General features: G+C 39.7%; 1 long non-coding RNA gene across 1 annotated transcript; it reads left to right on the top strand.

Annotated features, from left to right (window-relative positions):
* Positions 1 to 40887: 40887 nt before the first annotated feature.
* Positions 40888 to 103870, top strand: LOC122154332. Its single transcript, XR_006166220.1, has 3 exons — positions 40888 to 41406; positions 42121 to 42282; positions 103644 to 103870. It is a non-coding gene; the product is annotated as an uncharacterized LOC122154332 (long non-coding RNA).
* Positions 103871 to 143348: the final 39478 nt, after the last annotated feature.

Below are 143348 nucleotides of genomic sequence, written 5' to 3'. Positions count from 1 at the left end.
ATCTGGTACTGCAGGATGCTTAAAAAAAATGAAGCTACAAAATAGAGATAAAGCCGCTTTGGTGTAGGGACGTTATGTGAAGTTTAATGGACGTTTGCCAGGGAATATTTTGCTGGCTGTTAGCTAGTTGCCAAGGGGATTCACAGAAAGCACATTCTAGAATAAAATGCTCTATGAATAAACTAGGGTCAGTTAAGGTAATTTTCATGGTGCTTTTGAGTAGAGCACCATGGTCTGGGCTTGCTGTGCAGTCAGAGATAAGTGCACTGGTGTGTGTGCTCTTTTTCCTCGCCTTGCATGTAGGTCCTTATGCAAGACACTTCTAGTTTCAGGTCTGCACTAGACATCTACCTCGGAAAGCCCAAATCCACTCATCTCTTATCCCATGAAGCACAGAATTTGGCTTTCCTTCTGCAAAAGAGAAACAGAGGCATTGTGTCATAGTGGTCCAAGCTGTATCACCAAATAAAGGAAAGGGAGCTTTTCACAGTGAAAACCCCTTCCTCCTATCTTCCTAAGTGAGGATAGATAAAAGTAGAAGGATTCTGCTGACTCCCATGTTTTTGTGCTTATGCTGAAGAGGAGATATGGTCAACCTTTCTCTAGGGAGGATGTAGCAGGGACTGGAATAGTCTTTGAGAGAGGTTCTTTTTATAGTGGGAATCTCCCAACTAAGCTGCTCCTCTTTGACCCAAGGGTAGAAGGGAGTTCTGTCCTTGGCCTTGCAGATGTTTGTATTCAAGAGGGCATCTTTTTGCTAGTCCCATGTGGTTCCTTTGGAATTGAGCTGTAATTTGAAAATAGTATCATAGGAGTAAATAAAGGAAAGATTAAAATGTAACAAAAAGCTATTATCAATATTTAATCTGATTTTTACTAACAGCATTATTTTCTGTATATTAGGCTGAAGAAATGTGAGAAATAACTCAGGGTCATTGTGTCTGGATACAGCATACATAAAAGCCAAAAATCTCTTTGTTTGACTTACGGGACACATTTCAGGTTCCTAGCCATTGGTGTCTAGTGTCATTGAAGATGCTGTAGGGAATATGTGCCTGGTAGGTCTGATACGGGGACATACAGTGGATCTACTCGGTCTAGAGCTGCAACAATTTACTCTGGATTGTCTTTGACATCTTAGTCCTTATACAGAGAAACTATCTGAGTGTCAGGACACTCAGCCCTTTTTGAAATCAGATTCCTCAATATCTGAATACTAGCAGAGTTACTTAAGAAAATCTCTACCATAGCACATTAGTGCAAATGTATGCCACATGCAAACTCCACTGAACAGAGTAACATGAGGGCTTAATTTGGCCAGCTAATTAGACTTGAGAAGGAGATTGTGGCCAGACAGCAGCTGTGGGAGGAAAGAATGAACAAACTCAGACTTTTTATTCATCCGGTCATGCTTTTCATCCTTGTTTAACTATCTGGCAATTATTGTGCATATGCTTGTATTGTTCTTTAAAATTTATCCTGCAAGTGAACGCTCATAGTGAGGAACTACTGTTTCTTTCCTCCCCCATGGTTTCACACCAGTGTGAAGGCCACGCTTAAGGTGATAGGGTACCTGGCCTTGCATTAGTGACAGCTGTTTTCCTTGGGCTTTCTTTGGAGGAGTAATCACATTGATTTATTCATGGAATGTCACGGTGCTCAGTTCTGAGGAGGAGCGTGTACTTGCCTTTTGTACCCTGCTTCTGTTTTGTATATTTTTGTGGAGTCCATGTGTCTACTGTCTGATAGTTAATCCCACTGATAGTGTGATTTAGTAAGAGGAAAGAATGATATGGCTGCATCCTGCCCATTATGCCCTTAGGAAGGAGATTTTTATTTGCTGTCAGATGTCACTGATGGAGCATTTTGCTTCCTTTCATCAAGTGACAATTGCAGTTTTAAGAGTACAGTACAGAGTGCCACTTTAAAGCCAAACATCTCAATTCACAAGTGAGGGAAGGATAAAGTTGTGCAGCTGGAGGATGCTATTTCTTCTCAGCAGCTGTCATTGAAAAGGCATGTGAATGCTCTAGATGTCAGGTGTCATAAATGCTCCATCCAGAGTTTGTCACGTGCCTAGTAATATCATGTGAAGTGTTGGAAAGAAGTTTCTGTACACATTAAAATTCTTCTCTAGACAAGCTTGCCCTGAAATTTGCTATACTGAAGTTTTAGGAAATGAGAAATTAATATAAGTGAGATCTTCAGCAAACTCTCCATGTTTTATTGGAGTCACAGAGCCCTTTTATGTCACTCAGATCAAAATGGGTGACTTTGGTAGGAAGAATGTCCATGACAAGTCCCCAGCCCTTGCCCCAACTCCCTAGATCCTTAGATGTACCTATAAGGTGACATCTGCACCTTCTAAGGACAGATGCATGTATACAGTGGTGGCCATGAATTCAAATGGGGACAAAACCAGTATTCCAATATAACACAAGGCTTTACACTAGGAAAATGTTTTATTGTGTGTCCTCTGTATACTCTACTAGCATTTCTTAAAGTTTTCCTTGTATGCTTCATTCCCTTTTCACCCCCTTCACTGGGAGCAGACTTCATCTCTGGGATAGAAGAAAAGAACAGCTGAAGCCATGAACAGCATCCAGGTCTTTTCACCTAACTTGCACTCTTGTCTTCTTCTACCAGGTCCGTGCTTGGAAGAGTGCAATGGTTGAGAGAGCTGACACGTGGAGGTGGCTGGAAGATCAGGCTGTATGAAGGATTACAAGTCTCAGGTGTGTGACTGGTTCATTAAGTACCCCAGATTGCCTGTGTAGTGATTCCCAAGTTCACCTATAGCTTGGTCTCCAGAAAGAAGATGCATGCTGAGTTGCACTCATTTTGCCCCTCTCTTTCTAGAATGTATTCAAGTGTGATCTGTGCTTGACAGCCACTGAACTATCCTTGTATAGGAGCACTTACTATGAATTGGTGAAGAAAATAATATTTTTAGGAATTGTTTATGTCTGATAACTGGTGACAGCTGGGGCCAGTGAAGGGTGAGGTTTGAATCTTATCTAGTGATCTGGCCTTGGACTCTGGTGTTAACATACAGGTTTTCTGTAATGTTCTGTTTTTCGGTTGTCACTGGTTGGCTTTCTCTGCATAACAGTTCTGTCAACTAATGAAATCAGAACGTCTTTTCCTATTCCAGCCGACAGTTCCAAAGCTATGTGAAACAGAACAGGATATACAGGAGAACACTTTCATTTGGTGTTATGTCAAGTGAAGATGTAGCACTAGAACCATAAGACTGGTTATTGATGAAGGAGGCACCAGGCACTGAGTGCTGAAATTTTTCTCAAAGAAAGCAAGCCAAATGGGAATAGAATTCCTCACCTGTCAAGTGTCACATCATTAAAGGTGAGTCTAAAGAATAAGAAGTAACATCTTCTTCCAGTCCATTAGTGCCTCTGCACAAGGAATCCCGTGATAAAGTGTAGTTCATTCAGTTGATTTTCAGATGAAGATTATTAAGAATTTATGCACAATGTGCTCATTGCATTGAGTTCACATCAGATTTTATGAGGTAAGGAGCACTGGGCTCCATTACATCTGACTCCTTTCTGTGCTTGTGATCATAGGAGATTTAAAAAGTTTAGATTAAGGCCAACAGGGAGAGCGAGCAATGGAAGTACCAGTCCCATCTTACTCATTTTGCACTGCAGATGGCAGGTCTGTGAATATTGTGGATGACTGGAGTAATCATCTGCATGGAAGTCTCCTAAGGAGAACTTGTGATTTCACTTTGGTTCTTGGCAGGATACAACTGGTTCATGGTTGCACGTAATCTTATTTTGAATATTTCTAAAGGCTGTTCTTTACCTTATAAATCTTAATATAGTTGTAATGATTGATAAATACTTCATTTAGATTTAAGCATGAGATTTGTTTCCCTGTTTGTATGAACAGTAAAGAAATACTCTGACCATTTGACTACATATCTGGTCTTACAATTTTCTGCGATACATTTGTATTTTCTGTATGTTCAGCAAAATGTGACTTTTAAGATAAAAGCATGGTTTGATTTTCATATAAGAGTACCAATGACAGGAAGAAAGGGATAGAGAAATGTCAATCTTTAGAATATAATGAGAATAGGCTACATTTGTATTATTTCCTGTGCTTAAGCTTCATTACAGTAATTTTCCCAATGAATACATTGCATAGTATGCTATTTCCTCTTCTCATTATCATCTTTGTCATGGAGAGGAGGTTATAGAATCTTAATGATTCGGTTATTTAAACCTTTTTGATAGTCTCTGTATTTCGAATGACCTCTCTGTTTCACATCTTCCCTAAGGTTACTGTACTTGAGAATAGGAGTTGCTTTCAAATCAAATTACTCAACAAGGAAAAGGGCAAGGTAGTTCAGATTGCTATTATCACAATTACAGAGATTATAGCAAGGATGAGGAAAAAAAAAAAGAAAGTAAAAGCATAGTCTGAATCTTCACTGGCTTTTCACTATGAAGCAAAGCAAACAATAGGAATTACTGTATGTGAGTCTGATTCAAAGCTCACTGGAAATCACAGATCCCCACATACCAGTGCTAAGAGATTGTTCAGGCTTCAAACACTATCAAATCAGGGGTAGTTCTGGATTTAGTGTAAAAAAATCACAGTCCAAATCACTGATAATCACTGACACCATGATCTTTAAAAGTTTTGCCATCTTGAAAGATGTACAAATGTTATTGGTCGTGTTCATTTGAAATATTTCAGGAATGATAATTTATGATACTTCTTTGTATTCAAATGAGAGAACAGAGCCTTCTACAGTAGGATTCAAGGTGCTGGCCAGTGATATGGTTTGAAATGGGCTGCAGAATGCTTGGGATCCATAGTCCCTGGGGGAAAATGGGTATGTGCAAAGTACTTAGTAAAAACCAAACATTTGTGTCAAGATGCAAAGTATGTTGCCACACAGTGTGACTGAATGGACTCTGCCAGCCAAATACCTCTCACCATTTAAAGGCATGACTGAGCAGTCTGTGAGGCTTCACAAACATCTGAGATACTCAACCAAGAACATTAAATGATAAAAGCCAAGATTAGGGATTCAGTACTTTCCAGTATCATTAAGACCCTGAATGTGTTCACTGACCACTCCACATGGTAAATACACTTCATAGGTATATGCCCTGTACTTTCTATAAAGCTTGTTTTCCTACAGTGGGCAGAGAGATTGCATGAGAGACTCATGAAAAGTGCGCAAAGAACAAATATAGGCAAAGGATTTACCTGCAAAGAATTTTTAGAGTGCAGGGATGCTGTATTTACTCACATTTTCAAATCTTCATCTGAATAAATAAAGTGGTGTCATGGGACATGCTGCAATACTGATAATGAGTTTTATACTCATTCACCCTGAGAAGTTTCAACAGATATAGTTTGCCTGTCAAATGGATTTAAAATTGTATTGTCACTGCCTTGCTTTCTGCAATGATTGCTTTTGTATTGCAGCTCCATGCCTCAATGGACACTTTGATTGTCTATATCTGCCACTTTGTTCACATGAGTCTCCCTATAATTTGTAATATGAAACCCTTCATTTTAATACTAAAACTCAACATGTGCTCCTACAAAGATCATTAACTTAGGGATATGGCAGCCAAAATGATATTTTGCTTTCAATTCTCTGTTTTTTACTGTGTGTATTGCATGGTAGTCAACAATCCACTTAGTTCAAGAGCTCAGCTTAGTGAAGGAAGCACTTCAGAAGGGGTATTGTGGGTACAGTTGCAGACATTTCCACAGGTTTGATTACCATGCTGCACACAGCTATAATAATAAACCTTGGCTACCCTTGGCTTAGCTATTATTTTAAATTCATAAGATCTGAATTCTAACTTTCAGCACAAAGTATGACTGCAATTTAACAGGACTTTTAAGCATGTAGTCCATCTTCAGCATATTACCTTAAGAATGAATGTTGAATGTTTTGCAGGACTGAGGTTCTAAGACTTGACCTAATATATTATAGTCTGATTTTTATCAGAAGGGAATCAACCTTCCTACAATTCTGAATGTTTATTCTTTTTCTTATATTATTTGAAGTTATTTCAAAAAGGTTCAGCTCAGTTTTCTAAAGAAAGGAGGCTAATGAAATCACTGCTGGATTAGTGTGTGTATGGATACGTGTGTGCTTCACTGTTCCCTTCTCTCATCTCCTTATAACCACTGAATTTCTTGGCCTATTCTAACAAGTCTGAGAGGAAAACAGTAATCTCAAAGATAAATTTCCAAACACTTTATGAAATATGTAGCTTGCTGGAGACAGAAAGAAATGTCTTCCTATTGGCCCAAGGAAGGGCTGCAGTGTGAACATAGTCCTGGTACCCAAAAAGATACTAGAGAACCCCGTTGTAGGACCCAAATCCATAGGAAATCATCTATACTGTTGTTTTTTTCTGTTGTTTAATTGGGTTCTAGGGATGACTACAGTTTCTTTTTGAAGGTGTTGGGGTGGTGATGGCAGGTGTTTTCCACTTAGAGACTCCCAATAAAAACAAGAGTATTTGAATTTATTTCAGTCCAGTATGAAGAAATATATCAGTGGACTGTGCCTATGATACTCTAATTTCTGTAAATACTTTTCCAGGGATGAGAAGTGATAAGGACAAGGAATAAAAAGAGGCAAAGGTAAAAGTGGTCTAGGAGAGTTAATTCACAGAATGAAGTTTGAGCTTTGTTTCTTGCTGTGTGGGTTTGTAACTTAGTTCTTTTCATTTAAGATTTTCATAATACTTTACAAAGGTTAATTATACCTCATATCTTATGCCCCAGTTCTGACTTCCAACCTGTCTTCCACTCTGTCAACAAGAAAACTAAAGTGTAGGGAGATTAAGTAGATGACTGAAGGTTCTGCTGCAGGTCTCTGCTTATATTGCCAGAGCACAGTGCTCTGAACATGCCTACTTGGGTACCAGAAGTGCCACAGTCAGTCTATTAAAATGGTCTTTCTAAGATTAAATTACCCTCAGCAAGTGACTTGAAACTGTAGTATATATTATAAATATATCCTCAGTCAGGATGAGGATAATAATCTCTGATGCCAGTATTTATACCTTAGGTTACACCTTGGAATTTTGCCATTTCTTTAAAAGAAGACCAAATTTCACTTTTAATCTATCAGAACACACTGGTTTATTGTGCTATCCCTTGGATATAGGCTTTTAAATACATAAAGTATAAGAAACCTAACTGAAGAAAGGTGATATGTAAAGAAAGATTCCCATACACTGAAATGGAAACATAAAAAGAAACCATATATTTCACATTTTAATTCTTTTCGGGGTGTGCTCGCACCACAATAACCTAGTACAAATTTTAAAACTAATTAGAGCATATTGTTTATTTGTAGGCAGAAGAAGAACCATTCACATTTCTCTTTGAGGTCACTAGGACTTCTGATTTCAATATGCTTCTGAGCATCTACTGAAACACCAGAGAATTAAATTTTAATATCAGGCAAACATATTCATGTCCAGTAAAGCAAAATTGTATACACTAGTTGTCTTTATGGGTTTCTTTAAAGGGGGAGATTTTAAAATTCCTAACAAGAATACTGGCAAACAAGAAGGATATTGAAAAATCACTTAGAATAAAGGTTTTATTTTCCAAATTTGTGTAAGGAAGTGGCATTTATAATTATAATCCTTTATTTCCCCTCCCCCTAACTAAATTCAGCCATCTATTTAGCTCACACTTCAGGATTTGCATTTGAGCTTGATGGCAATAATAATCAAGTGAGATAAATTAAATTAATATTCTTGCAGATACAATTAGTTTAATAACTTTGCCATTTCCATTACCTTTTTATCTGCATTATCGCAATTTGATAACATACTACAGTAAACCAATGCCTCAATGAACTTCTTTCTGTGCACAACGTGGAGAGATTAGGATTTCTAATTTTATTGCTCAGATTGTCATATCTTGCCTTATACTGCACCTTTTATTGCAAAAGAAGGCCAGATGCTTTGATATAAAGAGGAGCGACATTTCCCAGAGTTGATATGTATGTACTTCTGTGGTGGAACAGAGACCTTTTTCACAGCCACCAACAATATTATGCAACCAATAAAACAGAATGCCCAGAGAAACTGGATTGGGATGTGATAGTTTTGCTGGGATCTTGGTGTTTCCAGGACACACAGGACATGTACTCAAATGCAGATGCATAAATACTCATGTATATTCAGGGACTTTGATCCTTGATACTTATACACCCTCACTGAGAGCTGCTCTGCTTTTATAGCCTGAGTATTTGGGCTTTAGGAGGATGGAATATGGTTGGTCTGCATAGGACAAATCTGCTTTTCAACCTAGGGCCACTGAGCAGAACCATGAAGCTCCTATTGCAACCATTGTCAACAAACTGCAGCCTCCATGCATTCTCTGTGCTGGAGTTACTGGATTCGAGTGAGGACAAGTCCCACACTCTTCAAGATGATCTTCTGTATTAGGTGTCATGAAGACCTTTTCTGTGATTTTTTTTTTTAATTTTCAGTGTGAACCAAACACCAATTATATACATGTGTATATTCAGAAACACTCCCTTATTTTGGGTTTGTGTGTGGTTTTTTTTTTTTTTTTCTTCCCCTGCATAACTGATTTTGTCTTATGTGAGGACCCAACTAGGACGTCCTTCTCAGCAGAAAGGACAGATACCTGTGGGAGTTTTGCAGTAGTAATTGTGTTGGGTCAGCAATCTATTAACACTGGCAGTTTAAGCCACCGAGTCCATCATTGTCCTTTATGTTTACAGAAAAGATTAATATATACACATACAAACCTTTCAAGCCCATGTGTGGGCTGGTTAATAGTTTACCAAGTGTTATCAGCTAGCTTAGTCCTCCCACTTATCCTTGCTCCTGCTGCCGAATGTGCCTGGAGCAATTTTTAGTGGAAGGGTTATTCATTATATGAATAGCTAGTGCTTTGGTCCTCAGGGCCATTCCAGGTGCACTAGAAGGGAACGAGCCTTTTGAGGGAAAGAATTTCAATCCCTCACTCCATCCCAGACTTCTACATGACCTTGGTCAAATCTTTTATACCTAGCTTTTCACATCTAGTCAGGCTCAGATATGAAATCAGACTGGCTCTGGGAGTGGAGTTGACAGATTTGAGTGAGGTGCCTAATGTATGGGGAAATTTAAGCCCCTCAGCCAGGGATTCCTTTTGTTTATGCCTTCATGTAGAACAGATAATTAATTCCTTTTCTTCTTTGAAGGTACAGAGAAAAGATAGGGAGAGCAACAGCACCCATCTTTTATATAGTGGTTGAGAGGTGAAAGCCTTCCGTAAGGAAGTAGAAGATCTGGGTGAACAGATTTTGTAGGTGTTTATAGTTTTTGTCTTGATAAAGCATAGCAAATACCTAAAATAAGTGGGAAATTAAAATTCATATAGAAGGCTGAGCACATCGTGGTTTTCTTGTCATTAATTTCAATAGCTTTTCCTGTGAGTACAGTGTCACAATTTATTGCTTTTGGTGTAAATAGACTTTTTTTATTCATCAGTAAGAGGGAAGTAGCATACAAAACTTACATACAAAAGCATTACTTTTTATATTAATATGATTCCAGAAACATTTGCATGTTGCTGTGCTCACGTTTACTCTGTGAAATAGTTTTGGTTTCATCAAGGCCCAGAAGAAGAGCTCTCCTGAGGTAGCTCTGACAGGCTATTTAGCTCTGCAGAGCTCTGTGACAGCTGAAGCTAAACACATTCAGCCTGTGCAGAAGAGCTTAAGCATACCAATAATGAAAGAAATGGAAAACAAAGAAGATTTGTGGATCTAAAAAAAAATTCACCCTTTAGGATTTTTTTTAAAGATCAGTAATATGATGGGTAAGTTTTCTCAGGACTTCTGGGTCTTTCTGTGCCAGACCCTATTTCCTGTTTCAGGGTGTTTTGGGTTTTTGTTTTTGGTTTTCTTTTTTTTTTTTTTTTTGCTATCCTCCTGTCCTTCCCCTGTATTGTTTCCCTTCTTTAATATGATGCTTGAAATTTTGAAGAGTTAATGGCTTAGGCAGTGACTTCCACTATTTTACTGGGGAGAAGCCACACAAGACCCTGAGGACTCATTTCTGTCTCTCAGACAGGGTCTCTTTTTGCATAAATTTATTCCATGTTGAAAATAACAGTCATAAACAGAGTTCATAAATTAATGAGACTTCATAAGTCTAATGAAAAATATTCTCCAGGTCATCACACAAGACCAAAAATTACAATATGAAGAGCTTTCAAAACTATGTAGATTGGTGATTGATCATGGAATAAACCCCAGAAATCTGTATGACTGGCTCCCTTCAAGATCAACTACCACACTTATTTGCTACAGTAAGTGATATGAATACATCTTGACTTTGCACGTGTTTCAAAACTTTAAGAAATAAAAATATTTGAGCTTGAGAGAAAAAATAATATCATAGAATTCCATTGGACACTGAATTTCTTTTGTCCTAACACTGTGTGGCTTAGACAAGGTACACTGTCCTCAGAAGGTAATAATTTAATATATATCCATTGCTTCACAATGTGCGATCATTCAAGGTAATACAAGTTCACAAAATGGGGAATGGCTTTACTGGTAGCTGAAATTTTTCCTGAAGAGGTTTTAAACCATATGCTCCTCTCATTTGACCCCATGTGAACCTACTGATCTACATATAGCTTTCTTTGAGCCTCAGTGGCCTGAGAACATCAAGTGAGTCAGTATTAAGTTTATTTTGATTTGAATGACACTCTTTGGGGACTTAGCTAAATGAATTTCCTATGTTTTTGACATGTCCTAAGAGGAAGGATCTTTGGACACTTACTGTGGATCATCTAGTGCAAGGTAATTACTTACATGTTGTAACTTGATCGTAGGCCTGAGCCTTTTGATTTGGAAAAAATCACAGACCTCACTGAAATTACAGGGTGTGACAATCACTGTCTCTTAAGGTAAAAGAGAACAGTTAAGTGATAGTAGGTATTAAGCAGCAACTGACACAATGGGATTGCTACTGTGAACACTGACAGCAGATCCCAGCAGTGCTAGACTTCTGGAAAGCGGTCTCAGAGCCTAAGGAGCTAATGGATAGAGCGGGGAACCAGCGGCCATGAGAAAAACGAGCAGAAAGGATTAGAAAAACAGGAGACAGAGAAATATGTGTGGCATGACTGAAAAAAAGGCAAAGGGGAAAAAAGCAGCTTTTGGGGCAGAATGATTGTTAAAAAGATACATTTAGTATGCTGAAAAAAACAAAACAAAACAAAACCCAAAAGGCATTCTACTGCTTGTTCTGGCTGTATCAGGGATTTGTGCTTGTTTCTGGTAAAGAAAATGCATTGTATCAGACCAATCACAGACTCTTTCATCAATTTATTCTCCTAACGAAACAATTGAGAAAACCCCAAATATCTGGTTAACTACTTGAATAAGAAAAATAAGGATATAAAAAAGAAAACAATATTTCCAGCTGTGGAATTTGCTAGATATGCAATGAAGTGTGTTGTTCAGCTGAGTTTTGCATAAGAAATACATTTATGTTGCATTTCTAATGCAAATTGCCCATATTTTACATGGACAGAATGAATCCTTGCTGGCATGATCTTCAGCTTTTCAAATCAATAGAAAGGCTGTAATGTATTTTCAATAGACTTTGGAGCAGGCCCTTCCTCCCATGCACTCAAAATGACTTACAATCAATTTATGGCAAGAATCCACTTCAGAAAGCCTGAAAACTACGAATATGCAGTTTCATGGGGAAGCTAGCATCAGTTGCCTAAAAATAGACTCAATTTCAATATACTGATCCAGATGCCCGCCTGTGAAGAATTTACTCCCTGTGCATATGCTATCTGGCTTTTAGTGGTTTGAACAAAAGAGGCAGAAGACTATGTTTAAAGAAGAGATGACAAGTGCCTCTTTTTATCAAATGTTCTCTGCACCAAAATGGAAATACTCGAGGAGTTCATTTTGATGACATGTTATATCTTCCCCCCTAGTAACTTGTCAGGCGACTGATACCAGAATTGTTACAGGGAAATGGATCAGCCACTTACATTCATACAGATGGGTCTGTAAGGAACCTTTCTATATGGTCTGTTCTAATAGGTGTGTGTGGGGGTGTGGGTGTGTGTGTGTGTGGGTGTGTGTGTGTGGCGGGGGGTGTGTTGCCCCCCCCCCCCCCCCCCCTTTTTTTTTTTTTTTTTTCCCTGGTTATATCTGTACCTTAGGATTTGGGAGATTTTGCTGCTCCTGGATGTGGAGGCACTGACCAGCAGTGTCCCAGCACCTTGTGAGCTAAAACTTAGGAGAAATAGCTCCCTCCCTTTGTGTCTCAGTGTCCATGCAAAAAAAATATTCACATGCACTGGCTAGAAATGGGGGACACAGTTTACAGCAAGAGGTCATAGAATCATAAGAACATAGAATGGCTTGGGATGGAAGGGACCTTTAAAGATCATCTAGTTCCAACCCCCCTGCCACAGGCAGGGACACCTTCCACTAGACCGGGTTGTTCAAAGCCCCGTCCAACCTGGCCTTGAACCCTTCCAGGGAGGGGGCAGCCACAGCTTCTCTGGGCAACCTCTTCTAGTGTCTCACCACCTTCACAGTAAAGAATTTCTTCCTTCTATCTAATCTAAATCTACCCTCTGTCAGTTTAAAACCAGTACCCCTCATCCTACCACTACACTCCCTGATAAAGAGTCCCTCCTCATCTTTTCTCTAGCCCTCCTTTAAGTACTAGAAGGCCGCTATAAGGTCTACTCAGAGCCTTCTCTTCTCCAGGCTGAACAACCCCAACTCACTCACTCTGTCTTCATGGTAGAGGTGCTCCGACACCCTGATCACCTTTGTGGTCCTCCTCTGGACCTGCTCAAGCAGGTCCATGTACTTCTGATGTTGGAGGTCCCAGAGGTAGACACAGCACTGCAGGTGGGGTCTCATGAGAGCAGAGTAGAGGGGGAGAATCCCCTCCCTCGCCCTGCTGGACACACTTCTCTTGATGCAGCCCAGGACACAGCTGGATTTCTGAGCTGCGAGTGCACATTGCTGGCTCACAGTCAGTTTTCCATGCACTAATACCCCCAAGTCTTTCTCTGCAGGGCTGCTTTCAATCCAGTCTTTGCCCAGCCTGTATTTGTGCTTGGGATTGCCCTGACCCATGTGCAGGAGGACCTTGCACTTGGCCTTGTTGAACTCCATGAGGTTCACACGGGCCCACCTCTCCAGCCTGTCCAGGTCCCTCTGGATGGCATCCCTGCCCTCCAGCGTGTCGACTGCAACACACAGCTCGGTGTCATCATCAGACTCGCTGAGGGTGCACTCGGTCTCACTGTCCATGCTGCCAACAAAGATGTTAAACAGCGCTGGTCCCAATACCGACCCCTGAGGATCGCCGCTCATCACTGCTCTCCTCTTGGACATTGAGCCATTGACCGCAATTCTTTGAGTGCGATCATTGAGCCAATTCCTTATCCACCAAGTGCTCCACCCATCAAATCCATGTCTTTCCAATTTAGAGACAAGGATGTCATGTGAGACAGTGTCAAAAGCTTTGCACAAGTCCAGGCAGATGATGTTAGTCATCTGAATAATCTAATCTAAACAATGAGGAGATGAGGAAAGAAGGTGTTTTGCAGAGTTCACATCCCTAGTAATACAGATATAGACTCCTAACACTAAGTTGGGGAATAAAGCATATATGCTAAACCCCTCAGTTTTCCTGGTATTTATAAAGATGTGAGGACCTAAAAGTGCCAGTGAGCAGGGTGGACTAATAGAAAAAGATGGACTAGCAAATCCAAAAATGCACAGAATATTTTTGAGTTCAAAAGTTGGATAAGAAAAGATGATTAGGAAAGGAAATGATGTATTGCTCTGAGAATGCAGATGGGGGAGTAGAAAAAGAACAGTGGGCAGTTCAGAGTAGAAAACTACCTGGAGTGGTTTGTGAATAAAAGGGGAGAAAATGAGTGAGTGTGAAGGATTAGTATTCTGTTTTAGGAGCTGATAACTTACTATTGTGCATCTGACTCCTTGCAGTGTGAAATAAGGGAGTTTGGGGAGTCCTGATTGGGGTTGAGAGAGGTCATGGGAGTCTTATGTTCCAACAATGCTTTTCTTTGCTATATTAGTTAAAGCATATTACATCAAATCCATACTATGAACAGCCTGATGGGACAGCAGGAAAATTGGCAGAGATATTGATTAAAAGGTCCATGGCAGATTTAACTATTCCATATTTATCATTGTAAGAAAATTGCAATCAACCTCATAATGCTTTGCAAATATACCAGTACCGGAATGAACAGGCAAAAGGACAAAAGTCTTGGTGCACAAGTAGCAAGCTGTGTTAGTCAGACACTTAATCCTAAAAGAGTCATAAAACAGAGCAGTGCTGGGAATCCTTACCCTGCCAAAGCAAACAGCAAAACTTTGGACAGTGAGCCGCCCCCACCATGGCTGTCAGAGAGAACAAAGAATTTAATGGTGAAATGCCTGCCACAAGGACTTGGCACCACAGGTACTTGACCAGATGCCCTAGTATCAGTCCTCTAGGAAGCAACTCTGCCCAGCAAGGAAGATGTCCAGAATGACGATGAGAGAGCTGCGAAGGTACCATACACTCACTCAGGTACCTGACAGTACAGCCGGTGAGAAAGCTGTACTCAGGAAGCTGGTGCAGACTGTTTTATCCCTTGCAAACAACAGGAAGACACTTCTTCCCACCTTTTGTCTTGTTGATATACACCCAAGTATCAACCCTACAAAAATAAAGCTGAAATATACCCAGGCATTTGCATACCACTGCAAAAACTGCTACCGTCCTGCTGCTATAGACAGGGATTTTATTGAGTCAGTGGAGAACAGAGCCAGCACCTGGTGTGAATGCACCTGCTAGCAAGGGCTGCCTGGGATGAGTTCCTTCTTTTTCTATCCCTCTGTCTCTGTTTTTAAAACACTCCTCACCATCTCTACCAACTGTTGATGAAGAATTTTCACTATTTACATCCTAATTCCTCCAGACTGTGGGAGAGGTGCAGGAGGAGATTGCTCCCAGCCCACAGACTGGGTGCTCCATGACATTTGCAAACTCCTGCTGTAGGATTGTAACCTGCAATTTCACCAAGCTGGGGTTTTAGTGGGATTACATCAAAGTGGCAGCTTGGTCTGTGAAAGGAATAGAGACAAATAGATAAAAAATAAAATATTGATGAAATAACTGTGCATTTATACAAAGTGAAGATTATTCTGAGTATTCTTTCTTTCATCAGAATAGAAGAATTTTAACAGTGCTGTTTTTAAATCAGCAAGAACATAACTCCTAGAAAAGAAATACACTGGAAAAGGAGTTTTCTTCATAATATTTTTACTCTTATTTTTACATCCCTATTCTAAATCCCTGTTATTTACATCCCTAAATCTGTTGCTTCTAAGCAGTGAATCCTGGCATATGCTGCCCCACAAATGCATGCTTTGATGCTGATATTTCAGCTCTGGACTCCTCTTTTCTTCCAGACCAGACTACTTCTCCCTGGTAAGGGTTAACATGACACTACCTCATTATACACCTCTCTGGAAATTATGCCAGTGCTACTTCAGCATCAGCCAAGAGCCATGCAGAATCAATGGGACAGCTGGCTCCCTCCCTGGGGATGGACTGCTTTACCTTTTGGATTCAGGCAGTCACTGTGATCTGAGATCCAGGATGCCGTGAATGATTTTTTGTAGACAGGTGAGAACAAAAAAGCTTTGAATATCTACTTCAATAGAATCTGGAGACATGGGTCTCTACCGATTAAAAAAAAAAACCCAAATATACACAGTCCGGTTGCATTTTCATCTTAATTGATTTTTTTATGAGATGGAGGAGTGAATTCTGTTGAACAAAAGAGGTTTTAGAAATCCTTTCTTTACATACCATTAAGTAAGTAGATTTTTGCATATACAACAGCTGTTTTGTGTTTGCAAAAATCAAATGATTCCCTTAAAAAGCTCACAAACTGTAAATTGATCTCTTTGATCTTGTCCACAACATATGCTAATCCTCAAATATCTAGGGAAGAAGGGGATGAGATAATGCAAACAAAATAAACATCTGGTTAATATAAAACATTTGTAAATTAGCATTTGAGGCCAGCCCACAGTTAGTATATTTACTTTTGGGAAAGAAATTTTTAAAAAAATAAGACTTTAAAAGGAGCGTTTAAACAGGAAGAATTCGGGTTTCTTCTATGAAGTCTCATTAAACTGCAAGTTGGAAAATTCTCCTGAAAATAAATGAGAATAGACTGCACTTAATTTTCTCCTTGCAGTGTGTATACCTACTTTCACAGGAGGTACCTGACAAAACCCATCAAGAATAAAGCAGTCAGCTTCTACATTCTACAAACACTCTGTGACTAAAATAGACTTGCGGATTCTCAAGGTAATCCCTAACCTTACTTATGAGACTGCCTGGCTCATTTACAGCATCTAGTTCAGACCATACTAAGGAGCATTCTATGCGTTGTACTGCTTTCCTTTACCACTGACACTGTATTTAATTTAGGACTATAGGGTTAGGGGCTGGTCTTTGTTACTACTTAAAAGTCTCTCAGTCATGTTGGGTGCTGCCAGAAACAAGGATTACTAATGGCCATTATCCTTCCAAGGTAAATGAACCTCCAGTGTAATAACTAGAGATGTTTCTGATGTCTCCCTCTGCCAGGACTGGATGAAATAACATCTAACCATGCTCTGCTTTTGCTAAATTTGTTAAAATCAGTGTTAATACCCAATTTTAAGCACACTCCCTTGTTAATTTCTCTTGGATGGCAAGTGTCCATATCTGCAAGACTCAATGAAATAGGAATGAAAGTGCAAGGTACCAATGCAAACTAGGCATCTGCCATCGTTTTCATCACGAATTGCACTGGCTGTGTGACTGCTGACAGAGATCTCTCTGTGTTTCTTTCTTTTTTTTTTCCTTTGGTATTCAAAGCAAGCACTAGTTTTTCTGAATAGAAAGAAATACAGCTGAGTCACATGTCTTCAAAGTGGCTGCAGGAAAAGACTTGAAAATGCATTAATATGACAGCCATCCCTCACAATAGGTTTTATACATCCTGTAGAGATCATGCCTGGCAGAGAGCGCTATTTCCTTTAGAGAGAAGCACCGTGGTTGGTTTTTCTCTCCTGTCTGGATTATCTTTCAATTGCTTCTATTTTGCTTAATCAAAACCAACTTTCTCCTCTCAAAAAATGATGAAGGAAACTGAAAGCTCAAAAAATGATGATCTTAATTAATTACATTAAAAATTTGTCAATTCCTTGTAAATACGCAGGTCAAATATGCTTGTAAATACCCATGGTGCTTTTTATCACAATCCTCTTAAAAAAAAAAAAAAAAGAAAAGGCTTAAACTTCACAACTTTCCTGTGAGGCAGGTAATTCTTTTCATAAAAGGATTATTTCACCCTTTACTGAGATACAGGCACCTTCAGGGTGAAACACTGTGGTTGTTTAACTGCATGTAGCCACACAACACAAGTGAGGGGACAGGAAATGAAAACCATCCTATCCAATTTAATTTTAAGGAGAAAATAGATAGGCAGAATGTAAGGTTCACAGCTGGGATTTCACCAGAGTAGAGGAAATAATATACCTTAGAGAAAAGTGGCACAGTATCTTTAGTGACTGCAAGTATCAGACTCTTGGTTTTACACCTTATCTGGAAGACAAAACCCTCTGCAGGTTATTGCTCCTCACATCGTCCTGCAATATCAACCTGAGAATTAGAGTTAGAGGGGAAAATGCAAGCTACCAAATTACCATTTTGAGGAAGCTAGATATTCCTTAGAGGTTTGCTATGCAAATACCACCCAGGCATCACTGATGAGTTATGATGGTATCACAGTGCAAGGTGGCAGGATACAGCAGATGTTTGAAAGTGCCATTGCAGAAAGATGCCAGAGGAAAGGTTATCAACCAAAAATGTTTATTCCTTTTCCCTAGAGACTCACAACGCATATCTGCCTGTTTATCCGTAGTTCTGTAGTGACTGGAAATGTTTAGATGTCTTAGGATCATTTGGATAATTATCCCCATCTGAGAATGGGCTTTTGCACTCAAAGAACCAGCTGAGGATGGAGAAATGAGAAATTACACTTTACAACCCCAAAGAGGCCTGAAGGTGTAAACAAAAGTAAATGTAGCAGCAACAGGGACAAAAAATGTATAGTTTGTTCATGTTTGATTGAAATGGAAGAAATGTGACAGAAAGAAGGTGAGGACAAAGAGTAAACGCTTCCTGCGTTCTGTGCTTGTGTTTTTTGAGAGTTGCTGTGAAGGTGCAGCTGCAGAGCAGAGCCTGTCTGACAGTGAGGGCCAGACTGGTGGCAATGGGGTGGGATGGGGCAGGGGAGCAGAAACAACCAAAGAAACCCTGCCCCTGTTACAGTCACAGGTGTTTGATTTCAAGAAAATCGGGATTTCACTCCAGATGTATTTTTGTGAAGGGGAAATGAGAAGACAGGGTATTTTATTCTTATTTGTATGCTTGTATACTTTTCTTCCTCTGGATGTGCATGTGGCTTCTTTAGCTTTGAATGTTATAGCACTTCATTAAGTGGTTAAAGCAGTGTTTTGCAAGCATAAAGAGAAGGATGAAACTCACTTATAGAAACTCTTTTTTATACCTTTTCTTTACGAGTAAGTTTGAAAGGTAACCAAGTGTCTTTTCTGTAAACGATTCATCAGGAGCCACAACAGCTACGTTCAGAGCTCAAATGACCTCTTTTTCTGCACACCCGTTCCATAAATCGTACACTTATTTCTGACTTCCCTGGGTAAACCCAAGCAATCTACTGTACTGTTTATGAGTGGCCTTTATGCCTCCCATGTCAAGTTACAGCTATTTCCAAGCCTCCCCAGGATGTTCTTCTTAGGTTAAGGAGTCTGCGGGGCAGTGGGAGACCACGGCGAGAAGGTGTGTGTTGTATCACACATGCAGTTTCTTTGCATCCCCAGTGAGAGGAAATTATTTTAAACGTCATAGTCTGCCTTGCTTTGTGTTGCTAGGGCATAAAGCTGTGAAATGTTCTGCAGTTTAAAGAGGACAACCTCCCTGATAACTGTGGCGATTTCAAATAGATATTGATTTCTGAGTTATATAGAGAAGAGCCAGTGTTATTTATTTCCTGGTTAAAAGAAGTGGGAACTGAAGTACCGATTGGGTGATGAAAATAGAAACCCCCGAGGATCCAGGCACAAAGATGTTGACCAAGTCAGTGTCTGTGCTGTGAAGGAACATTCAGCTGGAGGCCATGGCAGCAGAGCCTGGCACAGCACTGTCAGCTGCCCTGACCCAGGGTCAGACCTGCAACAGAAAGTGGGGAGGGCTAGATCTGACCCCACTTCAGTAAAGCAAGCAGAACTGGGAGAAGAAATGGCCAGCTTGCCTCACAGTGGTCAGAAGGGAATGCCTTCACCTTGCCTACGAAGTCAGAAGCAGATGGAGATGTGCCAGGAGAAGGGGAAGAAAGGGAATGGTTCTGCTAATCTCTGCACAGGAAGGAACAGAAATGTGGCCTTGAAGCAGAGATGATACCATGTTTGAAATGGTGGAGAGTTCAAGATGTACAGTTTTCACAGGACTGCCAAGAGATGAAAGCTAAAGATGTATAAAATTATGTGTGTTATCTGTAACTCAATTTCAGTATTATAAACTGGAAATTAGTGATGATACAATAGCCATGGAAGGGTCTCCAGCAACTGGCAGTGTAAGAAATTTAACTTAGCTGTCTTTCCTTTTATTTCATAAATGCCAAAGTCTATCATACCATTCTCTAATAGATAGAAGAGTTGTTCTGAGTCTGTGATCTAATGCTCGGAGGGGATACTCGAAATCCAGCAGCCGAAACAGTGAGAAATCAGTCAGTTTGCATGAGAAACTTAAAATGATTTCAGTGGAGTTTTGCAGAATAGACCAAGCTACTGTCTCGTACAGATTAGTCAAGTGATGCCTGGACCCAGCGTGAATCAAATCTTTTCACAATTTCTTTGATGTATAGTCCCATCTCCTTCTCTGCTTTCCTACTATGTGAACTTCTTTATCTTCTACCCTGTCTGGTACTTTGTTTTCTTTCTCTTTAGAGAGAGAAAGAGGAAAATGGTCTGAGGACTCATTACTTTTTTCCCCAAGGCAACACTGGAATGAAGACAAGGGACATCATTGTTGAAAGACAGTAAAATGATGGGATGTAATGAGAAATACACTCAGGGAATGCCAGCTAATGCTCACAGTCTCTCAAGATAGTTGTAGCACTGAGCATCTTGCATTTGTCACAACCAATCATCCTGAAATCATTATGGTACTTAACAGATGAAGAGTTTATAGCCATGCATATTTTATTATATGCTCAGTGAAGAATGCAGAAAGAAGTACTGCAAAGGCAAAAGGAATTTCAGACTAAGATCAATAAAAAAATTAAAAAGTTAAAATAGAACTGTCGATAACCTGAGATGTAATTTCATACGAGTATCACTTACTTGAGATAACTAGGGCTCCCTTCTAAAACAAGTCTTTTGAAGCATATTGACCAAATACTAGCTTATTTAGGAGTTTTATAGGTCACTTGTTGCTACTTAGTTGTTCCCAGGTAATCACACACCTGTTCAGGGAAGCCAAACAGGTGTCATCATCAGAAAGTGTAATATGGAAGGATGCTGTGATGTGGTAGTCTGGACCCAAAGGGAAAAGACTCAGCAGAGGCACACTCAGTGCATTCAGGACAGAACATATGACATACGTACAAAGATAACTAAGGGGTATTTCAGATCATTTCTGAACTGGAAACACCATAGGAAGTTAAGGGATGAAAAAAAAGCACAGAGGTTTCAGTCTTGTGAAGGACTGAGGGAATCTCACCATCCTTTCAGTACAGCACAGAAGTAGCTAGCTGATACAATTAACACATTTTTCTATAAGGTGCAAATACTAGTGACATTTCTGTGTTTTCTTCCTATTATTATTCAGAGCCACACTACCCAGCAGCTGCCACTTCCAGAGAGTCCAGCTGAGGCTCAGCACGATGAACTAATCTCACTGTACCTTCAGGCATCGCTTTAGCTAGCATCTCTCATTCTTTTAGCTTAGCTAAGACAAAGGACTGTCTTCGGAGTCTGGCTCCCCTGTTTTATGTGGTCAGGAACATGCAGGAAAACTTAGACTCACAAAATGCTACATGACTAAGTGACAGGATCTGCACACATTGAAGCACCTGCTGTTCTGGAAACCCCTCCTGTGGGATGAAAAAGGAGAGAGGGTTGTTTTGGTTGGACTTTGAAGCTCTATGATATGAGTAGAGGAAGGCAAGAGGGCAATCTTCAGGCTCTCCTAGATGGTCTGTGTATCTTCGTCCCCAGTCAACATTTCTCTTGCTGGCAGTTCCTCTCCCATGTCCCTTCCCCACTCATCTGCTCACGCAGCTGCTTCATTGAGCTTACCTACCAATGCCTCACATTTTTTACCACCGTGCTATCTAGGAGGCAATACTGCCATTTGCACAACTTTGCTTATTCCTAAGACATTTACAGTGTTTTTCTCTTACTGCTTACTACTCCTTTTTACTCTTGTTCTTTCTTACTCTTACTCTCTTACTGCTTACTACTCTTGCACTTCTCTTTGATTAGAACTGAAGTGAAATTCGGGCAGACACCTCAGTAACAATATTTTGGACTACATCTGAACCTATGCAGTCACCTGCCAGCTCCCTAAGACTTCCTTCAGTAGCCTGATGCACCTTCTTTCCATGGTTTTGCAGAATGACCGACTCCAAGCCAGCATCTCTCATCACTACCAGCACCATTGGAGACATACTGCACACACCCAGCCACATCTTTTGCTAAGCCATGAACATCCTCTCACAGGCTGGCCTACCAGTAGTGGTGGATTGAGTAACTTGTTTTCTTGGAAACATTGAACAAACTCTTGCCCCTTGATTTCTTGCAGCTCTTTCTCAATAGCTGCTTTTGCAGTGTGCTCTGATGAACAGGTATCATTTTTATGAAGGCATACAGTGGCAGATGCTTTCCTACCACTCACTAGTTCGCTAAGCAGGTTGGCAGTAATTCCATACATGCTTTAGTCTTTTCATTCACTCTTTTCCCCCATTTCTCCTTGAGTAATATCACTTTGATACAGTCTTTCACTAGCAGCTTGTCTAGTATCAGCTGACACACAGTACAGTATTTCTATTTTCAAGATCCTGTTGCTGTACGTAATAGGAATCCTTTCATCACGCAGCATTCTCTTTCATCTTTGTCAGTCACTGATTCCAGTCCAGCGACCTTTTCACTTCCCTTCACAATGAGCCTGTTTACAATCCTAAACTATTTCTTGCTTTCATCTCACTTGCCTCGTCCATTTCCAATCTCTTCGCCTGCAAGGACAGTGTCACATCACATCACATCGCTGTGCTGTTATCTTTTTATTTGGAACTGGTCTTGTATCTCTTTTTTCTTTTCCTCTCAACCCTACACAGTGGTACCTACAGTTGGATCACTGGGAAATTCAGAATTTTCACACTTCTCCTGCCGGTAGAAGAAGGCACAGAGTTAGGACAAGTGAAGCTCAGCCAACATCATGCTACTGTTGCAGATTATTGTTACAGTATTTGATCCAGTGAGATTCTTTCAAATACTTTTGCAATGGTCTCTCAAACATGCAAGTTCCATTTTATGTAACTACTAAATACAGCTGTGACTTCTTACTTTTCCTTTCAGTCATAAGCTGTATGCCACACATTCTGGTGTGACAAAAAGATTTCTGATTGAAGAGTGGCTCAGCAGGTTGTTCCTGTAATTAACACAGGAGAAAACTCAAATCTTGGTTCAGAAATGCTTGAATGCCTTCAAACACAGGGACGTTCTGACAGCTGGGTATCCAGTGGGAATTTTGGATAAGAAATAGATACAAATGGAGTAATTTTTCTTCAGGTCTCTGCTAATGAGCACAATGGATGAGTGAACAAGTCAGCATATAACTCAGCCAAATGGTACATGGGTCTTTTATTTATAAGTGTGCTTATTGGCAGCAGTAAAACTTGGAGGAAACATTGCCAGCAGAGCTACACAGTGAATGTTAATCTATTTAGCTATTGATCTATTATTCCTTTTCTAGAAGAGGCTAACTGCTACATGAATTTGAGTTGCTGCTCCACCACACTGATTTTTGCCATATTCAGACTGTTTGTCATGACATCCATTTCTTTTGATGCCTATTAGGTCATCTCAGTCTAAGAGAGAAGGACCTAAGACAGAAATCCAGAGGTTGGGGACTTCTTGGTACTGGTTTGCTGCACAAAGGTGGCATCTAGAGTAGGTGTATGAGTACACTACTCATCCGTTTAAATATTTGTTAAATGCGGAATAGGAAATTATTTTGCCTGGAATTAGAGTGGCAGAGGGATCTCTGAAGTCTTTGTACATTATATGGTTCATTTATTTTTAACTGGGTGGCTGAGGTGGGCTTCTCAGCAGAATAGATCACCATCCCAGGGAGCTTATAAAAAAGCTTCTTGTTTACATAAAGCAGCATGTGAACATTTCCACTGCTGAAAGCACCTAGGCAGTGTTTGAAAATAACTTCTCCCTAACAGTAAATGTTCCTGATTCATTCCATATATACACGTGGTGATATTATGTAAATGCCTGAATCTGAGCAAGAGCTTTACAATATTCCTTAGCCAGTGACTGCTTAACATTAATTCTGGAGAAAAAGTAAGAGGCTTTGAAGTTTGACCTTCAAAGTAATTTCAGATTTGTATGTCAGGCCACTTTAATTTTTATAGAACAGCTTCTGATTTTGACCACTAAATAATTTGGAATTTAAGGTTAGGATTTTAGTGTCTGGATGATGTATCTGAAGGCAAAGTCATGCAAAGGGTTGCCTAGATATTATAATTAAAATCCACAGTTAATGATTCCAGTGAGTTAGAGGACACAAGAAATGTGTTTCATTCTCTCTAACTTTAGCTGTCTGAAAAATAGAATCTTATCTATGTTGGCCCTCCTTCTTCAGCCAATGGAGAAAGACAGCATCTTCAAAACGCAATATGCTCTGACTAAAGTAGGTGCCTGATTGGTGCCAAGAAGCTAAATCAAATGTCAAACTACTCTAAAGCTTTATGTTTGAGTTAGGCAAGGTGAATTACCCTCTGGGGTTTCCTGCCCTGGTCCTTTGACTGTGAAGCCGAGGCAGCTAGCTAAGTCTACAGGCCAAATTTTTGGTGGTTACTCTTAAGTGTGATGAATCCCCACCAGAAATTATGAAAATACTGCCCAAACTACATCTGCTTTGTCTGTTTGGCTCTCCATGCTGATAACGATATTTAAGTGTGAAGGATCAACTGAACAGTCCCTCTGAGAGTAAAAGCTCCTGGTTCATGCCCAAAGTGCATAGGAGGATGCGAAGAATCTGAAGTATTTTGCTTTGTATCACAAGTTTAGCAAAACCTTTGGAAATTTCATCTGTAGCAGCATCTGTTGGTGTAATGAGGCACCAGGTTAGTTGCTTTCAACAAGTACCAGCCATGGTTTAACCTTAAGGCTGTAGCTAGTCATAGCTTTATGTTGGATAAACTAGGGTTTGGTTTTCTATTAAGGTTAGAGTATATTCAAGCTCCTATATTTTCCAACTTGCAATTGCTTTGCATAACCAAACTTCTTTGCTTCAGTTATAGTTGTGAGAATGAGATGTTTAATATTTGTGAAGCTCTGTACATGCTGAATATTAAAACATATGAACACCTCAGTTGAGAGTGAAGCACTGTGCATTATATAATTCTATATTTAAGGTCTGTTAAAGTACTGTCATATCACAGACATAAATACACTTAAAACTCTGTCAGTTGTGGCTGCAGCTGCCTCCTAAAGGCTGTATTTTTCAGCAAATTACTTCTGCAGAGGATTCCATGTTTTCCATAAATAGGAAAATAAATAAAACCCATGTGATACTATAGTTAATCCAAAGTGTAGATACAATTTTTGTTCGTAGCACGTTTGCCCAGTCAGCAGGGTTCTAGAAGGATGCTCAGCCTTCCTTTGGTGAGGAGACACCAGAGACAACCTGATGTATTCCCGAAGATTCCCTTTTGGGTTTACAGAGTGGTCCATGCAGTGTCATGAAGAGGTGAAAATATTCACTACAGAAACTGCAACAGTTGGGTAGAGCAAATAGTGTGAAATCCATTTTGGTTGCGAATTTTACGTTTTACAGCACCTCAGGAAAAGATGATGTGATTTGTCCACACATAGACTGTTTTGTAGTGAAGACTTCTGCAAACACACGGTTTCAGTTATCAGTCATCTTACACAGTTGTACATGCCTATACCTGCCAGTCACAGCTGGTCACATACCTGCAGGAATATAAGCTGTGACTCTGAGAACATTTAAATGCATGCCTAATTTAAAGAGTTCTAATAGTATCATTGATACAGGGTACTGCTTAAGTGAACAGAATTAAAGCAGGTGTTTAAAGGCCCTAGAGTGAACAGGGATCTAAAAAACTTACCTCTTCACGCAGAGTTGAACTAAAGAATTACATGTTCTGAGTCAGTCTGCAGAAACATCCCAGAACAGCCCACCAGCATTGTCTGCAGGGTCACAACAGACCGCACAGAGACAGTGAGAAACTCTTATGTAGAAATGTCCAAAACCAAAGTGCTGCTATCAGCCTGTCTCCTCAGATAGATTATCACTAATTTTAAAATAAATTATATTACTTTTCCAGCTCTCTGAAAATGGACTGATATGGATTTGGTTCCAGGGAGCTGAGCTGTGTGTCAGCTGTGTACATTACTAAAAACTAATCACTACACACAAAATTATAGCACACAATTAAACTTTGAATGCAGTACTAAAATGATTAGTCTGTTTTGGTTTTGCTTTTTTTTTTTCTGTTCTGGAAAGCGGTTTTATTTTCATAGTGCTCTCCTCTGCTCACGTATTTCTTCTTTTTTTTCTTTGCAACAGTGGCTTTTGGAATGAGGCCTGAGTCCTGCTGTAGTGGATCTTCCCTTATACACTTTGCATTAGCAATTTCCTGCTTCACTGCTCCTCCACTATGAGACAAGCTTTAAGATTTAGTGATCGTATAGCAGAATTGAATAACAGCTCTTCCATTTCCTTTTACAAAAACTGGCATCTCTTTTGCCTTTGGAGGGCCTTAGTCACCCAGATGCACCTAAACAAAAATTGCAACAGAGAGAGGAAAAAGTGGCATCAGACTTTTTAACAGTGGCTCTTAGGCATCTGTATTTTTAGGAATATAAGAACAAACAAATTGATGCATTTGCTTGCAAAGGGGATTTTTTTTCAGCCACAGTAGTTCAGCAAAAATTACTGGGGTTTTTTTGGCCTCCTCTGTCCTTCTAAGGACTGGACTCGGTGATTCAAATGGTTTCTTCTAGTCATGTTTTGTGCACCTGTGCTACTGTAATATAGGGATGGATGGATAGATAAAAGTTCTGTTTAGCCTGAAAGTCTGCCTTTGACAGTAAATACTGAAGGAAAGTATATAAGAACAAAGTTTCCCAGCTTCATGTAGCCATTTAAACACTGACTGTCCTAGAAGGGTGCAGCTAGGCTATTGTCACTATTTAATAGTACCCGATGGCTCTATCTTCCATAAAATTGTCTCTTTTTCAGTACTTTCAGATCTGCAACCTGCATATCCTTTGGTCATGAGGGCCAGAATTCACTTACATCTTGACCTTCACTTGCCTGTAAAAATACTACCTTCTCAGTTCACTGGGTGAACATTTCTCCTTGTATTGAGAGGAGTGCAAAATCATTGCCTACTTACCTTTTCCACATTGTTTTGTTCCTCTGCCATTGGTTTTACTAGCAGAGGAGGTGGTTTGTAGAGGCTTTCCTTATGTGGAATTTGTAACACAGTAATGATCTTATCTTTCTCTGCAGCTTTCCTCCTTCTGTTAAAGCTATTTGCAGATAAAGTGTGCAGACCTGTGCACAGTCAACGATGGGAATGTAGTAACCATTTGTGAGTGATGTACTCTTGTTTTCTGACTTATTTGCTCTTTATTTAAAAAAAAAAATGCTTAAGATCTATTTGTCTACATAATTTCCACTGACTGTTAAGCTGAATTTTCCACATGCCTCTTTCCTGAGTGGAAATAGCTAGTTTAGCCCACATGTTTAAATAAGGGTCTACCTCCTAATTTACTGACATTGAACTTCACTTTACATTTTATTACCACTTTATATGCAAGCCACCTTGTAAATGAGATCCCTTTGCAACTCTACTGCCATCTTAATTTTTTCCTATCTTGAATAATTCTGTATCATCATGGTGTGCAAATCTTGGCACACCACTATGATGATCCTTCCAGACCATTTCCAAATCTGTTGAGCACTGAAAATGCCTGCACAGATCCCTATGAGCCCCATGGCTAAATCCTTCCATTATGAAAATTTTGAATTCATTGCAGGACCTCCACCTTCCTCCAGGCAAGCTTAGTGTTTTTAAAGCCCTTGTGGAGAGAATTTGTCAAGACTTTTTAAGAAATCCACATACTCCTACTGCACTGCAGTATCCTTGTTTCCATATTAATTGACTCTTCAAAGAAATGTAGTAGATTTAAGAAGCATGTCTTCCCACCACAGAAGTAATACTGGCCCTTCTTGTCCTGGGTTGAGTGAGTGGTGGAGTTTTTTGGTGGCAGGGGAGGGGGCTATCGGGGCGGACCCCTGTGAGAAGCTTCTCGAAGCTCCCCCAGCTCCAAGTCATCTCCACTTCTGTTTGGGAAATTGAGCCAATCGGCTGCGCCTCTGCTATAATGTATTTAAGAAGGGACGTGGTGACGAGCAGTGGGACTTGTGAGGAGGAGTTGCTGCAGCTGCATGAACACCAAGGTCAGTGGAGGAACGGAGGAAGAAAGGAGGGGGGAGGTGTGCCGGAGCAGAGACCCCCCTGTATCCTGTGGGGAGACGGCAGGGCGGCCCCCCTCTGCCACCCATGAAGATCTACAGTGGAGCAGACATTGATTTATGGCCTGTTGTTCCTGTTCGGATGATCAAGGTTCTGTGCCCGAAGAAGGCTGGGGTCTCATGGGAAAAGGCAGCCCCGCTGCTGTAATTCAGCGCTGGGAGGATTGCAGCATGCGGGGGTGTCCCACACCAGAGCAGCTCGGGAAGGGCTGCAGCCGTGGGAGAGAATCCAGTCGGAGGAAGTTAGTGACCCATGACAGAGCAGTGTGGGGAACGCTGCGGCCTGTGGGAGGAATTCAAGTCGGAGAAAGTTTGTGGAGGACTGTCTCCTGTGAGAGGGGGACCACGATGGAGCAGGAGGAACAAGTTCTAGAAACTCCACCCACCGAAGATGGAGAAAGAGGCAGTGCTGACTGCACCCCCCATTCCCTGCCCCTGCACCGCTGCAGGGAGGAGGTAGAGATATCGGGAGCAGAGCTGAGCCCGGGAAGAAGGGAGGGGTGGGGGGAAGGTGTTCTCAAGATGTGGCAATGCTTCTCACTGTCCTACTCTGTTATGTGTTGTTAGTGTCTGTAATAAATGTATGTTCTTTTTTTCTTCCCCTAACGAGTCTGCCTTTTGCTCATGATCATAAAAGGGGAATTTTTCCCCATCCCAGTCCTATCTTGAACCCCAAACTTGGCTCTCTGTCCCTTCTCATTGCCGGAGGGGAAGGGAGAGAGAGCTGCTGCAGTGTGGTTGGCTGCCAATAAGGCCTAAACCACAACACTTCTCCATCATATCATGTTTATTTCTGAGTCTATATATTCTGTTCTTTAATACAGTTTCTACGAATTTGCCCACTATGGAAAACAGATTTCCTAGGTTCATGTCAACAACTGTTTAAAAAAATTGGCATCACACTTAACATCTCTTGCACTGAGATCAGCGTATGTTTTAAGTTATGAAATGGAGTTGGCTATTCAGCAGTTTCATACATAAATTCCTTTAAGAGTCCCAAGTGAACATTATTTAGTCCTGGAACCTGATTTGTTGCAACTTCTTTTTAAATTTGTTTTGAAATCTTTTCTTGTGTTTCAGTTTGAGACAGATCATGATATTCTTCCCCCATAAAAAACACTGTGGTGTCTGAGCCTCCCTCAGATCCTCTGCCATGAACCATAGTAGAAAAATTCATTAAACATTTTTAGCCTTATCTTCCATGAGCATTCCTTTTACATCTTGATCATATATCTACCTGACTAACTAACTGGCAGGATTCCTACTTCTAAAGTGTTTAAAAAGAGTCTTTTATGAAACATTTTCATGCCTTCAGTGAATTGCTCCTAAAAATATTTTGGGCTTCCTTGTGGTTTTCTTTAAACTTGCCAGTTTTTATGATCCTCTTCTCTTTTTCTTACCCGGATGAAACTTCTTTTCTACTTCTAAAATTTTTCTTCATCCTGTTGTTTACTATAACTGACTGGTGATTTTGTTCCTTTTAAAGTTTTTTGATAGTTGTTACCAGCTTACTAAGAGCCTCTAACAAGATATCTTAGAACAATTTCCACATCATACAAAAATTTTTAGCCATTTGCCTGTTACATTTATATTCCTCTTCCCTAGCTTTCTCTTTTTTAGGTAGTTCCCTTTTTGAAGTCAAACACTGTTCATGTTAATTCTTTCAACTCTTTTGCCTCTATAGGCATAGTCACTGTGCATGTAATATAAGGATATATTACAGCCCTTTTGCAAGCCACTTCGAAACAGGCCTCTGCTTGGAGCTGAGTTAATAATGGCTTTTTCTTGCATGGGCTTTCCAAGCTGATATGCTATGCAATCATAAGTGGGGAATGTCTACACTGTTTTCTAAGGCAGTCTTGAGGATGGGACACAGCAGGTACCTCTGACACCCTTCTGCACAGCAGTGGTTCCCCAGGACCTTTGGGCACCTTTAAGAAGGTTCTTCAAACTCTTAACAGCTCACTGACCTGGCTTTATCACACACATTATATGATCTCATCCTGCCACCGTACTGATAGGGTCCTGCTTGATTTGTCCCCCAACATTTGCAGCAGAAGGAGGGAATGTCTGAAGTGAATGGAAATTCAGGAGCAGAAGTCTTCCTCCAAGGTATTTAGTCCAATGAGGAGAGAGTTGTCATCAAATGCCACACATTTATTCCTTACAATTCCTTGCTTAGAAGGAATCCTTGTTTTTTATTTGCCTAGCTGTGGTCGTGAGCAAAGAACAGTTCCTCCCAGTTAGTCCTCAAGAGCCCTGTGCTTTCAGGCCTTGTGTTTATCAAGAACGTCCCAAGGCTTTGGATGCTCCAGCTCCCAGCCCATCTCAGGATACTTTGAAGCCAGGGACTTACCAGTTTGCTCTCAGCTGTCAGTTCTGGAGCTGGGCCTTATGTCACAAACAGGGGTATCAGCTGCCTGTGAAAGGACTGGGAAATTACAGGTACTCTGGGTGTTTGAATCACCTTGGCATGTCATCATGAAGGTGAGGCAGCTCTGCCTCCAGGGGCTGTCATGCATATAGTCCTTTCTTAATGAGAATTTATAAGTCCTCTGAGGGACAGAGGGGAGAGGGCATCCCTTCAGATAGCATGTCAGTCAGGTACCCCATGCAGTGAGAGGCTCAAGTGCCTTGCCAGAGATATGGACTTGGTGAAGAGGAGTGTCCTCTTCTTTGAATAGAAAGAGAGGTATAACATTACAGAGGGTTGGAAAGAGTATGTGCTTTTTCACAAGTGTTGACTTTCTTTGAGTTTTATTTTAGAAGTTCTCTTTAACTGTTTAGATGAATCAATGACTTGGTTCTACTTTGGTTTTGCTTATATAGATTTCAGCTATTCCACAGAGTTTCAAAAATTAAACTTTTTGCCTTTGCTGTTTTCTTAACCATGATTTTAAGTGTATCTTTTCTCTGGATCTGAGCATGTTACTGGGGGTATCTCAGAGTACACTTAAGACCCCAGACTAAAAAGATTACATTTTCTCCCTTTGACATTGATACTGTCATGGTCCACAGATACCATATTCTCTTTGATGCTCTATAAGGAACTGTCTAGAATCCTTCAGAGGTCCAATACTGTTACATTTGGCATCTAAACCACTGGCCACTTTTCCGTGGCATCAGAAATTGAATTATCTGTGTGCCCAATGATTTAATCTTTCTGCAGTGTATCTTCTTTGCAATGTAAGCTAGATTCGTTGTCCTCTGACTGATAGCCTTGGTGCAAAAGAATATATGGGCATCCTACCCATTTACTGGAGATGTTCAGTCCTCTTCAGATGGATGCTGCCCTGCTGTAGGACTATTTAGTAGCACAGGTGCTGTTAGCTCTCAGCTGAGACTGCACTGTGATGCCTCTGTGAATATTGGTAATGCTCTTTTGTCTCCCTAAGTTCCTTCAATTTGTCACATTTACCAGGGCCAGGAGCTTGTTTGCTGTGAGCGTACCCCATCTGCTCAGAGGGCAGATAATTGTACAGATGATACCTGTGCATTAAGTGAATCAAGTAGCTTCCGCTCTCCTTCTGGTCTCATTAGATAGTTTGCTCCAAGCTTCTACAAAGAAGATAGTTAATTAAGGGTAATTAATCTACCGTTACAGTGCCCAGCACTCAAATTGAAACCAAACAGCTACCTATTTATCATTCTCTCAGACCAGCTTTATACTGAATCCAGCTAAACATTGTTAAATCTGTGGATTTAATTCAAATAAACATTGTTAAATCTGTGGATTTAATTCAAACTAGGAGTTTAAACTACCATGCTCAAGGATTTACTAAATTTTAGTCAGCAGGGTCTTAAACTGAACAAATTCTAAAACTGTAAGTCCGTTTTATCTAAGTACACTCTACCATGCTGGCTATGTTTTAAATTTAGCTGAGCTTAAAATCTAATTGAACTAACCAATCCCCGCCTTAAATTTAAATGTAATGCCCCCTTAAGACTAGCTGATCTCTACAGTCCAAATTTACTTAATGTGTTTTACTTCAGTGTTTGAAACTAGTCAGCTCCGAAAAACAGGTTTTATTCTAAACAGTCTGTTATTATTGCAGAATATATACTACATATCTGATTCTGGAAATATCCAGACTTTAAAAAAATAGTGCATCCAAGTTCTGATGCGTACATAGGTGCCTATTTAGTTAGTATGTGCTTGGCTAAGAGTACTGTCATTCATCCTGAGATTGTCCTCCAGATCTGTAAAGACTTTTTGCAAGCCTCAATCTACCTGGGGAGCTGGAGTGATCATGGCCACCTTGCTAGATTTAAACACCATTGCTGTTTAAATCAGGCCTCTGTCAGCATCTGATAGTCTCCTTAAATCTATGTGTGGATATAAAACCATGGACACATCTTATGTCCTCAAGAGGAAGATGAATCTTCTGAAAATGTGCTTCTTACAATTATGTTTTATGATCCTATTACCTTATGAGTGGTACACTACGTAAGCTCAGCACCTTTGAAAACGGCGTAATATATACTATCGACAGATGACATGAAACAACAGATTTGTCAGCACAGATCTGTAAGGAGTATAGACTGAAAAATAAAAGATGGATCTGTGAGTAGGGTAAATGGTTGATTTTCCAAAGCAGGAATCCCAATCTAAGGCCTGCTGTATAATCCTTGACTGGCACTGCATAATCATCTGAGATGTAATTATACAGGATTGATTTTGATCTTATTAGTAAATTCTGCCTTAGCAACCTGGAGATTATTTTCGTACATGTGTCATTTGTGGGTTTCATGTATTTTCAGACTCATGGAAATCAAGCCACTGGATTTCCCTCGGTTTAATTTTTGATGTCCTCCAAATGTCTTTTCTATCACTGCAGTCTTGTATAGCTGAGACTGGCAGTTTCACAGTGGGGTGCGGGCTGAGCCAGCCTGGGGAACTGGGCTGTCTCATCCATGAATCACAGTTCACAATACCAGTCTGAGCATAAGCTCATCTGCAGCTATTGCCACTGTCACTGCCATTGCCGCTGACATCCCTTTGCCTGGTACAGTTTTCCTTCTCAAAGATATGCCTTTCCTGTTCAAAAAGGTTATATCCTTGGGGATATGTGTCAAAGAAATGGATCAGTTTTCTTTCTGGGTGATATATATCTCTCAACGTCCAGCTTTAAGAAGTCCACTTATCTGTTGGTGAAAAGTTACTACCTGTATGTGGGCAAGGTGGTGCTCTTGTAGCAATGTGGAAGGGCTCTGCTCAGGAGCCATGATCCCATTGCTGTGGGTGTGATGGGATAACATAGCCTCAGACTGCAGCAAGGGAAATCCTGGTAGGCTCAGGAAAACAATCTTCACAGTGAGAGTGGTCCAGCACTGAAATAGGTGCCTGCATGTGATGATGCCTTCCTATGGTGTTGGACTCTGTTACGTTGTGAAATAAGAAGATTAAACCAAAAAGTATATCCTTGGTGCTAGATTACATGGTGTAGACATAAAGCAATGTTAATGTACTTTGACATGGCCTGTTGCAAAACTTCCCTGGGAGTCTTTCTGCGTACTGCTTTGGGGCACATCCTTTGAGTAACACCCAAATGTTAGCATCAGGTGCAATGAGTCCAACTCTGTACCATCAAAAGCTGGAATTTTGTTGTGGTGCGGGCACAAGGTTGTTCAATATATAAGATGAAAAACTCCCTTTGTGCTCTCAGTGTATTATCTTAACTTTATGGACGGCTGCATGCATAATTGGCTGTGTATGCTTCGCAAATGTGGTTTAATGTTGGATGTATTTTGCAGTATTATGTTAAGCCACAAGGTGGCACTGGAAGATTGTAATAATCCAGTGTAATTAAGCACCCCCCCTCCCCATAACCCACCTCAATTTTGACAGAGAAAGCATGAATTTTTACATTAAATGATGTAAACCTTGGGAATTGGTTATTTCTATTTCTTCTGATTTTTGGCTTCACTTCCCAGCAATTTTTTGGTAAAGTTTTCTCAAGAGTAAAATGGAAATGCATGTGTGCAGTGCAGCTATTGCAGCAGCACAACAAATTAACTTGATGAATCAACATCCCTTTGTTTTTAAACACGTAATCATTAATACTGGTGATCCTGACATCTGTCTTTCTTTCTGTAGCCAGGTATTCATACCTCAGCACCAACTGCATGCAAAAGTAGGAATTTCATTTCCTCTGTAATTTCTTTGATATTTTGCCTGAAGCTTTCTCTTCCCTTGTAAAGAAAAGATGAAAACCTATTTCAGGTTTTCATCAAAGGTGAAATTTCTTCCAAGGTTTGTCCATTTCTAGCAAAGATTTCATAATATTCTGGTTCAAAAAAACTCACTTTGATTTAATACCAAATGTAGGCTTGGGTAAGCAAAAGCAGTTAATTATTGTATTGTTATTACAGGAGAAAATGGATACACTTTTACATGGTTTTACAAAATATATATCGCCTTCCCATATTCTTATGTTTCTTTTTTATCCTTTAAATACTGAAAATACTGAAGCTGATTCATAGTCAGTTAAAGTAACAAGATGTCTTTTATTTGAGTAGGCTGATGTCTAACTGAAGATTGTCCTTTACACCTATGACTAAGAGAATCCTCTCTAGATAATAAAAAAAATAAACTCTACTGGGGCCTTTTTAGCCCTAATTACTGTAGTTGCAATGTAAAATCCTGATCCTGAAGTGCAAACAGCCTTGAATGGTGTTAAAGATATTCCTTGCTGACTTTAACACCTGGCCACATGAAACAATTTACTAGATGAGGGACTTAGAAAAAACCTGTCTTTAAAAATTCTTGTAATTGCAAAAGATGCCCAAATGAGACGTTTCAAAAAGGCTCAACTCCACCTCGTTTGGAGGAAGTCTCAAAACTTTCATTTATCTGAAGAAGAACAGTCTAGCTAACCAAATTTGTGGGTCTAAAACACAAAAGGCAGAGTTCTTTCTGCATTGTTTCCCAATAGCTCATTTTGCTTTGTAGGAAAAACAGTACTAAATTATGTCATTATGAAATGTAAAATATCCCCTTCACTCAGGTTCTGCTATTCACTGATCTCCTAGCAAAATCAGTGTGATAGGTAGCTTACAAACCCACCACGAAGCAAAAACAATCTGGAAAGATGCAGAGATCCACATATTGCACTGGAGACTCACTCAGGACCCTGTTTCATCTTAGCTACTGCCAGTGGCAACAGTATTTGCCATGAGGAGTCCAGTGTCTCAGCTCAGCTCTCAGGCTGCTCTAACTGAGATCATTTATCCCTTTATCAGCTGCTTTCTCAGAAGAGAATAGGCTTCCTTTTGGACACCAGCAATTCCAGTCCCTTACCACCTGTGCTTTCCTTCCTGATGTCAGTGGAGCTCTGAGGCTCTTCATAGCAACTCACAAAAACTGTAGCCCCAGCCTGGCTCCCCGCAAACGGGTGAACGTGTAGCAGAAGACCCAGCACCACTGCCTCTTGGCCTGGCTCTAACGTGCTTGGCACAAAACCCAAGGGGTGGAGGGGTGTGTGGAAGGAGCTGCCTGCAGAGCCCTCGATGTGCCCGCTCCGGCAGCCGGGAGAGGCCGATCTGGGGTGCAGCCCGCTGTCCCGCCCCGCCTGCCTCCTGCTGCCGCCGCTCTGTAGAGGAACAAGTAAATTCTGTCTGCAGCACTATCAGCCCAGCACTGCTGTGGAGTGTACATCACTGGTGCAGTGTGAACAAGAAAAAATGGCAGAAGGAAAGACACTAAGAAATCTCCTTTTGGCAACAGTAGCGCCGTGTCGGGGAGTTTATTCTGGCTTATAACACGAACAGTTGACTATGCTGCTTCAGAAGGTGTGGCTATGTGGTATCATTTTGGCACAATGGTGATGTAGAGCCAGGATATCCTACCCTGCCAGGCTTTCAGGGAGAAGTTTTGCCACTCTTCCTCATTCTCCCTGGAGTGGCCTTCTGCTCTGAACACTCAGGCAAGGCTTGTGCAGCTTTCTGGCTGAAGCTTTGAAAAGCGGTGTGCTCCCAGGAGCCTGGGAGCAGCTGCTTCTACAGTGTCCTGGGTTGTGAGCATCCCTCCTTCATCCACCCTACAGGCAGTCCAAAGAGCCTTCAGGGACTTCCCTGCTTGCTTTCTCGCCATCACACATAAAGACAACTTGCAGTCTCTCTCCCACATTGATTCTTACTTCAAGACAACTTAATTCTCATATTTTAGCTATCTAGTAGAAAGCCTTCCCAGCTGACATCTTATACATGGTGTTATTTTGCAATTAAAAACCATACACATACACTGTTTAATAAAACTTTTGTTATCAAGTTTTATTATTTCAACAAGTGTTGCTGTCAGCTAATAAACCCTAGAGTGGCCATTGTGGAGTATTCCAATAATTGGATTTTAATTAAGAAATTCACTTAGTCCTACACTATTTTTGAAATCTAATTATGTCTTCAGGAAACTCACCCAAGTTGTGGTATTTTCTGGACAATGTACAGACTCCTTCCATTACTTTAAGTTCTTTTTTAATTTTTTTTCTTTTCCTATGAGTATTATTAAAACTCTTCAATTTCCTATATTGCCACTGCAGAAAATTGTCAAGACCTAATGGATTAAATAAATGCAGAATGCAAATACAAATTTCTATAATACACATTATGTTAGAAAATATGGTCCTTGTGCAAAGATGGTTAGAAAGCTTTTTTACTTATTATATTCATGGTCTTGAGATTTTTTACCCCCTTTGGATTTGAAGGCAATATTAATGAGAAAATCCTGCAGATAAACTTGGCTGTAGATTTTATTCATGTAGACAATAATTTATGTCTCACCTCATCTCAAGTATTTTGGGAAAAATCCCGAGTATATATGTGCATGCTGAGTGTCACCTGGATTAAGTAGTGAAGCATGTAGGCTTGCTCGTATTTGTATCACAGAAGCACTGAGTGATCCAGACACTGCTGTCTGTACATTACTTTTTAGTCCTCTTTGATGCTGAATGTCACATCTCACTCCAGCATTGTGTGAGTCTTCATGACACAGCAACAGGAGAAATAATCAAGAACACCATGAATTCAAGGCATTTCTCTTGAAGTGGTTGGAGTATTCCTGTATTTTTCCATATGGAATACAGAGTAACACCACTTCATGGTATGTCTTTGACTGTAAGTAGGCAGAAATCAATGTAATAAAAATAAAAGTCTCTCGGAAATATTTTTATATTTAGAAATATGAATGGTACATACAGTCATATTCTGACCTTGAAAGAACTGAAATAAAATGTGACACGGGTCTCTGTTTGTAGTATTTATACTAACCATAAAAATACTCTGTTCAAACATGAAGATTTCCTTGAAACAAAAGAAATCTATTTAAAATGTGAAGAGGGGAAGGAATAAGAAGAGAAGGTCTGATGAATTAATGGTTGGCAATATGAAGAACATTTCAGTAAGATTATTTACATGAGTGATATGAGGCATCTGGCCTGTACACTGTATAGTATAAATATAGAAAAGCTGTGGAGGCCATAATCTGCCATTGTAGTGCATACGTAACTCCAGTTGAATTCAATAGTACTTCAACATGCATATAGATGAGATGATATTTGCTTATAGCACAGACTGATTTTTTATTTCAAGACAGACATTGTTAACATTTTAATATATCCTTTACAGAGATGGGGAAAAACTTCCACTGACTTTAACAAAGACAAAATTTCAAACCAAGGCATTGGCTGTAACCCTGAAACACCAAGAAAAATATCTGGTTAAGAGTAGACTGAAAAATGGTGTTTAAGCTGCATCGTTTTTTCATCTTCTTAGACTTGCTTCAGCCCTTAGTACTCTGGACTGCCTTTGCCATCTTTGCTTTATTTTATTTTTTTACGAGCAGTATTTCCAAAATAAGAAACATGGCCTATATGAATAGTATTGCATGGAATTCACTTCTGTTTAGTATTTTTGTTTCATACATAACTGTCCATGTTTAGGCGAGTTAGCTACATTGTGTTGTAAGTCTAGCACAGTCATTTGATATTTGTCATTACAGCATTGTATTTTCTTCTTGTGCCTCGAGCAATTAGACCATGTGCCCATCTTCCATTGGAACCTGTGGCAATTATTAATCACTTGCCATTGTCTCTGTTTTTTCTGCTTGTGACCCTTTCAGTTCTGCAAGCCAGGAAACTATCTTTGCAGTAACAGGGAAGAAGTCTAAAGGTTAGAATGTATTTCAAAGCTTTAAAAATAGTCCAATTGCATTTTAAAGTCTAATTGGTCTTTTTAAAAGCCCATTAGTAAATTGTGATTCTTTAAAACCCCACAAGCTGACAGTACCTTGCTGGGGACCTTATTGCTAAGATTACAAGCAGCATCCAAATGGTTGAAATTAAAATTCACTTTAAAAATCTAATATTCCACTTAAGCTGCTGTACCAACATTATAGAACCAGATAAAAGTCAAAAGACTGTGTCCAGAAATCCTAAATGTCAGATTTTCATAAGCATTGCATTCTCTTTGAAAAAGTATCACATGCTCACAGCTGGAATACTTTAGAGCCTGTTCTTTTGTGTTTGTTTGTTTGTTTGTTTTGTTTTGTTGTTGTTTGGTTTTTTTTTGTTTTGTTGGTGTTTTGTCTTTTTTTTTTTAATGAAAAAGATCAATCCAGATTCCCATATGCTCCTTGCTCCTTTCTTCTGGAGTGACAGTGGAGGGAAGGAGCACTCCAAACAGCAATTCTGAAGGAAAACTCAGTTTCACTGTAATTAAAGAGTTTGTCCCGGTGGCCTTTGTCTGAGGAGGTCAGCTGAAAAGCAAAGAAACCCTCAGTGAAGCCAGTGGGACCTTGGATCAGTCACAACCTGACAAAAAACAGGTTCGTCTGTACCTGAGAACTTTGTGTCAGGAGCCTGCTGACAACTCAAATACATACCAAGAAGATCGTGCTGTTCGTAGAATATCTTGCTGAATTCACAGGGGTAGGAAATTTTAGTGGGCTGAAGCAAAAAGGAGCCATGCTTGTGATTCCAAAAGATCCAGGAGTTCCTCTGCAATGGTCCCCTAAATGAGATACAATGATCTGAATGAGAAAGACTGCGAGGACCTTCTATCTGACCAGCTGAAGGAGTAATTCTTCTCCAAGGACTACTTCCTTGTCACGTCCAATATAAAGACATTAATGGTCAGACCTTGGAGAAGCTGAAACAACTCACACAGACTGCAGAGTTGAATTATTCCTTCCTGAAAAGGTGGTGTCTTCATCAGGCATATGACCCACTGAAATCTAGCAGACTTTGTGTTGCTTTCCCTGCTCCATATTAACCTGGCAATCTCGTATCTAAGGTAAGAGTAACCATGCTGGCTCTAACTATATAACAGCAGCTTATTGCAAAGATTAGCAGTATGCTCCATGCAGTTTATGGCAAGTTTGTTCTATGCAAAAAGAACAACATCTATCCATCCATGTATGTATGTATGTATGTATGTAACTGTCTATAGATTAATTACTAAGTGTGGACAAAGCCCCTCATGGGGAATTAACAGTGGAATAGATAGGAAGGAGAGAGGTGAAAGGGGAAAGTTAGCTGTGATTTTTTGTTACCCATTTGAAACGCAGTCCCTAGGCAGCTTTAGCCTGAGCTGTAATGCAGAGGCTGTCTGGAGGGGCAGGATGACAATATGATTCCTTGCAGGCTGCACACTTCTGTTCAAAGCTGTGACGTGAGCATCCCACATGCCTAGCAGAGTCATGGTGCTGGAGACATATGGAGGTGTCCATCTTCCAGGTGTTTGGACCAGAAATTACTGTGTGTGGGGCTCTGGTGCAGCCCTTTCAAAGAGTACTCATTACCTTCCCCCTCCTTTCCACGCTCCTCTTTTATTACAGTGTTCTAAACTCAGACCCCCAAATTAAAACAGTATTTTACAGCTTGGTTCTGAAGCCTCAGATTGCAGATATTAATTACCAGGACGTGTTCTAAGGGAAACAAGGATTTGGCAGGACAACTGAAGTCCTCTTTTTCTCTCTCATTTCCCGCTCTGTACAGCATGCTGGCTTGCTTCTTGGTTCCCCTTTGGGAGGCCATAAATCTGAGTTTTGCTATCGAGGCTGGGCACCTGGTGAGGCTGCCCTGTGCTCTTGGTATCCTCCCCTTCACCCTGTCCCGATGTCACACTGGTAATGATACGGTTTGGAGGGCAGGAAAAACCCCATCGGACTCCTAGAAGGAGGAAAACAAGGTCGACGAGACCTTTCCCTTTGCGTGACAGCTGGCGGGATTAACCACAGCACCGGGCAGGGATGAGTTTGCTCGCTTCACTCCGAGGGGCTGTCCAGCTACAGGTTCCTGCTTGCGGGGGGGAAGCAACCCTTTAATCTCAGAGTTTGGCTCCCGCAGCCGTCGCCCAGCTCCGCTCCTCGCTCCCACCACCTCAGTGCCCGGCTGGCGGGCGCCCGCTGCCCCCACAGGCTTCAGCAGCACCGTCGCTGCACGGGACACCCCTGGGGGAGGTGGAAAAACTAAAATGAAAGGAGAGAAGGGGGGAAGAGGCGCTGTCCCAGGCTCCTTCCAGGCGCTGGGCAGGCAGACGGCTCCGGCGGGCTGGCGGAGAGGGAAAGGAGCTGTGCCCCAGCCGGCAGCGCGGGCAGCGGGACGGGCAGGGCGCGCAGAGAAGGCAGCACAGACAGGGCAGGCAAGAAGGCAGGCAGGGCGGGCAGGGCGGGCAGGGCGGGCAGGGCGGGCAGGGCGGGCAGCGCAAGGCAGCGCAAGGCAGCGCAAGGCAGCGCAGACAGCGCAGGCAGCACGCGCCGCCCGGGGAGGGCTCTGATTCATCACCCCGTTCAGAGGAGAGGATGGGACGCCTCTAAACTCCCCTTTCTCCCTCCTCCCTTCCACCCTCGCCAAGCAAGCCCCCCCCTCCCCTCCCCCCCCCCCCCCCCCGCTCCCTCCCCTCCACCGCTCTTTCTCTCTCCCCAAGCAGTGAGGCTCGGACAGTGCTCGGCTCCAGCGCTTTATTTTAAGATGATCGGCCAAGGTCTTTGCAGATAGATTTTATCTGAAGTTAAATAGCAGGCGCTCGCCGCTCCCTCGCCAATAAGTCATTTTTAATAGAGACAAATCGCCCTGGACGCCCCGGAGCGCCGGTGCCGCCGCTCCTGCCCGCGCCCCCCGCCGAAGGCGAGCGGGCAGCCCGGGCAGCTCCCTCCTCCCGTAAGTGTCCTGCTCGGCGGAGCCGGAGCGCGGCCGTGTGCGGAGAAGGGGAGGCGAGGGGGGGGAGAGCCTGCCAGCCGCCCCGCCGCCCCGACAGTGCCTGCGCCGGATGCCCAGCGGCCGCGGGACACCTCGGTGCGGAGCGCGGCGAGGAGATGCGCAGGGTCGGCGGGCTGCACCGCGGCGCTCAGCCCCTCTAGGCTCGCCCATGGAGCGCCCCGCGGAGCCCCGGCCGCCGTCGGACCCCCCACGCCGTACGTATCCCCGCCGCGGCCCCCCCGCGGCGGCGGGGCTGTCCGCGGGGCGCGGGGGCGGAGGAGGGCTGGGGGCCGGGGATGGGGGTCCGCGCCCGTCGGGGCGCCCCCGGGGCGCGGTCCCGGCCCGGAGCAAGGCACGGGGAGCCTTAGGAGCGGCGGAGGGAGGTGGGCGCCTGTGGGGGTAAGGCAGAGCCTGCTCGGGCGTCCCGGAGCCTCGGCTTGAAGCGCCCAGGAGCATCCGATCGCGGCGTCTCCTCCTGACCCTTCTCTCCGCGCCAGCGCCGCTCCGCTCCCCAGCGCGCTGCCGGGGCTCCGCGGCCACCGACTGCCGGGCGGCTGCCGCCCGGTCCCCGCCGAGGTCGCGCAGGCAGGCGGGCGGGCAGGGCGGGCAGGGCAGGGCTGGCGGTGGCACCCCCGGGCCGTCCCAGCCCACACCACGGGGCTCTCACGCCCAGTAAAAGGACTGAACGCCGGGGAGCGCTGCCTACAGGCGCTCTGCAGCCAGCCCGGACCGTGCGATCACTTTGCTCTGACGCTGGATTAACTCGATTTTAATCGTTTTTTTTTTTTTTGTTTCCCCACCCCCATCCACACACCCCATCTCCTCCTTCTCTCCCCCCCCCCCCCCCCTTCCCTACACACCTCTTCCCCCCTTGTCTCAAGCCTAACCTTGTCTTGTGGTCATGGGGTCTATAATTTCATTTTGTCTAGGCTGGTGAGAGCTCTGCTGGTTCTGTAAAGTGGATGTCAGGTGGATCTATGTTCTGGAAGGAACAAAGAGGCAGCGAAGGCAGCGCGGGGGAAGTTTGAGCGGCGAGGATGCAGGCTGTGTACTGGTACGCGGTCCTTCTGCTGCAGCCCACCCTTTACCTGGTGAGTGCCCCCGACCCCTCGCACGGCTCGGGGAGGGGGGAGCTCGGCGGGGAGGAGGGCACCAGCCTGGCGGAGAATGAACAAACTCACGGCAACTACCGGCGCCCCGCAGCCAGCCCTGCCCCGTCCTCCCGGGGTCGGGCCGGGGTCGGGCCGGGGAGACGCGGGGTTCGGCCGGGAGCTCTCGGCGGGGCGCGGCGCGGGCGGGGTGGGGGTGGGGGTGCAAGGAGGACACCCGTAACTTCTCCGCGGGGAAGGGGCGCGCCACCGGGAGAGGGGAAGGTCGGGGGCTCCCGGGCCGGGTCCCCCGGTGCCACCTCCCGGGCCGGGTCCCCCGGTACCTGCGGGGCCACCGGCGCGCCGCCGCCCAGGCTGTGGGATAGAGGCAACTTCTTGCCTTCTTGCTCCCTCCTGAGGGTGGGAGCCCCTCCTGAAGGGACACCCCCCTCCACTGTGCCACTACGGGCGGCGCAGCACAGGCGTGCAGGCACTCGGTGACGAGCACAGCTGGTATTTTCCGGGTGAAGTGTCATTGACTTTCGTTGCAAATCTCCTTTAAGATTACCGGAGGAACACGAGTAAACAGCGGCGTTATCTCCTTTAACACACACACACACTTTATTCCCTCTACAACCGCAAAGAACAAAAACAAGGCAAGGCTGCTCCTTTGCAGCCCGTACCCTCGGTCGCCTGCGACGCGTTAAGCAGGCAAACGCCTGGCGGGAGCTCGACCCCGTGGCGGCGGGGGAGGGAAAAGCCTTTTTTTCCAGGAGGGCGGCCTAGAGGAGCCCGGCACGGGGGGAAACGACGGCCCGGTTGCGGCTCCGGCTCCGGCTCCGGCTCCGGCTCCGGCTCCGGCTCCGGCTCCGGCTCCGGCTCCGGCTCCGGCTCCGCGGGCGCCGCCGCTCCCTGCGCTGTGGCGGCCGTGCCGCCTGGGGGCGCTGCGGGGCAGCGCGGCGGAGCGCGGGGCAGCCAATCCCGAGCGGGCCCGGCCGGGGGGGGGTGAGCGGAGGGGGGGGCGGCGGGGGGGGGGCCGACCGGGCGGCGCGCTCCTCCCGCGGCCGCTCAGCTCCCAGCGCACCCGCGCAGCGCCGGGGTGGGGGGGTCCCGCCCGGCCCGGCCGACGGGGCTCCCGGCTGGGGGCCCCTGCCCTCGCCGGGCGGTGCCACGTCTGCGGCGGGCGTCTCTTCTCCCCGCGAGTTTTATAGCCGGAGGTGGGGAGGGTGGGTGGGATGGGGGGGGGGGGGAGCGGGGAGAAAAAGTGCGTGGCAAATAATCTATCAAAAAGCCGGAGCGGGATCGATACGTCGTGTTAAATTTTAAATGTGTTTGCTGGCAGTTAAACTGCTCTCGACTCATTACAACAACAGTGCTGGATTTATTCTAATGCGCTGCAGTCTGAACAACAAGCGCATTAATTCTCCTTTAATTGTAAACTGGGAGCATTTGAAAACCATTCAGTGTGCAAATTATGCTGATTCAATTACCGTTTAGTTACAGACTTCATTACCTGAATGCTTGCGCTTTTTTTTTTTTTTTTTTTTTTTATTCCGAAGGCTTGTCATTGCAGAGTAAATTCCAGTCATCCTCGAAACAATGCGAAATATGATACGAAGAAAAAAAAAAAAAAAAGAATCGGGAATAAAAGACAAGCTAGGGGGAGGGGACGCCCTCTTCGGCTGGGCTGTGCGTTCTGCCAAAACACTCGGGGGCGATCCAAAGGATTTCCCTGTCTAACCCGATTCTTCTTTCAGAGTCGATACTTCCACGTTTATGCCAATCTTTCCCTATTCTCTGTATTTCGAGAGTGACTCTGAAAGTTTTTATTAGGCCACTGCCTGGCAATAAACTGTTTATTAGCATCGAAGAATGAAATTTTGATTAAAGCGGTGCCACAAACCAGCAAGGTGCAGCACTTCGCTGTGCCCACCCGTGTCTACGCCTCGCTCTGGGTGGATGAGAAGCAGTTTCAATTTGGAATTAGATTTTGAGTACCCAACCTGTGAGGAAGGGTAAATGAAATGGGGGCAAACCCAGCTTCCTATCGAGTTTGTTAAAAAATTCTTTTACTTTGAGAGGGGTTAATAATACAGGGGAGAGGGAAAATAGCATGTTTCCCCTCCTCCTGAACCAGGCGGTGTTGAGTGATAGTGGAAGAGCCGCAGCGAAGCTGCCTCGAAGTTCCTCATTTACAGACAGTCGCTGGCTTGTAATTTCTCTTCACCCAGCAAACCACTGCTCTTTTCTTTTTTTTTTTTTTTTTTTTTTTTTTCTTCTTCCCACCTTTAATGAAATCTTCCTAATGAAATCTTCGGGAAAAAAAAAAAAAAAGTGCTTCTGCTTTTCTCCCCCTTTTTAATAGAGCCATGTGCCATCCAGCCTTATTGCCTGAAATTTATAGAGGTCACGGCCGACCAGAACGAGTAGGAATTTTGCTGGGGTAGAGATGGTTTATTGATAAGAACATTAGTTAGCCTCGGTGAGACACGCATTTTCTCCTTGTTTCGAGCTGTGCAGTGTTTTGAAAACGTTATATTTGATTTGCGGTGGAACTGCATTTCCTTTGGCCTAAACGGATAACTTAGTATTTACTTGGTAGAATTAGGAGTTAATCTTTAAAGGCTTGCAGTTATTTTCTTTCTTTACATTAGAGAGCTGCCGAAAGTGTTCAAACAGCTACACTCGGTCTTATTTACCACGAGACTCCACTTCACCGCTGTTCTTTCAAAAGCACCTTAGTCCTATTCTAATGGATAATGTTTTCTTAACTAACAGCACTGTGCAGAGCTCAAAATCGCCATTAAGGAAACACGTAAATATTAAGAAAGAAGAACAACTCGGAGATCGTAGATTCTTTCAGGTTTGAGCTCTGTCTTTTTATAAGGACACCAGGTTTTTACACCATTCCCTTAATGGAAACTTTCTCGTTTAATTCCTGCCTAGTTACCGGTGAATTTCCAGTCTTATACCACAGGACAATAAAACGCCAGGCTGTTTCTTTTCATATATATGTATATATATATATATATATTTTTTTTTTTTTTTTCCCTGGGTGGGAGCAGCATGGTGTACAAGCGACTACAAAACGCGCGGGCTGCTGGCAGAGCCGGCAAAGATCCTAACTGGTTATTTCTCACCGGGACAGGTCCAGGATGGTCCCAAAGGAGGAGGCAGATCCTTTCCGTGCCGGCTGCTGAGGGCACGCGTGGGGCGGGAGGGGACCGGCGGGCTCCCGGCGGCGGCGGGCGCTCGCCCCGTCCTGCCGCTCCCCGCCCGGACCCCGCTCACCCCTCGGGCAAGCCCAGGGCGCCGGGCGGCACAATGCCTTCCAGATTGCAGGATTTTAACACCCCCCCCTCCCCTCCATCCCCCTCCCTCCGTGTTCACAGGCTTTGCCTTTGCATGTTCCAGGGGGAACTTCCCTCCGGGCACAAGCAAGGAATGAGAACATGCCCCTCTTCCGCTGGGATCGCCCCGGTTTGGAGAGACTTCAGCTCACTACTTAGGTACTTCTTTCCCGGAGTAGCGGGTACGGACTTAAAACCAGTCGCAGTTTTGCGTTGCATGCTGCTAGGGTAAGGAGCCCTCCTCCGTCAGCCCCTTCCCTTCCCTCCCTCCCCTCCCCCCCGCCCCGGCTTGTCGTCCTTTCCCAGCAAAGTGTTTCTTCACCGGTGGCTTTGTAAATTAGGATATACAGCAGAGCTGACTGGCAGAGCCAGTTTTAACTCCGTGCAGAATTCAAGCAGCGCAAGAGCAAATGGAGGGGGGGTGATTTTTCACCCCCCGACGAGGGATGCGAGCAGGGTGTTTCGCGGGGGGAGCTTTGTCTGGCGAGTGTCCACAACTGCGGGGGTCCCGGTGCCCCTGTTTTACAGGGCGATGGCATTTGGCAGAGAGTCGTGGAAACAGCCTGCTAACCTCCTCCCCGTGCTGACCGGGGATTTTAAGGTCTGTTCCACACCGTCACGGCAGTTTGGAGGCCTTCTGACAGCTGAGCGGAGCTTTCCTGAAAAAATGTTTTGAATAATAGAGGTTTAAAATTGTCCTCAGCGGTACCAAGTGGTACGGTATTTGCTGAGGGAGTAAACAGCGGGTTAGTGGCTCCAGAGTTTGTGTACATTTAATTTCTCTCTGTGTCGCACTGTTTGCGGTCATTTCACCCCGGTTAATGAAAGCTATGGAGAACGTGAAGAGATATGACGTGCCGGCGAAGATAAGTTGATTTTTTTTTCATTCTTTCTTTTTTTTCTAAAGATAGTTGCTGACTGTGTCCTACTTTGTCGTGGGAGGAAAAAAACAAAACAAAACAAAACAAACCAAACAAAAACCAAACCCCAAACCTCTAGAGGCAGCGAAGATAAAAGAAACAAAAAACAAAAGAGACAGAAGGCATTGTCCTGTCATAATCACCACCCACCGTATTTCCTCCGAGGCATTTGGTGCTGAAAGCATTCGGGTATTGCTTTCCCCCCCCCCAAATAAGCGATTTCTTGCAATTTTCAATTTGACGTCGAAGGCGGCGAGGGGGGGGGGGGAGCGCTTGACGCGGAGGGAGAGAAGTGGCTTTTTGTGTGAGAGAGTTTACGTAGCCTTGAGACGACCCCGCTCCCTCTTTCTAAAGGAGTTTGAGAGACGCTTTCGCGGTGGTGTAGGGGCAGTAATTCCCTTTCGGAAGGTAAGGCACGGGAAGAGCAACCGAACTTGCATCTGGTGTAAGCGAAACAAACTTATCTGCGCTCTAGGCGTTTTTTTTTTTGTTGGTGTTTTTTTTTTTTTTTTTTTTTTTTTTTTGTTTAGCGGAGGATGGTGCATTCTTTTCCGGGCTTCCTTCTTCCTTCCTTCCTAACCACCAGGGACCTGTTTTAGGAGTTTAAGAAGGGGTTTCCTCGCACTGAAATATCTTTTCCCCGGTGCTTAATACACACTATTTTAATTTCTTAAATCGCTGGAGAAAGCACTCTGGAACAGATTTCACCTTTTAGGGATGCACCTGAATATAATCCAATATCCCCGCCTCTCTTTGACTAGCCAAATCTTCCAAGTCGGTACCTAGGGGTATCCATTTTAAGCTCTTTAATATTTCCCTGCGTCTCTAAACCGCCATTTTAATTAACAAAAAGCCAATTTCCCAGTCGTCTTGGAAAGTGCGGTGAAGCAGGTTAAGAAACCAATTGGTTGGAATAGCCAGCACTTGGAGAAAATGAATGTGTGAGCCATCCTTCCCTCCCTAGGATTGGCTTCTGTTCTCCCGACTGGGTTTGGGTGAAGTTATGCTGTGATTTATCAGATAGTTTAACACCCAGCTCGCTCTTCTTGTAAGTCAGCATTAAACCACCTCCTGGGTGCTTTGTAAATACAGCTTTAGCATTTTTTTTCATGCAGCAGATTGACATGTTGACAATTCTGCTTTAAGGAATGTGACAATAAAGTGGAAAACCAAAGGCTGGCAAGCACTTCATCAAGGATAAAAAGGTTCTGCTGTAAGGATGTCACTCAATTTATTGTGAAAGTCGAATGAATTACGTTTAATGAAAGTGCTCCCCAGATGAATATTACCAGCAATTTCCTGAGTTGGCTCTGTCAGATTGATATGAGGAAATGCCAACCCATATCAAAAAAGATCTCCAATCTCAATTACTATGCAAGCTTTCGAAGAGCTCCTTTTTATTGATATGATATATATTGGCGGATTCTCAATGCTGTGGAAACTGCTCTCTGCTCAACAGGACAGCATATTTCCTAGTTTATTGTTTAACCCTACGTTTTTCTGCCTGTTGTTTAAACTCCTGTGAGTGCCCTTCTTTTGGAGGGGAAACCGCCTCTCATTCTCCTTCCCTTTCTGCGACCTAGAGAGACCAAAGTTGTGTGTCTGGCAGACAGCAGGGGCGATGCTCATTACAGAAAGTTTGTTCAGCCTGGATGGACAAAGCCGAAGGTCAAGAGAAATAACTCGGCTGAGACAGTGACGCTGGATCCCCTCATTTTCAGTATATTTCTAGGCGACAATCCAGAGCAGGGTAATGTTTGTTACGACTAGCAATCCCAATTCCCGCCTTTTCTTCCTCATTCCTCTAGGGCTTCTTTGGGCAAATTAGAAATTCACTAAACCGGCAAAGAGAGAGAAAAGCTCTTATGTCGCCTCATCTACATAAGAATTGACGTTGTGAGAGGCTTTTCTGTTCTATTTTAACTACTGTGACACCGGTCGCTGTTTAGGAATACAGCTTCTTTTCCCAGAATCCATCTTGCTGTGCTTGTTTGTGATTAAAGGAGGGATTCAGTCAGCTTTCTTCTATCACTTCCCCGTTCTCTTTCAATGTTTAAATGGAAGAAGAGAGAGAGGCGCCACTGAAGGACAGCGGGCAGACGCTCGGTACTCTGCAGCAGGACGGGGACGTGGGCACCTTCACACGTGGAGCTGCACTCTGTATGCAGCATTAAAGAGGGAGCAGAAAGAACTTGTCCTTATTACATGTCCGGTTAGTCTGGGTTCCCATTTTCCTGTTGATTACTGGATCCGCGTCTAAAACTTTCCTCAGCGCACGGTTAGTCCACGTGATTTTTTTTTTTTTTTTTTTTTTTTTTTTTTTTAAAAAAAGAAGTGTGTTTTTCCGCCCGCCCCCCCCCCCCCCCCCCCCCCCCCCGCCCCACCCCTTCGGGGACGCTGAATGTTCCGAGCCGCGGAAGGCTAGTGCGGGCTCTGCGGGGACAGCGGCCAGGGGCTGGGACAAGGCTGCCTTTGAGGGGCTCCCGGCCGCCGGCGCACCCCCCGAGCTGGCGCCCCCCGCTTCGGCGCCCCCCGCTTCGGCGGGCCCCGCTTCGGCGCCCCCCGCTTCGGCCGACCCCGCGGCAGCGCCCTGCAGCACCGCGGACAGCGCCCGGCGCCAGCACCGCGGACAGCGCCCGGGCCCGCTCCCGCTCCCGCCCCCGCACCGGCCCTTGGGATCCCCACTTTCCCGCCTTCCCCGCTTCTTTATTTCCCCGCTTCTTTCCCCGGCTCCCGGCCCCGGGCTGGTCCGCGTTTCGGGCCACGGCTGCTCAGACCTCACCCGCAACCCTATCCGGACTTGCGGTTTGGCTGCCTGCGTTAGTTTTCCTGAAGGAAGAAGTAGGTGTGTGGACCAGCAGATCGATGTATTTACTGTTGCTGCTGACTGGTTTTCTTTCAATGGCGAAGCAGCTGTTTTATCTTCTGGGCAAAAACTGACCAGAGGGGTAATACATGAGTGTGGAGGGCAACAGGGGTGGGATCTTGGATTTAATAATCTAAGATCCTTGGCAGGGTGAGCATGGGGATCAGGAAGGCTGTTCCAGGATGCTTGGGTTTGTCTAATTCTATCCCAGTTGCACACCATCCTCTCCTTTTGGAGAGAGACACCTGAGAGCATTGGAGTCAAAATGGGCTGTGGGACACGGCTGACACTGAGATGTGAGAAGAGGCAGTGATTAATTAATAATGACACTTCTTATCCCATGGGTCATGGCAGGAGTGGCTCTCATACATAGTTGATGGCATTTTTGGAGTAGTGGCACTCTGAGACACCTCTGAGAGGCAGCCAGATCTTGCTCCCTCCACTTGCTTGTGTCTCGATAGCCAAAGCTCAGGGTATCTCCCAGCTTCCTCCTTGTTTTCAAGAGGAGATAATCACAGCCAAGTGCCTCCACCACTGTAAATCCCCACTCACTATTGACTGAGCTGTCTTCTAGAGGTCTGCTGCCTGAAAAGCACTTGTCAATGAAACACTGACTTTTGACAAGGCAGGTGTAAGTGGATGACTGATGGAGAGTCCTTCAGTAAAGGAATGTGATGGGAATTGACTGGACTGAGAAGAAAAACAACCCACAATCCCCACCAATCCTCTAGACAAAACCATGAGCCATTTATTCCTGATCCATATTCTCCCATGAATATCAGTAGCGATGGTGATGCTTTTGCTAGACGTGAACATTTTCCATTCCCTTTTGATTACAACATGTCCCCATGTGCGGTGCCTGGAAACTGTATTGTCTGCTTCAGAGATATTGCTTTTATCTTCCAAATGCCACCCTCATTAATGTCAGTGTCTCGCAGTCCAACTAGTGACAAATGTCTCAGGGACGTTCATCTGCCTTGCACAGTGCATCCATCTCTCCAGGTGCCCTGTCTTTCCCCTCTAAGAACTGGTTTAGTGATGTTTGCTTCCTTGCCCCCTGAGTCTGCTGTGAAATGATTTGTCCACTAGTTGGTCTCTGTCCTGTCTGTTCATGCGTTACTTCTGCCAGTGACCTCTGGCGTATCACCTCTCCTGTGAATCAGTTTCATCACTTCAGTGACAGCTTGGCCAGTACATGGAAAGATGATCTGCTCTTTCCACATCTGCAGACTGTTGAAGAGGGAGAAATTAGGCGTTTTTACTTTCTGGGATCCTACCAGATAAAAATGATACTAGTGCCCTATTTTCCTCAAATTTCATTTTCTAAATCAGACTTGATGAAAAAACTAAAGTATGAAGACCTTTGTTGCTTCTTTGTGTGTGTGTAGTCTGGTTGTTTCTTATTGTGTGTGCTTGTGATTGTTCTTGTTTTTTGCTGAACTTTTGAAGAGCTGATAAGTAAAATATGCTTATGTTATTTTGCTTTATATTTCCTTAAACTTTGGTGATAGTGGGACAAGATCCCTAGGCTCAGAAAACATCTTTTACCAGCAGAGCTGACAGCCAAAATAATACGAGGAAAGAAGTGATCTAGTAGCCTCAGTTCTTGGAACCACCTGTAAATAAAAAAAATATATATATGCATATAATATATATATTACAATTATATTATTTATTTAGAAAGAAAAGTAAAGAGTCACTTACTTAAAATATAACCAACACAGCATCCTTGATTGAAAACCAGATGTTATTTACTTTCCTAGTTAGAACATCTGATGCTTTGATCCAGAAATCCCTGAACTCAGTGATGATTTCTAATGATTCCAGTAGTTTTGGATCTGGCTCTATGAGTATACTGCTTCTGCCTGATACTGCAAACTTATGTATGAAATAACACAAGTAATATTACCAATGATTAGTGACTAGCATGACTTATGCCCCTTCCACCCTCCTCCCCCCTCTGTCAGCCTTGCATTATGTCAGAGTTAATTTTCAGCTGGAGGTGCATATGAACCACTGGGGAAAAGGAAAAAGGAATCAAGAAGACACATTCCAGCCATATATTGAGAGCACTATGGAAAAACAAAGGCTTCTACACAGCAGATCCTATGGCCTGACCCTGCAGTGTTATACAAGATAAGATTCCTATGTAAACCAATAGTCTACTTGTGCGAGGACAGATTCTGTCTCCTGTTGAAGATTAAGTAGACCATTTCTATCACCGAGAATTGCTTGTCATTATTCAGATGCCACTTTAAATTGAAAGTGTAATTGGCAGCTCTTAAAAAATTTTAACTAATGGAATTTCTATTATGGATAGTTCAGACCACCTGTACTATAATATTTATCTGCACAGTCATTTTTACAAGCCATTCTTGATTGAACTTTAGAAAAACAGTTCTTCTGCTAGGCTATTTTTGTGAAGAAATGTTGTCGCAGGCCTTCAGGTGTATAAAACTGCTTATATAAAATTAATGGACTGCTTTTTATATTTACAATCTCATCCATAGCATTTGAGGTCTTGCAAAAGAAGGCATGGACTTAAAATAGGAATAATATTAATGCTGTGTCCTCATGGCTGTTGCTTTGTCAATAGCAATATTGTAAAATATTGGTCTACTTGAAATCAGAATGTTACTCCATAATTTAACTTTAGAGTAATTTCTGTCATCACTTTCTGCAGCTACTCTGTATTACATACAGAGATTTTTCTTAATGTTTATGTGGGGAATGCTTTGCACCCTGAGAAGATTTTGGATGCAATATTGCTAGGTAAAACATAGCAATAATACTGTAGCTTTATGGAGGACAATTGCTGAGTGAACAGATCTTTAAGGAGCAGGGAAATAAGGAGTACAAATAGAGAGATGTGACATAAAAGATGTGCATAATAAATAGTACATCAAAACTTTCACCATTAAAAAAGATGGGCTCCATCCTGCTGCCTTTGTCTGTAATGGGTATTAGCTTAACAGTTTTATATTCTTACTTATTTGTTCTCCCTGCTTCCACAAACAATCCCGTTTACTTAATTGGCTTGCTTGTAGTAGATGGTAGTGTAGTACATGTTGAAAACAGAGGTGCAAGCCTATGACTCCCTAGTAACACTACTTGTAGTGTCTGAGTAATAAAACACTGGGATTTTGAGTAGTTACTTGCACAAAAGATACCCTTAACTTCACTGGATCCACTTCCATGAGTGGACACTTGGAGTGAGTAAGGGACAACATCATCTGGTCCTTGATAAGACAATACTCTGTGCAAATCGTCTCCTGTATCTTCAGCTTCTTCCTACTGAATAAAATGGTGGCAGCTCTTTCTGTGTATCTCCTTCCTCTGTGAGCAGCTCTGCTGGCTCTACTAGCACAAGTCATTGCAATAAGATACTATCTTACAGAATTATAAATATATCAGAATGTAGTTTGTGTTTGCATCTTAAACGCACAGAATATTTGCTAACTAGAGCAGAGCGTGAGTCTTGGAAAAGTTATTGGGTGGATTAGCAGATTGTAATGATATGGTTCAGTCTTTCAGTGTAATGCAATCCAAATGAATATGGAAATGTGTGACTAAGTACATTAGAGGAGGTGCGAGTGCTGCTTTTATTCTTCACAATTTATAGAATATTCTGAAATTGTGGGGTTGTAGCAGACACTTCAGAGTAGATGCCAATGATGTGTAACTACTTTTTAGAAGCAAAATACAAGTGAAGTCAGGAGGCTCACTCACATGTGCTTCAGTACTTTACTGAACTAGGACTGAAAGAAAGTGAATGCAGTGTGTTTTTTGCATTTCTGTTTTTAGGATATAAAATTTTCTTATTCCATGTCAAAAAAGATCACACATCTATACCTTGTATCCAGGCACCACCACTTACTTTTTTTTTCTAGAATTACAAAGAGATGCAAATGGTGGCGTATATGAGAAAGTTATGTGTGGCCCATATGCAGTATTATATCTGTGGTCTAGATTTGAAATCTAACTGCTACTGATGTACAATTTTTGCAGACCACTGCAGAATATTTTTTCCTTTCAGAAGAAAAAGGTACTTGAATGATGACCATGTAAGGCAAAAAATTGACCCTTATTTATTCTTCCACAAGAAACCTCTATGTTCATTCAAGACCATTCAGACCTATGAGCACTTTGCCATTGATTTATCTGGCCATAAAATGATGTCCTTAGCTTGATAAGTATTTCCATTTTTATAAGGTGGTTGGGAATGATATTTCATTATATTTTAGCTTGAGTTGCTCTGTGTGAATTGGCTATTCATAGCTAGCATAGGAAGGAAGAAGTAAGCATTTCTAATAAACGTGAAAGAATATGTATGTATGGCTATGTGGTATTCATAGCATTTGGTCTGAGCTACTTAGTCTCCTGTGAAGTTAAAAAGAGCTGAGTGGGGTCTATACACTTTAGTTTCCAGCATTGTTTCTGTTGTAAATGTACCCAGAAGAGTGTCATCCTGGTTTTAGTCTGCCATGAGACCCTTCCTTTAGATCCCAGTCCTTTGATCTTTGGCAGAATGGCTCAATGGCTACAGTACTCCTTCACCTAGAGTAATGACTACATGATTTGTCCCTAAACTTTTATGTTTTGTTTTATCCAAGTGGCACAGTGTTAGTCATCTATGTCTGGCAAAAAAAAAAAAAAAAAAAGAATCTGTGCTGCATGCCGTTTTAGGTGGATGATTTGCTTTAGCTCAACAGGTGGAGCTGTGACTTCGCTAGCCTGTTGATTCAGGCTAAAGTTCAGCTAGCTGGACAGGTCCCTGACTCAATTTTGCTCACGTATTTTACATTCCCTAAATTTGCACCTACATTTCTATTGCCCATGGAAAGTTTTTAACCTCCTGACCTGTAAAACACTTCAGGCAATGAGAGGCATATGTACTTACATATTCATCAGGAAAAGTTCATTGGTGGGAATGTGATGGTTCTAGAGGGCCGCTATGGAAGCTTTTTTCTACCCTAGCTTTGTATATTAATGGAGAAATTATACTGAGTCTAAGACAGTATTTCCACTTAGCCTTCTTTGAGTATGGTCCACCTTGCATGATTGATTTAAGATTAATCTCTGAATTCTAGGAATTTTCTGTTCCCTACCTTTTTGCTAGGACCTCAAAGACTGTAGAAATATTTGGAATAATTCTCTCTTCAGCATGCTTAGAAAAGGCTAGTTACAGTGGATTTATGTTAACAACTTCTGTAAAAATAGCAAATTCATGGCTTCTGTATCCTGTAATTCTCATTTCATAGACTCCTATGGGCCATGGTCCGTGTTGCCTGTCTTCAATTGATTTAGCTGCAGCTGGTCATGTGGTAGTTGGAGTAATGGATGAACGATCATACTGTGTTGGGAGAACATATCACAGAAAAACAGGGGAGTGGCTTGAAATGAGTTGGGATAATAGCATAGGGATCCACCTATAATAATTCTCACTCCTCAGAAGACAACTCAGTTGTCCTGTATTCTTAACCTTTCATATATTTTTTTTTTTAACTTACACCTGTGTAAACTTGCTTTGTCTCATGAATGTTTAGAGAATGATTGTTTCCATATGGATTTGTGCATCCCTTGGTAAGTCAGTGCTTCAAACATAATGCTAGATGTTCACTAATCACATCAGAAGTGGGCTGATACTACGCTTGCAGTGACAAAGTCAATTAGGAGAAAAAAGGCAATACTAGCTGAAGATTTCATGTCACATCAACTCCAGTACAGAAATAATCATTGTGATTAGATGAAGCAAAGAGCTTCCAAACAAACCCTGGACTAAAATATTCTGAAAACATTCACTGAATGCCTATAAAAAAAAAAAAAAAGCAGAAATCAAAATGGGAGAGGCTATTTCATGAACAGAAATGTAGGGTAAATTAATCAAATGAATTGGTTGCTATTAATAAAGTGACCAGCTATAGTCAGATTCCAATAAATATGCCTAGTGGGGATGGAAAATCTACCCAACTGAAATTACATTGATAAATTTATCCTAGTTTCCAGTGCCTCCTGAGTATGTATTTAGGAAACAAAAGCTGTCATAAAGATAGCCTGACAGAAAATGGACTCAACTATTTTTTTTTTTTTTTTTTTTTTTTTAAATTGAGAGACTTCTTTTTGACAATGGAAGTGATTTTCGGGTTACTTATGGATGTTAAATATATCACTGCTTAAGTAGAGAATTCTCAGCAGAAATGTCAGCATACAGGTAACCTCCAATGGTTATAAAATACACTTGAGGTTAAGATCTTTTCTTTGTTTTCATGATAAATAAACATGATGTGGGAGCTACCTTTTTTAAAAACCCACATGGTTTGACCTGTTTAGTACCTGAGGGCTGTTTGCTGTGGTCACCTCTGCTTTTGCTAAAGGACTCATTAGGAATGGGAGGGAATGCATCTTATTACCTGTCATGCCTTAAGAAACAGGAGGTTCATCTTTAATGAAATCCTGTTGGTTCTAAAATATGAATGAGTCACTGAAGTTGCATAGAAATAAGTACAGTAATCAAAAGGTAATCCCAGCGCAAATTCCTTCTTAGAAATCAAAATGAAATCTCAAAGAAAACAGAATCTGAATAAAGATTAATGCTGTCCTAATTCCTTAGCTTTCACAGTCTTTTTTCTTTTGATGTCTATTTCTACAAGAGTCTGTCTCCTCTAAGCCTGGACCTCTATTTCATTCTTGGCTACTTAAGAATCATTTACACAGCATCTGACATTATTAGTGGCTGAGTCAGTGTTACTCACAAACCTGACTCTGACTTCAGTCACAGGCTTGGTTGAAGGCTGAACTCTTCACTTGGGATTTTTTTTTTTTCTCATACATTATTACTACCATTGAGCACAATAAAGAAATATTGCAAATTCCCAGTGAAATGGCTGTGCAGAAAGTTTCTCTTACATGCAGTATTATTTATTCTTCATCTTTGTTGTCTTGTATCACAGCTTCTAGCTTTAATTGGTTTCTACTTTATATTCAATTACCTCATAATTACTTCACATCAACCATGCACTCAAGCTCTGGCTTTCTTTAGTGTGCTGATTTCAGTTCATGACAGTCTGAATATCATCTTTGGACATTTTTCAGTGTGCATGTCTTCACTACACAGTACCTTTTCCATGGCTGATATAAGTCAGACCATAGCAATCTTGTTTTGATCATGCTGGGCTCAGCTGTCAGCTTCAGCCACATATTCAAGCATCCTATTAGTCACTTTTAAGGAGCTAACAACATATAGCTAAGCTCTGCTCCCAGATAAATGACTGCACCTCACATTCAGCTATCACAACAGAATTAGTATCAGCTGTGATAGTTAGACTTCTGGTATTTTTTTGAGCTTAAATGTTACCACTGCAGCCTAAAATACTATAAGTTCTGTAGTAATCGTGCTCTTGACTCACAGAGGTATGTGAAAGCAAAAAATAAGGCTAGTGCTGGCTATGAGGAAATAGTTCCAGCTGGGTCTGTAACACCCTAGAGTTACAAAAGATATGGTAGGGTCACAGGACTTTTCCACTTCTCCATTTCCATTGTCCTCCATCCATATTTTTCTCATCAGCTCAGTGGCTGAAGCTCTTGCTATGGATTTAAAAGATTCAGTTTCTTCTTCTGCTTCAGGAAGTGTGAAGTCAAAACTCACAATTCTGAAGTAATTGCTTTAAGCACTGCCCGGTGGAATAATCTGGGGAACTTTTTTGATTTTCCTTGTTCATTTTGTTCTGCTTGGCTTAATATATCTAGCTACTCCTTTACTCAGGAACCAAGATCTCCTCACAGGTAAGTTCTTAGACAGTTTTGGTATGAAGTCTTTTTCTCTTGCTCTTTGGCCCTATGTGTATGAGTTCATTCATAAGCATCTTAAGCACTTCAGATGTTAAGAGTCTTATATCAGAAAAAAAGCTTTATTCTAATGTGAAAGAAATTGTTGAATCAGAAAGTTGAAATTACGTTGCCTTGCCAACTCTATCCATTGGGTATATTAGCAACAGTAAAATAAGGTGCCTAATTCTAGGAGCAGTTTATACCTCGGGAATGTCAGAAAGTGGTTAATTTAATTCCTTCTTTTCCTTCAGTTGCTTAGTTTGGACAGTTTAGTAGCTTTTGTGAATTATGCTTTCAGAAAACTTCTCCCAGCAGGGATATGCTGATATCTAATTCCAGGTTATGAACTCTAACAGGTCCTTGGGACAGAGAGAGCGAACACTTCATTGTAGTAGTTATAGGCACCTTCTGGCTTTAGCCCAGAGGATATTCCAAAATTGCTAATACTAAGCATAAACAGTCTGTGCTTTCCTATTTTTAATGTGTTTGCTGGATCTCCTTTATCTTCACAGCTACATCCAAGTACAATTCTTGTCCTTACATTTTTAAAAAAACCCGCTGCCAGTCTGTCATAGCACAGTTAATTAATTACTTTTAGAAAGCTGTTTATGTGCCCAAGAGACTGAAGACTTTTATTTTTCCCTAAGAGCAATACTCATGCTTAGTTGTGGTTGTATATTGTTAGCTTGAAACAAGTTGTCAATTTGGATGCTACTACCCTCACTCCCCATCCATTATTTTTAAGCTTATAATTGGCCATGTTTAATGATTTGTATCTATCACTCCCATAAAAATCTATCAACAAACTACTGCATGCTTTCTTTGTGTCTAGCTGCCTCTTCATCCTCTGTGCACCAACAGGAACTGTTAGCAAAAGGATAGGAGAACTTGGCTCCAGCATTTTGTTTTATTGGTCTAGGACATCAGAAGCAAGGATTGCAGGGATATTCTAGCTTGGTGCTTTTAGCTCTATGGGCTGAGGAGAGCAAAGTCTGTTTTACAGAGCTGAGACATGCATAGGTTATTCCATGCAAATAGCTATTAAGGTTGAAGCATGTAAAGAATATTAGTGATTTTTAGCTGTAAAAGTTGAGGTACTTCTGGGAAGAAGTAGTTAAGATTTGAGATTAAAAATACCAATAAAGTAGACCATCTTTGAATGGGCATTTCAGGAATTGCAAAAATTATATACCTGACAAAAAAGCTGAGCCCTACCACTTTTCAAAGGTTATTCTTTCTCCAAAAAGGCAACATTAGGACTTCTCAAAGAACTGTTTTTTTGTTGTTTTTTTTTTTTTTTGTTTTTTTTTTTTGTTTTGTTTTTTTTTTTTTTGTTTTTTTTTTTTTTTTCCAAAGCAATGTATATTTTCCTGTAATCTTGTTCTCTAAACCATTTTGTGTTAAACTTTCCACAAAGACTAAACAAATATTAAGGCAGATAACTTGCAGGGAGAATTTTACTCCAAGTTGTTAGAGTTCAGCAAAATGATAAGCGACTGAAAAAAGGTCTTATTATAGGAAGTTTCAGACAATCTTAATCATAGCCATTGCTACCAGAACCATCTATAATTTACAGACACATGTACCCTCCTAGGTGCTCTGTGTGACAGTACGTTCCAAAATGGTGTTATCTTATAAATACCTTTTGCAATTTTTAAAATGTTGTACTTTGGAGAAGCTCGAAGTGTTAAATAGAATGGTTAGAAGAATGCAGTTGTTATTATTTATAATTTCTTTATAATGCTGTCTACTGCATAGTGGTTACAGACCAGACCTTTAGTAATAACTTTTTCATCATGAGGCCCTTAAAAAGGGCAGAGGAAATGCTGGGATGTAAAGATAACTTTTTTTTTTTTTTTTTTTTTAAATTAAGAGTGGCAGATAGCCACATTTCATATCCATAGAATGAAAAATGCTCTTCTTTAAATACTTAAATATGCAGATTGTATCAAATTATACATAGGTTTAATTATTTTCTAAATATACTGTTTTAGAAATATAGACATTATAGTGCTGTTGGTCCAGAAGACTGTAATATATTTCTTTTTGAATAAGGCTTTTTCACCCTGCCATCTCCCTATGGGTAGACCTTTTTAATCTGTACAGCTGAAACATGTATCTTGTTATAGCAGCTCAAACATAATTAGTGTTCAGTTTGTGCAGAAACAGCTAAGGGACAAAAGAAACAGTCTCTCATTATTTCTTATTTCTCCATCTTAAAATAAGGAGATTTTTCAACTGGTCAATGAAAATAGATCACCAGTGCCACCAGATCTAGGTGAAATGTACTGGTAGCATGATTAAGAAAGTCCTGCTTCATTTCAGGCTACATGTGACCTTGGGAGAGCTCAGTTATGCCTCAGGACAAAAAAAAATTTAATGTTTCATTTTGTAGCAGTACCATCTTTCACCTGTATATGAATTTAAAAATGTAAATAAAATTGCTTTCTGTCAATGGTATATGTGAAGGTCACAGTCATATTCACCACAAGAATTCAAACTGCCATTTGACCCATCATTGGTTCAGTAGATAACAATGTATTCTATTCACTTCCAGTAATCTAATTTGTAAGCATTTTATAGCCCAATATTTTATGCCTAGTTGCTAAAAAGCAAGAAATAAACCTTTAAACACTTCATTGCAGATTTATTTACAGAATAACTGTGTATCAAATAGAGAAGTTTTTTAGGATGCCAAGACATCTTGTATTGCAGTCTTGCAAAAATGTTAAGACTGACTACTATAAAAGATAGGAGGAATGAAACTAGCAAAAGAGTTCAAGGGCTCTCTGATAGTTTTACTTTTAACTTCTATGTGCTTATCTCCTGCAATTCTTTCACAGACCATCTTTGTGTCAGCTTTGGCATAAATTGTATTGTTCTAAAATTGAAAACCATCAAAAGCCACTGTGCCTGCTGTTTAGAAGTGGGGGATGGATAAAAACAGTTTTAATTTAGATGAAATGGTATAAATGGGATTTTTCTAGTTTTGGCAATGCAAGACCTGGGAATAAGTGTGAGATTTGTTTTCTGCAATGAAGACCACCCAAGTGCCTGTGGATTTCTCTCTGGATATCTGGAACATTTTTTGGACAGAGCTTCAGCTAGTATTAAGTCCGGATGGTTCCCTTGATCTGGCCATATGTGACTATACATACCTTCTGCTGTTGCTTCCTCTCTTGGCCAGCAGACCAGTTGTTCTGAAAGTGTGTAAGCTGTCATGCTTTGAGACAAAAAACAAACTCTTAAATGTGAAATGTCAACATGAGACATTCCTATATACAACTAATTCTGTATTTGCTCAGTACAAAGAAAACATATTCCTTTCACTGGAATGTGAACAATATCTTATTCTTAAATATTTCTGTGCTACGTTTAGAACTTCCTTAGAAACACCTGATATTTGCCATAGGTAGAATCAAGACACTAGATCAAGTGAACTGATTTGTCCATTACTTTGTTTTTCTATCAAGTGGAACACACTGAATACACATTACCATGAGGTTATCTCCACCTATTTTAGAGTAACTGGTGATAGGTAAATACTGCTAGACCCTACAAACTCTTTATGGAAACAAAATTGTGTTGGAAACCAATTCTCAATCTCTCCCTAGTTATCCATGGGTCTCTAACGAGATCTGATGTAGTGTTAAGAGAAGATACTGTGGACTAAATTTTTACAAAAATATTCTTGAGTCTTCTGCGGTGGGATTTCATATCGCTTCTTATATTAGGAACAGAAGGAGTTGTCACTATGGCTGGTAGCGAGGAACTTAGCACCTCTCAATGTAGAAGAGATGTCTGTAAAAAGTTACTGTAGAGAACATACTTGTGGCTCTTTCTGAAGACATAACTGCACAGCCAGATGCAGACAGACATGGACTTGGTTAGCCTGTCTTTTGAGCTAGGGAAACAGGAAGCATCCCTAATCCTGAATATATGTGGTTGAGTTAGGAATGACAGTATTTGAGCAAAGAAGTCCTGTCTCTTAGATGGACTATTAATATGGGTGTAGCTGTGCACAAATGTAAATGGTTTTATATTGGAAATTGATCACATAGAGGCAAAGAAATGCACCGTGTTTGACCACACAGATACATTCTTAGTGAGTTCTGTCCCAAACCTCGACATACATGAACAAGATGAGTATTGCATCTGAGACAGAGGAGTGGAAGATCCATCTTCCTGAAATTGTCCCTTCCTCCTTCTTGTCATCTACTTTTCTTGATCTTTGTTTAAAAAGGTATTGCTAGGCGCAATAAGGGATATGAGGGCAGGGTTTATTTGTAGTATTTGCAGTACGTCTCAGCTTGAAGGAAAATATATGAAAGTAAGCTCATGAGTCTAAAGGACACGGTTCTTGTTTTTATTAACCAAGAGGGAATATTTTTCAGAATGGATGTATTTAAAAGGAGTCTCCTGTTAAGCTCAATGAGATATAAGAATATGTGCCAGCTATAACTAAGATTAATACATGGTTTGGAGAAGTAAAGCTTGTTTTGATTTTTTTTTTTTTTCTTTCTTTTGCCTTTTTATGTCAGCTCTTTGAGGAAAAGTACAAGCATAAGAGAGCCCAAGGGTTATAAACTGTAGTCTCGGTATATTATAAAAAACAGTAAATGTGGGAAATATAGTAGTTACCTATGCTGGACACAGTCTGATCTAAAGCCCATCAATGAAATAACTGGACATTTTTCCACTACCTTCAGACAAGTTTAACAAAGTTTTCCACATGAGGATTTCAGAGATTTGTAAAAAGTAAAAAACTACTCCCCTCTTCCTCAACAAAAAAAATCACAAAACCCAAACAAACAAATCAGAAGTGCAGGGGAATAAAAGGTGCTACCCGTTTTGGTCACATCTAGTTTTAGATGTTCAACTCCAAACACCTACATCACTTGTCTGACTGACTAACCAGTTTTGGTGAAGTTGGAGGTGGAAAGCATTTCTCTGAAAGTCACACACTAACCACAGGCACTCAACGTAAACAATAATGCTGGAGACTGAGTGGAACATCATACTACAGCTACAATGTCTCTGTGTGAGGCAACTGTACTGTCATAAACAAGGACATTCATATATAACTAGGAATACTTCACCAATGCAGACAAATTAATGGTGTGATAGCTCAACACATTTAATCTTTAATTGAAGTTGCAGACGTTATGAAGAAATAAAACAATGAGGCAGAAATAGAGAAAAATATATTGATTTGTCAGTAATTGATTTAAAAAAAAAAAACACAACAAAACAATACCCCATGAAACCTGCTCTCATTATGCCATCTCAGATTGATGTTGTGGGATATTATGTGCTTTTGCAACTAACTCATGTGTAATAAAAGCCCCAGAGCAGAGAAATATGATTCAGAAAAGGATTTAAAAGCACCAAACAAAACTGAGCTACTCATGATGCCTTAGAAAGCTGTTCATAGCTCATTGTCATTGATAGAGGCCTAGCAGAAGAATGATGAACAAGCTCCTTTCTTGAGATTAGCAGAGCTGTGCCATAATCTTTAGATGATCAACAGTTTTGCTGTGTCTGACTCTAGCTCGAATAACTGGGCTGAGCTCTCAACAAGTCTTGACACATTACTTATGTGCTTTATATATTATTTTGAAAATAATAGCAGATAAACCAAAGGCTCTTTGCATATGTGTCCACTGTATCATTGCAAATAAATCCAGGCTGAGTTTTAGTGTTATTCAATTGTCATTACTATGATAAAGAGAAATTACTTCATGTCATATTTTCTGTTATGGAAACACTGTTAGTGCCAGTCAAGCAAAACACCAAAGCGTGTGCTAAAGTCTGAATGTGCAACACAGGTTGCAGTGAGACTCTTCACATGTTTAAACATATGCTTCTATCCTCTGCTGGATTGAGGTATATGTCCTGCAAGAACATCTCTGAGTACTGTAAAAATGGATTTAAGGCTAAATTCTTGTACTGCCAGTGAATTAATAGTAAAATGAATTCAAATTTTCTATATGAAAAATTATATTGTAATACATTTCTTAGTATCATACTGCCTCATTCTTCTCTACTGTGAATTAAAAGCTAAACACCTGAGCAGTGCCAAAGTTCACATGACAAACCACTTCCTGAATTGTGTACAACTCTTGAGGCAATAGCCTGGGGATTTAAACTAGAAAATAGAACTAACAAAGATAATATTATTTTATATTGTGCCATACATTTTTCTTACCTAGCTTGCTGATATGTATCTGACTGATGAGGTATAATGATGATTTTCTATGGTACACAAGCTGAGGATCTTTCTCCTTTAGCAAGGCCCAGAGAAGATTTAGGTACTATCCAAAGTGAGGTTTAAATATAATAAATGAATGGTAAGGGGTTGGCTTTCTGTCTAGTCTTTGGTCATAGTGGATACTGAGAAATAATTCAGCCCTCAGGCGCTTGGAAGTAAATACTTATCTGGTATCAGTAAAACCAGCTGTAAAACATTTTCATGCTAAGCCTATTGTAAATTTTAAGCTATTGAAATGCAGAGAAAATGGTGGAATGACCTTGTGCTACACACTGGTGAAAGTAAGAGGTCTATTTCACTTGCTTTTTGTTCAGAGTTCTGTTTGGCTATTGGTTTTCTAATGTAAACTCTGGTGCATATTACAAAATAACTGTTTAGTGCTGGAGAAAGCTTATTGTCCACTACTTGGTAGGAGATTAAGGTGAGTCCTTGGTTACACCACCCAGAGTCTGCTGCAGCTAGAGCCTACTTCACCCTCACAGTTGGACAAGATGTGTCTGGGGTTCTTGATTTAGACAGAAAACATGTCTTTCTGCCTTACATGCTTTTGCTGATGATGCTGGCCAAATGTTGAGAAAATTGTAGCCCAGATTTGCCTACCAGCTCTGTTGCAAACCTCTGACATCCGACAGCTACAGTGGCTTTTGATGGTCAGTGCAACACGCATAAGCATGCATGACATTACTTTGACTTCCCACAGTTACCACACAGGTCTGTGGCTGCTTTTGCTTGGTCCTGCCTCTGTTTACGTCATGTGTCAATCAGTGGAACCAGTCCTGGTTTTATTTATACACATGTTGAGTGTTGGAAGGACGTGGTGGGTGAGTGAAGAGGCCAGTAAGGAAGGCTGTATATCTTAAAGAATGTGGTTTTATGTGCTGTTTTTTATTGGGGATTTTCCTATTAGGAAGTGGGCTGTCCTGTATTTTTTTCTTAATCCAGGTTACCGTGTGTGATTGCTTGGTCAGAGGGTAACCAGTTTTGATTTGGATATCTGCCAGAGAGAACAAAGAGTAGCCTTCTGTGAGTAAAGGTAAATGTTTATTTGGATCAAAATTAAGCATAAAGAGCACATACGTGCAGACATATGAGTACATATAAATATATGTATGTGTATAAATGACAATTAACTTGGCCTGCTTTTGTGAAAGTCCATAGAGGAGAGGATTCTTAGCATTGCCTGTCTTTGACAGAGACTTCAGGTTAGGGCTCAGACAGCTGAGGTATGACTCCCCACGAATCTCCGTGTTTCAATATATTACAGGGTGCGCTAAGGACAGGGTCCTTTGTGGTGAGCACCAAACTTGCTTTCCAGATGAACCAAGAACACAGAAAAGAACTCAGGATGCTGCTCCTTGAAGCAGGGCTGTCGGGATTCATTCTTTGTGAAGAGAGAAAAGTGTGGAGTGAGGTGAATTAATTTTTTTTTTTTTTGTCTTGGAAAACAATAAAGGTTTTTGGAGGAACAGAAATGCTGTGACTTCTTGACATGTATCTCATCTCCCTGGAAGAATCTTGGCCTTGTTAGTATCTGTTCTCTTACTGCCTCCCTACCTCTTCATGTGGATCCAAGAAAGTTGCATCCAATGTTGTGTGCTCTGTCCTGTGTGCTGTATTTTTAAATCTTGGTGACCTCTAATGACTTGGGATCGTCTCAGTAGGAGAAGACTGTTCCAGTACATCACAGCATGAGTTAGACCCAGGAAAATGATGTAAGCAGGTCTTAGTGCCTGCTGGAGTGCTCTGGCCTGAGTCCTTAGAAAGACAGGTGCTTGTTTGCTACCCAGCCCTCTTAGGCTGCCAGCTACAATGTGCACATATGCCTGATGAAAGGCTGATAGCCAAGTCTGGTTTCTGGTCTCGTTTTCCTTTGTCTATAAGTTAATTAAGTGGTGAGAATCAGGCAGGGCCACTTAAGTTTGTAATGATGCAGTTGTCAAAAGCATGGAGAACTCTAGGCAGGGACTGGTGGGAAGACAGCTGAAGGCCTGAGGGCATGTCAGGCCATGTGTATTGTGAGCTCAAAGAACGTGGACAGGAATGTGAATAGCTGCCTACAAGGCTGTAGGATGGGTTACCCTTGGTGGGAGAAACCTAAGGGAGTGGTGTAAATGGCATTGCAATGTTCAGCTACAAGGCCGTGGGCAACTGACTTCAGTGAATTTTGCAATGTTTGACAGCCAAGGTGTCACTACGGAATATGAAGGTAATTACATAAAGGTTTACATACATTTGCACGTGGTCCCATCAACTGGAGGAGCTTAATGGCCATTGGAAAGCACATAGCATTATACTCCTTTTGACAGGAACAACATCAGTACATTAACCCTTATTTGTGAAATGTTTCTGTGTTTTTTGCTCCGGATTTGGCCTTTGATTCATGGTTATTCATTAGATAATAAATAACAACAACAAAAAATATCTATTCTTTAATAGTCATCATTTCACAATACCTACACTTTAAGCAGAACTTGTATTTTATATTTCTACATTTTGAAAGTCTGAAAGGCCCTCATCTTGCTTTTTTGAAAGTCAAAGGAAGATTGCCACTGGGCAGTAAGCATGATAGTTGCATAATTTGCAGTGGCATCCATTTTCTATCTGATCTATTTTTCTCTCTGCTATTTAAAAAGTAAATGAACGGGGAGATCGGAACTACAAAGGAGTTAACACACCAGTCTGGGTAAAGCTTTGTCTGCCTACCAGGCTGCGATGGCTCACAATAAAGTGAAGTTTCTCTTCTTATGCAAACAATCATAAAAATTTGGAAGCCTTTGTAGGTCAGACTGTATGGAGATGCAAGTATTGCCAGGCAGAAATCTTAATTTCAATTGTATGCAAGGCCTACACTGTTAACATTCATAAGGAGTTTATGAATAGGAACCAAGAGGAAATTACCTACTTCTTATCAGTAGTCACTATTTCCTCCGTATACCGAGAGGGTTAGGGGAGAATATTTGGTATCTTTATTTTTAAAATGTCAAGTTATTTCTTTTGTAGACTTTTGGAGTGCATGTGCTGTGTTACAGCACAAAGAGTGCACATTCTCTGTGCACAGGGAACACAAAGTCTATTATACTTTTTAATACTACCATTATGTGGTGCTTAGAACAGAAATAACCAGCATTCTTGGCTTTCTGCATATAGGAAGATCGCTCAGCTGTCCCTAGTCCTGTGGAGGAGGACCAGCAAGAGAAGTACAAAGTTTGCAAAGGAGAGATTTGTAGGAACCCTGTGTCTGCCTACCCATAAATGCTGGCTACTTTGTAATGGAAACAGGAGAGGATGGGCCCTTAAAGCTCCCTGTCTCCAGCAGTGATCACTGAGGCAGGTTGTTATCTAGGCCTGATTTGACTTTGGTAGTCATTTTAGAAGGGAGCAACATGTGTAGACTAACTCATGATTTACACCAGCAGAAACCGAAGGAGGTTTTGGCCCATTATGCCTTGAGATCATGTGTGTTCAGGATTTTTACACCACTTCTTGCCAAGGCTGGTAATTTTAGGACACCAATGATCCTATTCATGATTTTTATGAAAAAGATGTAGCTCTTGGTCTTCTGTACCTTAAATTGCCTGAAGTGAGGCAATGGACAGTGTTTTCCAGAAACAGTGTGTTCTGGATCAAGGAGATCTCTGAGCTACAAATGGTTAGATGCTGGAAGGATATTCTGGGGAAACATCATTGCAGACTTCCCTTGTTCCTATACACTTCCCCAAGCACTTTGTGTTTGCTGGTGTTGAAAGTAGACCTTCGGACTCATCTATCTGCTTGTTCTTGTGTGCTTATGTGAGTGGTGGTGAATTTGCTTCATGTAATATTATTCTCCTGTGGCTGGTGGAGAAAGGAAAATGGTTTTCTGTGCCACATCCTGATATGGAGTACAGCTACTGAGTCTGAGTCTTCTGATGTCTGCATTCATCCCTTAAAGCTGTAACACGTATCTGAGCTGCTGCAAGCTAAGTATAATCAACTCTTTGCAGACAATTCTCTTTTCTGCAGCTAAAATATGCTCATGCAGGTGGATGCAATTTGACTGTATTTTCCAACTTAAAGGGAGCAGGTGTCTTATCTAAGAGACATCTGCCTCTACTCCTGAGATTAAATATTCTGGTTGATCTGATACAAAATAAAATTGGCAAGCTCTGAAAAATTAACATTTTTCTATGACAAATTTGAGCTTGAGATTGGCCACCTGAAAAATGAGAAGCTCACTGGGACTTAATTTTCATTGACCTTCTTTTGCTGTTCAGTTAGCTTCCTTTCCTTAAAAATATTTCAAAAATGTGTATTGCTGAATATTACTGACTCACAAATTAAAATTATGTACTCTATTTCATACTGTTTCTAGTTCTGATATGATATGTTGTTCATCTAGCAGATCTACATGGTATTTACAACCTCTGTGGGTTTCTAAAATCACTGTGGGAATTCTGAAATACACAAAGTTCTATTTAAAAAATACAAAAATAATAAAATAGTGTCTGTGTTTCAAAGCCTGAATTGAAGTTTCAGCTGACTTTCTCTAAAAAAAAGTTCCAGTGTGTAGCTGTACTCACGAGTCTGTCCCTGTTTTCATGTTCAGAAAATGACATATCATAGAGAAAATTCAACAAAACAGAAAATATATCTATCTAAAAAATAATTAAAATTTATTTTCCCATACAGTGTATTACAGGTTTATTTGAAATGTATTTCTAATTACATTAAATAGATGGATCTGATTTTCTACTGTTTAACACCAATGCTGACTTATATCTTTCTTGACCAGAACAATAATTAGAAAAACACCAGTGTATTTGTATGACCATAAATGACTATCTGAAGCCCAGAATGATAAATCAAGGTCAGTGCTTCCCTTGCAGATAGAAGACTAAGGAACAGCTGGTCACCATGATTGAGCCTAAAATAAGATTCCTTAGTCTGTGTTTAAACGGTTCAAGTTGTAAGAGGTAGTGGGAATCAAGTCTCTCCTATTTTCTACAGTAGATACTTACAGGTGTTCAGTGCTTTTGAAATGAAAAACATTTATCTAAGTACCTTTTAAAATTCAGGACTCTCTAGGATGTCCAACTTTATACTTTATTTTGGTATTTTAGTACTTGTAAATAAAAGATAGCCCTAGACTCTTTTATTTTTATTTTATTTTAAAAATGAAAAAAGTTTGCTTTTCATAATATGGAATTCAAGTTGTTTCTGTATACTGTCATTTTTGAACACATCAGGAACACAAAGAATAAAAACTTTAGATTTTGGGAATGATCTTGTCTGCATGTGGATATGGCACTTCTACATGCAGTATATATTTTAATTTCTGTGCATTTAAATATCTGTGGTGGAAATGTCATTGAAAATATTACTTTCACAAGACGAACACAACAACTGTAAAAGTGAACAGAATAAAATCTTTGGACATGATTATTTTTTGCAGTGTTCACAATTTATGAATTAAGTATCAGCTGCAGCTAGTTGATCCATTTTTACTTCCTTCACTTCTATTTATTAAAGGGCACCTTAAAAACATGAACAGTGTATCTGTAAAATGCTTAAGACTTGATATCAGGACATGTTGAATGATCATAGCATTTGTGTACACAAGAGTAGAGAGGAGAAAACAAAACTATACTAATGCACGTGGGAAACTAATGCAGTAAATTCACTTCAGGTTGAAGAATTTCTGCATTTTCAATGCTGGGTCTCAATAAATGTTGCTTCCCTTTCATTGCCCCAGGTGGAAAAACTGAAGTAGAAAAGACTTTTCTCCTCTCTGTCCTTCTGTATGTAAATTAAAAGGTATGAGAAGCAAAATATTGATTTTTATCATGTGTACAAATTATATTTTCACAAATTAAAGTAAAAACACTTCATGAAAATTATTGAAGATGTGACAAGCCTATTTATACTCCATTAATTTAACTCTGTTGGGGTGAATTACGGATCTTGAGTAATAAAACACAGAATTAACTGGATTGTTCAATAGTATAACTACATCTTTATCATCAGTGACAAGAAATTACAGTTCTGGTGTTTTCAGAGGGTGTTGGAAACACAGCTGTGAATTTTGGGGCCAAATCTAGCCATTTCTTGTTGTTCACAATGAGAAGGAGACTTGTTCTCATTTCAGAAGTGGGAAGGGACAGGGAGAGGGAGATGTAGTTTCAGGTGGTCAGTGGGTTTGCAAATAGTATTCTTTATAGTGAGGAAGATCTCTGGAAGGGAAAAGCAAGTGATTTTTACTTGAATGTGTGGGATCCAACTGTACATTGTAGACACGTACAGTGAATGTGACTGTTTTGAAGATTGTATTATGGTGGGCATTGTATCAGAGATCTTCCTTTCACATGTCTTTGTGCTGACCTGATTGCCGAGTGAATTGATACAAGAATGTGTCAAGGAGGAGCAGAAAATATATGCAGCAAAGGACAATACTGTTCTCTGAACAAGGGCAAATGGTCTGAAGTGTTCATGGAAATTTGTGTCAAGGAGGAGCAGAAAATATATGCAGCAAAGGACAATACTGTTCACTGGACAAGGGTAAATGGTCTTAAGTGTTCATGGAAATGTATATCATGATTTTCTACTTGTATAGGCTGTATCAAATTTGTGGAACCTAGTTGCTCCCCAGCTTCTGGATTCATGTACATGACCTGGCCAATTCCTGAATTGTCTTGCACCAATTTTATTATTCCTCTCCATTCCTATACTTTCACTTTCTTAGGAAAAAGACTACATGAGTTTTCATGGAAGTTTAATCAGGTTTGGATAGGTCTCCGACTGACTGATTGTGGACAAAGACTATAAGCTGCATCCTGGAGTGCATTCATTGCAGTCTATGTATAGTCTTTGGGTGGAAGCCCATGCTTTTCAGTCGTGTCAGTGGGATGAACAACACAACTCAAGAGGAAAGGGATTTTATTTTAAAGGACTTCTAATCTCCTGTAGTTTTGGAGGTTCCGTGTTCCTTTGACTTCCTTGTCCATCTCCACAAGGTCCCCAAAAGCCATTGTTTAGTTTTGGAATGACTTTTTATCCTGGTCTCTATCCCATTCATTTCCTTCACTCAGGCTATGAGGATAGTATAGATGCTTTCCTTTGTATTTCAGGAAGTTCCCCATTTTGAGTAGTTGCCACAGGAGAAGGCTGCGTTGTCTTTAAGTATGCTTTGTGCTAATGGTGTGGCAAATGCTATTCAAGTACAGCTAAGGATTGGGGCCATATGCTAACTGTCAGACATGATTATTTTTCAGAACTATATTCACAGAAGTGAGTCCTTTGATCATATCCCAAAGGCAAGAGCAAGAGGTTCTCTCTGGCCATATTAACGTCATGCTGGTTTTCATTTATTTTTCAACCAATTTTTTTCTTTACTATGGTGAAAATCCTCATAAATAAATCATGGAACATTAAATGACTCAGTACGCACTTGCTATTGAAAGTATTTGCCTTTTAATTTTAGAATGTGTTAAAACTTATTTTAGATGACTCTCTGCTGGTATTATATCAAGTGTTCAGTGTTCAACAGCTGTGGCATTTCTGCTGGTTGCTTGTCTCTGCTGAGGAGATGCCTGAAACACCACTTTCCTGGAGAATTAATTTCCATAAAGAAGGTTACTTACTCATTAATACATTCTTCTAGGTCATGGTGTAACTCATCAGTAGATCAGAGGGGGAGAACTTGTACTTTAGCTACCTGAAGTGCTGTTGACACAGAGATAGATGGTGTCTAATTTTGGGTATTATACTGTAAGCCCCCCATGACTCAGAAGTTTCCACTTTAGAAGTTTCTTTGTGACAGATATATAAGGAAAATACTTCTATCAGGGAAAACACAGTGCCGTATTTAACATTAACACATCCTGTGATTGCCCCAAAATCAGTCACTAGCAATTTTGGATTAAAATTATGAAGTTATGAGTAATATATACCCACTTGTTGTGCTTTCTTTGTGTCAAATCTGGAAATAAGAGAGAACTCTCTATCTACTAGCATAAAGATTTTGTGCTGGGTAAGAAAGGATTAGAACAATCCCATCACCAGAAATGGTGCTTCCATGTGAATATGGCCCATCAAATACAGAGGGAGATTGAAACTTTAGTCTTGAAAATATCTGCATGTACCTCCACATGAAGAAGTGCTACCAAAATCCATGGCATAGCATGTAGGTGTATGCTTATGAATTTCTGTGAAATAAACTGTGATGGGTAACATGAGCTTCTTACTGATTAGAAATCAGTAAGACAACAATTTATTACTGTTATGGCTTTGTATTTACCTTTTTTATTTTTTTTTTCCCCCAACCATTTTCATTTGGAATTTGACTACTTTTTCCAATGACTTTTACCAGTTTTTTTTATATTCTTTTAGTCTAATTTACCTTACTTCTTTCTTCTCCAATCTAATTTTCTTCCTCTAAAACTCTTCCCCAAGATTTTTTCTCCTCATTTTATCTTTTTTGCTACCATTTATCTTTTCAGGGTTTATTTTTGCTCTCTTTTCTAGTATTATTGTTTCACATCTACGTATTTGTCTTGGTTTTCTGCTACTGTTTAACCCTTTCCAGTTTATTTATTTTACTTCCACCTTCTCAGTCTTATTCCATTCCATTGTCTATGGCTTTTGTCCCAGGTTTCATTGCAAGTGTATGGGAAATTGCAGAAAAACAATGTATAGCAATCACTGAACACAATCAAACACATTTTTTTATGAGAGTCCACATATTTCAAAAGTACAAGTAATAGATTTCTTATATTGCAGTGATGCAGATAGATAAAGTTTGCAAATTTTGCTCTGTTTAACAAAATAACTTTTTCATAATTTATACCTGTCAGTCCATAGAAAGTGTAGTAATTGTGTACTAAAGCATCTAATAAATAGGATTAGCTTGAGCCAGTTGTTTAGGTTTACAAATTGCATCAACATAAAGGAGAGTGAGACAATTTTCAAGCTTAAGGAAGAAGCCCTTTAATGAGGTTTGAAATATACATTCTTCTCATTTACTTTACTCTTTCTTGTGCATTTTTTTTTGCAAGGCCGGCTAGGTGCGGACTACATCATTAGTCTTTAAGAAATGGTCAATTACTGGGAACTGCAAATTAGCTCTACTTGTCAGTGTCTCCAAAGGGAAAGCTTTGCTCATCTGCAATATTGGAAGTAAGAGGGGAACCGAATGTCATGGGAATCTCTAAATCAGCTGTGACAACAAGCAAATCTGTCTTCAAAGAAGATCAAGACAATATCCCTTCCTGCCAGAGTGAGGAATTTAAAAGGAAAAATGGGGAAGTTCAGAAGCAGCACTGCAGGATAAGACTTTAGTATTATTAACCAGTTAAAGGAAATGAACTAACAGGAAACAGATGAACTGGATAAACTAGAACAGCCTACCTCATAAACTTAAGCTGAACAACAGGTTGTATTTCTAAACTTGTATCTGCCCTTTCACTAGCCACTCTCCCAAACATCCTTCAAGGGTCCATTGCCTTTGTCTTCCCTGCACAGTGACCCATGCAGTACGGTGGCTCTGTCTCATGTTTGGTATCATCTGGAGGCAGAGACAGGAGGCACTAGGAAAATCCTAGGATTTTCTCTCATTTTGGCAACCTAAAATATTCTAACAACAGAACATATCTGCATGGAGAAAAAATATCAGGGTTTTGTCTTCTAGAGTTTTGGTTAAAGCAACTAGACAAACCCAAATTATTGTAGGTGACTATTTCATTTTGGGAAGAATTTCCTGATGCTCCACTGATCCTATAGGCTAAATCTCCATGAGCCACAATGAAAACTTAGACACTTGGCTCATATGCACAGACCTACCTCTAGCCACCTAAATTTATCTCAATATCATCCTCATTCTGAAAGAGTCTTGTGAACATTTCTTATGTCACCTAATTTGGCCATTGTCGGTATAGGAGGATTGCTTTTCTTGTTCTGCTACCTGTTGGTGATTTCCTCTGGACTTTAAGGCAAGATGAACAACTGGGGAGGTTTGTCTTGGGTGTGACCATGCAATATTTCATGTCCACCTTGCTACTGCAGCAGGCAAAATCAGATAAGGCCAATTTTCTGGCTGAGGTATACTGACTTAATTAGGTTGACTGAGTAATACCACTTTGCACTTGCTGAGGAACTGAGACAGGAGAATAGCAAGATTTTCAGCACATCTCATCATTACTGTGGTTCAAAAATTTTTAAGCATTGGGACGTGGAGGAGGTTCAGCCCTTAGTCTGGAATAAATTTTCTCTTAGGAATCCTGAATTTCCTTGCTGAAAGGGTGCTGGAATAATCGTGTGTTTGTTTCCCTATTGAAACAAAAACATTTTTTCATGACTGTGTCTGAGGAGATGCTGTTACTTTTAAATTCTTCATGTATTAGTTATATATTCAGCAAATATTGATGGAAATTATGCTGAGGAGTATAATGAAGAGTTTGTCTTATATGACTGAAAACAAGATGTGGCTTTTGTAGGGCTGTGGTGAACATCATGGATGAGTTTAAAAATCCTGCTATTTGACACAATATGGTATGCTAGAAGAAAACCAGATTTGCCCTCCCTTAAAACATGGAAATGTTTCATTTCTGTACTGGATCTGGTTGGGATGGAGTTAATTTTCTTCAAAGCAGCCTGTAAGGTGCTGTGTTTTAGCTTTGTGATTAAAACAATGTTGATAACACACCGATGTTTTAGCTGTTGCTGAGCAGTGCTTGCACAGTGTCAAGGCCAACTATGTTTCTCGCTCTGCACCTCAATGAGTAGGCTTGAGGTAGGAAAAAGTTTGGGAGGAGACACAGCTGGGACAGTGGACCCTAACTGACCAAAGGAATATTCCACACCATGTAAGAGATACTCCGTATCATATAAAGGCATGCTCAGCAATAAAACTGGAGGGTAGATTTTTCCAAAGTAGTCATTGCTCAGAGACTAGCTGAACATTAGTCTGCTGGTGGGTGGTGAATAATTGCCTTTGCATCTCTTGCATTTTTTTTTTCTTCTGTTTTTCTTTAAATAACAAAATGTCTTTATTGTGACCTATGAGGTTTTTCTTGCTTTGACCTTCTGATTCTGTCCTTCATCTTTCTGGAAGGAGAGTGAGTGACTGACTAGATGGGGACTTAGCTAGGTGGGGTCAAGTCACCACAATTTCTCATCAGGTCATGATTGTGCTGTTCTTTAGCTTGGGTGTGCTGCAGCAGATCACTTCCTCAACCACAAGTAATGCTGAAGAGAGGGACTAGGAACCTTAAATGCTGGAAAAACAAGATCCATAAGCTATAAGATTTTAATTTTCCTAAGAGAGGTGTCCAACAGAGCCCCACTTTAGAATGGTCCAGGAAATGGTCCACGGTGTAAGCCTAGCAACATGCTGGAGAAACGCTGAAGTTGTATGCAGAAAACTGTGGGTGAATCTAGAGTGTAGCTAATGGTATCTTTTATAAAAAAACATATTTATGCCTTTCCCTTTACTATTTTGATCACTGGAATTTACAGACATCGCTGTTGTTATGGTAATGGTAGTAGCCACTAATTTGCAGTTGTTTCTAGAAGCTGGTTTGGCACCTCAGCAGGACTGAAAAGAGAAGGTATGTGAAGGGATGATCTCTCTTTGCTGACAGTTTACAGACTGAGGCGAGGCTTGGATTCAACAGGCAAACATCTGAAAAAAACACAAGATGAGACAAAAAAGATTAATATACTCAATAGTAGTTCTTTTCCTTAGGACAGAGAGGCTGGAAAATTCCCTGAACAGTTCCTCCGTATGCAAAGGAATGTTTTTATATAGAAATGTTGGGAAGTTGCTTCTTCATAGTAGCTTGTCAATATGCATTTCTGAAGTGTTGGGTGCCTTTTAGATCATCATTTACTAGCACCATGGTTACAGGGATCCCATGGCTGCTAATTTGCCGTAGGAGTGAAGAAGGTAGACATCATTTTAGGAATATTAAATTTCGTAAAAAAGAAATTTGCACCTCTCTTTTTTTTTTTTTTTTTTTTTTTTTTTTTTTGTCCTGTGACACCAATAATTTCTGTTGAATAGGTATGGAAAATGAGACTAGAAAGTTAAATGTCAAGGCCAAGGTCAAACAGAAAAGAATGGTAGAGCTGGGATTTAAACCCACTTCTCTCCCAGGTGTCTTAACCATAGATCTAATCTGCCATTCTTTATCTTAAAGGTAATTTATTTTGTAAGTTAAATTCTCGGTATATTACTCCTAAGATGTAGAAGGGTAATAAAAATAATTAAGCAGATGTTCGAATCACTAAATGAGTGTCATTTTTTGTTTGAAGGCTATCCCAACATGAACTCAGATTTTAGTCTCTAGTGAAAATGTCTGATATAATGTTGAGTTTTAACATATTACCAGAGAGAAGAATATTTAGCTACCTTCAATCTATTCAGCTATTTGATTAATTGAAGGGCTCAGCAGTCAACGGACATCTCATTAGCCAACTCACATAGGCATGCTGTGACTATTTTGGATCACATATCCACAATTTAAATTGACGGTAAAAGTCCAATTAAAAAGTAAATGTATTTTCATACATTGTAGCAGTGGTGTTGTCATGTGGCTTGGGTTTTTCCTTTTATTTCATTCCCAATTACTCATTTTAATGATGTCCTCCTGAATGTGAAAAACTAATGTTCTTATTTTGAGCTCTGCTTAGAGAAATTGTCAGGCAACCTTTCCCATACTGTTCTGCTCAGCTGCTGCAAAGTTGTGTACTTCGACTACATGTGCAGAGGTTATTGTGCCAGATGGTGTGGTTGTTTCTGGGATGTGAAGAACCACAGAGAGACCCCTGAAATATATCCCTTATGTCATAAAACATCACTTTAACTGGCTTTTCAGAGATGAGACTTATAGGTAAATTAGGGTGCAGAGAGCCAAATTATGTCTAACGCTGAATATCAAAAAAGTTAGCTGATATATTTCCAAAGGCATTCAATTTATCTCCAGTATTAGACTACTTTTTAGCAGACTGTTTTTGACTGACATCAGTTTCTTGCTTTAGTCTATTGTTTAAAAGACAGAATGTTAATTTATCCATCAAAATAATAGTTTAAATCTCTAAATGATGCATTTTGTTATATATTATACACAGAGATTATAAAATGTATTTGCTAGTACTTCAAACTATATAGAATTATTCAGTTCTACTGAAGTAGTGCAAAGCTATCACAAATGTAGGTTTAGTCTGAATTACATCAAGGCCAAAGCAAAGAAGTAGGGAGCTGTAGCTGGTTTCAACTACACCACCCACCCACCTCCAAAAAACCCCACAAATTAAAAATAAGGTTTTCTAATGGTTTAGCTCCTTAAAAAACCCTTGAGTTATATGAAACAAATGTCAGTGCTGGAGCAAAGGAGTGGGCGGGAGAGGGGATGTTCTATTGACTAAAATCAATTAAGAATTGGGGACCACCCCACCCAGGCCCCCAGTAAGAACATGCAGAGGAGGATACAACATAACTCCATGGCAGTCAACGCTGTTAGCTTGTGTAGGTTGGGAAAATTTAGAATTCTGCAAGTCCCTTTCTGCTTAATCCAAGGGCAGCATCTGAACTTGCTCGCCTGCAGATAAGTTCTTGGTCACACTGACTATGAGCTGTGCATGAGATCCCTTTTCTCCATAGGTGCCTGTGCTCCACCACATTACAGCTGAGCTTCAGGATACCAGTGAATTCAGTTTTGTATATAAACCCTTCCTGATCCAACTGACCATGAACAATGCCTGTGAATATATATATTGTGATTTTTTTTTTTTTTTAATTTGTATATATAATTCTCTTTTCCCCAAGGGTTGTGGAACATGCCTGCTTATTGAGTTCTCGGAATATCCACAACAGTTGAATGTCAGGGAGGTGGGCAACAGATCTGAGTGGGCTAAATCACAGCCCTGGGTGGGATATACATTCATTAGATTTCAGTGAATAGTAGCTAACATCTGATGTAAACTACAGTTCCCAGAAATTACTGTAAATCTTTATTTAATCTACCTGCTCAGTGTGTGAATTTGAGCATTCACTTCAGCTTGTGTATTATACAAGGGAAAAAAAAGGAACAGAAAAGATTTGCTAGTGACCATAGACTTATGAGTGCAAGCTTTTTCCAATCTGTTCTGGAAATTAAAGTTTTTTTCCTGTGGCAGTTTGTAAGTGTGTGTAATTCAAGATCCTCACATTTAGATGTTGGCAACATGGTTGCTACTTCAATATTTTTGATGTTTCATGGTCAGCTTCTTTCATCTTCAGCATACTTCAATTACTGACAAAAACAGCACGTAAGTGCTTTGAGTAGTAAAGTTCCATTTGTAAATCCCCACACAATGAGGAGATGAACATGGGTAGTGTGACCAGAGTTTAATGAAAAGCAGTAGACTGATCCATTCACATTGATGCAGACTTTTGAAGTTCATTATTCAGTGTCTAAAACAAGCATTTACTAACTAACTTGCCATATAGATTAAACTAAAAGGTTATTTTGATTAACTTTATGTCATTTGTCATTTTGTCAGGTGAACTAAGAAAATATAATTTAAATTCTACAGATGTTTATCTTTAATAAAGTAACCCTCTGGTAAATTTTGAGATGTTATTTTTCTATGCCACATAATAATACCTTGCTGCTTTGAGGTGTACTGACTAGTCAGTCTTTTGTGTCTACCCAGTATTCATTTAAGTATCATTTATTCACTGTGGTTTGTAATCAGATCTGGGTAAGAGAGATAAAACAAATGTAAAAATATTCCTCTGTTTCTGAATTATTTCTTGCTTTTAAGGCAGAGGAAAAGTAAAACAGGTCATCAAGAAATTAAATACATAAAGATCAGAGGTGAGATAATGAGCTCATTTGCATTGCATTCAGGATTTGTTTTGAACTTCAAAACATGTGATCATAAAGCAGTCAACATTTAAATACTGCCAGTTATATGAAAGACTAAAAATGGAGGTTTTTTTCATCCTCTAACAATTATTCTCTCACTGGATGTTTTTAGTCTTTCATTTGGTGATCTCTGAATGTGAAGTTCTGCTGTCTTTAATTTTTTTTTTTGAACCCCCCACCCCCGCCCCACCCCCCCCCCCCCCCCCCCAAACTAAGCAGAAAACCCCAGAAGTCTACTGTAAATAGCAGTTAGTGGAGAGTAGGAGAATAGGAGAGATACTGGGCAGGAAACAGAGTTTCAGGTGTTGTTTTTTTCAAGAAACTGCGGCTTTAAAAATGTTTCTCTGTTCGTGCAGTTCAGGTCTTGACTTTGGGCAAATGAGACTTGTGCTACATCACAGAAAAACAGAGCTGAGGTAACTGACCCTAAATACAGTTTTTATGTTAATTGGAAGATATTTTATAGGCTTTCCACAGTAGTGTTTATATCTAGTAATTTTACAGACATTATATACTGTTTAGTCTTCTGTGAGGGCTGAAGGAAAAGAACCTTATTTTTCCTGGGTTGTGGCTTTGCAATCTGCCACATAATGGCTGAAAATATACAGAACAGCACTTGCCCTACTCCAAGAACAGACCAAAGGACAATCATCCTGGGCTTAAGATGGTGGAGTGTATGTTGACACATATTTTAGGGTGTTGACAGTAAGATTTCCATCTTTGCCCTTTTATTCCTTCCTCATTTAATTTATTTGTAAAGGATAAGATGCTTCACAATGTTTTACTGACCAGATTATTCCCCATATCCTTCTGGTAAGGCTGGAGATGGGTTATACAACTCTTAATTCCCCTTTCCCAATTACTTGGATGAAGTCTTCTTGCTCTTTTTACAACAGAGAAATTCATATTCTGAGCAGAGCCAGGCAAGACCCTATGGCTGTGTCAGGACTTCCCTTTCTCTGTTTTCCTGAACAATTGGCCAAGGCTGTGACAATTTTAGCCCACTGTGATAAATGGTAGCACAGCCAGTTCATGACTATAGTGGAGGAGGGATCTTAAAGATATAACAGGATAACCTTTCAGGAATCCACAAATTGGCTCAAATAAATAAAATCAGGAAAGGGCACCATATTTTTCCTTGTTTTTTGCGATGTCTGAAGCTAACCCATGCCTTAGCTACCACATTACTGTAAAGTCATTTGATTTTCCATCGTCTAGGTCACCGGTTCAAATTCGGTCCAAGATGTCACTTGGCTGAATCTTCTGTAATTAAACATGCTTGGGTAGAAGTACTGTCAGATACTCAGTGACCATAAGTGGACATACAGAATTACATCTTTGCTTTGCCAGTGTAAAAATGGAGACAGAGACAAAAATCAGAGTGATATGAGTAAAAAACAGCTCAGGTGACTTTTTGCAGAAAGCCTAATGGAGTCTCCAGTCAGCCCCACTGATAAAACTGCTATTCCTGCTTGCAATCTATTTTCCACTGAATATAATCAGCCAAACAAACACAAAATAATCTTGTTTGGTGCAGCCTGCTGTGTTGGCACCTGAACAGCACCTAATGTGCCAGCTGCTGCTTTGTTTTGTTTTGTTTGTTTGTTTGTTTTTTGCTGTATTAATGGATTTTACATCACTTTTATTATCCAGTGAAAATACAATAAAGACTATTCAGGATATGTGGATACCAAGGCGGTTTTGTGGAGAAATTTGGATGCATAGCATCTATTTTTGGAATAGGTGATCTTTGTATGTTTTCACTTGATTACACCTGTACAAAATGTGTGGCCTGTTTACTGCTTTGAGTGGACACAAGGAATCCACTGTGGATTTTGTAAGGGTGCCTGTATGCTATACATCACATTGGTTTACAGCAGGCACTCTGCTGAATTGCTGCCATCACTCTAAAGAATCATTCTATGCTTCCCTTTGTCCTCTGTTCCTTTTCCCAAGAAAGCCTAATTTCAAACATGCTAAAATTTTTAGTGATAAGGTGAAAGAAGGAGGGAAGTTTGAGTTTTTAATTGCATCAACATTTAAGATAATATCTTTTTTTGTTTGCTTTCACCTTCTCGATGGTCTATCTCAGGTATATCAGTACCTCTCATTCCTGTACAGTGAAAATAGTGCGAGAAAATAAAATAATAAAATATTATATTATTTTGACCCTTAAGACACTAATCAGAAGAAAATACTCATAAATGTGAAAGCCAAGATATTTAGGCTTCTGTTAAATTTAGTTGGACAGGCTTGGTTAACAGTTCATTTACTTTCCCAGGTGAAATTAGTGCTAATTTCTGAAGCAGGTAAGGGATGAATTTTAGGACTTGTAAGAATTTTTGAATAGTTGTGGAGGGAAATATCCACGAAAATCTCAGATATCTCAGCACTAGTTATGGCCCTTTGTGTACAAAATGACTCTTACTTATCAAATAATTCTCATAACTTTCACATACATAATGAGCATAGATCTTCACATACCTTTTAGCATTTACAATGTTTGTGGGGGTTTTAAAAATCATAGTATAGTAATTTAGATGAGAAAATTTGATTTATTTTGATTCTGTGTATTGCCCAGAGACCTTCCCTCAACTAATAATTTCATATTTCTGATAAAAGCTTCATGTAATATTTATGGGATTTAAAGAGTTTTAGACTGGAATTGTTCATAAAATACTTTGGAAAAATCCTTGTTTAAAAATGTTGGGATAACAGCTGTCCATAAAAACAGTGACAGTGTTTAAACAACAGCACAACAGTCAGACTATTTTCATGTCTGCTAATCTAAGCCATATAATTTAACCACATCTACAGCAACCTCTCATTCTTTACATTTTTTTTAGTAAAATATATTTCAGGAATAAAATAAAAAAGTGATTTATGGCACGTGATTAAACATGAACAGTAATATAAATAAATATGTATAGAACACAAAAATGTAGACAATGATGTCTAACAGAGGCAAACAAATAAGCATTTGTGGGCATAGGCATACATGGCTTTTTGATATATCAGGACATGGAGCTTTTAAAATCATTATTACCAGTGTTTACCACTTGCTTGCTTTCCAGTCTGCATGGCTTATTGGTTATTATAATTTGAAAAGATTATCTTACTAGGGTAATGAACAATAAAAAAATTGTAATTCATCCTAATAAGCTTGAATGGTAACCCACATGCCTTGGACATTTCTAGCCAGGCATAATTTATCCACATCTTTGGCTGTGAAACAGTGTGGATCTTCTTAACCGAGTCCCTGACAGATGGTTTAAGCTTTTTCAGGACTACATTTCCAATCATTTTGCCCATATTGCAAAATTGGCCTTGAAAAAGGGTAAAGAGTTGTTATGCTGCATTAACATCTCTTCTGAATTGCTTGCTGTGAAGGACATGAAAAAAAAGAAGGGAATCAGAAGAGGGATGTTTTAAAAACACACGTTTGAAAGTTGCAAGTGTTAGATATGATAATGATCTTAAATTATATCCCTCACCTCAATTTGAATGTGAATGTGGGCACGTTATGAGTGATAATGAAAACACAACTTGTTACCTTATTTCATAAATGATTCAGATGGCATTCATGATATAAGAAGTGTTAAAAGTGATGTAATTAGAAAGGCTTCCTATGGCCTTAAACCCTGCTGATGGATAGCACAATTGACTACTATTAGATGAACAAGGAATTTCTGTGGCACTTTTCAAGATTTTTGCTACTCTGATCGGAAAGGCTCAAATATCTGCATTTGTTTCTGCATGAAACATGGATTGATCACACACACTACGCCAAATTTTCATTTTCTTTTGCAGCTTCAGCTGACTGGCTTCTTCATATAAATTGCTGTTCTTTTCTTCTTGCCACCTTTTAGTTTATGATAAAAATCAATGAAAGCTGAAGCCTTCCACAGTCATCTATAAAATGCAATTACTGTATACAACACACAGTAAAACTCCTGTGGTGTATATGTTGAGACATAATTTATGCCACTTACCTCCAGAGAAGTATTGATCCTACTCTGTGACTATCTCACAAAAGGGCCGTTGAATGCAAGCTCAAGGAAATATGTGGTTATTGGGTATGATCTATAATTTGATTAATAATGACCTTATTTCTTGATCTCTGCTCCTTACTGCACTGTCTTCTGTGACTGAACATTTTATCTTTGATTATTGCCCTTGCTGAACTCCTTCAGAGGCCCACCCTGCCTTGCTGTCCCTCAGGTTCACTGGGGTCTCTGTGATCCACACCAAAGGAGCTGTAGGAGAAGGCTGAAAGGACATGGCAGATTTGGTTATTATTTTTTAAAAGGCTGGCAATCTTTGCTAATCCTGAAAGTGGTGGTTGCTCAGCACAGCCTGAACCCATTCTGTGATGAGATGCAGTTCTTAGTTTCCTGCTGTGTATAGGAAGGAGAAGTAGTTCTGAATAAACAGTCCAATGAGGATTCTCCAAGATACAGGGTGAAACCCCATTACTTAGTTTTGTCCATGGTTTTGAGAGCTGTAATCTAGCATATAAAATGCCTGCCAGGAAAAACCCTCAAGGATGATATAAAACAGAAAGTGGGTGGATTTTATGTGAAACCTTTCAGTGTTCTGGTATTGGGTAGTAGCTGCACAGTGAAATCACGAAAATAAACCCCTTTACAAGAATAAACCTTTGTTACTCAGTGTCTCAGCACCTTGTCTCAGGTAAACTCCTAAAATAAAGAATTGTTGAGTGGTGTCTCTGACCTGACAGTTTCCATTTCAAAGTTCATGTTCCTTGAGATGCTGCAAGAATGTTAGCAATTTGCTGTACTATGTGAAAAAAAACCCATTGTGTATTTGTAGAATGAGAGTTCAGGAGAGTTTAATTTGCTTTGGGCAGAGACCTGGGTAGCAGGGTAAGCTTCTCTGCTATATGATTACAGTAAATAGTTCAACCTTGTTCTGACATAAATGCCCTGTTTTGGGATTTGACAGAAGTTAATTGCCTATTGTGATTGCACTGTAGTTGATGAATGTCATAGTGGGGCATGACAAAATAATATTTATTGAAAATGAGAAAAATAGCTTGTTAAAAGGAATAGTAGCAATACAATTCAGGCCCAAATTGGCCTAAACTAATTAAAAGTAGAAATATGCATGATAAGGGGTGCTTTCCTCTTCACCTATTCATTGGTGGGGTTTTCAACAAAGCATAAGCTTATTTCATCCGTTCTGGAAATCTAAAAGTGATGCTTGAGTAGAAACTGAATAAAAAGCAGCCCCAACCCCCCCAAACCAAAAACAACAAAGCAAGCTAGTAAAATAAAACTGGAAACTGAATTTCATTTTAAAATGCAGTTTGTTTTACTAATTATATTATTATGAAAACCTAGTCTCAGTGAAGTCAGTGATGATCTATTATTGCATTCCTCAGAGCAAGGATTACAGCTATGATTTCTGCAGTCAGTACTGTTACCTGCTTGGGCATACTCTCATCATGGCTTCCTGTCTCAGTTTCCCCAACGAGATTCTTTATTTCTTTGCTTGAAGATAAAAGACAAAATTACTTGAAGATAATATTTGCTGAGACTATGAAACTTGACTGTGTATTTAATAAGAGATGAAAGTGTTACTACAGTTGGAAGCAAATCAACTAGTCTAATTTCTTTGGTGATTTAATTTTTTTTTTTTGTAGCGTATTTTGTAAAATTTTGTCCATTCTAGTAAGAAAAAGGACTTTTTAATATTGAGATGGTGTGAATGAAAGATCTGAGTAAAGTTCCTGAAACAGAGCGGTAGTCCAGCCCAAGTATGGAGTGGAAGTCCAATCTGCGCAGGACTTTCTGGAAAGGTCTTACACCATGAGTAAGCTTGACTTTTCATTAGAAAAACAGAGAGGAATGATAGTGAATGGAACATTTTTAGAACTCAGCCATTGCATTTAGGAACTAATAACAAAAAATTGTTTTATAAGCTAGAGAAATCATATTTTAGAAATTGCTGAGGGAAAGGAATCTTGGTTGAATTAAATGATCACAGATTGATGAACATCTGCCAATATGATTTAGCCATGAGAAAGGTCCAATGTTCCTGAGACAAGTCAGGTGAGGTACTTCTAGTGAGATGGGAAATGATATTACTGGTACTTTATCTGGAAATTATATCCAATTCTCGTAATTCGTATTCAATGAAGAAATAAATGACTCTGGGAAATGTCAGGCTTTTTTTTTTCTTTTTTGAGAGGAGACTCAAAGATGGCTTGTTAAGGTTAGCAGAAAGGGGTTATACACCTGGGGTAAATACAAAGAAAGAAGGAGGCATTTTCTTCAACTAAACAGCAACATTGCTGTAAGAATTAATGTCTTGTCATTGTACATGAGTAAATTCAGGCTAGAAGTCATCTAGCCATCAGAGAAGTGGAGTCTGGAGCACCTGGCCAGTTGGAAGAGCTGAATGAAGACCTTAATTAGTATTAAGGTCCATTTTGATCAGTTTCTGAAAGGCAAGATGGGATGTGGGGTCTGTAGTAGCTTATCATTGTCCTTCTTTTTTAACTATGACTTTTAACTCTTATGAGCTAAATCCACCCATTGAAATTGATGTAATGCTGCCAACTTCAGTTTGACTGCATAGCCATATAAGGATATCAGCACTTCATCTAAAATGTAAATGATGCTTTGCAGAGAGAACAGGAGATTTAAAAAAAAATTAATTACAACCAGGGCTAGTGGTTTCATCTGAACTCACTCTGGTGAAGGCTTAAGAGGGGGTCAGGGAACTATCTGTCATCTTTCAGATGCCAGAATCTCAGCTAGAATAGCCTGAAGCTAAAATCTCTCAAGGAATATTAAACAAACTAGAGCTTAGCAAAATGCAGCCATGTTCCTTCAACAATCTTTTCACTTACTATGCACACTGCCCAGGAAATGCAGGAGAGGGCACAGTGGAGACTATGCAACGCTATCCTGTTTGGAGATTTCCTATTAATGGAAGAATTATCAGGCAGCTGATTACCTGTGCCACATTTGCAACTTCTGGAATGAGACCAGACTAACTGTACTTGCCCAAGTATATTCTAGCTTGGTAATTAAAAAAAAAAAAAAAGACTGTATTATTGCACAGTAAATATTGAACACCCTTTACCTGATCTCCTGGGTTGAGTGAGTAGTGGAGTTTTTTGGTGGCAGGGGAGGGGGCTATAGGGGTGGCCCCCTGTGAGGAGCTTCTCAAAGCTTCCCCAGCTCCAAGTCAGCTCCACTTCTGTTTGGAAATTGAGCCAATCAGCTGCGCCTCTGCGATAATGTATTTAAGAAGGGATGTGGTGATGAACAGTGGGACTTGTGAGGAGGAGCTGCTGCAGCTGCGTGAACACCAAGGTCAGTGGAGGAATGGAGGAAGAAAGGAGGGGGGAGGTGTGCCAGAGCAGAGACCCCCCTGTATCCTGTGGTGAGACAATAGGGCAGCCCCCCCCGCCACCCATGAAGATCTGCCGTGGAGCAGACATTGATTTATGGCCTGTGGATTCCACCTGGTTGATCAAGGTGCTGTGCCCAAAGAAGGCCGGGATCTTGTGGGAAAAGGTAGCCCCGCTGCTGTAATTCAGTGCTGGGAGGATTGCAGCATGCGGGGGAGTCCCATGCTGGAGCAGCTTGGGAAGGGCTGCAGCCGTGGGAGGGAATCCACTTGGAGAAAGTTGGTGACCCACGACGGGGCAGTGTGGGGAACGCTGTGGCCTGTGGGAGGAACTCATGTTGGAGAAAGTTTGTGGAGAACTGTCTCCTGTGAGAGGGGGACCACGATGGAGCAGGAGGAGCAAGTTCTAGAAACTCCCCCCACCGAAGATGGAGAAAGGCAGTGCTGACTGCACCCCCCATTCCCTGCCCCTGCACCGCTGCAGGGAGGAGGTAGAGATATCGGGAGCAGAGCTGAGCCCCAGAAGAAGGGAGGGGTGGGGGGAAGGTGTTCTCAAGATGTGGCAATGTTTCTCACTGTCCTACTCTGTTACGTGTTGTTAGTGTCTGTAATAAATGTATGTTCTTTTTTTAGTTCCCCTAACGATTCTGCTTCTTGCCTGTCATCCCCATAAAAGGGGATTTTTCCCCATCCCAGTCCTATCTCGAACCCCAAGCCTGGCTCTCTGTCCCTTCTTATTGCTGGAAGAGAAGGGAGAGAGAATGGCTGCTTGGTGGTTGGCTGCTGACCAGGCCCAAACCACGACACCTGACAAGTTTCCTCTGTAAGTTTTCACTCATTCATATGTGAGTTCTGTGGTTATCAGCTGCAGCCAACGTTACCATGATACCAAGACGTAGTTTGGTCTAGTTTGAGTGTTCCAGAAAGGATCAAACTACCCAAATGGTGTTTATTCTCAATTTAACAAACACCTTAACAGACTGTGCCTGGTCACTGGCTGACTGTCTTGTCTGCCACTGAGATTTGATGTGTTTGATCTGCAGGATCATGACACTGGGAGAATGAACCTTCACATTATCTGACCAGTGTCTGGCCAGAAAGGCGTCTTGAGCAGATAATTACAGTTCCTGACTGGGAAATTAAATCTGTTGGAAAGTGGTGCTTTACCCACAGTATATCAAAACTTCACAAGTCAGGGGATAGATAAGTGGTTGCTTTGGTCTGTCACTGTTCCTCTACTTTCCCATTCCTGGTTTCTTGACCATTATGTTGCATTCTGGCAAATAATTTGTATGGTGGAGCAGGGAGCTACCACAGGAGACAGAGGAGCAGACTCTGCCAGCCTGATATCTGTCATGATTTCCCCCCTGTGCAGAGGAAATCTGTAGGCAAAGGAGAATTCTTGGGGGGCTTTGCATGCACTTTGCAGCTTGAACATACCTCAAAGAACATTAACCCTATATTTACATGCTAAATGTTACATACAGATGAAATACACACAGAGTCTGTATTGCCTGTTTCACCAGTTGAAAGTTCTACCATGTTTCCCCATGCATGTTCTGGGAGTTAGACTTTGTCTGTAAAAGCAAACTAAGGTTAATTAATTAGAAAGTCTCAGACAGGACTTAGCTTTGTGACCTAGGAAGCACCTGGCACCTGCTTTGAGCACCTATTTTTTATATTCCATAGGCTGCATATTATGACATGGAATTTAGTCCTTTACAAGATTTCTTGATCTTTGTCTATCAAGTCCTTATTCATATTAATTTATGTCCTGTCAGTTTCCATCTCCCATTTCAAGTACAAAATCTGGACTTAGTTTTCTAGTGGTTTATAACAATGGGAGATTCTGATTTTGGTCTGCCTTCATGTAATGGCAGTTTAGGCTAGTATGTTACTTTGATTCATCCAGGCTTAGTGTACTGACATAGTCTGTTAGTTGCTATGCATCTGTTGATGGGTGATAACTTGCCAGAATCTTAGTTTTATTACTTTTAATTGTGTAACTGTATTCCAGAAATCTTCTGTGGAAACAAGGTATAAAAACTCTACCTTGTTTCTTAAGAAAAGGCTCAGCAGCACAGATACAAACAGCTTGTACATCTTCCAGCCACATTGTGACAGACAACAGTTTCCAGGCGTGTTTAGAAGAGCATTAGGCCTGTGTTTGCCTTGAGTACAAGATGCAGCCCATTGGGTTTGTTTGCAAGTGTAGCAGCTACTGTGAAGCATATTTTCTCTTATCAAGGTTGACTCAAAGGAAAGCAACCACCAGGATGTGAAGGGAGTCCAGCAGCAGACTGGCCCTGCACCAGCCTGAGGGCTGTTGTGCCACTGGGAACAAAGCCAGGGCAGAGGCTAGAGAAAGGGCCGGTCACAGATGCAGATGTCAGTGCTCAAGAAGTATAATCTGAAACTTGATGGCTGCCAAACTAGCCCTCAGAGTGGCCAAGCTAGTTGGCTTTTTTTGGAGGAGATGACAGAAAGTGGCCAAAGGGACCAGTAATGGCAATTCTCCAACTACAGGACTAAACCAGAGCCAAACAAGTGTTGCGATTGTACTGATGTTTTCGGAATAAGAGACACTGTCAGCAGAATCCTAATTCAGACATTCCTTGTTGTTGTATCTGCACATCCTAGAGGGCCTGAAATTAAATGTAAGAACAAAATGGAAGCTTCCCCCTGCTTTTGATAACTCCATCCCAGTCAGGGGCAATGACGAGATAAAAAAGAGACACCCTCCCCTCCCCCAAATCTCATAGTCCATGAAGCAAGACAGTCTTCAAATTAACAACTCAGCCTTGACGCTTAGGCAGCTCGGCAATTGCCAGATGGGTCACCACCTGTAAGGGAGTCCACTTGCTATTTCCCAGCATAAGATAGGAGGTATTCAGAAGCAAACTGTGACAGCTCAGCACCTTGCTGGAGTTCATATTAAGCACTGCTAATTCTTTCTAGCCTCCCTTTGGTCTGCTCCTGTGCCTGGTGCCTGCAGCTGACCTGGCAGCCTTCCACCCTGCAGCTGCAGACTGACCTCTTTCACCCACATCATGGGAGGTTGGGGGCAGAAGCTTCTGTCCTCAACCTGAACACCTCTGGTAGTGTGCTCAGCTAATAAAGCTCCTGAACTGTTGTGCTGCTGTCCCAAGGGGAAGACTGATTCTGCCACCAAAATAAGCCAACCTTTCTCAGGTTTAGTTAGGTCTCTCTAAAACCCTTTGACACAGGGTTGAGGGTGAGACCTCATGCTAGGAATGAGGGCAAAAAGAGATAGTAAGAGAGAGAGAAACTTTGAAGTTAAAGAGATGATGTTTTTGAAGTAAGGAAAAAAAAGTCTGGGGAGAGGACCAGGAGAAAGATTTCATATTTGAGAAACAAATCTAGTGTGAAAGGAGATTGATTTCTGGGGAAAGGGCAATATGAAAACTGTTACTGGAATTGACTTTTATTGTAGTACATCTGAAGAGATCCTTTCCACTTTATACATGCAGGATGGACTATGTGGCAAATTATAGAATCACATGAGAGCTGAACAGATCGTATTCTTATAACCATCTTCATATATGATACTTCCTTTGTCAGGAATTTCATCTTCTTACAATTGAGCCATCATCTTAACATGTTAAAATCGGTGTAGGAGGGAAATATTTCTTGCTTCTGCTCCTAAATATATAATTTACTCCATAGTAACCTCAACCAAGTACTGAGGATGGGCAAGGTACAACCACACTTTTCTATATGCAAGAATGCCACTCCGGAGTACTTTATTTCAAATCTTGGGTTACAAAGTGAGTAGTCAAAAAGCTGAGATTCCTAATCAGTGGATCATCCACTCCCAGCCCCGGAGACAATGAAATTTAGCTTATGTTTTTATACCTTAGGAAGCCAGGTGATTCACTGTCTAAACATATCTGCTTCTCTTCATTGACTACAAAGGGAGCCCACTATGACAAGTTCAGTTATAGACATTTACTTTGTAGACATCTGTAGGTAGATCAGGTGAGTCACACTCAATGGAGTCTTTATGGCTTGATGGGAACCTGGATTTTAGATCCCAAATTACTACCACAATCTCTTTCTTAGGGCTTGCCTACAGCTCAGTAAGTGGGAGACTCAACTACTTAAAGACATTGTTCTCATTGCTTGAAATACTGGAGTGCAAATTTTCCCTGTCTGCATGTTTTACTTAGAGGGGAGCTGCACCCTGGGGTTCTTTGTTATAAAACACACAGGAGAAGCATAAGGTGTTATTATTACAGCTGTTATCACAGAATCTGATAAAACATGTCTGGAACCTATTCTTAAAAAATCCAATGATATGGATTTTACAGTCTTTCCAGGCAATCTGTTCCAATGCTTTGCTCTCCTTGTGTTAGAAAGTTTTTCTTAATGCCTAATTTAAAGTTTCCACATTCCATTATTTCTTGTTCTAATCCCTGTGGACGTGGAGAGCAATTGATTCTGATTCCTCAGCAGGATATTGTTGAAGTCTGTTATGACATTTTTTCTTAAGTGCTTCATTCTCCAGACTGAACAACTCTGATTTTGCTCAATCTTTACTTGAAGATCACTTTTTCCAGTCCTCTAATCCACCTTGTTGCTCTCCCTGGACTGCTGCAAGAAGTTCGCATCTCTCTTAAAGCACAGTGCCTAAAGGTGCATACACGACGTTAACTGCTTGCTAATTCTGGAGTATCTACAGACAGATCTTACACATGATGCTGCCTAAACAACTGGTGCAATAGCTTTTGCAGGGAGGTGAGATTTTTTATTTCTGTTCAGGTTGTGATCCCCCATAGACCACAAACTGTTTCCTACCGACTCATTTTCTACCTTCTATTTGTACAGTTGATTACTTCAACATAAATGTAACGCTTTCACTCGTCCTTACTGAATTGTATCCTATTGATTTCAGACCACTACTTCAAATTATCAAGTTCATTTTTAATAGTGAAAAATGAGGTCTCCTACCTCAGAGCCTATCTGTATGTAGTTCAGTATTGTAACATAGGAGACACAGACCTTCCTCCACTTATATTCCTCTGGGGTGGCAAGGCACAATGACCACATCTCTGCTGGCATGAGTCCATGCTTTGGGATAAGAAGAAGTAATCATCTTTTGTTATAGTAGAGCCTGAAAGCAAGACAAGTTTATCCTAGTTAGAAAGTATTTTCTGATGCTTCATGTACAGTTCCTTATTCCATTATTTCTTGTCTTAGAAAAGGGAGAAAAATTTACTCCCATTTCTCAGCAGGAGGACTCTTGTTTTAGGTACCACATTCATATGATTCAGTAAATGATTCCTGCCCTGCTAAGTTGGTAACCTAAACAGAAAAAAAAAAAACAAAACAGAAACAAAGGCAAGACCCTTACAGATAATGAGGAGGCGGAAAATGATATGTTCACTTTTTGGCATTTTCTAGGTAATGGCTTAGTCAGGTGTTGATGAGAGAAATGGAATGCAAAAACATAGGGGTAGGGTACACTGAAATGAAGCAAAATGAAGGGGACTGAGCATGCTAAGGGCAACAGAGGGGGAATGAAGATGAAGGGAGGAGACTGGGAAGAAACTGTAGACAAGTCAGACAAAGAAAAATCAAGAATGTCCAACCTAAGCTGTGTAACATTGTCTGTCAAGAGGTCCCCATTTTGTCTCCTGACAAGCAGTATGTCTCTAACTGTACTCACTCTAGAATTTGTATTTAAGGCCATAAAGCAGGAGAGGAGAATGCAGAGAAATGGAAAGGAGAGATACTAGTTAGATGTGTTTTGTCAAGAGTTTATGTGTGGAGATAAGGGTGTATGTCTCATAAGAACAGTTCAGGAAGGTGTTAAGAGAAGATGTGGCACCTTTGGAGCTATGTTCCACACTGAGTGACATGTCCGGCATTATACAGCAGACTCTTCACAAAAGAAATGTATCTTGTAGATTGGAAGAGGATGATGACACAACTGTATTTTTTTCCTGCTCCAGGGGCACTGCCTTCAGGAGCACCAGCTGTGGTGTTCTTCCACACTGCCTTTAAAGCATGCTTCTTACACGCACCTTTAAAACTTTCAAGCTTGGTGGCTAGAAAATTGCAGTCTATTTTCAGTTGCTGACTAGCTCAGTGTGAATTAAAATGGGGTGTTCAGAAGGGTGAAATCAGGACCATTTATAATACAAGTTCTTTCTTTTTTTGTAATTTATTCTTCCTCCCTCCTCTCCTCCCCAGCTTAATTGGGACACATTAGCTTCACTGTCTCAGTTCATTAGGTCATTTCTGAAAATCGAAAATCACAGTTTTGTGTTTATTGGTGTGTTTTTACTTGTAGGAAATTATTTGCAATGAAACTAATTTCCCACTGTGTAGAAGACTCCAGAGCTGCTTGCTTATACTTCATCAGCAGAACTGCTGGAAATTACAGCTCTAAGTTAGGGAATGATGTGACCAAGGACTCTAGCTTTGATAATTAAAAATTCCAGTCCCTCATGGTGTTGAAAATCCTTAGTTCTTATGGACTGCAGAAGGTCGTCTGTTCTTTGCAACACCAGGACCTAATTGTGGAGTGATGGAGTAAGTTTTTCAGAACACGCACAAGGGCAACTTTATTTCTGCTGCAGTATCAAAAACCAGTGCAAGAATAGATGAATGGTATCTATGGGATATCCAAAGGTAGTTTCTTTTAACTAGGTTGTCCTGATGATGCTCTCTGCAGCCTATGATGTTTGTAACAGCTAAGATCTAGTCTCTTTCTGTTTACATCTGTCAGAAAATAAAAAGAATCAGAAACCGAAAATTTAAAAGGGTGACCTGTAAAGAAAAGAACTTACAGTTTGCCTGAAAGATGGTTTTATTGAATCTTTATAGACCTTTACAGAGGAACCAAAAATTCAGGATTATCTCTACAGGACAAACAGTCCAGTGATTTATATGTTTGAAGATTACTAGTAAAGGGGAAATTTGTTCATTTTGCCTTTCACAGCCTTTTTACATCAGCTTCACTTCAGCTTCACTCTTCTTTATTCTTCAGTCCCCCTCATCCCTTTTCCTGTCAGTGGTATCTCTTCCCTCATTTTTCCAAATTATAATTTAAAATGTCAGCCTAACCTGTGGGAATAGTAAGCCAATTTAGACTATTTTTAATGGTGTCTTTGAGTCCAGAAGAATGTTTCTTGCTCATTTTACTGCTTGTTTAAAGATATTCCCAAGCAGTCACTGTGAATACGCATGAGATGCTGTGAGATGCAATCTTGAATAGCAAGCCTTTAGCTAAGGCTTGTAACTGGAGATACGGAAGACTACTCTGAACTTACAATGTGCAGGACACTTTGCAGAATATTTGCTTTATATTCTAAAGTCATCCTTTGGCTTACTTCTAAGATTGACTACAGCCTGAGTAGGAACTGTGTTTGATTGCTAGATATGACTTTGAAAGTAATCAATTTCATTAGGACTTCTGTAATGGACCTGGAAATCTTTTGATCCAAAATTTTGTTCCTGGGATGATTAGTTGCCTGTGCTCTAGCCTGAGGGAAACTGCCAAAAGGGAAAATTATATGAAAAATGCAGAACTGTTCCACTACCACTTAAAATTCTGTTCCTTTTCTGTGTTGTTTTCAAAGAATACAAAATAATTTAAACATGCAAAAAAAAAAAAATAAAATGTGCAATCCATATCAGTCATAATAAATTGGAACTTCCTAAAAGAAAGAATTTGGAAAGATCATTTTCACATTTTATTTGCTCATTCATTGTAATTTGTTTTCTGTGGAAAATTTCAGTGGCCTCAGCAGTTCAAACTAGACTGTAAGTGGTGAAATTGTTACTCCTGTAACACCAGGAGATGGAGTTGGCAGTGGGAAATTCAGCTGTTAGTCTGACTAAGTCACTGGGTAGGTGATGGTTGGGAAGATATGTGCAACAGGCATCAGGATGGGTTTTTATCCTTTACTGACATCCTGAGATGTTAATAAATTTCTGGCAAGACCTGGGAGACACTTCTGGCCAGAGTCTGAACTTTTACCTATGGATTTGGAAGTGGGAAGGGAAATGAGTCTTTTAGAAATCAAAATTAAATTACCAGAAAAAAGATGCAAAGACAAGGGATTTAAATTTCCCGAGAACCATAGAAAGTTTTGAAGAACAAAAAGCTGTTACAGAAAGTGATGTTTTCTCTTTGCCTAACAGGGCTAAAGTGCTACCACAGAGAACTGACAATGTTTAGGGAGATTATATAAAGCAGGAGAAGGCTGACAGGTGCTAAAGAGTATTCAGGTCAGACAAAGATATCTGTCAAAGACATCAGTCATAAGAGATAAGGAAAATTACAATTGAACTAGGGGAGGAACAGGTGCAGCTCACAAAGGAGTATCCTGGCAAGTTAGTGGTATGTTAGAACACAAAGAAAATAAAAGAGCCAAAAAATTAAATAAAACCTCTATATCTGTGCACAGCAGAGAAGGCTAAGTAGATGAACTTGAATGCTTGGCCATGTGGTAAGGAGAATCCTGAAACATGGAGGAATGAAAGGTAAAAATAAAATGTTTAAATATCTAGCTTTGACTATTCATAATGAGTGGATTAAATCATCATATAGTTGAGTAGTGCTGTGCCTGAATTATTCTGTATTCTTCGGGGAGGTACACTTTTTTACTACATGGAAAAGCCTGCAGAAATACTGACTTTATCTCACAGATTATTACATTTATTAATTACCAGCATCCTTTTTTATATTTATTAAATACCAGAATTACTACAAAAGGGGTGACTTTGGGTATCTGCTCTAAACTCCAATGAATAAAACATACTCTTTTTGTAACATATGAGTCTTAGTCCAATTGGAAACAGCTGAGATGCCAGATGTGACATTGATATAATTAACTCCGATTTATTAAGTGACTGTGGAGTTGGAAGCACAGTATTGGAGGCTACTTTGGACAGTTCACTATAAATCTCCACAGTAATCAGCAAAGAGAAATAATATAACATGGAAGAAATAAAAAGATATAATACCTTCACTTTATTAACTCTATACTCTAGCTGGAGCCATATACATATAAACGAGAAGAGGCCAATAAGTACACTGCAAAAATGGATAGAAGCATGAAGCAAATTTAATCTGAGGAAAGCGATGAAGTAATGAATTTTAGAAAATAAAAAAGACACAATGAAGGTACACGAGATAGTGAATATTAGCAAGACACTAAATCTGAAGCTTTTATTTACTTTCTAAAGATTTCATCAAAAAGGGACTTTGGTTTGAAATTGAAAGCCTCTGAAATTAAGACTGATAAAAGGAAATACATTTAAAGATAATACTTAATTAACCTGTGGCTTTTATGTGGACAATGCAAACATCCACAGTACATTAAATAGGAAACAACAAACAAAAAAATAATCAGAGACTTAAGCCCTCAGATGTCAGTGTGTTTGCCAACCTGGGGAAAAATTCTCCTCTCTGGGCAGGTGTGCTGGTTTTGGCTGTGATAGAGTTAATTGTCTCCATAGTAGCTGGTATGGAGCTGTGTTCTGGATTTGTGCTGGAAACAGTGTTGATAACACAGGCATGTTTTAGCTATTGATGAGCAGTGCTTACAGAGAGGTCTGCTCCTCACTCCACCCTGCCAGTGAGGAGGCTGGGGGGGCACAAGGAGTTGGGAGGGGACACAGCCGGGACAGCTGACCCCAAGTGACCCCAGGGATATCCCACACCATGGGACGTCATGCTCAGTATATAAGGCTGGGGAAGAAGAAGGAAGGGGGAGATGTTCGAAGTGATGGCATGTCATCGCAAGTCACTGTTACCTGTGATGAAGCCTGACTATCCTGGAGATGGCTGAGCCTCTGCTTGCCCATGGGAAGTGGGGAGTGAATTCTTTGGTTTGCTTTGCTTGTGCATGTGGCTTTTGCTTTACTTATTAAACCACCTTTATCTCAACCCATGTGTTTTCTCAATTCTACTCTTCCGATTCTTTCCCAAGTCCCACTGGGGGTGAGTGAGCAAACAGCTGTGTAGGTCTTAGTTGCTGGCTGGGGTTAAGCCACAATGGCTCTTTTTTAAAAATTGCCACATGATTTTTGTTCTTTACTTTCTCTCATGCACTGGATGCTGTCTAGGTTACTGAAGTATCTCAGTCATTGGTTTTAGAAAAGGGGTGAAAAGTTAGGTGGAAAAATATCCCCTGCAAAAGTTGCATTAAGTACTTTGACTTGCCAGATGCTTTCTGAAATCTCAGATGCCAAATCTTATAGATAGAATATTTTAAAAGCCCTTCTAAGCTCATATGCGAGAAATAGCATATACTTTTGTAGCATTTTCTTTACTGAAGAACAGAAAATAATTTGCCAACAATACATACTAGTTGGTTTATATCTGTTTTCATCATTCATATATGTGGGTGAGGGATGGAATGAAAAGAGAAAATCCTATGCATATTTTGTGATTTCTTTGGGAAATACACCAACATGAAAAAGAAAGGAGGTGATAGCCCTGAATCGTCTTCCCTGAATCTGAGCATTATTACAGGTTTTGAAGTTGTGGGTCCTGTTAAGGATGGCTTGCTGGCCTGGCATGGTTGAAGCATACCAATAAGAAGTAGGCAGGTGATGTGATTAGTATCTTATCTCTCTGTCCTTGAATTCCCCACTCCTGTGACCTAATCTGCATTCACATAGACTGACAGGAGAAGCATGTGTTGAGGGAAAGGCAGGAGAGATTACAGCAGAAGTCCATAAGGAAGTTGACTCATTTCAAGCAGAACACCAGGACTCTCTAACTACTACGCTTTTGTGCCTCGTGATGAATTTCCTGGTAATGTTTTTTTCAGATTACCTGCTTGCTATGGCTTATTTGCATATCTCTTAATGACATATATGGTTAAGAATGAATTTTTAATGAGTTTTTTTTTTTTTTTTAAGACCATGTTTCTTTTCCACATCCAAAAACAGTTTGCCATTTTCATAGATGAAAATACATATTCTAACTGTTCTTTCAGGTTTGGTTCATACCCTGCAAACTTATTTCATACATAATGTGCTTTAAAATCACATCAGTTTAGGTCATCATTTGGCTCTGTGAGGATACTCAGAGGACCAGGGAAGTACAGGAACCCACAACTACCTCAGGTATAGTGGAGTGGTAAGCACTGGGGGCTGCTACCTGGATGTGAAAAATCTGGAGGCAGGAAAGCCTTAGTTCTTCCTCAGAGAGAATCAATTTACAAAATGTAACTGACAGGAGATGTGTGTGGGGAGGGAGGAGAGGGGAGGAAGTAATCTGCATCGTCTGAGAGATGTCATCCTTGAGATGGAGGAGGGATTAGAAAGGGAGATGTGACTTTTAGGCAACATTATAGTGGAGATATAACAGCTAAGATTTTCCCATCCACTGGGGACGAGAGGAAAGTCTCAGTTAGTCCTTAGCAGAGTATTTTTCTTATGAATGCATTTTTTCAGTGCATTCTCTGAATGCTTTCAATACCAATAATTACATGTCCTTGCTCTAAGAAGCTAATAATTTACTTTCACACAGGGTACTCTAAGAGGGACAATGAACCAGTGGGATGGAGAAGATCAGAGCACCAAGGCTAGGGAGATTATTCAGAAATAGCATGGACATAGCATGGAGGAAGACTTTTTTGTATTTATATCCATTTTATGACTGCTCTACACTGCTAAGGTAGCATAAAGAGGTGTCCCGATCCGATATCTGGGAGGGTTCTTAAATGATCCCAGGAGCAAGATTAAGACACAAACGAGGTCAGATGCCTTACAACCTTGTGAACTTTATTAAACAAACAACTGATAGTAGCGATAGGACAGGGGGAAAAAGGAAGGGAAAGTCAGAATCCCTAAGCTAGAAAGCGGTAGAGATGCGGCAAGACTAAGTACCACCACCACGACTCCAGCGATGTTCTGCTGGCTCGGTCTCTGTGTTGGTGATGGTGTTCCAAGCTCTGGTGAAGTCTCCGCTCCCCCCGGAGGCCCCCAAGCCCCGCTTTGATGCAGTCCTTTTATTGCCTCAGTCCCCACGATTTCTCAGAAAAGTCCGCCCATTTCCACGGAGCACATTGTCACCCCGTGGTCTTCCCTGCGTGCATGCCCAGGTGTTCACGGTGGTCTTGCGGGCGAGGGTGCGCATCTTCCTCACCTCCACACGGCTCGGGCGCAGGTGCAGCTCAGCAGGCACTGCCAGGGATGTTGTTGTTTTAGCTTTGGGCGGATGTCGTGGTTTCATCGGGGACTATTCATTGCAGCAACAGGATGCTGAGGCCAGGAAGTGGTAGTGGTGCAGCAGAAATGTTGAGACAAACAGAGCCCAACACAGTCCCTTACAAGAGGTCTCCTGTAAATGAGTCAAACCTGTATGAGTAAGTGATTAAATAGGTTTTAGCTGACACACGTTCTTGTAGCAATCATAGCAGAGTAGTTTTAAAGAGTATCTGAAAACAGTCATAATATTGGCATTAACAGCCTGGTTTGATATTGGCATGGGCATCCTGGTTGTCAAAGGGATTTCCTTTGAACGTATTTGAGACTACCACAGAAATTCACAAACAGCCATCCTCCAAGATGGCTTATGGCTGCTCCAAAACCATTAGCCTCATGAGGCTTCTGTTACCTTGGATGTTTTGTGGGAGAAAGTAGCAGAAGTCTGCTGAGTGTAGAAATGGGACATATTTCCAAAACATCTGTTGACATTATATATGCTGAGTAATTTCATTTCAAAATTGTCATGTTTTTCAACATAGGACATCTGCTCTGGTAGGCAGTATCTGTGAAGTGCAAACAAAAATGGATTTAAATGTACAATAAATATGCTCAGATAAATAATACTTTTAAGTAGAGCAGCAAACATGCAGAATAACTCCTTTATCAGCTATTCTCTTTTTTTCAGGGAATGCACTTTCTCTGTTCAACAGTCTAGTAACAGACCAATATATAGGTTACGCGCTCCAAATGATTCTGGGACTATACAATCTTTCTAGCCATGTAAAACAAGTTTGTTATCTAAGCCCAGGCTTCCACACTCCTTGCTACTTGATCTTTGCTGAGCAATTGAATTCATAACACCAAGGTTCCCTACACACAGAGTGAATTAGGTTTGGTACTTAGTCTGGGAGTCACAAAAGCTCATGTGCTAATCACTGGGGTATTTAAGTTACTCAGTAAGTTATGCCAAAAAGGAGGGATGTCACAAGCTACACTCCTCTATCAAGCCATGAATTGGAGCCTGGAGTTGCTGTGTGCACTTAAGTGTCTCTGTGATGCAAGATATTGACCTCTCATTTGCAGGATCATACCTAATAATAGTATAGTCTTCCTATGCTGTTATGGAGTCATGAGAGCTCTCACTTGAATTATCTCTGTGGGTTCTACATACTAGGCAGGTGTCTTCAATATCAGCTTGTTGGATGAAAGTACTCTGTGCCCTTTCTGTTGAAGCTGGGCTCCTGCTTTTGAGGCAAGTGCTTCAAACCTTCAGCTGCTATGTAAGAAGCGAATACCATCCACTGCCATAGATTTTCACACAACTTAAAGAAAGCTGAATGAGTTAAATTTGGTCAAAGTATGGCTAGAAATCTAGGCTCCTCTGAGGTCTCAGACATTAGTGTATCTTTATGAACTGTTAATGAGAGTTGTCTTGTCTAGGCAGCCACCTCAGTAAAGAGAGAGATGCCTCTGAGTTTCCTCAGTAATACATCTATAATTACCAGAGAGGCTTTACTCTGAAACCTAAGTGCGTTAGGCAGAGTTTTCCTCAGTTGCTTCCCTGATTTTAGTAGCTTAAATTTTATCTATGTTGTATTTTGGGTTTGAAGGAAATCTGCCCATGTTCCATCAAAGGCCCATGTTCCAACTAGTACATAGTGCCTCAGGGAAGATAGTTCTCAGAGCCCTAGGCAGAACTGAGATTTTTTTGCATCAGTAGTGGAGCTCTGGCTCTGCTCCATGGTTCTACAGGAAGGAGAACAGTGAATGGGGGAGAAGGGCCAGAGCATGTGGGAGGTTGAGCTACAGAGAGGATGTTGATCTACAGAGAACTAGGTTTACTGATCTTGCTGTCACAAGCAATTGCTGAGGTGGTGGAGCCTCTTCCACCAGTGAAGAGTACTGTCCAATGTATTCCCACTTGTCCTTCTGCAGCAACAGCATGTAGCTTGGGTTTCCAGGGCTCTGCTGTTGACAAAGTATATATAGAGGTAATAGGTGGTCTTGTAGTTCCTGCCAGTCTGTTGACCTAAACAAATGCTTACTTGGCTTTTACAAAAACAAAGCCTGCCTTTGACATAGTAACACATTTAATGATCTGAAAATTAAAATGTGTCCAAAATGTGATGTTTTGCTCACTCTTTACAAGTATGCCTTGGAATTAGGACCAATTTTAAAAAATGCTGAAGCACTTGCTTTATGAAAGTGACATTTGAGCAAAGCTTTTGTTTTACCATGTGTGTGTAGTGATTCTGTTAAATTCTTATATGGAAAATAATGGATAAAATTTATTTCTTTGAAAATTTTCACAAGTCCTGTTTTGACACATCTGAAACACAGGATTTCAACTTTTCACTTTGAAACTAATTTTTGCTTAGAAATTTATCTTCACATACCAAATGTATTTAAAGTCCCATTGATGTCTGTATTTAAACATCAGATCATGAAGACAACTGGAAAAGAGTTCTTCTTGGGAAAAGATTTCAAAATTTTACTTCACTGTATCAATTCAGGACAACAGGAAGTTTGAAATCTTGCAATATTTCCCAGGCTGGCAAATATAGCTTACTCTTTGCCTGATTTTATACTGCAAAATTAAGCAAAACCCATAAAGTTTGGTCCAGTATTTTATATATTTAAGCCATTTGAAATGAAGCCAAAATTTAGTAAAATGTACGGCTACTGTGCAGGAGGAAACTGTTCGAAAAATATAAACCAAATATTCTTCTCTTTCATTCTCCATCAGCATTAGAGGTCTAAACATGGTCAAAGAATGAACCAAGCAAAAAAAATCAAGAAATCGGCCTTTAGGCCTGATCTTAACAAATTGATTGATGCCTCATAGAGAATAAATCACATTACGTACTGAAAGTGAAGTTGATATTTTGGAACTGATTCCACTGTCTAGCATTACAAAGAGCATAAAACATCTTTTACCTTGTTTGTGCTTCAGCAGTTATTTTTTTAGTAATTTCTTTCCTGTTCTTAAAAGCAGTTGCATTTAAATGGACATGCTTTTAGCTAAGCGAGATAGGTTTTGCATCCTGTTTCTTCTTGGATTTCTGTGAGCAGAAAGTGAGTATCTAGTGCAGGTGAGTATCAAGTGACTTGGGACTATCCCTTTTCTATGTCTCTTGTATCTCCTGAGTTTTGGGTGTCATTTGCCCTTTTTTGTTCCAATTCAAGATTTAGCATCAACAGTGATAGACAGCAATTTTTTTCTTACTTCAGTGCATGTGTAATTTTTTTTTTTAATGTTTCACCTGTTCTGGCTTTATTGTAATAACTAACAGATACTGTTTACATGTTTGTTTCTTTTTTTTCCTCTTCAGTGGTTTATAATACCACTATAATACTAAGAATAATTGATGAGAAATTACTGGTAGCTGAACAAGACAGATGCTTGAAGTTCATTATCTTTGTAATCTTTTGCTTTTAAAACATAATTTTACATCATAGTGTTTGTTCATTTATAATGGAAATTTCAGTGAATTTCATCATGGTCTTTTTTTGGTTTTCCACAGTAATTTAAAAAATTGATACCCCTATGTATTGAGAGATAGGGTTCACAAGGTCACTTTTCTTGTCTAACACCTTTGAAATCCTCTCTTCTCCTTCTTTCCCTTCCCTAAGCTTTTGACTAAATCTGAGAGATGACACCTCGGTCTCTAAGGCAATTAAGGCTGCTTTTGAACCTGCATGTTTGAGCCCTGATCCAAATGAATGCTAAATACAAAGCCCATCCCTATAGCTGAGGCCAGTGGAAAAGGCATTAATTATTCCTGTCTTACCTGAAAGGCTCTGTTAAACTGTGAAGACAGATCACCACAGATATGTCTTTTTTCCTTCAAAACAGGGCCTTCTTATAGAATCATTTACCATCTATGGAACTTACCCAGACCATGAGAAGCCAGGGTTCAGATCTCTGCTTACTGTCCTTCCTCAAACATGCATCCTTCACCTCTTCATAGAGGGTCTGTTGCTGAAGTTTTGTCTTCAGTGTCTCCTCTGTTGTAGATTCAGATGCTGGTTTTATATGTTGTATTCTGAGGTGCCCAGCTTGCCTTTGCATTGTGCAGGGAGTCTGTGTTCCTCTGGACTGTGGTAGGACAGCCAAAAAAGTAGGAAGATGCTTAGACTCATGGTGTCTGTGTCCTTTTGTAGACCTGAAATATCAGTAGAAGTGCATGAAACAGAAGTTCTCAACTTGTGGCTTGGTCTACAGTCCCTGGGCACGGAGGCTTCCTTTCCTCCATGAAACAGCTTTTGTTTTCTTTGTTTTCTGGTTTGTTTTTGGTTTTGCTGTTGTTTTTTAAAACTGTTGTCACTAGCTTATTGCTCTGTTGTAAATATAATTGCTCTCTGGAAGCAGTGGGAAACAGCTGAAAAAATTTAACAGGAGCTTATAACTGGGAGTGTTTTACTACTTCTTAAGAGAGGGAGACATCGTGATTTAGATATGGTATGAATAGCTGAGATAAGTGATGTTTCTCATCTGAAGTACCTGCACAGCTACAAGAATTTTGTTAACTCGTGCTATAAAGAAACCTTGCCACTAGCAGTCAGGGAAAGTTTGACAAAAGTTATATTTACTGAAGATAGAGAGTATAAATGTCACAGAGCGTGCTTTAAGTTTGCTGTTGCTGCTGCATAAAAACATTTACATTCAAGATCTGTTCTATTAACTGCAGTTAGGATGATCCTTGAAAGTATATTTGTTAGCATAACTCTGTGGTGTGCTCTATGTCAGGTTTATTGATGATGAAGAAAATGCCCTTGATATAGTATTTGTTCCAATTTTTTTAGGTATCAAATCAGTTTGGAACCTTATGTTCTGGATTTGACATAAATATATCTGCAGATATTATAGAAATGATCCTGAACTTATAGTTCCCAGGAGTTGTTTGTGATGCAGCTTATTCTGCAAACAATATTTGGCTATGAAGCATAATTTATTTGCTATAGCAAAGACTTCCATGCATCTTTCACTGCATTATGCTATTCACTGATAGTGTGAAACATGTTATTGATTGCTACAAGGTATTCTGGTGGAGTACTGTGAAAGGACTGAAGTTTACAGATTTATTATAGTATCAAACGGTACATTTATTCTTGGCATAATATCTACTAATCGTATATTATTTAGAAGACAAACATTAGTTTATGAGTGTGAAACAAGATATTGCTTTAGAAGAATGCATATAAATCTTTCTATAGAAGACACTTGCTATTGGTGTAAAAGGGATTTATTTTCATGCATTCTGGGGAAATTATATTTATCAACGATTATTAAGGTTGAAAAACTAACTCTTCAAACTGGTAGGAAATACCAGATTGCATATATACTTCCAAAGACTTTCAATCTGTGCAATATGTTTCAGTAAACTGTGGTAGAATATACCGATAAATTGTAGATAATATTCTGTTTGGAATTCCTTTATTGAGATGGCAAAATAAGACATGTTCCAATAAAAAAAATATTTCAAATTTTAAAATGGATTTACCACATATTAAAATGTTGTTTGGATTGTGCATATCCTGGGGTGACCTTCAGAGCCATTTCAGTGGTTGCAAAAGCTGTCGTGGGTCTAGAGATCATGTTAAAATTAATGATATTCAATAAAACTTTGTTAACCATTTTTTTCATACTTTCCCTTTATTCTTCAATAGAGAAAAAGTGAACTGTTCAGTGTAGGAAGAGGAAACTTGCTTTCTTGGATCTACTGAAAATCTACTGGAAGGAACAAGCCAATTCTGAAGACTATTGTTGAGGAGATAAATTTCCCATCACTCTAGTCCAAAACTGTATTACACAAAGACTCTTTGCAAACTGAATATCTTTATATGTGTGTTTTTTCACCTGTAATACCACACTGAGACTTACTAATTTCTTTTTCAGTAATGAAAATAAAAATTTGATCAGATTAAAAGAAAAGATTATTGAAATGTAAAAAAATATTAATAAGAAATAATTTTCAGGCATAAAGTAACTGAAAAAAAAGAATGGAGACCAGAACACCTTCTGTGCATGAGAATATGTGTACCTACCTATCTTTACTGCCCACCAGAAAAATGAAGAAAATTAACTCCACATCCTGGAGATCTTATAATATGCCCTCTAGAAATAGTGATTTATGGATAAAGTAGTAAAAAAAATTAATATATACAACAATAAGGCCTTTTCCTGTTGTGACATTTCATGGTAAGTTTGAAACTGGCTTTTACAATTATATGCTTATGAAGAGCACAGCATTCTCATACAAATATATACCCTTTATGTAACTAAAGTAGTAAAACTTATCATCTAGTATTTTAAGGATTTAGCATAAAGTGTTTTGAAGTCTCAGCATATTATTACTGGAAATTATTTTTGGCTTCACAAGGTTTTCTTTAAAGCTTGTTAAAATGAAATCCTCTTTTCCTTCATGTCTAAAAATAAGTATAGGTAAACTCTGATTTCTGAAGGTTGTGACAGATGTCTGAAATCTCCATAAAACCAGGGTTAGTTCTAAGAAATTTCAGACCTGATACAATTTTTTTGGGTACAAGGATTGCTATGAATTTTGAATTCCAAAGACATTCAGGGCTTAGCTGCATTTCCTTCCCCTACATGAATAGTAGTGTTTATTCTTTATAAGGTGAAATTATTGTGCTTTGTCCAGTGGGCTTTGCTCTCACAATAACTATTATAAAGAAGACCCAGGCATTTCCATCCCCTCAGCAGGCATACAGTGCCTGAATAACAGCAAAACGTATGTGGCTTTGCTGCATGTAGTAGTTAGGGAATAGTCAACAGAAAGCTCATGCAGAGATGGAAGTGAGGGTCATGGGTACTTAGAATGGTGCTCTTAAGGTCTTCATTTATCGTTGCAGAGGGAATGAGGGCTTTAGGGACTGGGAGAAAATGTTGCGAATGCAGATCTACCAGTTAACCTCCTGACAGTGAGTGAGTATATAGGGAGCAGTTGCTATGCAGGATTTAATCATAAGCCTCCAAAAGAGTGTAGCAGGCATGTTGAAAGGAGACTGAAATTTTTGGAAGAATTCAGTCCAACATAAGTGGTTACAGTTGATTATAAAAGGAACAACATCTGACATGTTTGCCTGACTTCTTCAGTGAATTACTGAATCAATAGATAAAGATGTGGCCATACATGTTATTTAACTGCATTTCTGATAAGCATTTGGTGGTGTATCAGAAATAAGCTGATCTGTAATATCACAACGTATAGCTTGCTTGCTTGAGTTGAAATGAAACAATTTACATTGGACAAGTCAGTCTCAAACACAAGATAGTATAAGAGGCAAGAAATTTTGGCAAATATGATTCAGGTTATGGTAGTCTACATTATTATAAAGGTCATAAAGTATACATATATAAACACACTTTGAAAAAAATCTGATCTGAAAAATGTTTAAATACCTGGATAAACAATTTGATAGAATGAGTATGTGCGGGGTGTCAGTTATTAATGGAGTATACATATAATGGTGATCAGGAAAAATCTGAATTGAATACATTTTGGTGCATACATCCATGTTTAATCAATGTATTTGATTAAGCATCATATACTGGCTTGTGGGGTAAAACTGTGATGTTAATGAGATCAGTGATACCAAGACTGAGCTTCAGACACAAAACCACCTACCTGTACTGGTAAACTGTGACTGGGAAAGAACACTTCTAAATTTCTGAATGACTACTATGTGGGCAAAAGTGCTCCTTGATCACTCAGGAGCAAGGCTAATTGGTGCCCAAAGTGCAGATGAGATTTCTAGGATATGAAATTTTGGGTTGTAGATTTCTCTGTGTTTGAACAGAGGCAGCAGAAATTAAAGATGTCTGGAAGGTAACAAAACACAGGTCAAAATGAATTAGGACATGATATGTAAGTTTTGTAAAAAGAAGATACGAGGAGCTTAAGCAATGGCAGGGAGGAAGGAATCAGCAGTTGATGACTAATGCTTTGAAGTCAGATATGAAAATCATTTGGTAGGGAATAAAAACTGTTCTGGTATACCAAATGTGAACGATGTTGTTCCCAATGTTGATACTGTTTATCAGTACAGATCAAAGAGGTAAATTAAAATAGGATTATCACAGAGGAGGCTTAGAGATTTCTTGAACATTCTGAGTTTCCTGGTTAAGCAAAGAAACGGGAAAAAGAGAATTGGGTAGGACAACATTTGGAAAACCGTCTTGCTATTACATGTCAAGGGATTCAGCTATTGGCGCTTGAGAAATTCTGAAAGTTCTAGGAATCCCATAAAGCACATTTTGATACCACATCTCAAATGATTTTTCTGGGACTTGATCAGTCAAGAGATATTATAAGCTTCTTCTCAGTAGTGACACCTTTTATGCTGCTGCAGAATATAGTGCCAGAAAAAATTAGTGGATTGTCTAGCTTTGTTTTTGACACCTGTACCTGTTGTTGGTGCCAGGTATTTGTGTTATCTAGGGCTCCTTTATCTCCTGGAGAAGGAAGAGCAAGGGATTGCATACATGTTCCTTCAGAGAATCTAAAGCTGTCAGCGTATTAAACATAGCCAGAAAAAAACATGGATCCCTAGAGAAAACAGGGATAATTAATATTTATTTATACTAAGTGTGTGTTTTTAAAATTAGCATCTCTGCATAGAAGGTGAAGAAGCATTTTCACAGTGGAATTTTTCTGAGCATTATATTCTCTCTGTGCAGCAGAAAGAATACCTGTTCTTTGTGTCCAAGTTGTATCAAGAGTCCTGTAGGTATAAATATGTCTAGTGTTCAAGATGAGAGAAAGGGATACTAAAATGATGTATGAAATGTCTGAGATACTTGGAAATAAATTAAATTTAATTCCCAGAACCAATAACCTGTGTAGTAATGCAAAAAGTAAAACAAATCCATTTCACTAAATATTGGTACTGTGAAGATTGCTTGTGAAGTGCTTTTTACAAATGTAATGAAAAATAGGAAGGCACATCAACAGCTCCCTCTGAAAGGTTTATTCCTGCTAAGGAATGAGCAGAAGCAGAATAGGTAGAAGAAGCAGAACAGAAACATTTAATTGTAGATACTTGGTTTGGTGTATGTGGACTGTGCAGATAATGCCCTAAATGGCAGAGCAAGATACTGTGCGGGAAGGAGGAGGAGTAGTGGAAGTACTGCTTTGATGTTCAAGTCTTAATCTGGAATTGTGTTTGATGTGATGCTTGGAGTGGCAAGACTAAGCCTGTGATTTGCGGAATTGTAAAATCTATACTGTTACTGGACTGTAATCCAAAAAGAAGCCAAACAGGTGTTTTTCCTCTCAGCTATACATTAAAATAGTTTATTTACATGTTGTGTTCCTCACTTAAACTAGTGAGAGTTACAGGAAACCTGGCTCCTAGAAGAGGAGTTTGCCTTTGGACACCATTTTTGAATTTAATTCCAGATCAGATACCTGAAAGTAAGTGTCTGCATGATAGATGAGAGTCTAAGTTCCCAGTAGAATCAACAGGGCTTGATTCAGTTGCTTAAACATAGCTATCTAGTGCCATTTGAAACTCAGACTCCCCTGCTGCAAGCTGTTGGTCCAGAAAAGCTTGGATTTCCTATATGTCTTCTGTCACATTTACCAGATTTGTGCATCTGGATAGCCAAAAGCACCAGTTGTAGGCAACTGAATTGAGCCTGCAATAAGTAGGGTCACTGGACCCTTAAAGATGCATTGAGCTTATTGGCAAGAAGATACATGGTCTCCCCTGCCTATTTTCACTAGCTCTCCATTGATTACAACAGAAGCCTGGATTCTGAGGTTGCATGTAGACACCCAAACCCATGCATTTTAATCCCATGCTGAATCCTACCCTATGCGACTGGAACAGTGCTTAGGGGCTCAATTCACTTACCCACACCAAGGTGCCTGGTGCCAGTGGAGACACTGTAGGCACCTGTGATATCAGCGTGGCTTTGGCAGAGGTGGCACAGGACCCACAGTACACCCGTGTCCTCCTAGAGTGGCAGCTGGATGCAAAGCAGGCAGTCCTAGGCTGTTCCAATGGCAGTAAATACCTGTTTCTAGGCAAGTGAATATTGTTTTATCTGTGAAGATCAAAACAACATGTTAGCAAGTACCTTAAAAATGCTCTCTGTTAGGGAACTATACAGTTCCCCCCTCTTTCACCTGTTCCAGACCTGAGCCACATTATTAGAACGTTCCAATTCACCTCTTTAGAAGGGTCAGTTTTGCTGAAAGATTTAGCTGACTATCAAATCTAATTTTAAGGAAGAAAATTAATATAATTGTATGAGTACTTTCTAAAGACACAGTTTAAGTCCATACAGGAATGGACTCTGAAGACAATTGCTATAACAGGATTCAGCTCTAGATGAAGTCTGTAACCAGAACAGTGGTTCAGTCTGTATCAAGGTTAGAGTTAGGTTTGGATCAGCAACACCCACCTGCTGCAAGGGATGCAGAATCAGAATTTTTTAAATAGTGGAAGCACTGAGAAAGCAGCTGTTCTTATGGGATTTTTCTATTCTGTGCTTAAATCTTGTCAAAAACATGGTTTTACTTTACTGAGGTGCTAAATAGAAGGAAAAAGAATTCACCTCCAAGTCGGCACTTGGCTTAGGACCCTAGAGTGGGTTCAGATCTAGGCATTCAAAACTAGTCACCTTGCAATGCACTGGGATGTGGACACATTTAAAACTCTGGAGCTGGCCAATTCCTAACTCTATGTCATTTTATAACTGAATAGCATTTGTAAGTATGTTTTATAACAATAAAGGATAATGCTGAATTTTTAAAAAATGTTATTGCTGGTGCTGAGGTTGTAGCTCATGATTATGACATCATTACATTCAGCACTCAAACTTTGCTCGGTGTGTGATAAATAGAGAAGTTTGAAACTGTGTCTTAGTGTCTTAAATTGTGGTCTCATGATTATTTTATATGTGTGGCAAAACTTGCTGCCTTGCTCCAGATCATCAAAGCTCCAAGACGTATGCTGAATTAAGCATTAATACTGTGTTATCTAGAATAATAATAATAAAAAAATTGGATAGTTATAACCTCGCATGTATTAAACCCCACTGTATTACATTTGCAATGAAGTTTCTACTGATGCCAAGATACAGTATTTTAATGCTATCAGGCTTAAGGAATGTGCAAAATACATCCTCTTATCTCTCATTGCTAGGAGAAATGGCACTGCTCTAAGATCTCAGAAGGTGATTGCAGGATATCAAGTACGCAAATTAAAAGGTGGGACACAAGCCAAGTTGAAAAGTCTTTAGAGGTCCCTGCTGTCAGTATGCAACTTCCAGATAAAGTTGAGAGAAATGAAATCCAGTGTTTTCTGTGGCTATAAATCCAAATTTCATCTGACGGCAAGTTTCTTTTATCAGGTGGCTTTAGCAGCTTTCAGACCTTGGTTCAAGGAGAATTGAAATAATCTGTAAATTATGCTGTAGCTATTGTGGCTATTTATTCATATGGTAAAAAGGCAACATTATTCTGTCAGTAGATCACAGCATTCTAGCAAGGATAGAGAAGACCTCGAAAAAGCGAATATATTTTAGTGAAGAATATTTCTCTCACTCCTTGCAATAATTGATAGATTAATTAATGGCCTGTTTAAAAAAGTACAAGGATTCTATAATATTGGTTGTTTTCATGATTATAACAAAGCAAATTCTAAATATCAACAATTTTAGTGCAAAAGGCTTCATTAACATGCATCAGAGAACATACGCCTACATTGTTGATACTATTTTTCTTCTTTAATCCATGGCAGCTATTCAAACTGGCAGCACTTAACATGATTATGTCAAGATCTCATATAAGTTAGCTCACAGCCAATGACTGACATGTAGAGTCAATATGCCAGGGCTAATTATGTTGATGTCAAAAAGTTACCTTTCTTTGTGCATGATGTTTCTCATAGATTAAAGCATGTTTGTGTACTGTGATTTTTACCCGAAAGATTGCACCAAAAGGTCAGCAATCTTTGATGCAATTTAATTACAGTATTGTTGATTATGCATGCCTTGTAATCTGATACTCTGATCAAAGTCAAGTGTGGGATTTGAAAAAAAGTAGGTATTATGACTTTTAATCATCATTTCTGCTGAATGATTATGTCTGAGAGGACTAGTATAGTCTGTATGTCAACATTTGAAATGAATGCTTCAACTACATCCATCGTAGTTTGTTTTTATTAGTTCACAAATTGAAGGTATTATCATATTCTTTTCTGTGAGATTGTGTGCGGTCCACGGCATGCATGAGAAACCGAGCTCCCAGAAATCCCTTCCAGACTCCAGGTACTACAACATTTTGTTGTAGTAAAAAATGTCTAAGGCTTCCAGCTCTCCATTCTGATTTCAAAATGTTCCATTACTGCTAATGGAAGGCATATTGCTTATTTTGCAGTACTTAAACTCCTCTTTCTTCTTCTCCTGTGCTACTTGATAATTTTAAAATGAGCAGTTACTTGGTACTGCAAGTGTATGGCTTAGCTACTAGGAAAAACATGGATGTAAGCGCACCAGGGGATAAACTCCTGCCTTCATTTGTCTGGTTTGCTTCAACCTTCTTCAAAATTGTACAGCTTTTTGGCTTACTTTCCCAGAAGGACAATCTTTCTGCAAGATAATCCATAACCTTTCCATCCTCCTCTATTACCAGGTTGTTTTCTAGTTTATGCAAATTATAGTAGTAAGGAGAATTGATATGAAAATACATCAAATGTCCCACAAGCACCCTTCAACTTTTTCTTGATCATATTTTTATTGTGAGGTAGAAACGTAGTTTCTGTAGGTTCATATAATGCAAAATTGCTATTTTGTTCCCTTTTTCTTGCTGTCTGCCTAGTGCAGTCACACTACTAATTTCTTCTAGGAAAACATCTGTCAGAGGTTGGCAATATGCATGCTGCCCATATCTTGTGCTTGTATTTTTTTTATATGTGGTGGAAAAGTATGCATATACCTGTCCACTGCCATGCACACCTTGAATGTATGCAAGATAACTGGTATTCTGGAAATAGAAGCAGATCTTTATCCATTGTGAGATTGTCAAAACAGATTAATGAACTACTTTTTCTTTCCACAACTGAGAAACTAAATTTTTATCCTGTTTTGATGGACAAATGTGTTGTGGCACAGCTGAATTCTTTAATTCTTCTTTCCTTTCCTCTCCTCTCCCTCCAAGTACATTTCTTCAGTAATGTCAGTTCACAGAAAAACTCTCCAGAGGCATATAAAAGCTTGGCATCTGTATTTCTTTTTGGAAGCAAGTATTCTGAATAGCTATCCTTGTTGCCTAATGAACCAAAACCCCAAACCTTGGATTTCATTATGGTTATGATTCCTTAACCCACTAGAGTCTCTCATCAAAATGTGGTCTCATTAAGTGAAAGAGACACTGTGCACCACTCCATTAAAATGTGCTAAGCTAACTTGTTGTCTGACGTGAGATGAAATGAAATATAATTATTTCAGTTCTGTTCCTAGAGGACTGTAGTATACAACATAAGCTGGAAAAGTATGTAAGACAGTTTGGTATTCTTAGTTCTGGAGGCCCAAATCTGAATGCATATGTAAAGTAATGAGTCCAGAGAGCCGTGGTCTTCTTTTGGGTGAGGAAACTGGAAAGTTTATGTCACGGTCCAGATTCAGCCAGTGACTTGTGTTGGTTTGAAACAAAGTCATCGCAGCCTGCATTATGCCTGCTGTTTGCACATGTATCCAGGAGGTGAGGGAGCAAGGAACCTTTCTTCATGTACATATCCCACTTTACAGACCCTGGGCATGAGCGCAGGATCTGATTTCTTCCATGTGAAGGGACTGTTCCTTGCTAGTGACAATGGGGAGATCTACAGAATGATTCCTGTGCTTTTGCAAATAGAAAGATCAGGTGAGCTACAACACACTTTGAGATAGTAAACAATGTATTTGCCCCAAGGAAGCTGTGATAAAAGGTAAAGATCTGTAAGGGGAAGAAAATACAATAGAGTTGCTGAGGTGCTTTGGGAATCTGTTATTGAGGGAAAATCCATAAAGATCAGATTTACAAACAGAAAGTCAAGGCTCTGAGTATGCAATTAAATACCTAGTTTCAGTGCAGAATTTCTGTAACTGTGTCATGTAAACTTAAGTCATAAGTTGGTGCTCAGCTAGCTATCTACATATAAGCTATATGAACATATATTTGTAGTACCTGCAAATGCAAATAAATTTTATTGTTCTAGATCCTTATTTCATGCAAAGGAAATATGGCTTTGGATTTCTGTAGTGTGCCAAAACTTAAAATATTCCTTCGTTATTTATTTGAACAGTTCTCTGAAAAGAAATCTTGCAAATTACTTTGTGGATTTCTAGATGTGCTAGCAATAATGAGTGAAAGGGCATGATAGGATGAGATCTTTATACTCAACTGCTTTCCTACCTCAACTGGGAAGGTGATATCCGAGCATCACACACAATTGAAGTCCTCTGTCATTGTGAATCAGTAAGTTGGTTCTATCATCCTGTTATGTTGTACATACTGTCAACATGGTAGGGAAGATCGGAAGACAGTGTATGAGAAAAAAATGAGAATTAGTGTGTTGTGTGGTATTAAACCATCTCCTTTGGACTGCTGTTTGTCAGAAGTCAGAAAAACACATTGGACCTCTCCGTCAAGAGTGTTCGTGTTGAGCCAGGCACCATATGGGTCACTGAATACTTGAATAATTCCTGAATATTTCAGCCCATTTGATTCCTCAAATGCCACTTTAAACATTGTGTACAAAGTTGATACAACTGCATAGTGATTTGTCTTTTTTTTTTTTTTTTTTCCTCACTCGAAGAATTAATTTGACTCTTCCTGTGACTGAGAACAGTACCCCTGTTTGGCTTAAACTCAAAGATTTGCAGGAAAAAGAGCAAACTGGACAAAGAGTAATGATTTGTAGAAAGCTACAGGAGGTCTGAGTCCCAAATCCAAGTGTGACATTGCTTACAATTACATAAATAGTTTTCCCATGCATTTATCCCAGCTATGACCAATAACTAATAACAAATTATAGAGGCCCAATGTGATTTACACACAGAGGTTTCTATACAGGACTTTGTGTGAATAAAAATTACTATTATTTATTTTTCTATCCAAAGAAAGGAATCAATCAAATTCTTGTAGAGAATATAATTTTCTTCCATTTAGTTTTAAATAGCATTAGCACAGCAATCAGATTTTGAGGTGAAAGATAAATACTTCTGGACCTGGGTCTGAAAATGTACAAAACATTAGACAATAAAGAGAACAACTCCCATTCCTTTGTATTTCAAAGGGCATTAACATTTTGCTGTATAGGCGGATAGCTTCTCAAACTGTTTTCCCTCTATGTGACCTATTCCATTATTTTTAAACTGTGTTAAATGACCTCTGAATGTTTACAACAAAAAAAAAGAAAAGATTTAAACATGAAGATTTTTTCATTATTTTAAAGACAATTTGATATCACAGTATAACAACACCACTAATTGATGATTGCTTCTGATGGTGCCATACCTTCCACAGTTGAAATTTTGGAGATTATTGTAAATGTGTAACAGTAAGGAGAAAACCGTCTAGCTCTGACAGAAGAAAAGGATATGTAATAGCATTAATCCTTAAACTACATTTGAAAATACACAGGGAGACCAGTGTCCTGTAATTATAAAAGGCAGCAGTAATGATGTGACAAAGACAACCCCATGCTGTCATCTCCAGTGCTTAGAAAAAAGGGAACCAAATAAATAAGGGCAACAGTCCAACTCTCAGCAGTGGAGGAAATGTCTGCCCATGTGTAGGTAGTGTGGGGGGTTCGGCGAGGGCAGGTGGGGAGAACACCGAGAGGTGCAGGGGTGGGGAGGATGGGCAAAAAAGGTTGAGGATGGGAAGGTCTGGGCACGGGGGCTGGCTGCAGCGGCCTCACACGCTGTGCCCCTGTAACTTTTGGGCTCTGAATGCTGTGCTGTAGACTTCATTTGTCTCATTTTGTGGACGGAAGAAAGACTTCCTTTTTAATCAGAGTGTGCTGCAGAAGCCAAGATGAGATCATGGCTTCTGGTTCACAATTTTTATTTTCTAACAGAGAAGGTTATCTTGTTTCTTTCTCCTACTAGGCCAGAGCATGTATACAGCACCTCATGTGTCATGTGGATTTAATTATCCTTCTGAAAGAGACTGATTAGAAATAAAATAAGTAGGGTTAAATCTTTGGGCTGCTACTTAGGTTTCCCCAGTGTTTCATTGGGTAGATTCCTCTGACTGCAGTGAGAATTTGCTGGAGTAAAAAAATGAGTAAAAGCCTTTGGTTATAGCTTTAATTATAGAACAGAGCTACAGGAGAAATCAGTGTCACATTCATTTAAATTTGCCATAATGGAGCATGCTATTGGCCTCTCTAAACCAGTGCCCTGCCTTTTTTAGCTGTGCAGATCTGAGATGATATTGCTGATTTTTTCACTGTTTCCTTACAGGTGGATTGCTACAGTTCCAAGTAACTGCAAGATGTGGCAGCAACTGCTGCTGTTATTGATAAATGGTGCAGCCAGTTTGACTAGGACACACTGAGGTGCCTTTGAGGTAGTGAAATAAGAGGATTTAAAGGCGAAGCCCTAGATAGAGTGATGTATGAAGTACTCAGCCTGCCTGGTTGTGAATGGTTGTGTTAGGTTGATAGCTGTGCTATAATGTGTTCACAGTAATTTGTTACTGAAGGCAGCACTGCATACTTTGAAATGTCTGCGTAAACATTGTATAGCTGCACCTCTCCCCAAGCAGACCCTAGGGCAATATCTCACCTGCTTCCCTCCCATTTTGGAGAAAGGATGAGCATTTTTCTGTTTCTCAGGGGACAGCTCACTCCCAGTGATGTGCCAGTGTCGGTTTGGTCTCCCCTCCTTCCCTCTGGCTCTTTCCTTACCGGGGAGACCTGGGTTTGCTGCCCTTGATCTTCTTCCTACAAGTGGGGTTAAATACAAGGAAGGATCTTTTTCCTCTTTATTGCACCACGTATGCAGAACTGTATCATATCGTCTCACTGGGATCCTTCCTCGGATCCTTCCTCTGACTTTCAGACTTTGTTATGGGCTCTTGCTGCCCTTTTCATTTCCTGTCACTTGCAAGTAAATTTTTTTCCTCTGTTTTTATAAGTTGGAATCTGAGGGGAAAAAATCAATAAAACATTCAAATAAAAACACAGTGAAAAGGAAAGAAGGAACCACACACAGAGCCCAAGGATGTACTCTCTTTTGGTTGTAATATACTTGAAAGGCCTTTATATTTCTGTGCAAGAGGGAATGATTGCTTTTGAAGGTATATTCAAGGATATTCACAAAAAACCCTTTGTGAATATCAGTGGATGAAGACTTACATTTATAGTAGTCAATGACATGAAAAAACTTGACACAGAAACAACTTTTCAGCTTACATGAGTTACGAAAATGCAGTGCAGTATAAAAACATGCTGTCACTGATTCAGAAGATAAGCAGAGAGGAAGCAGCTAGCCCCATTGAAAAGGCAAACATTAGGATTAATGATTAGAAAAGAAGACCGTGACATTTTGCTAGAATACCCAACAGGCTAGTTTGTTTGCACTCCATAAAACAAAACCTTTTGCTGATATTGTCACATTGTTTTTAGCTGACATTTTGAAGTATGCATCTATGATAAACACGTAGGGGAAATAACCTGTACTGAGATGACAGGAGATGTGATTAGATCATGAGAAATCCAGATCCCTCAACAGAGGGACAATATTCAGAACAGACTAAGATGCAACTAGACAGGTTGTGAAGAGATTAAGGTTTGCATGACACAAAGCTGTGAGCTGGTTGCACAGCACGATATGGGCTTATAAAGCAGGCTTTCCTCCCTCCTTCCAGGAACCTTCAAGTCACTCACCCTGAAAAGAGATGATTGCTGAGAATTTAGGCAGGGTGCCTTGCATGCCTACGAGGTCATGGCTGATAAGTGCTAGAGCAGAGCACTGATGTTACTGCACATGGTGGTAGAGTGAAACCCTGTGGACTGGAGAAAAGGAGTTTACAGTGGGCTACCTAAAACCCATAAACACTCAGAATATTAAATTCTGCTGGTAGAAATTGATCTGGCTCATACACTTATTTACAGAGAGTTTGCCTTGAAGGTATGACAAAATGTACTCAATCCTCCCCTTCTGCATGCAGAACATAGATGTTTTGCTATGTTGTTGGGACTGTAGCCTTCACCATGACCTGTGACCCAAGGTACCAAAATATTTGTTATCAGTATTTCTCTACCATTCTGAATTTAAATGTCATCTAATATTTCCCTGCTTTGTTTCTTTCAATTACGCTGCAAGGACTGTTTATATAAGAGACTGAAAATAATCATCAATACTCTTTCTTTGCAGTAAAAAAAAATTTTACAGTTTGTACATCGACATTTTGTACCCCATCTTTACATGACTAAAATTTCAAATTGATGTAAAATCTGTGCAGAAGTAGTTGTATAGAGACCTGGGATTTTTATTTATCTCTTTCTTAAATGATAGAGGTGTTTTCAACAAAAAACAGTCCTGAGTTTCCATTACTATTTAAATCTTATTACTCAAATCCAAAATGTTTGCAAGAGAAAAGATATTACATCCAGTTGAATTAAACATACTTTGGATAGTAAGAACCAGTAGAATATCAGATGATATATTTATAATCATAGCAATAACTTCTCTCTGAAATTATTAGGTTGAATTGCATTTTAAATTTAGGGTCCTTTGTTATATTTTAGTTGTCATGACTCTTTACTGCCATCTCCAGATGTCTTAATAATTGGAAACAGGATAGGGATTTCACATCATTCCTACAGGGGACACAGATGAAAGGATCAAGGCTGAAGGGATAACACATGAAAAGAAGCAGAAGGAATTATTATTGCCAACTCCAACAAGCGTTCAGAGCAGGGTGTCAGAATGGATTGACTTCAATAAAAAACACTGCCCTAGTAACAACTGAGTTAAATGTATGAGTAAGGACCTCAGGAACTGGACTATTGTTTGATATTTCCACAATCACTTTGCACGTCAGTCAGCATTAGTGACTGTCTGGGAAGCTGACACTGTCTGAAATAGTTTCGTTGTTAAGTATTGGCAATAGTCTGATTAGCTTTGTTTTGAAGAAGCATTTAGGGTGCAGATTACTGTCTTTATCCTTGGCTTCTTGACTGCTATGTTCTACTATTTCTCACACTTGGTATAATCCATTTTAAACTTTGCTTTAAATATGTATACTTTGTGATAGTATTACCTTCTCTAGCAGCTCTTCAGCACACCCCATCGTCATTCATAACTTATTTAATGATGAATGGAAAACATCAATAGTACTGGATGTAGCCTGTGAATATACTTCTGTACATCTAACATCATGTTTGGGCTTCTACTGTAACTGCTAGACTCTGAAATTTTTGAAAACTCACTCTTTAATATTATAAGTTTCTTAACCCAAGTTAATTATTTGTAAGCTGCATGCTAGGAGCAGGCAAGTCAGCAGGTGGCTTGGAAAAATTTGTTTTTTATTAGTGAGAATATGTAACTATAGAGTCTCTATTCTAGTGTAGTTTTGTTCTGATAAGTGACAATGCAAAAATATTACTTTCAAAAACATGCTGCTACTCTGCATGAGTTATAGATTTATTTATTATAATGACATTAATAGAAGGAAATCTTTCCTAGTGGCAAAAGGGAGGGCTTTAAATAGGACAAGTGATATATAATTCCCTGGAAGTGGGGTTTCCCTAAACTTGAATCAGGTTTGCCAAAGAGTTAGCAGCTTACTAAATTTCTGAACCTTGGCTGTGTATGATTTTAATCCTGCTTTCTCCCCAGCACTGGAGCAACCTTTCCTTACATCAGAGGTCACACAGGACCTTGGTTTCCCAACCTACTCTGGGTCAAGGGGTAGACTCAGGGTGCTAAGAGGTAACTGTGTCCCTGTCACTACCAGTCTTTACAGCAGAATTTGTTGATCTCTCCTGCCTTACACATGGCTTTTCTGTGGAGACAGCATCCACTTGCTTTTATCATTAGATGTAAATAATTTAATAAACTCTCTAGTTTGTAGGAGCTTTTGTGCCCTCTCTCTGACAAAGAGATGTATCTGGAGAGAAGGGATATGTCCAAAGCCCAACTAATGGCTGAGTGCTACAACTGGCACTTCAGTCTGGGAGCAATGAAGAGGGCTATAAGAAGACCAGACCTTTCACTTCAGGTTCCCAGGTCAAAGAACTGTAGAGGGAATTTAGCTTCACTTTTGTTGTCATATCACAATTTTTCATGGAGCTCACCATGATGGAGCACTTAAGATGCCATCATGAAACAGAGTAGTGTGAGTAAACACCAAATCAGTGCATTAGCTGTGAAAACAAGAGAGCTCTGATGCCAAAGATCATTGCTGTTGGACTCTGAAGAAACAACAGGCAATATAGTGCCCAGACACCTTGTAATTTAACTCTGAATCATAGTACATCTGTCAGCAGCTGATTCCTATTACTGGCAGGAAGGAAAAAAAAAAAAAAAAAAACACTGCCCATGATCAAAACACACTGTTCAGTAGATCTTCCTGTGAACCTAACCATCCCTTGTAAAAGCCTTAATTACATGGAACAAAAGGTACAGTTGGATAATTAGGCAGACCATAAAATAGCGTTGTGTGTGCCTTCCTGTTCTTGTTTTTATGCCAGGTGGGTCAGTTCACAGATGTGAAATGTCTTTTCAGAAGTTGCTTATAATCTGCTTCTTTTCCTTTTATGGACAGCATCACATTCTTATTTTAATTGATACTATCTGAACTACAGACAGATGTTAATTAGGTAATGATACAAAACCTAAAGGAATTAGGTGCTTGAATACAATTCTGTGTCACAGAGAATGTCTCTCTTTCAGGTGGGTTTAATATATCACAGCTTATGATTCACCATGAAGATTATTTTCTGGGTAATTGATAGATGGGGAAAGAAGAGCATGACAACTGGAGTATTGTACAATATGTCTGAGGAGGCATTTTTTCTGGGGAAAGGCTTAGGGAAAGAAGAATAAATCATACCTGCTATGATTCAGATTATATAGGCACTCAGACATGCAAGTGGCCAGCTTTGACACATAACTGAGCTACAGGTATGTAAATTGTATTGTATTTTATATAGGATCTTTATTTTAAAAATGAGTCTGATTTGTTTTTTAAGAATCAAGCACTTTGCCAGATTCTCTCACATCCTTTCTTTTATGGTAGTGCCATATTTTTCTGCTAATATTGAAACACTTGCACTGAATTTCTCAGATCTACAACACAGTTTGAATAACAACTTGCAAAAATATCAGAAGAAACAGAGTAGCATGGACTCCTCTGGTTTTCCTTTTTCTCTGTCTCTATTTTTATAGCTGTCTCTTCCATTATCACCTTTTAATCTCTTTTCTGGAGGAGGTGATGAGACTTGAATGTTCTACACAAGCCCTGGCTCAACTGAAAGGACTGTAGTGAAATAGGGACACCTATTGGGAGCCTCATGTCCTAGTCACATTTTAGATGTATCCATACAGGTCAGAGCAGAAAAGCTGTTAACTTTTCAAATTGTGCTTTAAAGGTTCCCATGATATTTCAGACGTTGTCAGATAAGACTGTAGTTTAGCTTACATAGAAGGTAGATTCTCAGTAAGGCTGCAAATTTGCATGTAAGGGGTGGAGACAAAATTTCAACAGATTTCAGTAGCTTCCTGGTAGTTTGTGTCTTTACCATTTTTTTCTGCTTGTCTAGCATGTTGACAAAACCAGTCTGGATTCTAGCCTGAGAAAAACATCCTTTGTTCCTGAAAGCTCATGAAAAACCTGATGTGGGTGTCCTTGAGTAAAGCAGTATGAGAACTAAGAGGAAGCTTAGTGAGCAAATGGGTTGGAATAAGGTTTTCTAATTTTCTTGACATTTCACAATCCTCCAGAATGAGTAGGGATGGACCTAAGTTCCTTAGGCTCACTTTATGGAGATGTTTTAGCAAACAAATGACACCAAAGCACCTATCTTTCAATATATTATCTCCCTCCCTTCCATGATAAATTTGCCACTGTTACAAAAGTCACATACTGACATTTAAGATGTTATCCAGTGTTACTTGTTTTCTCACAGCAGATGAACTCTTCTTTCATGTTTGTAACCTGCCAAATGTAGCTTAGAGATTTTAAAATGGAATCAAAAGTGTCTATGTTTTCACTGATATGTATAGTGCAGATTTGGGGGGTAGCAAAGAAGTTAAAAAAAAGGTGAAAAATAAGTATGCTTTTAATAGCCATTATTTTTTAGTACAGGATGTGTTTAGTAGATTGTATATGTGAAGATGTGAATTTCAGTTTTTAAAACTTGGATAATTTGCTATAGTCATAGGTAGTGACTGAGACAAATGCTGTCTGGAGCAGCACCAAGTGAACTCTCATATTTACAGAAGGGAGTTGTTCTGAGAACATTGCTGAAAGGCAAGCTTTACATGCACATATCGCAGAAAATCACAATTTAGAACCTGTGATTGCTGGTGAAGTATGATGGGATAGTAAAATGGACGCAAAAAAAAAAAAAAGAAAGAGAATGTGATTGCCTGAAAGCACTGTTCCTGGCTAATGGCTTGCAGTTGCTGAGGAAAGGGGAGCACAAGAACTTTCTAACCCAAGGGCCCTGCAAGTCAGGGCTGGACAGAAAGTCAGGGCAGAGCCCAGGTACCATGAGAACCCTGCTCGCTACCCGAGAAAGGATAGGTGTGACAAGGCATCCCCCAGTGAACATCACAGGGTGCTGGATAGCTGGCCTCTTCAGTGCATCCCCTGGTCTGGGGCACCCTCTGTGAGGAACTTGGCTGAAATGAGGTCAATCTCTCATTTTTCACATGTTCCAGTTCTACCTGGGAATTTACTTAGTTATTTTTGCTGCATCTCCAACAGAGAGGGAGGATACACTCTCACTGCTTGAACACAGGAGGTGAGAAAGGGGCTGAACATCTCTCCCCTCCATAACTCTCCGGGCACTTTTCTTAACCCTGCAACGCCTGCTATATTTCACCAACCTGTTTGCCACAGACTTATTTGTTAGAGGGGAGAGAGAGCTCTCTCTTGATGTGCAAAAGCATTCACTGCTGCTCTGATAAACAGATTGCATTTCAAATGAACTTGAAACATGAGAAGATGACAGTTTGGGAAATGTAAAATTGAAATATGAATGGGTTATATGCTACTGTATGTGTGGGGGAGGGAAACGTGATAACTGAGCAATTTAAATAGCAGGGTTCCCCTCTGTTTCTTTTCTTCCTAGTGCTTGTGGTAAATTACGGGCTTAGTACTCAGACTCCAGTGCATATTTTACCACCTTGTTTCATAAGTCTGAATACAGCATTTAGTGGGAGGACAGCCTGTAATTATGTTGTAAGTTATCAAACAAACTGCAGATGTATAAATGTGAGGGTAGGCTTAACTACTTTGTTTTGAAAGGGGAACTTTAATATTAAACAAATGTGTACTTATTGGAAATGGCAGTGTTGAAAGCCTGCATTGTGAGTCTGACTTAATAAACCTAATTTTTCCCTAAAACTCTGTATATTATAGAGAAGTAATAAGATATCTTGACTAACTTAAATATTTCCTTTCATCTTAGAAAAAGGACCCCACTCCTAAAAATAATTAAGTGTCTGATTTAAAACATCCCATGTACATGACCAGATTTTTAATATTACCTGTACAGATGCGATTGGCTGCAATAACGAGGCATGTGCATGCACAGTAGCTAGTTGGAACATGTAAATTAAATGTTTGTGTGCATTTAGAGAAAGAAAAAGTAGTATTTTCTTGCACCTATTTTTAGAAATTCTCCCTATAAGAACCAAGCTTTGACAAACAGAGCTAGATATGAATCAACCTCCACCAAAAATTGGAACTGAACCTAGGGCAAATATTTAATATTTCTCATGAGCTGTGCTGCTTTGTATTCCTTTACTTTTTACTGCTTTCTCTTTTCCTTTTTTTTTTTTTTTTTTCTTTTTTTCCCAGGACAGAGCAGAAATGGGGAAATACTACATGAAATGCAAATTTTAAAAAAATAAATGTAATCCATCTCAAAGGATGATGTACCCTAAGCCTCATTTTTTATTCCACTTCTATAGACACAGTAGGTTTGGACCATTCATACACACACCAGATGAGCATGTGGATAAGGGACATTTCTGTAAGCCAGTACGAACTACTTTCAAATCTTTTCAAAGTTTTCCTGCTTCCTACTGCTAAATATAAATGGGGTGCTGCTATAGATACTGTACAGGAAACGTGCTATAAGGATAAAGGTTGTGTCAGTCTCACAAAATAGTTTAAGTGGATGAGAATGAACAGTTAGGCAAAGTTGATCTCTTTTGATTACCTGAATAATGATAATAAAAAGTCCAGACATTTAAAACTTATTTGGTATGGAGAAATATGCAGTTATTGTCACTGGGGACAAACAGGAATCAGCATGAATTATCCTGAGTTGGTGATTTAGCTTTGAAACCCAGGTTATTACTGTTCCAGTGGATTTGTTTATTGTTGACTATGCATATTTAAGGAGAAAGGAAGCAGAAGATAGTTGTGAAGATGAGTTGTAAGAAGCAGTGTGTTGTATACAGTCCTGAGGAACAGAAGAAAAGAATGAAAGAGGAGAGGAGGGGAGCAGGGAAATGGGAGTCTTATAATTCACATGACTCTCAGCAGGCAGACTGTCTGGAGACCAGGGGTGGTGGCAGATGGACACAGGGAGTCCATTCACAACTTGTTCTTGAGGTATTTGCTTTCTGCTGCCGTTTGACCTATCATCTGAATATGTCAACTCACTTGCTGTGGAATCAGCATTCAGAGCTTGCATGGTCCATAAGGCTATGAATATTTTTTGCTAGATCAGGCACTTTATACATTGTCTAATACATAAGGCATGCAAATTGTCATTACAGTCATTTGCAATATTTTGCAAAGGTTAATACCTTTAAAGGAATTTTCTTTCGTTGATTAATCCATCCTACAGCAAATAATGTGACTGCACTTTCTTGATGGAACACTTCCAATGCTGTTAAAGGGCCATGATAAACCAGGATAAAATGTTCTCATATTTTATTCTTTTTCTGTTAGATAATAGAGATTTGCAAAGAACCCAGTTAAGTAGAGCACTGGTGCATGACTGTATTCATTGATTACAAAAGCAAAGAGTTAAGGACTTGCCACAACAGCAACAACAAGTTATAAGGAGGAACGGTTGCATTGCTCAACACTTCAAATGAAAAATAACTCTATAAACTGTCCCTTTCTCAAGAGACCAAACAACTCCTCTCAGGAGAACTGGTGACTACTTTATCCATGATGAATTCAGCAAAAATATATTTTAATAGACATGTCTATTTACTGATTAGACCGAGTTTTACCTTTAGTGCCTGCAGCTATGGGAGTACACATTAGATTTGCCAACAACACCAGAAAAACTTTTCTATGAGTCCCAAATTTCCTCAAAAGCCTTTGAAAATTCCCTTTTCCAGTGTCTGAGAGTGATATCTCAGGGAACATACTTGGAGGCATAGTATAATGGAGACAAAAGATCACCTGGCCCTGTGCTGTGTGAGTATTAAAGACAGAATGTGTAGCAAGGCAGGATGTAGCAGTAATCGCAGCATGTAAAATCTGATTCTGGTGTAATTTGTAAGATGCACACTATGAGTCTTTTTGGTCTCAGGCTGAATTTGAGGGCCTGAAATGTTGTGAGAGAATAACCATTACATTAGTGTTAATAAACTCATCTGATGGACTTTTGATATAACAAAAGAACAAGACAACAGAAATATCTTAATTTGAAAAACTATGTCATGTTAATCTTGTAGTTCATTATGCTTATTCAGTTAGGTCCTATGTAAGTCGATAGTAAAGCTCTGGCAGTTATCTACAGGCTTTGTACTGAGTCCTGGGGACCTGGTCCTGATCCTACATGCTTTAGTGATCAAAAGCCATAAAAGTCATCTGATCAACAGACACAGCTGGCATGTATCTTCTTAATCTACCCCAATTGCAAGATAATGGGATTTACATTAAAACTCAAAGGAAAGTCTAAGCTCAGTGTCATTATGTTGGATTTGAGGTAGTCTTAGAGTGTGCATGTTGAGTGTTATGATGATTCAGGTGATAGCTGCTTACTTTACAAAGCTTTTGTAGCTTTTAGGTCTTAGGTCTGAGCCCTCCGCTGCAGTAAGTTTTTGTAAGTGACTCCAAGGTAGATATCACACTTGTCTGGGGTCCTGTGTAAGAGTAGATAGATAAAGTCTGCTGCTTGTGAAAATGTGCTTGAAAACTGGAACATGTCTGAATGTGTAACTGCTAGAAAGATCTGCTGTGTATTAATATTTGTCTTTTGACAGAAAGTAGAGACATCAGCCCTAAAAACCTTTTTGTTAAGTGCTGTTCATGAACATGACTTGAGACAAATTTTGTTCTGATTCACGTTGTAATCAAAACACCTGTTTTAGTAAGAAAACTCCATTAATTTAAAGAGAGGGCATAAAATCAGATATACTACAAATTTTCATGATAGAGAACATTTTAATAACTTCCCTCTTAGCACATGGAAAGTGAAAATGTCCCTTGGAATAGCTTTCCTCTTATTTTAGTGGCAGCTGTGCAATAATTTGGAAGAAGTTAAAAGTACTACTGTATCCTTTGTTTCACTAATAATATGCATTTATTGTGCTTTTATGTTTTTAGTTATGAAGATTTGGTGAAACGAGGATCAGGACTAGAGAAGTAGGAATTAGTTTTTTGTCCAAGGTACAAATTTGGGACAAAAATGTATTACAAACATGAATCCATCAGTGACAGTCTAATTGGATCAGAATGTCTCTGAATGTATGAGACTGGCGACGGCTGCTCGCTCTATATATATTTCTAGCTATGTAGATACTGAGACACAAAAAAGGTCATTTACAACCTTTGAATCCCTCAATGGAGACAATGAAATTGCATTGATATCTTTAACCTCTTTCCCAGTAATCACAAAGATATTTCCCATATGGCCAACTTTCAGTATGAAACATTTAGTAGTGAAAGTCATCCACATATGCCAACAATCTCTATAAGTAATAGGCCAATAACATGCAGATGCAATTGCAGCCACCAACAGAGACAAGCTCCACTACTGCTAGCGTAATGAAGAAGAAAACTTGATGGACATGTCAAATGTGTTCCTCAGAAGAGCACATATTCCTTCCTGGAAGGAAGGGAAAAAGAGAAAAGGCTAACTGAATTAAGAGTTTTGGAGAACTATTTATACTACAGCATCAAGAGGCATTATTTATCATTACTCTATGCCACAATATCTGCAAGTAGCAGGGAAGAGAGCTGTAAATCTGAAAGTTCAATGTTGTCTGTACTTTGTAGCAACCACCCCACTATTGTTCTGGAAGAGACAGAGAGAACCGATATTGCAGAAATAAGAATTGGAAAATCTGCCTCTATGGGCCAGCCAGGAGAATCCAATTCCATTCAGAGGTCTACAGGGCAGAGTAACCAGTGTTTTGAAAACTGCTAGTGATGCACCAAATAAGCATTTTTTAAAGACAAAAGTATATGGGGAAAGAAAAAAGATGTCAATCACTGTGATGACTCGGCAGCTGTCCAACAACCAGTAACTAGAAATGTGTGGATCAGCATTTGAGAGAAGTTTGTGGAATGAAGTTTTATTGGTTCTTCAGAAAAATTCATCTTGCCAAAATAGTTTTCTTATTTACTTCTCTTGAGAAACCCAGTACTTCGTCTGTATCAGATTTTTAAATAAATTGAACCCACAATCTTCCACAGCTGAATGGCAGTGGCTTTGAAAATCATGTCCCTCAGAGGCAGTGCTGCTCCTGTTATAACTGGTTGCTAGAAACAGCTTTCTAGTGAGAATGCTTTTCTTGCTTCTCAAACACCAATATACTTCCACCGAGACAGATTATGTAGTCTACACACCTCATTTTGCATTCCACATAAAATTTAGCTGGAATTGATAGGAAATTTGGTCTTGGTTCTACCTCTCTGAAGTCTCAAAGTTTTGCTAGCCTTTTAGTTCCTTCAGGTGCCAGAGATCTTCAGATTTTAGTTTGAAGCAATTACAGCATCTTCATGTACAAAATCTGAAAGGAGGTTCTGGCAGCTCCATGAAAATCCACTAGAAGGAACCTAAAAATGTTCTTCTGGTTTAAAGGGATTTAAGTAAAAATCTGGGCAAGAAACTGGCAGAGGTGGTAAATATTGGAAGACTGACCAACCTACAGCTTTATGTGTACAGCCTGTGTTCTTTCTTCTCCAAGACTACATTATGTTCTGAAGTTTGTAAACAGTTCACAATTAGTAATCATCTGAACTCAGAGCAAATATCTATTTCTATTTATAAAATGATCACTAGAATGCTGTCCCATGCTTATCTTTCCTTCGTATCCTAGAATAATCAATGGAAAAAGTAATCTTTACATTCTGAAAAATCCTCTGTAGGTGTTTGATATTGGTTGTGAGCCTGTTACATCTGACTGATTAGGCAATTGTGATTGATTTAGAAATTAGCATTCTGCACACATTTTTGCCTGAATAACTTTGGTTCATGATGACTTACAGAAAGAAAGCACAAAAAACTAGAAGCAAAATTATTTAAAAAATCAAAAGGAAATTAGTAATTTTGTGTATGTCTGTCTGCACCCATCCAGACAGTTCTGCAACACATGGGGCAAATCCAGTTTCAACTTTTCAAAAAACTGAAGGTCTTTGCAAAACCAGGAAGAATTGTGTACCAAATATTAAGATTGTGTGTGTCTTGAGTTTTGAATTTTCTGTGGGTTTAGGAAGGCCACAGCACTAGATCAAAAACTTGATCAAATACTAATCCCCTATCTGTTTTCAGTTTTCTTCATCAATTTCTAGATGATTTGTATGAATTTCACCAAAATTTGCTTTTCTGACTCTTTTGGCTCGTTTTAAAATTCCACCTTGTACATAACATTTTACGTATCAACATTTGCTGTAAGTCCAGTACTGTAGAGTGCTTTCAAACCATATAAAACCCATATGATCCCCAGCACCATTCCTGAACTCATCACTACCTTGTCATATTAGGCGCTTGTGGTCTGACAGGCAAGTTGTATTTTAAAAGAAAAATGCCTCATGAAAACACATTTGATCTTTTCAACTATTTTTAGTTTGTGTCAATCTTCTATGGCCCTGGGCAACATAGGCAAAATGCCAACCTTGGCAATATTTTCAGATGCTTTAACATGCCATGTTCTGGCAGCAGCACATTTTTATCAGAATTGTTTTCCAGCCTCAGTAAACTGCTTCAAATGCTGGTGTGCCTGTTATGGATATGACATCCATGGAGACCACAATGATTGCAATCAAAAAGTAGCGGAGAAAATAGAAGGAGTTAGTGTCAGTTCTGATTCACACTATCCCCTTCTTCATGACAATAAATTAATAAGGCTCAGCTTCTGCTCTTGTAAGCCTTTTCCATAAGACCAAGATATTAGTATCCTAGTGCTTAACATTCACAGTGAAATATTCTGGTGTTACAAATGTAGTGGAAGTGTAGTATGAAATGCAAAAAATTATGTCTGTGCAATGTCATGATAAGAATGTACATACACAAAGGAGACAAGGAATTCAGTGATGATTCTCACAAGAATTTTAACTTAGTCCCCTTTCACCTTGTAGAGAATTTTCCAACACTTCCTTTGGCAGCTATTTTCAGGCCTACATGGACTGTGGATGTTGAATTTACCACAGGAATCATAAATATGAATTGCTTGACATTTTGGTGAGTGTGAATTTCTTAACCTAACGTTGCAAAAATATTATTTTAAAGGGTGCTTTTTTTTATATATATATTTTTGTTGTTGTTGTTGTTGAAGAAGGTGCTTTCCTTCCTTTAAAAATGTAAACATGTAAAAAAGCAAAAAATAGTAAATTCTTATGTGTGTTATAATATTTTAAAGAAAACGGGATGGTATTGGAGTTTTTTTAATAACTAGTTACAGTGTAATCAATAACCTAACTACATCTGTGTTTGCATAATAGTAAGGTTTAATCAAAAGTGCTGAAGAGACAAGGAAATTATTTTGAATGTGTTACATACATTTCAGCAATTCCCAGGAAGTCAAGAAGCATTTTCTATGTGTTTAGTACCTAATTCAATACCCAAAGACTTCTTGTTGACTTCACAGAACTGGATCAGTACCTGAAGTCTTGACTTTCTAATACCTTAAGCGTTCTTATAGCCATATTGTATTGGAACATTAAATCAGAATTATTATAAATATCATGTGTCACATAGGCCCATAGATGTGGCTATGACTTATGTTCTAGAATATGTTGGTTTTATGTGTTAATGCATTTGTTTCTTATCTGCTATTTCCAAACTCAGCCAAGTATGAAATCTTCTTCTTTGACTACATATATACAGCATCTGAAGCTTGCCAAATAGCTCCTTTTGGACTAAACAGTATGCAAATAATGACAAGGACATTTTCTTTAAAGTACAAAAGGCAGTGTTACACGAAAAAATAGACACATTTTACTTTATTCATCATGAAAGGTGGTAAATCATGGACTGAGCACAAAAATGAAAAAAATCAGCTCAGACAATATTTTTGCTTCAGAAAAACAAAAAAGCAGCACTCAAAATAGGATTTGGCACAAAATTGTCTCTGCTTATATTTGCTCTTCAGTTTGCTATAAAAATATGACCTTTTCAATGTTTTCTCCTTGGGAGGAGGCTCTTATCTCCTGTTTCCTTTCCAAAGGAGATTAGCGCATTAGTACTAATGCATCCTTCCCCTAAAAGAAGCCAGCAGCAGGACCAAACATGAGTTCTTCCTTCACTAATCAATATGGTGGTACTATGCTATCAGCTAGGCTCAGAGAAATAAGCCTGTTCTTTGCTCCCCAGGACAGTAGTCTCAATGAGGAAACTGAAAAATAAAAGTGGACTGCAGAGCCCACACTAATGTGCTGTAAGGCACAAATGTCGAATTTCTCCAATGAGATTTGGCCGCCAAATTTTTGGGAATTGTTTCTCTAGGGCTCAGTAGACAAGAAATAATGTTCTGTACTCTTAGTTCCAAATATCAGTTGTTGCTGGACACTTTTGTTTGTCAGGGGACTTCAATGGTGCCAGATGAATGGGCCATCCAGTGATACTCTGCTTTAATGAGCTGGCTTCTCCTTCCCTGAGGGAGGACATCTTGATCCTATACAATCATCTGGAGCAATAGAATACATGGTGGAATCATGCAGGTTTCCATCGCCCCGCCAGAATGAAGCCAAAAAGAGATAGTGAGATATTAATGCACTGTTATATACCTCTACTAAAGCTGTTGAATGTCACAAGTAGGCAAGGCAGGTTGTTGTTCTTATATGCTGTGCTGAGGGAGGGATAGGAAGTTGTCTTTGCTATTCTATGCTGATAATCTTTTGTGTATTCTCAGTTGTTGCTGACTAGTATTTGACATAATTTATGGTAACACAACACTTATGGCAATGTAGTTGAAACTGTTATACTCATTGTATACTCACTATCTACCCTGGAAAATTATCTTGAGTAGATTATTGAAAACAACTGAGATGTTCAGTGTAAAGGTGTTTCCTCTTGTCTTTGTGGTTAAAACTGGAATTATTTGGCATTTCTCAAATCTGCTTTTAAGATGCAGATATGACTCTTGTAGTCGTAATCCTTTGTCAGATACATCAACTTCAAAATTTTTGTTTGACCTTAAAGACAGAATTAGGGCTTTATTAATATTCTGTGTATGCTTTTCTTTTCATGTTTACAAAATTAAGAATGTGAGATAATCTTGAAATAGAGTTTTCACAAGAAAGTCTTGCAGCAAGTGAAAACAAACCATAAAGGAAATGGATTCTTTGACTGTCAGAAACTTCTGATTTATAAAATACCTTTCAAGTTAACTAACGGTGAACAGAAATAAAAATAAGTTTCCGTTATCTCAATATAAAGCATAAGAAAGCAGGATTTATGGAGATATTCTCCACAGTACTTTAACCTGGAGACAGGGGAGAGCCTTCCCCTTACAGACCAGTAAATCTGAACACAGCTTCTGAAAAGCTGCCATTTTATCTCTGAAGATGCTATTCCTGCAGTATTTCTCCATTGTTGCTTAGAGCAGATGATCTTTACTGCTCAGTCTGGCCATAGCTGACCTAACATCTGTCCCTGCTAATCTACATTGGAGGTCTACACCTTTGAGCCTGCACTCTCCAATTCCTGCTTTTTGGAAATTGCACTGTTGCCTCATGGTTCTACAACAGAAATACAAACAAATATGTACTTTTCAAAATTAAATATATTCCACTTCTGAGAGTAAAAGATTTTTAGTTGCTAACGTGCTGTAAATGTGGTGAGACAAAAGTGGTGTAGACTGAGAAACAACTTTGCCTAGAAAGTCCCCTGCTTGTGGTAATGTCATATTTCAGTGAAAAAATTAAGATTGACTCTCAATGTGGCATTTGGAATTGATAAAGACATTAAATCTGTGTGTCTCTACTGGGACTTACTACCACAGGTCATCTTCTTTTGGGACTCTTACTAATTTTTGTCTACTACTGAAATAGCTCTGCTTGTGATCATTGAGTTATGGTGCAGTGCAGGTTGCTGCAGAGGACAGGTACTGGTGTGAATCATAAGATGTCCTGTCTGTCTCATACTGTGTTAAATCTAAAGGTACATCTGGCTCTGTAGCATCTGCCCATATAGACAGTGACCAGATGCCTAGAAATATCTAAAACAGACATAGAGTGTTACCTTCCCAGAACAGATCTCTCTCCATCAATTTGGAACTGAAGGACTGCCTCTTGCAGAGTATACAGAATGGAATTTTTATGATACGGGGACAGAGCTAGGACAAGTAAGGTGACTGAATCTTCCTGATGGGTGATGGAAATGATGACCAATTGACCAAAAGGTCTGCCTCCAAAGTAAATAATTTCTTCTGCAATGAGATTTAATATAATGAAAATCCTGAATTTCACATTGTTGATATGAGATATATGATAAAGATATATGGACTAATAAAAGATTCTACACAGACCTTCCTTAAGCATACCTAAAAAAATAAAGGCATCAGTTAATAATAAAAAACCCACAATCATTTTATATTTAACCAATGAGCAAATTCAGTAAATGCAGCACTCCAAAATTAATTGCTTATACTTCATTCCATTGGTTGTCTCTAACATACCAAGCTGACTCCCCTTTTGTACTCCATGTTGATGATAGCACTGCAGTTAGACTGTCATTCTGCCAACACAATGCACAGTTAGGAGAAATCTGGAATATGGAAATATCAGCTGCTGGCTTGGCTAGAAAAAAAAACCTTTTCTCTGGTAAGTCCCAACTGTTGCAGAGTACTTTGCAGACTAATATCTACAACTTCACTGTGTAATACTCCATTTAAATATTAATTGAGGTCCATCTTTACCAAAAGTCTCATTTGAGGTGATATTGGCAAGTGTTATAACACACATCTATAAAGTTTCTGGGAAATAAGATTTTGAAAACCTTGGCACATAAAAGAGTCTTTGCTGATGAGTACCTTTGAAGAATTAGCTTACATGCCCATGAAAATGGAGCTGAACAAGTGAAAAGCAAGGAAATATTAGGGAATATAGAAAGAACAAAATGTTCTCTAGTTAATTTCAATATTTTACCTTTTAATTGCTAGATAATTAGAGGAAGGAAAACATTTTCATGTTCTTTTGCAAGGAGAAGGAGAGTTAGTTTTGGAAGATGATGATGTTTAGCAAAATTGAGAAAAATCCCAACAGTGATGAACTGAAAGCTTTCTTGACACTGGCTTGGTGGTGTTCAAGTGGGGGTGTACAGACATTCACTGATTTTGGATATTTTGTTTGACTTCCCCTCTGACTTAGTTCCAGCAACCTTTTCCATAGCCAAGATTTGGGATTTGGCTGTCTTCAGTGAAACATGCAAAGATCTTATTGCTTTCCACACCTGTGATCCTCACTTTCCTTCAAGCCCTGCAATTTTACCTGGAAAGCCTGAATCCATAGCTGTGTAAAGAGGTTGAATGGCTAATGGTGAGCCAGGGTAGTTTTCCTCCTGTTGCAGAGTTGATGTATGGCCCACAGGGTCCTAATAGCTTCCCCTGCCAGAAAGAGGAATAGTCTTTTATACTTATTTTACATACAGCTCTTCATTGCTCTGAGTGTTGCTACTGAAGGCCATCTAAGTTTTTCTATGAGGTGTCACTGACTGCTGAAACAGCAACAGACCTTTAGGTGCAAACTATTAGCAACTTTTGCCAGAACTATTCAGAGATGGAAAATCGCTAATATTCCACAGCCTGCAGGAGCACTCAACTTCTGCCTCTTTCTGGGTCCTCCTCCCTGGAAAGAAGAGCTGATTTTGCCTGAGGGAAGAACCCTTATTTGAAGCTTTCTGAAGTTGTGAGACCCTTTTGGACTCCCCTGCACCTGTGTGATCTAGGTGTTTGTCAGCAGCTCAGTTCCTCAGGGTTGGGGAATGGCAATCAATTCTAATAATTGGCTGATGTTGTAAATATGCACTTGGTCCTGTAGAATCTGAGCTTCTGCCAGAAATTACAAGTGTTCAGTAGTCCCCTGGCTAGTGTAAACACTTGCAGCTACTAATTAACTGTAGCTTTTCACTTTCCTGCTCTGGGGAGAATTAAAGTGCTGCTAAATAACAGTGTTGCTTCTAAGACAGTAGTGGTATGTTCAGCTTATGCTAGTGTATGACCAGCATGAAGAAAAGGGTGGTCCTATCCTTCCCTCCAGCCTTGCCTGTTTGTTGTGCTGCCACTAGTGAGCGTGTGATTGTGTAGTGGCTTACACTGATGACTAACCCTTCAAAGACTGGAAGTTTTCTTTTGGGTCAGTAAACTGATGTGATTTGTTTCATTACTCTGTTTAGTGTTAGAGCTGCTGAAAAGGAGGAAATCACAATCTGAGGCCATGGGAAGGTGGGATCATTCTTTTTGAAAGCAGGGCAATCTTGGATTGGTTGAAACATTATGAAATGACCCCTTCAGACCTTGTGATCCCCTGTGAATAATTTATTGGCTCTCAAGGGACATAGAACTCACAGTTTTAGAGCACAGTTGGGGAAGAGAGAGGAGCAGATGTGACATGATGAAAAGGAACAATGCAAGAGTAGTTCAGCAGACATGGGTGGTTTAATGTCTTCTTGAGAATCACTTGTAGAATTAATGGGAACCTGAGACTACTTAAACTTCTGCAAACTTACTTACAGCAACTTTTAAAATTAAGTTGGTAAATAAGTGACGCATGTTCTTCACTCTTTCCATCCACTTTCAGTGGTGCCAAGGCTCTTGTGCTTGAATACATTCCTCTTGAATCCAAAAGTGACTTGTAGTAAGTAATTGCTACAAGTTTTGTTGCTGGTAAAAAGTAACTTCATTTGAAGTCTATTTGTGGCAAGGCAGTGTGCTCAGGGAAATTTGGCAGAGCAGATTAACCTAACAGCAGGAGATTTTCTTTCTAGAGGAATATTATGTCTATAATCATGGAATTTTGGCCTGGTGTTTTTTCAGTCATTACTGTAAACAGTTAAAGTGTCTTATCTCTTGCATTCCTTTACAATGACTGACTTTGTATAGAACATCTGTCATTTGCTCAGTCTTTATTGCCATTCTTATTGAAGGCAATGATGAATTGCTCTTTCAATGTCTTCATCAGATTGTGCAGATATTTTCTTTGAGCATCTACCCATTTATCCTCAAAGGACTATCTGAATGGTTTAATTGATCTAATATAGCACAATGCCATGTGTCAATCTACTAGCCAGCCCTTTCTTAATATCTCACTCCTGTTCTCTTAATTTGGCTTTAGAGAATGCTACATCATAACAAATGAGTAATAACTAATATACCTTCTGACTGTATAGATGTATTGATTGATTCACTATGTCTATTAGGGCCTCAAGATCTTTCACAGATTTAAGAAAGAAACATGCTTATTTATATTTTTTAAATAACTGTGTTTACTAAGTAATTCAGGATAATTTTTGTGACTTGCTGCAGGTATGTCTAGTTTCCATGGCCATTGAATTTGTGCTAATACGATTTTCAGACTTTTATGTGTGACATAGTCCTACTCTATGGCATATTTGTTGGATGCAGCTTATTTTATAGGCTTTTGGCTCACTTTTAACAGATGGGGATCACAGTAATTCTTTTGATAGAAGCTTTGATTCTGTTTCAAGAAGTAACAGTGAAGCCAGTATTTCATCTTTTTTTATGTTTGCAAAACTGTTTTCAGTGTGAAATGAAGAAACATATATTTCAGTATTAGATCAGAATGAGGGTCTGGATGTCAATCAGGCTCAGTTAACAGGAGCTATTTTGTGGTCTTCAGAAAGTCTGTATCTGTAATAGGGGGATTAATCTTATGGCTAGTAACCAGCTGAGAGTTGAAACAAACACTAAGCTGAATTTTGCATATGTGTTTATGCAGTAGTCCCAAAAATACAGTTTATGCTCCTCTTCAGAGTAGCAATATAAATATATATATATATATATATATTATTTTATGTATTCCCCAGACTTCCCTCTAGTTGGCTTCTTATCTACTTTGTAGTTACTATCACATTTCCCCTTCACCTAACATGCTCTCTGTACTTAGAGCTGCTGATGATACAGCCTAGTGTCCTTCCACATGAGATAAAGGCTTTTGTCTCCAGGTTATTCCCAGATGGATGGGGGAAATAGTGAACCGTAAATCAACTTCAAAGTCTAATGAAACTATTAGACATTTTGTCTAATCCAGTGCTTTGCATTTTGACTCCACAGATGGCTAAATAGTCTGGATTTATAATTTTCTCTAATTTAGTCCAATTTTGTATCCTTAGAAATCACAGCAGATTGCCTATTGCACATTTATGTGGCCATTTCTCCAATCTTTGTACTCCCATGCTCTAGTGGAGATTTCAACGAAGATTCTCAATCCAGCTGTGCTTCTATCAGTGAAGATGGCCTGTAGCATTATTTTGCTTGGCAGCATTTTGAATTGTCCATGGCTTTGCATTTGAATATGAAGAAGTTGTGTGCAGAATGTTAGAATTTATTTTTACTCTATCCTATAAAAGCAACTACAAAAAGCCTGAGCAAGACAACCCTGAGAAACATTACACTAAATGGTCTTAGTTTAACAGAGTGACCTCTAATTCTTCATCCTAAATTTTGATTCAAGAAATAACTGTAGCTGGAATTTTTCATCTGCAAATAATTGCAGCTACATTTTACAGCACTTAGCCTGATTACATTTCCCACAGAGCTATGGTGAAGTGTGAGTTGTATGTATCTCTGCCTCCATTACAGGGTCTGAGTTTATTCTGCATTTTTTTCTGATCCAGCTGATTCTGAAGAATTACACTGCTCAGGCATATTTTGATGAAACGGTATGTCTTAAAAAACATATCAATTTATCAAAGCCAAACTTTTAAACAGTAATGTGAACATTTCAGTAAGCCTAACTGAGAAGATTTCTTTCCTCTAGGGTTGAACTTCTGATTAAAAACAGTGAGATAGATGGAGAGAGAGTGAAACCCAAGAGAGCTAATATCTCATAATGCATTTATGTGGTGAGAGTATGAGAAGGAACTGAAAATGAACCTTCATCATATTGGTGGCTGACCACTTTACTCCTCCAGTTATCAGATCTTCTAGATGTCCTAGGCTCACTTGTATTCTTCTATAACCTCCCTGACAGAGGAATCACCTCCCATATTTTAGAAAATCATGTGTTCCAAAAATGGTGGGACTGAAAGAAACAAGCTAATCTCTCCTACCTTCTACACTTTTCATCTAGTTTAAAAATTAAAAACTCAGATAATGATGACAGGGAAAATACTAATGAAATGTACAGACTTATTGGCAAGCTGAGAAGGAACTGGGTGGAAAATCAAAAGAAAATCTTGGCTATGGTTCCACACATGTTTTAATGCATCTTTCTTCTGTTTCTCAGTTTATGTAATTTAAGAACTCAAGGTTATAAAGTTGACTTGAGAGTCATCTAGAGTCTAGAATTAAGGAAACTGAATTAGATCTACAGAAGCTCATTTCTGTTGCTCTAAACCTCTTTTCTCTCTGAGCAGTCAATGTGCTGCTAGATCAGCAGTCTTCAAAAAGAGGGACAACAATTAGAGTTCTTAATACCTCTACTCAACAGCTGAAAACTGTGGCACTAATAGTAAGATTTGGTTTGTTTCTACAAGAACAATACTAAGTGTTTAAGGTTAGAGTGTTTGCTAGAGTACCATATTCTTTTGCCTTTTTTGGAAGTTCAAGTAATAATAGGTTCTTGATAAGGTTATGGATTTTAAGCTATTACAGTTTTATTTTAATATAACACTAACAACTCTGATTAGTTGAATATGGAATTGGAGGTGGTTTGTCAGAAAACATTGGACTGCATTTTGTATTCTGTGGTCTCCCTGGAGGTTGTGGAAGTGTGTTTGATTTTCTTAGTATTGTTTGTGGTTGTAGGTGGTTCCTCTTTTGCTATGCATGTTCATAGCTCACATAACTTTTAAGAAGTGAGAAAGGAGAAATTTTGCTACTAAAAATTTTGAAAAAAACATCCTTCACACTTGTCTGTGTTCACCCTTCAGTGAAATTCACTACTGTGACACCCTTACTTAAGATGGCTTCCTTGGTTGAAGATGATAGAGACATTATCCTTCATTCAGCTGCTTTTTATGGACTGGAGAATGATACCATAGTGTCCCAACTTTTCCAAAATAATAACTTCTGAAAATAAATGCAATGCAGATGATATATTCCACGCAGAAAATTGTGCAGGAAATGATTAATATGAATGTTCCCAAAGATATTTTCATCCTCATATAACAATCTATCTCTTGCTTTCCCTTCCTAGTCAGTCCAACCTGAGCAATGAATACTCACAAGATCCTTGATGGTTGGTTTGTTATATTTGATAGAGCTCTTTTCTGCTGACTGGATTTCTTGTTGAAATTATTCAGTGCAGTGTTTTTTCTTGACTTTTTTTTTTTTTTTTTTAAACTAATGGTCACATGCTGTCTTTGAAGTACTCACCATTAAAACCTAGCATTTGCCAACAAGTATCATGTGAATTTTACAAAATCATCTTAATCATCTGTAGTATAGAAAGTGATAATGCATAAGTGAGAATTTTGTTTAGAATGATCTCTTACATGGCAGGTGCAGTGGGAATGTACATATTGCTATGGATGATACAGGCTGCTCCATCAGTCTTGTGAGAGATGAGCTCTCTAAGCTCAGGGAATTTCTGATACCAGAATATTTTTCTCCCTTTTTATCTTCAAGGGGACTTGAGTCTTCAGAAAACAAGAGAAATTCTACAGGTCTGAGGTCTGGGCAGTCATTTCTGGCATTCAGATGCTGCGACACTTCTGATGTCCTGTTGTATATAAGGGAAAATACTGATATTTTATGAGGCTAGCTCAAAGAATACACTATTTACTTGTCCTACAGGGTATTATGTTAATACCCTACATTACCCTTCACCTAAGGCTGCTTACAGATCTTGATTGCAAAGTAAAAAATCTGTTAGGATCTGGGTTTGAGATTACCAGATCTTAATATACGCTTAACACAGTTGCATTAGCTTTTTGTGCATGCATATGTATTGCAATGGTGAATACCAACTGCAGTCCCCAGCTCTACACACCATAGTGTTTGGGTGTCAGTGCTTGTATTACATTTATTGTCTGAGCTGTTTTCTTGATGATTACTGGCTCTATTAACACTGTTTTGTGGTGTTCCTTGGGATATGTGGAAACAAAAGAGCTATATGATTGTATACAAGTGTAGTATGGTGACACTGCTTATGTGTTGTTTTTGGCACAACAGTATGCCAGTTGCGGGGAAGGTTAAGGCTAATATTCAACAGATGGCAAAGTCCTAAACCCTATAATAATGGCTGCAGTTATTTTCATTACTGTCATTTGATGACACATACAATAGTTGGAAAAGACTTGAACTGGGTAATCACAGCAAATACTCCAAAGGACCAGATGCACTTCAAACTATCAAAATGGTGATTGATGTTCAGGCTGAGTGCCACTTCTGTCCATATTCCAGGTATATTTACTGCTGAGGACTAGAAGCCACATTGCTTGCTGTCATACACAGGACTGGCATTTTTCCTTCTGTAGTAACCAGGAACAAAACATAAAAATTGGCATCTGTTGTACATAGGGAAATAATTCTATATCGCTGATATGTCTCTGTACTGTTATCACATAAGTAGTGACATATATTAATTTGCAAATTTTTCAACATGAGACTCAAAACATTAAAAACCAGAAAAGGTTTGTTGTGGAAACCTAAATAATTTTATAAATAGATCATAAGATTCTCTGAATGATCCTTGTAAAAATCATACCAGTTTATGGAAAAAAACCCATCAGATAATTATAACTCAAAGTTTTAAAAGGTTAAAGGTATTTTTGTCCCTCTAGCTTAAGAAGCCTGTGAACTGTTTGCGATTATTCTTATTGAGGACTTCCATTTCATAATTTGAAGGTTTTTCTAATGATTTATATTTTTATGGTTTCTGATTCTCAAATTTGAAAGATAAAATTGTGTTAATCTGTGCTCTGGCAGAAAAATACATTGGCTGTTAGAAAATTAATTAGATCATATTTGAATCTTTATATTGCTACTTTGCATCTGTGTAAAAATAGTTCTTGTTGATTTGCCTGGAGATTTAGGCGTGACCTACTATGACCCAATTAAAGAAAAAGTCCAACAACCGGGCCTTTTTCTGAGCTATTCATTACAGCATCTACCATTATGATACATTCACAGGCTTTGACTCTGTGTTAACATGGGCACGCAGTGATCACTTCATGTTCATTTTATTTTTCTAAAAACAGAAGAAAGTGAAATCATGTTGTTTTATTTAACAACTCTGTACAAGCCTTCAAACCCTACAACAAAGCTGGAATATTTCACATCTGCCATAAATGACCTTATACTTAATATTAAGACAGCTCCTACTGTGACATGTTTTAAACTGTTTCTTCCCTCTGCTGGGATAACAACATAATAGGGATCAGGAAAACAGTTCTGAACATGACATTGCTAAAGTCTCTGCAAAAGATTCTAGGTTAAGCCTTCTTTCTGACCCTACCTTCTGTGATTGTTGCAAAGCAGATTGAGAGAATCTGAAGAAAAAATCTTGTTAAATCAGACTGCTGTTTTGTGAGCTGATGTTGAACTACTTATATGAGGTCATTGGTGCAAATCCTGATGTATTCATGGCTTCTATAAAGTGGAGTATTAAAAAAGCCATAAACAAGGGGGGAAATCCATAAATCAACCTGAATGGGAAATTGAAATTATAACAAGACCTGTACAAATCTCCTAATAAAATGAGAGAGGTTGGTAGGGTTTTTTTGTTGTTGTTTGTTTTGTTTTGTTTTTAACTCTACAGCCTTGAATGGTACATGGAGCACATACATCTGGAAAATCTGGACAGGACTTTCTTATTTTTCTAAGTAGGCTTTGTATGCATATTTGCTCTACAATATTAAGGTCACTGATATCTGTAGGGAATCAATTCCCAGTGTTTTCAGTACATCTTAGATCAGGCTCCTTTAATTTTAAACCCTCTGCAGAATTAAGCTGGACACCACCTGAGACCAGCCTTTCAAACTGATTTAGAGCCAATCAGGAAAGGCATCACAAGCCAAAGGTATAGGATAAGGACTCAGGAATTTAGGATTTGTTTCTACAATCTCCCATGTACACTCAGAGAAGTAATTTTGCTCTAGATTATAATTTTAAGTACCTGCACCAGTCCAGGAATAACTCTGAGATGCTGTGCTTGGAAGCAGAGACCAGCTTCTTATAGTCCCTGTCCAACTTCCTTCCTGCTCCAGGGGTGGAGAGGGAAATTTTTACTGATGAGAAAATTTAGATACCTGTTGTAGAACAGAGATACAAAGACCCAACTAGACCAGGTCTGAAAGGGTATTAGTGAGTGGGCTTTATGTGCTCATTTGAAGCAGTTTACTCAGGGTTATGAAGAAGGTTCTTTTCTCCTTTAAAACACTGCTGAACTCTACATTCCAAGTTTCAGTCTTAATAAATCTGAATGCAATTCTGCCATTTTTAATCAGTCTGGGTGGTCCCGGTGATGATGCTCTGTGATTCTGCACTCAGTGACAGAATCTAAATTCTAAGTCTGTACTGAACACAAGTCAGAATTGAGTCATGTGTGCCTCCATCTACCAGCTGTGCAATAGGATAAATGACACTCTTTTAATTTTAAAATATTCTGAAGACAAACAAATTATTGCAAACTACATGACTACTAAGGCACTGTTGTTTGTGTTAAATAAACAGCCAGCCAGCCAGCCAACCTTACACAGAGTAGCACAATCACAAAAACACCAGCCATCAATTCAAACAAGCTCTCCTCCCAAATTCTCTGTATAGGTCTGAACCTCAGAAGTGTTGTGGGCAAAGGTTATGTACAGATTTTATCTGAACTCTTTTTTTTCCTGGACTTAATGAGTACCTTTGAGCATTGTAGTGAAGAAAGCATTCCATCTGGTGACAGATTTTGTACAAATGAGAAAAAAGGACATTTTAAGCAAACTTCATGCTCAAGTGGTAGGGTTTATTTTTGGTATTTTGTTTGTTTTATACTCTACTAGTCTTGCATCACTGAAGCACAGTTATATTGTACAAGTCCAATACAAATTGAATATGGTCATTAGGCCTTTAAGAATATATATCTACTTTTATCAGTTATTGTCCCTGTTAAACTGGATATTTTTGTACTACTTGGACAGACCCATTAAAATTCTGAATCCATACAAATTTTAATAATATTATTGTCATGGAAAACCTGCTGACTTTTGGTCCTAGTTTTTCATAGATAGACATAATTGCAGATTCCTGTAATAGCAAGCACAGAATCAAAAGCACAAATTGTCATGCTGATATCAGAAACTGATTGCTGAAAGTGCAAATCTGTCTCTATCCTTTTAATTTGTGTTGTTGAATAGGATAAAAGTCAGATTTATGAGCAGAAGGAGTGTATGGGAACTACACTAAACTGATCCAGAGGAATCAGCTTAGATTCTCAAAGGTAATTAGAAGCTCCAAGTCCTGTTTTGATGCTTGCAGACTCACTGCAATCAACAGGAGTTCAGGAGATTGGAGCACTGTTGTGGAACTGGTTAATTTGATGCAATTTGATTCTGAGCTTACTTCAAAAACTGATCAGCTGAAAACAAACTAATACTGAGTCTGTGCATAATAACATCATCTCCCTAAGGCAAGATTAAAGCATAGAAGTCTGGGCCATCAGACATCTTATGAAGCCAAAGAAAGTGTTGCATGAGGAGTACTATGGCCCTGTTTTTATTGTTGGAGTTGCTTGAACTTTTTTATCAAGAACATTCTTGTACCATCCTCCCAGTGTCTATAGTCCTGGACACTGAAAGACCCCCACACACCTATCTTTCCAGTCTCCTTGTCCATTTTCTTTCTTTTCCTATTTCTTTTTTTCTCCCTTTAATTTTATTCATGTGGACATCAGTGGTAAAAAAAGCTGTGAATGAACCAGATGCTTCTTCCAGGGGCTGGACAGGGTTTCAGCACGTTTATGGGGTCTTGTCTCCATGTGATCTTGGGAAATGAATGAGGTTCCCAGGTCTGTCTGTATGTAACCTGATGCTGGAGGTATTGTAATTTGCTTTGATGGAGCTACTGATTCCATATGTTTTTAGTTTTAGAAGTACACAGGGTCTTCAAATGAGATCGAGACCACATTGAACTAGGAGCTGTGTACATAAGGAGTAAGAGGCAGTACCTGCAACACAGAGCTTGAAGTCTAGACCGCATAAGGCCAAAAGAGAAAAGCCAGTTGTACAATGAAATGATGAAGGCTACACACCTCAGTTAGCCAAGCTGGAATTAGTTTCCTAATCCCTGAAATTCAGTCCACTGCTACATACTGCCTTGCACACCAAGAATATTCTTATATGGGATGAATGCGTGTAGCTTTAGGGATCATCCGTTGCTTGATAGTCCAGGGACTAAAACAGGCAGTGAAACCACACACCTTATCACCTGACCTGTGGTTATTGCCCATGTGTTCATGCTCATCAAAGTATATGCTAGGTAATGTGTGTTTTTTAGTCCTCTGACATTAGCTTAGTATCCAATTATAGTGCCTAAGACTAATGATACTTGTGAAATAGGGTAAATGAAGTACTTCAATTATCTTATCAATATCTTTCTTTTTTTAGCATCCTCCGTAGGTTGATCTGGTTTACCATCTGGGACTATAATAGAGTTGTCTATAAAAATAGATAACATTCTAAAATTCCAACTAGAAATGTCATCAACGTTTGTTACACTAAGGCCTTTTCCTTAAACCCTTATCCTAAATGAATTTTTAATTATGAAAATCAGCCAAAGTTTTCATTCCAGTTACAGCAGATACACCAGCAACTTGATATCAGAATATCTGTTTCAAACTGTTGCATATAGATAGAATGAGATTTCAAATCTCCACAAAATAAATCAATAATGAAATAATTTATTCACAGCATTTCCTTTTCTGCCACATCACATGACATTATATTTGAAGAGCTGAAACTTAAGACTGGTTTCTATGGTTTTGCATTGATGCAGTCCATGTTTGACATATGTAGACAAGAGATACAACTTTTCTCCTTGTTCACTTAGGGTATTATTTCTACTAGGGAGGGAGAACTACTTTTTAGCCATCTATCTGTGGTGAGTACTGCTGGAAAACAAGTCCTTGAATATCTGAATTTAGGCTCTCAAACCAATACATTTGAAATATGCAACCACTCCTAAAAACGTGCATATGCCTACCAAAGTATACTTAAACTATATCGTACACAACTAAAAGACAGATTAGGTAGAAATGAATTACACAGAATTACTGGACTGTAATCACAAAGTTAAGAAATAGAAAAGTGTTACTGTTAATATATCATTGTAAAATTATGTGGTTATCTAGTCATATCCTGCATAGCTCAGCTCTTTTATTAATGACTTATGAGTGGAATGTGGACTTTTTATGTACACAATGTCTTTAGAAGTAAAAAATATCTCTCTGCATCTTTATATGGTACAGAATCTGAACCTGCTCAATACTTGTTTAGTTCACACTATTTAGAGAGTTTAGAGCTGTCCCAGAAGGAAGCAAACAATTTGAATAAAGAATAGAAAAGAAATAAGAACAAATTCTCTGAATAGATAGATTT

The sequence above is a fragment of the Tyto alba genome, unplaced genomic scaffold (genome assembly GCF_018691265.1).
Source record: "Tyto alba isolate M040663 unplaced genomic scaffold, T.alba_DEE_v4.0 Super-Scaffold_38, whole genome shotgun sequence".
NCBI classification, from domain to species: Eukaryota; Metazoa; Chordata; class Aves; order Strigiformes; family Tytonidae; genus Tyto; species Tyto alba.
Note: the sequence above shows the minus strand (reverse complement) of the source record. Positions and strands in the feature narration are given on the sequence as shown.